Below are 122,308 nucleotides of genomic sequence, written 5' to 3'. Positions count from 1 at the left end.
TCCTGGTACTATTAGCACGATCGCTGATTGAGCGAGTCGAAGTTTTCTCCCAGGACTTCGCACATGTCCCGTTCTGCTCATGTGGTAGAGCACACGACCTGCTCACGACCACTTAGAGTTCTATTAGTCCGTCAGAATCACGATAGCGCACTAGATTCGGGTGTCCATCGCCGCACCGCGCACACCGAATTACGAGCGGCGCCGGACTGGCAAGAGCTCAAGCGTCGATATAGCCATCCGCGCGGCTACATAGCTCTCCGTGATCAAATCACTTCCAGGCTTGATTGGGCTCAGTTCGGAATTCCGGAATTTCGCCTATCGGAAGTCGCCGAAACTCAGCCGATAGCCTGTCAAGATATCAGAGAGCTCGATCTGGCTCTCCCGAACGTGGCCTGCCGCCAGGAGGAGACAGAGCGCTCCTGGCTTCGTAGCGCAACGTGTTTACCGCCGGAGCGTGGCGACGGATGGAGACTAGGGAAGGGTCTATCAGGAAAGGGTCTCGAACCCTCCTCCGCGGGGCACATTCGCCATCCGACTTTATGATGAACAGCTGAACTATTCATCGACTGTCTCGGTCGTTTTCCTGTTCATAGGGTTTTGATCGATGGCTCAATTAGTTCGTGACTATTTCCTCGTCCGACGTGGCTCGACAGATCTATTTCTTCCGTGGAAAGGAACCGTCTCGGACGGGATCGCGCAACACTTGTCAACCGCGGTCAACAAATATTGACCCGGTCGCGCTGCGAACAAGACGACGCGACGCAGCCGCGTGCGCGGTTGCACTGATAGATAGGGTTCTATGGAGGCCAAGGAAGACGTTCACAACATGTGATACGACTTGCCTGAATGATGCTGGCAATCGTCCGTTGGAAGAAACGGAGGTTTGTTCTCAGGTTCCACTTCTCACACCTCATCACGCCAGCCGCTCGATCTGCGGACTCTGAACCCGACTGAAATGGCACTCTCGGTATCGCGAGAGAGTAAATTATCAATTATCACCAATGTTGTCAATCCAGACTTCGAATCCAAAACGTAGGCGCAACAACCCGATGAAAAAGCACGCCATCGCTCTCCCCCGGAATATTCAGATGGGCCATTAGGTGCACCAGGCGAATCGCCGAGACTCGGGAGCTCTGAGCGAGTTGATCACCCGCCTCACGAGCCGCCGGTCTAGACATAGGGTTCGTGGAAATCGATGAGGCTCTTCCTGTGGAAGACGCGCTCATGAGAAATACTTTGTAAACCTGGCCGGTCGCCTCTCGGTCGCCCGGGAGGACAACATTGGCTCGCGGTTTATGGTCTCGGCTTGTTAGAAGATGCCGACTGTGAGTGAAAACTCGAACCACAGCGATGCGACGCCTGGCAAATGCTCGGGGAAGCCGTGACTCGATATTCGTCATCGGGCGGGTTTGAGCTCGTGGAACATCATGAATCATGAGTCGTGAGGTCCGTTCGAACAACGTAACGACCGCAGGGCAGACACCAGGGTGAGGAGCGGACCGGCACGCCGTTGCCGGACGGTCGGACGGCTGCTTAAGATTCTAGAGCGTTCTCCAGCGACCAATCATGACGGTGACTCGTTGCCTCCAGGAGCACCGAGTCTTTGGAGATAGTTTCGCTTTCGCGCTGCATTCATGCAAAATCTCGGGACCGACCGATTGCTCAAGGAGCCGCATGTCCTGAGTTCTGCACTTCCTGGCGGGAAGTTTTTCCTTCATGCGGCTCATGCTGCGTTCGTGAGTTTCTTCAGGATGGCGTGATATCGCCCCGGCTCCGCGTATTCAATTGGTGACGCTGGAAAACTCACTATTCGCTGTCCTGTCAATCAAAGCCGAGGCGCCGGATATTCCCGGCTCCATCGATGATCGCTGGCTCTCCCTTACGACCCGACAGAGCATCACTGTGAGGACTCGAGTCGTAGAGCTAGACGATCGAGAATGATGTCGACGGGAGCCGAGATTACCGGCTAAGATGCATCTCTTCGGCGCAAGATATTGGGAGTCATTAGACTGAGCGGTGCGGTGAGGGAATTCAGAAGCGTCTTCGATCAATTCATATCCGTGCGGATGGAGTGCCGAAGGTCTTTCGTGGATCAAACTCCCGAGAGGACGATCTGGCCTCCAAGGGAGACTGGATGAGTGAATTTTCAGGGAATAGCGACCACCTTCGATGTGGTGAGGGCGGAATCTTCGCTCCTTTCCCGCAGGCATATGGCATCTCGACTGGGACCGTGTTAGATGCTGGGGGGAATTCTTTTCCGGACGACTCGCTGAGGGAAAACCCTCCCCGGACCAGGGTCGGCCTTGAATATGAAGGGATAGTATTGACATGGGCGAGGATCGATATACAGTAAAAGCTCGTTACTACGAACACGAAGTGACCGACGAAACTGATTCGTTGTACCGAGTTTTCGCTGTAACGAATGCCGCTCAACACTATCCCTATGGCGAACTGGCCAATGCAGGAGAAATTCCTTGTTCATGTACCGAGAAATTCGTTGTAATGGGGGTCGTTATAAGGAGCTTTTACTGTAAAACCATAAACCTCAATTTGAGACGTCATCGACGTGAAACCGGCGAGCTCAAACCTCTCCTACAGTAATTGTGGAAAGCCCCCTGAAGAAGCGTAGGCGATCGACGTGTCGGAAGCTCATGATTCATGGCGTTCAACAATCTCCGCGGAAACGCCGAGATCCGTGAGAGAATTATTGATTCTGCCTAAGATTCGAAGCGACGTGAGACCGGAAGACTGGACTTTCCAGAACACGACAATCCCAAGTTTGGCACGGGAATTGAAAGAGTTGGATCCGGTGATGATTCCTTGGGTCTGGGCAGATACCCCTTCCTATAGAACGCGACAATGAAGCTTAAAATGTTTCGTTGGTTGCACCGATTCGAGACTGTTGCATTGGTCCCATGCACACATCACAAGACACGTGTCCGCGTGTGTATACCTCTCCTGTAATTTTCAATAATCTCAAGGAGGTAGAGTGGGCCCCACATAACTTGAGCGACGCGATCTCCACGTACTCTGCGCTCGAAAAGCTGGGCAACTGCGGTGGTTCGTTGCCGCTCGCGACTGCAGCAGCAATTCTAATTGCTGCCAAAGTCTTGGAAACGAGACGCGAGCCACGATCATCTCGGGAGTGGTCGTTAACTCCAGTGTTTCCCCGGCTCCTTCACAGATTTATCGATCATATACGATCGACTTGAACAAAGTTTCGTTGCTCCATATCGGGGCGTTCGCCGAACTAGTGACTCTCTCTACCTCTGAACATGGAAACTCACTTGTCTTCGACAGCATTCTTCTTAGACTGAGTAGAAGAAGAAAATGATTTAACTGATTCCAGCCAGCGATAGCTGTAGAGTTATTATCGGAGAGGAGCAGAAAACTCGAAGACTTCCTCATAGCTTATCCGACTTTCTGTTATTGCCTCACGCAAGCAATAACACGAAAATTGAGTTTTCAGAATTGGACAAAATGCCGACACGCTTAGTTTCGCCCACGCATTCCACGGTTCTCCTAAGACGCCTCGTAGAGGCCAAATCACGGAACATCAATCCGAAGAGATAGCTGCATTCAGTTTCTTAGACGCGAAACCTTCGACACGGGATCTCATGGAGGCGGGATCCGCGATGAGTCTCTCATGCGCCGACATCTCTCATATGGAGTCTCTAATGACTCAAGAGTGCGTGTGGACTCGGGGAGCGGCGATGGGAATCAATATCTTACTCGCGTATTCTCTTATCAGAGGGCTCGACTATATTCGGCTCTGCGTCTCTGCTCTTGCATTTTCCGATCCTTTGATTGACACGCGGTCTCGACGCCTCATTGTTCGGGAACCATGCGTTGGGAGTCTTTCAGATTCCTCGAGATGATTGCAGATAGCCTGGATCATTCGGAAGGCAAGAGCAGCAAAACATATCCAGGTTCGCGAAGACACCGTCAGTGCCCAGTGATACAGAACCCGACTTTCCCAGAGGAGGATCATCGTGGAAGCCCGCTCGGATCGAATCTATTGCAGGGGCTCCTCTACTTCTGAAAACTCGATTCTTATCGTTGCTTGATCAAGGAAAGAGCGGAGATCCAAAATTAAACAGTTCTTGTTGCTTCGGCGATGTAGATGGTCCTCTAGAGAAGGAAACCATAGACATGTGGGTAGCTGCTTTTCCCTCGGCGGTCTCTGCTCGGCTCTGGATGCCGTCAACAAAGTAGAAGGATTCGTCGGCATTGTTGTTTTGTTCTCCTCAGAATATTACCTCAACTTTCATACCACTTTCGGGCGACGTGATGCCAAGATCCCGACGCAGCGCTGCGGAGTAGACGTGAGTCGTTCTAATGGCGAAGGGGGAGTTGGAAACGCATTGTGACCCTTTTACGGGGCCGCTCTGACGGCGTGTTTGGACTTTTCTTCTCATTTCCCCGCGGAATCACTCAGGGAGAGGGGGCTCGTGTTCTCTTGAACGCATGTTCGGAAAATGATCGGATAAAACATGAGAATTTTCGAAGCTTCACCTTGTCATATATCGGCGTTCGGGATCCCGGGATCCCCGGATTAATATAATATCTCTTCCCATTCGGCAAACTCGCTGCGGAGGAGGAGCAGCAATATCATTCGGAGCCAAGGAAACGTCTCGGGTGAGCTTCGGCTATACCACCCGCTATGTCGTCAAGGTAGCGCTAGATAGAACCGGAAGGCTTCCTAGGAGCGAGGTTTCTCTCGGGTCATCGGGTGCGAGATCGACTTGCGCTTCACCACGCCAGATTTTATCAGCTGGGAGTGTTGAGTTGAGTCTTCGCAGCGGACCGAAGCGTTTCCCCGCTCGATTGGTTGAAAGAAGAAGCCATCATAAAACTTGGCATCGTGGCTCGACGTCTCCCGAAAGAATTCGTATACATCCATTCTTGCATGCGGAGGCAGACTTTGCCCAACTGTTGTGTGTTCTCTCATATTCTCAGGTAGCCGATCGGCTCCGGTGGGCGATCGCTGGAGGACAGCTGGCCTGAGCGTTGAGAGGCGGAAATGAAACTGTCGTCTGCCGTGGAAGAGGACACGGCGCATGAGGATCCGCGCATCGATATACTCGATTCCACACACAGGAGTAGGGGCCGGGGGCTAGGAGGAAAAGTGGCAGAGAGAACCGTCTCACCTCGATGTTCTATCCCGGGTTAGAGAATATCGGCAGGATATCCTACGGCAGGAGAGGGAGTTGTTTTCCGAGATGATCGGAACTCCAGCCCGGTGAAGCGAGTCGCGGGAGTGGGCTAATAGTCGCAACGGGTTCACTCGTGCCCCGGATTGCCCCTAATGGCAAAAGCGGCAGTATTTGATGGGTCATAAATGCCGAAGATGTGGGAGAAGCGATATCTTCACCCTGTCCGCTCGCCCAGCATCCAACCCTCGCAACGCTGGGAGCCCGTATCGAATGAGCTCAGAGAGTTAAGAGACGTCTTGCGGAAGCTTGAGCGTCGGCTCGCTCCCTCGACGATTTCGGACGAAACGTGCGTGATTGACGAGGCGGCATTATTTTTCTCTTCGTCCGGAATGCGATAGTATTGACCGGGGGACAATGAGTTTTCTAAGCCGTTCACTGATCAGTTTTTCTGTCTGCAGATAAATCCAGCAACCCTCCGATCTCGAGACTGCACTGATGTCATCACCAAAAGGTATATTGTCGTTTTGTTCTTTCTATTTATCATTCCGATAGTTCTGCGGTTTGCGCCGCCACCTCGGCGTGAGGGCTGGAAGCAGTTACCCGAAAGCTCCTCTGAAGTCTCGCACAAGCCCATCCGGAGAACATCTCCCATCATCCGCTCCGAGCATGCGATGTGTATTTATTGTTCTCTAATTGTTAGAGACCTCTGAGCGAGCGAGGGGACGTCTGACCTCTGACGCTTCCGATCTCAGCCTCCAATAGGCCTTGGCTCCGTGGATCGCCAACTGATTATCTCCACCCCAAGGTCCCTGGAAAAGCGAAGTTCGCCTATTGTTTGGCGGGTGGTTCGCCGAGAGCTCACCCTCCCAGGGTAGCAACCAAATATCCTATTCATCGGAATCGTCTTCTCGGAGCTCGCGCGATTCCGGTCGTCTCCTCAGCTTTGGCGCTCTCAGACTCCAAGAATTCCTCTAAGACCTTCAAGGGGAAAGTAGGTACGAAGTCAAGTCAGTCATCAGTCCATCACGAACAAGGTACCGCACTGAATCTCGATGGACAATGACCGCATCGCGCTCACCTGATAAGGTGTCGGCCCCATTAGACTGGGAGGGGTTTCGGTCCAAAAGAGCCCTTCATGCGGAGGCTAGATCATTGTCGATTTTCGGGTAAATGACAGTACTGACTCCATCCACGTTCCGACTAAATGACGCTCGTCCGCAGGTGGTCCCGGCCAGGACGACGCAGAGCGTTCCATGCCCCGCACTGTAACGTGTTCAGCGCCAGAGTGAGGTATCGGGTAGAGCCCAGGGAAGGGTCCATCGGGAAAGGGACTCAACCCCTCCTCCACAAAGGACATCAAATATTCGACTCTACGACGGAAGGAGCATTCATCGCCCACTTCGGTCCCTTACTTATTAAGGGGCGTCTCGATCAATGAGCCAATAAACAAATCCTCCGGAAATGCCTTCTCCGATAAGAATGAAGACATTGAAGTCTGGAGGATAAGCTTCTGCACCGAAAACGAACATAAGTGTTGGAAAATTCCCATCCTACGCATCGCATTTTCCGGCGTATCGCGCGCTTGCCCATCATCTCCATTGAAAGGATTTTCTCTAACTGAACAAACGAGGCGCATAACCTGGACTCCGATATAATTCTTCATCGCCAGAGGCGACGAGGGGCATCCATCAATACAGAGTGGAGATTCGGGCACCGGAAATCGGAAAGGAGTACGGAGTCGGCAGGAGCTTCTGGAAAGTACAAAAAAGCGACTGAGCACCCGTTCACGAGAATGCAGAAGCGGAAACGGGATCGGGTGCAGACGAGACGAAGATGTCGTCGGATGCGCTCACGTTTCGAGCCTTTTACCTCCGAAATGCAAGCGCGCGTGAATACGCGAAGCAGAGACGATATTGGGCAAAATCTTGATGAAGAGAACTTCCATGAAAATTAGTGGTTGATGATATCGAACGCAAACGTGAGGTACAAGGTATAGCATAGGGATCGGAACTACTGCCCGCGGGATAGCTCCCGTAGACTCTAGGACTGCACACGAGTCATTCATTCGTGAGCAAAACTGAGCGAGCGCCACTCACAGCCTACGATTCAGAGGCATAGCGGTTATTCTGAAGTTTCGTAGTGTCGCCACGTTCGATCCTCTTATTCGCGAGCCTTGAAATGTGCGGAAGCTGCGCTGTCCGTGAAGGAGATCATTATCGATGACGTCGGAGTAATTGAAGCCCCGCAATCATCCGATCGGGGAAAAAAGCGCTTCTAGGGATGAGTCGTCCCCAACTCTGTAAAATATTCAAATGGGCTATTCGCTCCACTCAGCTGGTTGCCGAATCTCGACAAGCATCAATATTTTGATTCCTTCCATTCAGAATCCCCTATCCGGGCACGGAAAACATTCCTGGGAATCTGTGACACTCACATCGTGGAAGTTTCGCTCATGGAAAATGCTTTGTGATTTTGGCTGGTTACGAGTCGCTCTCGCGGCACGAAAACCTTGGACGGCTTCTTATGATCTAGCCGTGGGGGAAACCGCCCAGAATCGAACTGACCGCCGCACTCGAATCCAGAGAGGTATGACCACGCATGTAAATGAGCTTGTGACCAGATCAATCGCCCTTCCGAGGAATTCATTCAGCTTTGGACTTATCATTGATCGATCAGTCGAAGCACCGATGAGTCGATAAACGAATGTGTCGGACGCTCTCTTGTCGGGAGTCACTCACGTTTTTCGCGTCGTTTTTTCCTTCCTTAAAATTCGCTAGAGTAGATTCTGACGGGGATTTTGAAGGAGAGATGAGGACTGCTGATGCATCGACCAGCCGAGGAAAATTCACCTACTTATTCACTTCATCTTCAGAGTCATCTCTCGAATCTTACCGAGAATTTCTCTGAGGATTCGCAGAGGACAAATCTTGAGCTCAAATCTTCATCAGAATTGATGGCATTCGATGTGAAGGTCATCGCGCGTATGATTATAATCATACGCGCGATGATTCCTGATAATCATCAGGGATCCGGAGGATTCTCGGAGCATCGTTTCTGGATATGTCGGCGGTCCCGCCGATGAAAAGATGATTCTGCTTTCCTGTCAATCATAGCATGCTGGATTTCCATGGCTTCATTGATAAGCGCTCGCTCTTCAGACCGAGTTGCTGTCAAGGCTCGAATAGCAGAGTGGCGACGCGGGAACTCGACGCAGGACTCCGAGGGAGGAAACTCATGGGAGCCTGCGCGTCCCCTCATGAGGATTTTCTCTCTTCCATTATTGCGATTGCACGCTTAGTGCCGCGCAATCCCCCCAAAACGTTCGGGGAGCGGATCGGCCTCAATGAATCATCAATAGCGGACGAATACATATATTTAGCTGTTCGTGACAGTGATCAGCGAAAAAGGAACAGTCTCCATCTATAAAGGTCGACAATATACGTCGGATCACGATCCCGACGTCGAGTCGCTCGATACCACAAATAGTAATAGCGGGGTGGGGGAGTCGAGGAGCTCATGGCTGAGAGCCCCGTCTCGTTCGAATGTTCCATCACTGCTGGGAAAGCATCAGGACGATATCAGAGAGCAGTGAAGGGAGATCAGTTGAGATCCGACAAGAACGAGACTCCAGCTCGTTGAACCGAATAACGGAGGTGGGCGGTCTGCAGCCACAACGGGTTTCCCCATTTCGTGGATGGCCGCCTCTTTCCGAACAGCATCAGCGGCGGCAGTTGATGGGTTGTAAATACCGGAGATGAGGGAAAAGGGAAATCTCCTTCCCTCTCCGCTGCTCTCCGCTTCCAGCGAGTGCCACGCTGTAACCCTGAAAACCCCCGTGTTAGTGCTCCTTGGAGCGTTCGGCGCAGTTCGAGCTCGAGCTGACTATCCTCTCCTCGGCGGTTCCGGACTTCACGCGTCTGAATGACAGGCGGAGATTCGGAGCCGGTAGCATCTGATCCGACCGGATCATCAGTGGATCGACCACTTCACGGAATCATCTATTTTCGAGACTCCATCTAATGGTGGTCCCTCGCACGAGAGGGTCAAGTAGTATATTGATCCGGCCCGGAAATGTAGAGATGAGGCGATAATAATAAGGGGTAGCTGTATTGAAGGTAACTCCATTGGGAGAAGAATATTAACTTTGACTCTGTCACTGATAGTATTCTAACAAATTCGTAGGATACATCGATCTTTTCTCTAGACAATCCTTCCGACCGGGAGCGAACAAGAATTCATCAGTCTTATTCTTGTCGATTGCATCCGGGTAGAATGAGGCTTTTCAGAGCTCCCCGTGGTGGCGCCTCGTGGGATCGACGGACATCCTCCTCGAGTCCCGGCGCACGGATGAGTAAGAAGAAGATTTGATACGAATTAGGAGAGTACTGTGTATGCGCTGTCGAGAAATTAATAATTCGTCGGATTACTATCTCCATAAGGAGAAAAAAAGTTTAGACAAATTTCAAACGCTAATGATCCGTGCCACCTTCGGCTCATAATCCTTCAGTATACAATCGGGCTCGTTCAGCTTCTAAAACCACTTATTTTCCTTTCTTACTCTTTATACATGGTTTCCACGTCTTAAGTTCCTCCTGATTCCGCCATAACATTCATTTGTCAATCGTTCACCGAGCTAAGAAGCTGAAACACGATTTTCACCAATCGACCCTTGCTTGTCATTCGACCCATTCTGGTAGAAAAGTTATTGCTGTCATTATTGGAAAAGATGTCACAGTAGACGCGTTGAACTCTGTTTCCGAACAGATTAGTCCGGGGTTCTGCTCAGAATCCCATTGATTGGTACCGTTGATTCATTCGAAGATAGGAAGATCGACCCACGTCGGAAATATGGTGCAGATATAATTTCATGATAATTGCTCGTCAAGGTGAATTCTGTTGGTGAGCTTCGCCGATCATGAATTTTCGTCGACACTAATCATTATTGAATGAAGATTGAGAACCCTCGACTTAGGAAGTAAGGTGTTCCGCCCTTTCGGTGAGCGTTTGCCCTGGTACGGATACATAGAAATAATGCTAAAACGTCTCATGATTTGTCTCTTCTGAAGTGTACCGGTCCGAGATTTGTATAAGTAGTGTCCTGCTTGCCGGGACGCAGGATCAATTCGACTAAACATTTTGGTTGCTACGAAAGGCACCTGCAAGTGATAAGGTCTCCGTTGGCGAAGTACATCTCTGTCTAAGAAATGCCTCGAGAAGTAACGCACGACTAGTACTTTCACCGCTCCGACTCTTTACCTAGGTTCCACTGAATTTACAGCACCCCGCTGTTCCTGGTCGGGGTCTTTTCGCTAATTAATTATTGATGATAGCAAGGGATCGGATCCTTCCTCCGTGACCATCATTTCATCATAGGTTCCCGTGAGTAGGGTGCAGGTTGTGCCAGGACTCGAGCTCCCCATGCCTGACGAAGGACTACTCGGATCATCAGCTGATGGTTCTCGTTTGACGTAGAACTCCGACGTCCAAGGGGAGGGCGTTGGCGACGAACAACGTACCATGGCCGTCGATGTTGTGACAGGTCCTTGCGCGTTTGCAACCTAGAAACGAAGAGTCGCATCGTTGAGTGATAGCTCTCAGGAAATTTTGTACCGGGAGAATTGTTTCGGATTTGTCTCGCTAAATCGTAAGTCTGTAGCTCCGATTCGGCCAATGATCGTCGCACGCGTGATTTGAACGGCATCTTCGAAGCGTAGACGTCATCTAGAGAACTCGCGAGCGGTATCTCTATTCCGCGCGCTCCCGCCATTCGGTTTTGTCGACAATGCTCTCTTGATCCTCAGAGTTCCGGGAGAGTGAGTCGGTTCCGCGATATTCGTAAAAGGTCGCCATTGTAGGTCAAAGCCTGGGAGACAATTCAGGTGTTCGGGAAAGCGCGAAGCAGCCACGCCGCGATTGAATCCCCGGACTTATTCCATAGCCTGACCGCTCTTAGGGGGATGGAAGCCCGGCTCAAGCATTGAAGTCGGCGAGTACAGACATGATCGATCGAATCTCGTGTCGCTGAGGAGAGGTCGGATTGAGGGATAGGAATACCGGTTCGTTTTCATAATTAGAGCGTGGAACCGGGAAGCACGAGGTCGTACCCTCCTCCATCAACAATGGCAAATACCTTTGGCGCCCTCTACAGAGCGTTTCGCGCAACCGCTAAGAAAACACAGAATAAAGAGAGGGTTCGCCCGGCGATTCAAGTTGGCCCCGCTTCAGTTTGCTTTGAGCCTTCGACACGATGGGCCGGCCAATTGAAGGCCGGGCAGCTCTTCTGGTCTACATTCTCGTGATAACGCTGCTCATTCTTTCGATTGTGAACTTCTGCTTCACGTTGTTAATTTTCGGAGTGCTACGAGTTGGGCCATCCGGCATGAGCGGACTCGAGTTTTTACCCGACGAGAACCTCATGTGGTTTCTTCAACGCACCGATATTCAATCGATTGTTGCTCACAGATCGAAAATCAGCTCTTTCAAAGGACAGGACCTCAACATCGTTGGCGAGAACAGCGATGTCGTCCTGAACGCCGGGGCTGAACTCCGAGTCGGACCGCGCGCGACTCGAGTAAGTCGAGTCGAGGAAATGCGTGTCGTGAGTCCGAAAACGGGGAAAACCGTGTTTTCGACAGACTTTAAAAATTTCAAAATTCCCAAAGGAGTTCCTAATCTCAGTGTGAGCGAGGCACACGTCAAGAAAATCAGGAGTCCGTTCAACGAGTCGCTGCTGATCACTTCTGAGAAACAAGTCTACCTCAAGGGAAATGCCGGCGTGCACATCAAGTCGAAGAACATCTCTGTCCGAGCTGCTCAAGACATCCATTTGAAAAGTGTTCACGGTAAAGTCGTCCTGGACGCCAAGCAAATCATATTCAACATAGCGGATATGCAATCCCCCGAACCGGGCCCTCCTCAGTACCGATTGTGTGTTTGCGGCTCGAACGGCCGCGTGTTTCGGGTTGCCGTCAGAGAGCAAGGATACACTTGCAACCACGTTCGTTTCCCAATCAGTGAGAACCCGTGCACGTAGTGTCTGCTGGAAACGCAAGGAGTGTCTTGTACAAAACCTCTATACATATCTGTTCTACGTTGGTTACTTCTACTACAGCTCATGAGCTCGATGTATAAATTTTTTATGAATAGATCTCATTTTCTCTCGTTGAGGATATCTGTTTCCCATGAGCGAACGTCAAAAGTTCAAGTGCAAATGCGAGGAATCAGGTGATGGAGTTCACGGCAGGCCAACCGATTGATTCGTCTGCCGACTCGATCGTGAAAAAATGAGGTGTGGCTGTCACCCGAAATCGTCATGACCGCAGTGATTTCCTCCGATGTCCTCGGGATTATAATGAAGTGGGCTCCCGACGGATACCTACCCGAAAAGCAATACGGAAACGAATTCATCATCAACGATAAATGGTCAAGCCTGCCCTCGACAACAACAAGACCGAAAAAAATCCCGACGGGAACTGAACCCTGAGCGGACAAGTCAGCAGACTGAGATGAAGACCGACGAGAGGTACACAGAGGAGTGTGGGCAACCGACCGATCGACAGACCGCTTTCTCCGTCCGACAAGCTCGCCTGAGGCCGGTAAGCGGGCGCGTGGAAAGCAGGCTGGCTATCGTATCATATCGCATCACAGCATATCACCCCGATACACTAACTCAGTGACTGGCTCACAAGCGAACAAATACACTCCGTGCACGTATTGGCGGGCTTCTGAAGAAGCTTGCTCTTTTCCGAAGCAATATTTCGAATGATGGGACCCTGCGTCTTGTGTGCGGGACGACTCATGTGAATACGGAAGCGTGTACATATAGATTAATAATTTATTCAAATGGGGGCACTTCCAGTGAATAAACACAAATAGCCTTCAACTGCGGGGAATCGCGATGCTTGACAGCTATATGACAACATGACACAACCACAAAAATCAAATTCACGGCGATTCGTTTCCATTCGAAATACGAGTGGATAGGTGCGACAAATCATCACGGAAGCCGCGGAAAACATATCATGTCCAACTGAGCGAGGAACGAGAGACCGCACTCGTTGCGTAGGACGACCAAGCATAGCAACAATCGACATTGACCACCACGACGATAATGGAGTTTCAATTCTCTGTTCCGCGGCCGTGTTCTCACAAACTGTTGGTGAGCGTTGGAAAATAAAAGAGGGAAAAGTTAAAGCCTCAAATGTGCGTTTGGGCGCTCTCATTGTGCTGTCGGTCCCGTGCCGACTCAATACACTTGGTAGATTCCGTAAATTCTCCTTTCAGTTCATTCCACGGCATTCTATGTCCTCCTAGTTCATTCCACGGCGTTCTATGTCTTGCTCCCACAGCAGTGGCCTCGGTAATGGCAGAAGCGGCCGCGAATGCCCACCGAAGGCCCTCAAAGCGGCGCCTCAGCGCAAGCTTTGGCTTGTTCGCCCTTCATAGCATTCCCATACCGTTCTTCGGTCCCACCTCGGCCTCGAACGCCACCGCATCATCCATCGTATCGATTTCCTCATCTCCCTTCAGAAGTCCCGGCGAGCCCTCCAAATACCCAGTGGCACCACCACCCATCGCCCGTTCCGCCGTCATCGCGAAGAGCAAGAAGACGAAGCAGAGGCGGCAGCGGGAGACTTGGCGAGTCGTCGGAAGCAGCATTGGGAGAGCGGAACTAGCGAGAAGTAAGCAGAGACAGAGTCAAAGACAATCAGGCGACCATGCAAGGGTCGTTGGACCGAAACCAGTTAAACTCAGATTCGATGAGCAGGAGCGGGGTGGTGAAGGAGAGCAGGGCGGCGGCGGAGGAGGAGTTCAGCAAGTCAAATTCAAGAGTCTCACTATTTATGTACCGAACGAACAGCTACAGTTTATTACCTAAACACGCCAAACGAGGCGTGAAGCACGTCGCGCCGTGGCTGAGGGAGCGGGACAAACCCCGACGACTCAGTCAGTAAAAATCCTAGGTGCGGGAACGACGCTGACGACCGACGTCTACGACCGATGTCGACCACAACAACGACAACTATCTCGACTACAACGATCGCGGAAAAAGATATCTGGCCCGACAATATCGCCTTCGTCGTTGTCGACGTCGTCGCCATCATGGGCGAGCACCTCGGCCAGCTGCCATGTCGGGACTGACTCAGAGCTCGGATTTCGAATTACAATTCAGCAATCGGATTCAATTGTACTGATGGTTTGTTCGAAGTTGATGGCCAAAAAACATCGATGCCGCTGCTGCTGCCGCCGCCGCCGCCGATGGAGCTGGAGAATTCGCTGCTGCCGCGGCTGATGCCTCTCGCGGGGGAGCGTTCCTCACCTGAACTTCAAGTTGGTGGATTCGGACCATCAATTGCTTGTTTTGATTTTCGAGGTACTTTTGCTTCTCTTCAATCGCGCCCATGCGCTCGTTTTCCTGCTTGAGCGTCTTCAGGTAGTCTACCGTCGCTTTCAAAATAGTTCCCTGCAACAGAATCGGGCTGGTTAGGAAACACGGTGCTCAAACACGCCGTATGGGAGGTCGGTCGGGGTCGCTCTACGGACTAAAGCAGGCTCTTCGTCGAGCTGCATACCAATTCGAATATAGGCACCAATCTCTACGCTTGACAGTCTGTCTGGGGCGCGCCGGACTATTCGCAAGTAGGTACAATCGAGTCGGCGGAAGTCGTAGGTATCTTTCACTGCCCGAGTTGTTTTCGGTGAGCCGTACACCGTACTCCTTGCACCGGACAGAGAAGCGCGGGATGATGCCGAATTCCCAAACAGCGACGACGACAACGTCACTGCTATCACTTCTGTTACCAGCAGTAGTTGAGTTGTAGCTCAGGAGTTCGCTGATTACCTCGCCGAGAGGTAAGACGTATGTCAACTGCAGCCGTTCAAACAGCTGCGTCCAGCGGTCACTTACGACCTAACTAGTTCATAACCTGTCTCCGGACTAAGGCCGAACAAGCCTCTTAACAGCGTAGCGACCAATAACGCTTGTCTGCCCGCCATGCCTTGCGGGGCGCCCAAATGTCGACTACGAAGCGCTCGTCGACGTCGTCGTCTTCCTATCAGCTTATTACTACGGCTACACCTCTCTTGTGCCCCGTGTCTGTGCGAGTGAATGAGTGACTCGGTGAGCGTCGACACGATGTTCAGTCTGGCCCCACTGTCAGCAATATTCCGACGCTGTCCAGCCCCCGCCACGCCCCATCCCTCCGTCGAAAGGAGCAGCCCCGGGCGGCAACAGTCAAACGAATGAAGCAGCGTCAGGTCGGTCGGTCGGCCCGCCGGCCAAACAGCCGACTCCACGGTCAGCACCGAGCGACGGACATTTCTAACCTTTGCGGGCAGTGAGGAGGAATCTTCCTCCCGGAAGGGATTTGTCTTTGTGTTGATACCTCCTTGCCAAGCCGTCCCAGGCCCAGAACAAGCCGACGAACCTGCCGCCGCCAGTAGTCGACCGACCGATGTCCCGACCGAGCAATCCCATGCTTCCATAGGGCACAAAGATCTCGACGACCATCACTGTCAATACAAGCGAGGAGACCAGCAGCAAGTCAACCAGCTTTAATCTCGTACAGATGGCTTACCTTATTCTGACGAATATCTCGAACCAATTCGTAGTGGCGATCTGTGTTCCTCGGCAATAACGTTCCCAATTCCTTTATCCTGTCGTTGATGTTGAAACGCCGCCGTCTTTCGACTAAAAATCGCAAGAAAACGAAACGTGCTTAGAGAAATTCCCGGTAGATCCCGGCAGATCGAATGGAGAACACTGATGAATCGGTAGGTTTCGCCGAGGATGGATGTAAATACGCAGGTCCCCTCCACGAGGGGGCTCGACTGCCGTAGGAGGTCGATGCGATGCCGGGCATACCTGTAGACCCGGCGGCCGAGCAACGAGAACGGGAAGGCGAAAAGAAGGAAATGTCTCGACATCCAGCTGTTGGGGTGATAGTACAAGAACACCACGGAGCCGGACATGAGCGAGCAGGCGAGGTCAACTCACTGCGTCCAGCTGACCAGGAGCGACTTCGTCTAAAAACAGGTATCCGTCCCCTGCGCCGGACATGTTCGGCTGACACGTCCTTAGACGGACGAGGAGAGAAGATAGTGGAAAAATAATATAATTACACCTCGACGAGAAATTTCCTCCGAGAGCCCGTCGGAGTAACGACGGAATCGGTTCGCTCGAGTCGGAGAGAGCGGTCGACGCGCGGAGGCTAAAAGGGTTAGCTCGCGTCGAAGGCGAAATCCCAGTAAGATTAAGCGAGGAGAGGCAGTCAAGGAGTGTAAAAAAGATTGATGGACTTGCGGGAGGGAGAATGTTTGAATAGGCTATTCGCACCCGACCGCCGGAACGATCTCGCAACCGTCGCTGAGCCTCATCTCTGTCCCTGTCAAGGCGTCCCCGTCCGTCGGGTCCTTGTTGTCCGGAGAGGAGGGAACCCCGCTATTGAGTCTTCATTGCGCGGCATTATCTTTCCGACAAACATGATTCCAAACGGCAGCTACGCTCGCGGCGACTATCGATATCCCTCCTGTCATATGACAGAACGGCGGCCGATATTTCGATCGATTGTCAATTAAAACTGGTGGAATCGCGGATCGATGAACTTGTCGAGAGGCAATATCAGAAATGAGAACTCTTTGGAATACTCGAGTAGATTCGACGTGGGGGCCTCAGTCCCTGCGAGAGCTTCCGCGCACCGCAAAATTCCGGCCGATCCACGGGCTCCGACCGTCCCTCATTTTCAGCATCAATTGCATCGGAACGGTGCGCGGCTTTGGCCACGCACGAATCGCATGGGGAGCGTCCCGCGCTCATCGTCGATCGGAGCGAGAGGAATAATTTTCGAGACCAGTATTCTTCCCCCGATGTCGAGGTCGATGTCGCAGCGTCATGTCTCACCGGAACGCAACAGAAGGAACGCCACCGTGACTGCGACGTGAAACTCGAAACAGAAGTCTCCCGTTTGGCCATCGGGGAAAAGCAGCACCATTTGGGTGAAGAAAAGCAAAGTTCCCCCAAGACCGGCCGACACTGGCACGACGCGAGCGCGACGACGAAAGTCGACTGCGAACGACGCAAACTGATACAAATGCAGACACCAGAGACGAGGATCTGCCAAACAGTGGAAGAGATAGAGAATGATAGCTGGCGCATGGCTCGCTCCCCCAGTAGACTTTTGAGAGCATTCTCAGATTTTATTTCGGAGTAAGTGTCTGCAAGAGTTGCAATCCCGGAAATGGACTCGGACTCTGTTGCGAACTCTCCGCGGAAACACTTCCGTCGACATGAATTTCTCACCCTCGGCTCTTTGAAACCTCGACGCTAGCCTCGGCCCCGTCGGCGGCTCGAAATTCTGACGAAATGTCCTCCAGCTCGGTACCTACAGATCCCGATCGGGAGAATTAGGAGTTTCCGCAGAGGGGCTTGAACGACGCGACGCCGGCCCGACGACTTGATCGTTGCTCTATTGCTGCTGACGCGAAATCACTCTTTCGAGCATTCGAAATCGTAATTGCTCTTGCGCCGTAGCGGAGACTCCTGGTTCCGACAGGGGATAATTCGATCCGCTTCTCATGTGATCCTACCCCCGTCGATAGATCCGGCGGTGAGGACGTCGAGTTTCGTCGGGCGGAGAATTCACCAATCTTAGCGAGTTAGGCGAGAAGCCAAAGTGAAGTCCAGACGACAACGACGACATAAGGCCCGAATAAGCTTCGGTCCCACCGAGGCCCAGCGAGCTTCATCGAGCGTTCAATCCCACAATGGGCTCCCTTGCAGCCCAATGCGGCACACCCGGAACATATTTCGGCCTCCCAGCTCCCCTTCATGGACGGAAGCAAGTCACAATGCCCTGAGGGAGCTGTTTATTTTATTTGTGTTGGAATACTTCTTCTAGATTTTTAGTGGATCCATTTCTTCTCGCTTGCTCTTCTTTTCTCCTTCCCAAAGATGCTGCCTGAAACTCCCTAAGGGCTCTCGGTCTATTCTAGGCCACTCTCCAAGCAGTCAGTAACGGCGAGGCTTTCGGCGGCGGCGAGAGAGAAGGCTGGCGTCGAGTAAATCACAGTCGCGGCGGCGATCGACCTGGTCTCCGTTTGAGTTTTCTAGATTCATCCGAGCTGCTGCTGGCTTCCGAGAGCAAGTGCCGTTCGAGAACCTGTCGGCTCTTAGGACCAGATGATAACCGAGTTTTCTATCTCAATAGATGACGCATCTGCCGGCGCTCGCGAAGCCGCCATCGACGGTTACGACGACGACGACCCTATAAAACCGTGCGTCTTGACACCCCACAGGCATGGCTCGACCGGGCCGAGACCCAGTCTCAGCGACGATGTCGACGGGTATTGGAAACTTCCCGCGATGACCCGGCTGGGACACCTGCATCTTGGTTGTCAGCGCATCGTCTCGACAGCGGAATGAAAAAAAAAGTTTTCAATTCATTCAAGAAATCCGATAGAGCCGTTCCGGGAAGAATGAGCGGTGCGTCGTTCCCGGGTCTCCGAGATTTCAACCGCTGGAGAAGTCGTCTCTATTAGAGAATCATTCCTCGAAGAATGGGTGCTTTGCCGACAAATCAATCGTGTTCGGAACAGTCGTGTCCTTATTCACGAGGCGACCTCCTCTCGAACATCACGGTCCACTCCCTGTTGCCGGACAAGCGCTCGTTCGTAGCTCTTGCTGTTCGTAACGAGTGGACCCTAATCTCTTTCATGCCTCCTTGCTCCTTTACGGTATCCATCCGTTGTCGGAGGGTAGACTTTCAATCTCGCTACATCTGATAAGATCCCTCTCGACAGAAGACTCGAGCTCGCGGTGGCCATCCAACTAACCAGTCAGGCAGGCAGGCTCCTTTGAATGCCTGTAACAAAGCCCGCGATATAGCGGGTTGCATGATCGAAAATTCGAGCCGTACGGCGCACCAACCATTTTTCTCCGGCGGTCGGTCACTCCAATAGGAGTAAGGAAACATCGTCGCTCCAGGGAAAATCAGGCGGTGCTCATTATGACTCGGTCTCGGAGATCCGCTGTCGATCCATACGAGTATTTTTCTCCGGAGGACCTTGCTCGTCATTTCGCGCAGTTTCGCGAGAATCGGAATTTCGAGCTTCGCCACTTTCCTTTCCGCTCGGATAAGTGAGCCGGAATCACCAAGTCAGCGATGACTTGGACTGCAGGTGGTGATTCCTCAACAGAACAGTGAAAAAATTGCTGCGTGAATTGGGCGTAAGCGGATCGGAGAGCACTCGCTCACAATCTTCCGCGGCAGCTGTTATTACTGGAAATTCAAACGTCTTGGCCGTATCTTCACCGCCCAGCGATCCGAACCCGCTCTAAGCTCCACGAGTTTCGGCTCGTTGAATGAGTTCCTCTCATGGAGCATTCGAACACACACGCTCGCTCCATACGCACGTAACCACCGTGCGGTCGACCGCATATGAACATATTTCTGAGCTCCGCGAATGGAAAGAGGATTCCCACAAGCTCACTGTCACCGCAGCGAGTTCTCCCCATATCGCACCACGTCTGTCTGTCTGTCTGTCTGTACGTATGTACACATTGTGAGCAGCAGTGAAACCGCGCCGCAGGAAAGGCATGCTCAGTGGACCAGGTTAATGGTGCGACAACATCGCATCACGGTATCGTTTGTCCTGTATCGCGCAACATTTATCCACCGGTCCATCTATCCACCGATGTCTATCCCCCGCCGATTTATAAAGCGGCTCAAGCTCGGCGAGATCGGCCCGAGCCGGGGCATCGAAATCCCGTCGCCGGCGAGGGAGCGGAGAATTAGCTATGGCTTTCTTTTGTGGCTCAATATATGTAGGCAGTTCGGGGAATATTATTTTACTCACTCATGTTGTGATTATCCTTCTTCTGTCGTTCCTTGGCGATGCTTTTGAGATCACTTTCGGTGAAGAACTCGCATGACGAAGATTCACTTTTGACCATCGCGAGTTCTGCAGGACACGATGACGCCAGAGTAGGGGTCCAGAGGTCATCCATGTCGCTTGCTGGAATCAGTTCATGGCGATTTATTTTCACGGAGCTCGATCGTCTATCCACGAGTTCCGGGCGGGCCCCGATCAGCAGAGAACTCATAGAGAACATCATCATCGTCATCCAGAGAGAAGAACATCGTTGCAGGAGGGAAACATGACTCGAAGCGAATACGTGATTATTGAAAGTGCAATTAGGATTCGTGAATGGGAGAACGATCCAACAGCGGGGAAAACATGGTTAGGAAGAGGCGAAGACATCGTTCACACGGCCATTGAGCTTATCCCGAAGATGCGCCGATCATCATCCACGGTGGAGGCAGACGAGTGGTGGGAATCGCGTCAGCGGCAAGAAGGACAACGCTGGCGAGCGATTTCGATCACCTTGTCCTTCCCGCTAGCGCGCCCTGAGCCAAGCGGTTAGAATATTTTGTTACGTGCGTGTTTACGGCACGCTTCTCTTGGCCGGTCTCTCAATGAATCGGCGAAACACAGCGGGATCGGGGCGACGGCATACCCGCGGGATCTTTGCTCAGCAAGTTTTAGAAGTTCATATTCTAGCGGCACGTAACCCCCATCACCCCGGAAAATTATGCTCTTGTGATTAATTGTAGAATCATCGAAAAAAACATTCGAAGAGGCTGCAGGTGTTCCGATTGCGGAGTTCCGGAACAGACACTCAGGCAGGTGTTCCACCTCGGGAGTCCAAACAATCAATAGAGAATCGGAACTTTTCAAAATAGCTTCAGCGGCGGGCTCATACGGATGGGGATTGGGTTGCGACGTTGGTTTCGATCGAGACTCAAAACTCACCTGAGGGTAGACTGACGTTAGCCGTTGTGCTCTGCGCGGAATTTGAGGTGGGTACCGTTGACGGCAGCTCGAAAAGCGAAAAATCGTCTCCATTAGTTAGCTGGGATAGACCGTCCAGCACATCGTCAAACTGAAAGGCAAAGGCGGACTCATGTAGGTTTTGGAATTGCGTCTGCGGTCTCGCTGGAAGGTATCCGGCTGGATATTTTCGATCAAACCTAATGACAACAGTTTATTACTTGACGTTCCTTCCGAGTTCGGGGCTCATCGCTCCACTCAGAGAGGTTTTTCCGATCCCGCAGGGACCCACGATATGGACACACAGCGCTTATCTGCTTGCATCACTACGATATCCAGCCATGTCACGGGCCGTGAGTACAGGTCCGAATCTCAGAAAATAGGGGAATCGGGGCTTTCAGGGACGGTACGCGGAGCCGCGCTCCTATTACAAGCGAAAAAGTAAACAAAAATAACACACTTCTTGAATGGACAGCAGCGCGACCAACCCCGCGACAAACTTTCAAGAATAGAAACGGACTCTGTTGCTGCCTTTGCGGCGGTCGGCGCGGTCGAGCCGAGGAGTGGGTAAGCCACGGACTCTCGAGATGGACCTACTGACAGATCGAGAAAAGGAAACTATGCTACAGGACCAAGGGTCCCATATCGCGCGAAATGCGAGACGTATCCGTTCTTTAAGTCGACGAATGCCTCGAGGTAAGTTTGTCTGACGGAGCGTATGGTGGCTGAGCAGAGCCGACTCACATCTTATACAGGTCACTTCTTCTATGGCTTGTCCGCTCACTCTTCGGACCGCTCGAGCGGTCGGTAAGTGGTCTACGAAGCGTTCCCACACGCCCCAATCAGGTCCGGGGACGCAACGGAGCGGACAACCGCACTGAGAGTGAGCCTCCCTTTCTCCGAGTCTATTTTTCGAAAACAGCATCGACACTCCGTTCCACCGAACTCGAGAGATCACGGAGGACCGTCGAAAAAAGAGAACAGCGATTGAAGAGACTTCGCAAACACGAACGTTTACGCCGCAGCTGGAAAAAAACGAAGGACAAACCGGAGGGAAGCCGACGGTGAGAGCAAACACAATGGAAATTGTCTAATCGAATTGTCACGGGCATTAGCGTCCGCCTTGATTACATCCGAATTTGGCCCCTGACTCTGACGCCCGCCTGCTTGATCTCCCCTGGCACTCGATCGAAGTCGTTGCTTGAGAAGCCGCGGTTTTCGTTGAGTCGCTGTCACAGGGTGGGAATTCCGTGAATTTTCCCCAGGAAGGGAACTCGGGACGACAGTCGTAGATGGCTCTCGGAAAAACTTCCACCAGCCCTGCGCTCGAGCCATGTATCTCGCCCCGAGCTCCGGCTCAACGAAAATTAGTCTGAGCTCAAAAGTGGACATCAATTCGAAACAGTTTGATCATAACCGCGATGCCGTTGCGGATGCGCCAACACCGCGAGAGTCACAGCAGCAATAAAAATAAACGAAGAGAGCAAAAATCGAGAGAGAGCAAAATTCTTTTTTTTCTCGCTGCGATCACCCCGCTTAATTGCCGAGGAGTCATTAGGAGCTTACGTCAACAAACATCTCTTCAGGCTGTCGTGTAGTCAACGTTTATCACGCTGCTCGGTGCGCGAGCCACACCGGCTTGCCGGATCAGATACCGGTGCACACGAACACACTCACACGCGTCACAGACACATCCACGCGTCAAGATTACGCCTACTTAGCAAAACATGGTGAAAAGTGAGAGCTACACCACAATCAACGTGTTGTTGAGCCCAATGAGCCCCGAAGGAAAGCACATTTTGTGGATGGTTGGTCGCCGGGTTGCGTGCCATTGATCTTGCGATGTGGAATTCAAGAACGAAACATGAGTACGCAGCCATGTCCTCTTCGCTCGAGAGACCGGCGTGATTGACTTATCAGTAAACGAGTGTTGATCAAAACATTCGCCTAGCGATCGAATCAGTACCGATCAGTGGAGTACCTACAACCACTACTACTGCTACTACTAATACGGCGGCCGCCGCCGTCGTCGTCATCATCACCGCCGAAAGGAACGGAGGACCAGTCAACCGGATTTGTGGTCGCCACGCGTGAGCGCCAACGAGGAACATGATTCCTGAAGCAATAATAGACTTCCCGCGGCACTGGCCATTTATCCGTAAATAATCTCCCAGTTATTGTGCGGCTCGTCGGACGGCATTCGTCTTGTCTTCGCAGTCTGCGTCGCTCGTGAGTCCTCAGTATGTCGTCGTCGTTGCCGCCGCTGCCGTTTCCGCCGCTTCCGATGCCGCTATGACAAGCCCGCCTGGCGTCCGCTTGCGAGGATTCTTGTCGCCTGGCTAGCGGGCCCAGTGGTGGGCAGGCTGTTGAGAGAAGAAACGTGGGAAGAAGACGAACTGGCTTGGGGATGGCGACGAGGGAGCGGGGCTGGCTGGCTAGTGAGTGGATAGAAGTCAAAAGACAGCCCACGATCCAACAACAGCTGCTCCGCAGTCCGAAAATGCTTGAAGCAGTCTTCACGACAGCTAGACGCACAACCGAACGGGGGAACCGTCGGACTGACGGACGACTGCAGAGACCGACAGGCAGACAGCCGTTCGGCGACATCGCCTTGCGATATGTCGTCCACGGATTTAGAGGAAAAATATCACCCAGCTTCGGATGACAACACCAGCGGCGGCGGCGGTGGGAGACGCGACGGCGAAAAAGTCAAGTCGTTTCTCAAAGATAATTCCCTCACCGAGCATCATGCCCAGCAATCGGGGCGCGCGGCGGCGCGTATGCACGATTTCGAGGGTCGTGGTTCCGAGGCTCCTGGACCCAATTTTTGAAAGCACGGAAGCGATCATCATCCTGCTGCCGGCTGTTGGCTGTCCAAAGCAAACCGTTGCCGTTTGTCACATGGTGTCACTACGAACTCTTTATCGGCGCCCTCCTCGAGGGCAAGCTCTGTCGTTGTTCCTCTCCTTGACGAAGCTCGAGACAAACCGACTCTCAGAGACAGAGAGACGAGGAGAGTTGACGTATAATAACTGTCTTGCCGAAGGACGGAACTGGACGCCGCGGCGGGGAGCCGAAGAGGGAAATCCAATTGCCAAGGTGGCAAAGATGAAATCATGGCGAGAGCCGGGAGAGGAGACCGAGACAACTCCCGTCGGTAGCCGGCGTCCGATTGGGACGACTCCTTTTCGGCCGACTCGCCGACCAGTACAGCCAGTCTGAGTGAGTGGCACGCGAGTGGGCAATCGTCGCAATAAAGATTGACAGAGAAGGATAACTCCGGAGTTGTCGAGAAACTAAGTTTGTCCGCAGTTGTACGACAGTTTTCACTTGTTAAAAGGAAAGCTCTCCAACATCTCGACTCTCTCGTTGATCGCTCGTCCCGTCGACCGACCGACCGAGTGTCCTTCCTCCTTCCCTCCCGTGGATAGGCCGAGTGAGCGGAACAAGAGCAGCGGGAGCACGGGAACCAGGAGTAGGCGGAAAGGAAACTCCGTAAGGACAGCGAGGGAACGAGAACGAAAATCAGCAGTCGCGGCATCGGTAGAGAGAGAGAGCACGATGACGATGAAAATAGGTAGTGGGTGGAAGAGGGAGATGAAGACGAAAGTCAAGAGTGAGGAAAATAGGGAAGGACGAGGATCAGAACGAGGAGAGCGGGCCTGAGGAGGAAACACATAAGAAGCTGCTGTCTCTCAATCCAAGGGAGGAGGAAAAGATACTCAGCCTGCAGACTGATTTGTCTCCCTCTTCGGAAGGAGGAGATCGGAGACGAGACCGAAACAAGACGATCCGATTTCGGTTACAGGATACCCGCCACCCCGTCGTCCACCGCTACCGATCGTACGCCGTACGTAGGTAGGTACGTACGTCCGACCGACCCACCGACCGGTCGACTGTCTGTGTTTCTGTCGGCCTGTCTTTAGGTCGGTACGTCCAACCGGTAGTCGGTCTGCGTGTCTCAGCGTGCGTCGATCTTTCCCTTCGTACGTTCGTCGGTCCGTCCCATCTCTCGCCCGTCCGTCCTCCGGCCCGTCTGGGTGTCCGTTATCCTTACGTCCATTTTCCTGGATACGGATCCTTAAGGAGCCCCATGAGCATTGAGTTTCCCTCCGGACGTCGAAGGGTAACGTCTTCCGTTGCGACATGCAGCGGGGATTCGGTTTCATTCTCTGTAAACGGATGGAGCCGCTGTCTATCCGACAGGCGGAGTGACGGAGGAACGAAATAACGGATTCGCGAAGTGAAGGATCGACAAACAGACACGGGACGGATTGATGGATGGATGGACTCGACGGATGCATGAAGTGCTTGAAGAACGGGTGCACGCGCGAAGAAACTCGTATGTATGCGTCACAGCAAAATAAAGAATCATGAGGGCATGCTCTGCCGAGCACTCGAGCCCCGGAGTCGAAACCACCTCCTTCGCTCATTTCCCAGAATGACCGCGCGCAATCAAACAGCGGGTCCGACGCCGTAATCGGGGAAAAACGGAATGCGATCCCGGCGCGTCGTCGGGAGGTCCGGAGGAGACGATTGGCATGATGGCGAGGAGCGCTTCAGGACGCTGGAACTCACCGATACGTCCTCGCTTTGAGTTGGCGTGAAAAAAATGTCTCGAGGAACGAGCTGGCTCTACGGAGTTAAACAGGCCCCGAGATCAGGGCTTCTTTGCCTGTCGCAGCCTGCACGATTTTTTCCCCTGGCGCGTAATTCGAGAGTCTCGCTCCTTTGCACATACGCTGCATCCGAGTGGACAACGGACACACTTTGGTTCCAATGAGTGTTTGACGTTGGCCGATACCGATCAGGCTTCCGCGGCCACCGGAAAGAAGACGAACGACGGGCCAGGAAAACAGATGAATGGATTGATTGACTTAATGAGTGGCTTGATTCCTGCGATGTTGAACAGCGTCAGAGGATGACCAATACAGCACCCGATAGATTGATCAGAGGCCCGATCTTCACAATGATCGATTGAGCCGAGCATGCCGATCGACCCATCCGGCGATCGAGCGACCGAGCGACGTGTTATCTTGGTCGCGGGCTGCGAACGAGGGCATTAAAGGAGGTTCGTTCAGTAGTGGAGTAGGGTGGTTTAGAGGCGGGAATTACGCGCCAAACGAGGTGCCGGATGGGGGTAGCCAGAAGCCCAATAAGCGGCCGAGGGGTCGCTGAGGACCCGAAGTGGCTCGGCGAGGAGAGACCGGGGATCGGAACGCGGGGCCGAGAAGAGACAAGAGCGTTCTCCAGAGGGAGAGAACGAGCCGACGAGCAAGCTCATCATTGAGGGCCGCCGCCGCAGACCAAACAGGTCCTATCAAACAACTACAGATCGGCTTTCGTTGATATCGATCGGCGTCGTTTGCTCATTCTTCCGTACATCTTTCCTTCCGCCGATGTGCGAGCGAGCCACGGTGGGGAATCCGAATGGCCGATCCCCCTCAAGAGCGGCGCGACGGTGGCGGCGACGAAGTCTCATCGATCAAAGCCCGCTTTTGCCCTCCCTTCTTTGTTTGCCTTTTCGTTTTTCTCCGCTCGGTCTCTTTGGTTTCTTGGCATGTTCCTGCCCTCGAACAGACCCTTAGCTCCGAAAGGTTAGGAATCCCCTTCATACCATCCGTTCACAATGTTATTTCTACGCGAGAGCAGCCGTATGTATGTAACTGATGGCTATGATGGACGTACCCAGTTGCTGCTACCTCCATTGTTGTTGCAATGCATGTTGTTGCCGTTGTTGTTGTTATTGCTGCCGGGAGGTCGGATGATTCCCGAAGGATCCGGTACCTTGCCCGGTAGCGAGACCTCCTCCTCCTCCTCGTAGCTAAAGGGACTGTCGTGAAGAACAGCGAGCTCCGGTGTTGTTCTCTTCAAGTCCGTTGTCATGTCGATTTTCTGCTTCATCGCTCACTCAGTGCTCTTGTCCGACTGTTCGTACGTCGGTCGGTCCGCCAGTTAGGGGGTCAATGACGGCGACGACAGCGGCAACAACAACAACGACACTACCACCACCAACAATGTCTTCTTCTCCGTTGTCCTTTTCGATGACAACGAACGAAGAAGCTACTAACGCACTCTCAGACACGGAGATCCACCGAGGATGCAGTCGCATCGGGAGATGCAATAGACTGGCCGCGATCGGATCAGTCTCTGGATGTGTCTCGTCGACACGGATCTGTGCAACTTGTTTATAAGAAACGACCGGACGCTGGACGAACGCCACCCTGTGGACGACTAATTAATTCCTTTGCAACTCCAATGGCTGCGAGCGCGTCAGCGGCGGCGGTGATCGCAACATCAACGACATTACGAACGTAGCCGATTAGACGAGCCACCGAGTCTTTTGTAGATCGGTCGACCGAGCCAGGTAGGTAGGTAGGTAGGTAGGTAGGCAGGTAGATAAGTAAGCTCACCTGTCAAATACGTCTTTGACAGGATGAGCGACGCAGCTGCCGACTCTCATTCATTGGCCTTTAGCAATGTTGCCTTCATGCTGGACGAAGTGGCAGTCTTTTCAATTAAATCAACCGTTTAAGTACCGGACTACCAATGCCATCAGCTTCACGTCATGCAATTCACAAGCGAAGGCTGAAACTGTGTTGGCAAACGCCCGAGAGCACACCGCTGTGGTACGCTCAGTTTTCTCCGGTGATTTCGCTGAACTTCCTCCCTCGAATTATTCAGAGATGTCTCAAATAAATTATCCAACTCCGATAACGGCCAGAATGTGGCTACATGGAGTGACCGCGCGCATCGGAGTGCGAGAAGGAACGGGCACGGAGGGCATCGAGGGGGTCCGGTTCGGGAGACTACTCAACTTCGTCCACGCTGTCACCCACATCAGTTTCGAGCTATCCTCACTCTCAAACTTTCGCTCCAGATGTCCGATGTGGTAAGAGCACCCCAAGTAGGTGAGACCGTGAACTCAGCTCACTCGACGCTTTGGAATTCCAACGGATCGAATCGACACTTCTCGATCAGGAGAACTCACGAACAAGCGACACCTGCCCACGGATGAGAACGCGCACGCCTCCACGCTTCGGCTGGAGAAGTTGAAAAATAAAGAGAGGGACATTCGAGCGCACCTTGTAAACGCGTTGGGCCCTCGGAGCCTGGGGCTGAATTTCCACAGCGGCTTCTCCGACGAGCAGCATCGTCGTCAATCCGTCATCGTTGTCGCCGACTGCTGTGGTCGTCGGAGCTGAAGCGCTGAATCGGAACAGATTAGCATTCCATGTGTGGACCTCCTCCTGCGCCTTCCAGGACCATGTCATTGTCGTCAACACCATGGCGACCTTCAGAAGAGATTGGGCTCATCTGATTAGCTGCCGCAGGAGCGGCAGAAGCCGAAGCAGCGCTTGCCCTCGCTCCAGCCAACCAGCTCGCGATCGAGTCGCGCCATCGAGCCCAGATGGGCAACTGGTGCGGGTGCATCTTTCTGCTATGAATTGTATGATAACCAGAACAGGTTCGCACAGGTTCGATTGTTCGGCAGCGACGGCAACACCAACGACGACAACAACAACAACGACGACGACTTACCAACGACGTCAACAGCAATAACTCCCGAGACGACAGCGGTAGCGACAAGCTGCGCGGGAAAAACCACAACAAGAACGCATGACATTCCAGTCGCCGATCCCGAAAGCCTCGGCAACTCGAGCCGAACGAACGGAACCGATTTCGAACCCACGGTGGATGCATTCGAGAAATCATTCATTCAAAGGAAACCAATCGCGATTTGCTCCATCGTAGCTAGAAATTCGATGAGGTCTGATGTCCCCTGAGCTTGGGCGTGTCAGACCGGTTCGGACATGGATTGCTCATCCCGTTGCGTTTTTCGGGAAGTCCCTGAAAGTCGTGTCCAGTCCATCCGCGTTCCTACGTCTCGAACGAGCCGGAAGTGCGTAAATCCGCTCCAGAAGTCCCAGGATGATGGGCGGTCTCAGAATTGCTAATCCAGCGGTCTCACTTACACTTAGTGAATTAGGATTCTCCACTCGAGAACTACAATAATCGTGACGGACTCGCAGCGACGGTGACTCCGGAAGGAATTTTCGAGACGAGGTAAATCCACACCGAGCGGCTCATTGGTCGCCGCCACCTGACACGTGGGGACTGCCTTGACATCCAACATGAGGGTTGTAATTTTTCGAAGTCAACGCGTCCTCTCCCATGAAGTTTTGACGAAAGTTATTCGACGTCGTTCCGGCAGCGGAGCGATCGGCCTTCGTGGGATCTGCCGATCTGTGGCCAGAATCTCTCGACTGAGTTGAGGCACCGGAAAGGACGCAACGTCATAAAACGTTGCAGACGCTTTGCATCGCTTTTACGAGCCAAAACGCGAGGAAGGTCCCACTGAATCAATGCTGCTTAAACGATTCGACACCTGTCACGTATTTTTTTCTACATCCAAATCGGAAGCTGAATTCAAGTAATACTCCTCCCGCGCATTCTGACCGATTTAGCAGGACTCCAGTGCGTCACTGACACTGCTTCCTGCACAACTGTGCCGACATCATTAGCATTTCGAAGATGATCAGCCGCTACATGAGCTTTGGACAATCGAATCGCACACGATGGAACTAATATTCCTCGCAGCGATGAATATGAATAAGTTGTTTACGACCATCGTCGCCATTCCGATCATCGAGCACGATCGTGGATTATATTGTCCTCAATCGGGAATCGAAGATTCCCCAGCGTTTGAGGCCTCCTCTGAGGTCGGATGGCTCCGGTGGTTTCGGCGGAACAATCACGCTGCGCAATCTGTTGTTCGTTCTCGGCTTCCCTCGCATAAGTCCCTATATTTAAATTCCGTATCGGGCCGGAGCTGGCACCTGTTGGCGAGATCCTATTTCGAGGCGTCCGATATATTTCTCAGGATATAGCCGTTCTCCTTTTCCTCCACGCAATCGGCGGTGGTGGAAGCGCGGCTCGGGCACCGTGTTGCCTCCGCGGGTCGGCACCGCGGTCAAACGGCGAGCGTGCGAGCGTGCGTGCGAGCGGGCAGGATCGGCTAGGACGACGATACATAGGAGGGCGCACGTAGCGTCTCGGCGAAGAGAATCGGTGAAGGCAAATGACGCCACTTGGAGCAATGGAGGAAAGAGCCACACCGAAACCTCCAGAACGAGTCAGAGGCCGGGATCAAAGGGGCTCAATCGACGTGACAGATTACACTCGGCAGAACGATAATGATCCTGGATTCGCAAATTGTCGAGTATCTCTTCGGAAACCTCCTAGGAACAGCTTTCATCGATGGTTCGGTGGATTAGTGGCCTGGATCGATAACGCGTCGGATAAATCGCGCCGAACAATCAAGCAAGTGAATTCTCGGGGCAGTCTCGGGTACGAGCCGTGCCCGAGGAGCGACCCGACTAGGGATTAGCATCCGTGATCCCGATGACGAGCGAGAGAATCGTCGGATTGGAGTGGTTTCAAACTTGCGACGGGGAATTCCCTCGACTCGGACACCGACGACGTCCGATTGGGAAGGCTGGAATTGGTAGCAGCCGCGCTCACATTCGAAAAGTGATCAATATCAAGCCGAACAACAAAACACTACTCGCACGGCAGGAAATCTTCCCTGGACTCGTCCGCCGAACGCGAAGGAGCGGTGAATGTTCGTTCTGAACAGACGAGTTCCGATTAGAAAATCAAAAACGAAACAAAATACCGTCGTTCGCAGCAAGACGGGGAAATAAAGACACGAATGAGAGCGAAGTCGAGAATCGGACGGCGTGGAGAGGAATCGTATCGATGCGAGCAAGAAGAACCCAGCTGCCGGAACATCGCCCGCTCGTTCGCCTCGGCTGACTGCTCTCCGAGAAATGAATATTCCTCTTCGCACCTTTTGTGGTGAGAAAGCAAAACGCTCGAGCGTACGGAAGACGTCGATGTGTGGGGGAAAATTCCTGCCAGGGGAACGACGACGAGAATACGCTAGGATGAGAGCTTGAAAAATACTTCGTCTTTCCAGTGAGCGCGCGAGCGGAGAAGGGGCAAAAGCTGCAGAGAACAGCGGCCGGGGAGAGTTAACTGGCTGACTAGGGAGAAGGCGCGAGCGGATTCTCGAAATGACATTGCTTGCGAGAAAAAAAAAACTTGCAAAGTTAACACCGCCCGTTTTTTTCGCGCCTTTGCCCTCTCTGTTCGTCTTCGAGGAGCCTCGAGAACGAAACTTGGTGCCGGTGCACAGGCCAAGAGGCCGAGGATCGGAGACCCGGAATTCTAATCAGACCGACACGGTCTGACACGGCTCGTGGACGACCGCGTGGACGACCGAACATTAAGCAACGAAAATCCCGCTGCGCATCACTGTGACTCAACTTGAGCCGGGCGCGCCAAAGTCCGCTCTTGCACCTTGCGAGAAGTTGACTCGAGCTCGTGAATGGCAACCTTCCAGCTTAAGATGCAACATTGCACTGAGCCGTTCTCGCAAGTCCGCTGCGATATCCGGGAGCTCGCTCCGAGATCGAGACCATCTCTCAAGACGAGCGTTTTTATCACTCGAAACTACTTTCACAGAAAATTCCGGACCTCGATGAGTGAACTGACATGCGAAGCAGTCCTACTTCCCGCCGGACACATCCTGTGAAAGCCCCAGAGGTTCCAAATGAACTCACCAGTGCTCGGCATGGACCTTTGAGGGCCCGAACGAGACAGGGGTCGCCCCGTCGGCGTCGAAGCAACAGAATTGTCCTCGATCATGAGGGGGAGCATAGCATTTGGAGTGCTTTCTGCGAGAAAAGTTTTTGCCTCCAGCGCGCGCTATTTCTCCGATACGTTCCTTCCGCTTGCATTCGAACTCGACCGCTGTTATCAGCGAGGAGTCGCCGTGAGATAGTGCTGTCCAAAACGTGATTGTGGTCCGCGTCCGTGTCGAACGCGTGCCTCGAGCAGAGCGGTTTTCCGGTTGAGAGGGGATGCTCTGTTTACGATTTCACGCTACAAACAATCGCTGTTTTTTTTCTCGTGGCATCCACTAAATTATACTCAGCTATCCTTGGTCTTTGCTTGTTCCCTTCCGAGCGATGGAAAGCAAATTCACAGTGGATCGAAATCGAGCTTGCCCGTCCCGAGACGAGACTTCGGGACCGGATTCATGCGGATACGGTCAGACGGGGTCACACTGAGGAAAAACTCGGGAATTCTCCAGCGCTCAGAAGTGGTGTTCTCTCGCGGAGCCCCGTCGGTCAACGGGAGTACCAGTCCGCGGACGGTTTGTGCCGGTCGATGCGAATCCACAGCATAGAAAGTCGCTCCCTCATAGATGGGGAGCCCCTGACCGATAATATTCCATGATGCCAAAAAGGAAGGTCGACAGGGCAAGTGAGAGACGATCTCGCCGTACGCCTCGGATTCGTCCGCTCCCGTCGTATCCACCAGCGGAAATTCGTTGCCGTTCCGAGAAAGGGGGACGCAGCGTCAACGCAAAAGAGTCAGATATCAGGTATTCGAGATAGATACGAGACAGGTCGATTCGACAAGAGTGGTGAGGCGGCCCGAGTGCTCCTCCTCGCCTTTCCGCGAATTTGAGCTCATTAAAGACAAACACGACCGATAAATGTGTGCTCAGGTCGATTGCAGCTCATGGAGCGCAAGATACCGCGATCGAGTTCGTTTTTGGCACAGACTCCGCGTGCTCGCACAGTTGATCGAGGAAAGGAAGCTACTCCGATGCTGTTACGCTTCCGATTCGAAGGAGGAGGATCCGATTCCTAAATTGAAGATCAATGCAGCCCGTTTCCCTCCGTCGTTTGGTTTTCAGAATAAAAATTTCCCACTCATCCAGTAGGTTTCCTTCGAGTACCGGCGGCGGTGGTGGTGACGGCGGCGGCGTCTTGCGACAGCAGCGTATCTTTTCCCCATCGCACGCTTTTTATAGCACGCGAGCCGGGCACGCTTCCGTCGCCGCTACCGCCCCGCCTTAAACTGATAGCGTTCAGCAGACGGAACGGACGAGCCGCGGACCGCGGCGTAATCGTAAACGGTCCCGCTGCCGGTGTTCATCGTCGTCGCGGACGCGGTTGTTGTTCGATGTCTCGACGACAGCGGGTGCATTCTACGTTCTTACCTAGGTAGGTAGTAGGTTCGCCGACGAGAAACATTTTTCCTTTCCAATGTCTCTACCGACCCGAGCACCTGTCCATGGAATCACCGACCGTCGGCAATGACGGCGCACTGTTGCCTATTCAGCTTCGAACAGTAATGTTGTTGTAAAAGTGCGCGGTCGACAATGCCGTCGACGATTCCCGGGAGGCAGCCAGTCCCGAAGACAGAAGGAACAACTAGGACTTACAACCATTATCGCTGGCCGATTGAACTGCCCAAGAGCCTGCGACAACAATCAGGAACTTGGAAAGGACCAATACGCAGAGAGGAACGGCGACTGACGTTGCGGTAAAGCAGAGCACGACCAGTCGTCATCGCCCCTTTGTTTACACAGGATCGTTGGAGTGTATCGGAGCGATCGGTAAATGAAGGAAAAATAGAGAGCGACAACGGAGTCGAGCGACTGCCTAATGAGAATGAACTCGTTTTCGGAGTCAAGCTCTTCTGGCTGTGCACTGTAGTGGATAGCGAGGGACGAATCGCCCGCTTCGCTCCTGATAGAGCCAGCGGCGAAGACAAATCGGATCGCCGAGGAAATCCTCATCTAAATGGGCGTACAGATGGCTCGCCTACCGAAGACAGTGATACGGCTCAAGAGACGATCGAACTACGGGAATCTGTCAGCTGACAAATAGATCTCGAAATACCGAGGAGGAGCAGCAGCAGCACAAGGATGAGCCAGTGTTTTTGTCGTAGTCCGTAAACTAAACCAGCCTACATTAAGTCGTCGTCAATGTCTGTTCGCAACGAAGTCACGTCCCTACATCAAATCAACTCCGTAATCAGACGGACGGCCCCGGGAACGAGGGAGTCACATCGGCTCGGCTGACTGGTGGTGGTCGTGGCTTCTTTTCTTACCCACTGTCTGCCCCGCCCCTCTCCCCCCACCCCCTCTTTTCTCACCCGCTCCGTTTGCCGTCGCGAGAGAGCGGCTTGCCTCCGACGACGGGAGCCCGTTCAAGGGTCGGGGATCGAGACGGGTCTAAACGAGAGGCGGGCGCGGGGAGCGGCGTTCAGTGCAGGCGAGCGGGCGCGCGGTCGGTCGCTCGGCGGGTCGGGGGGAGCGATCCCGAAAAGGAGAAGCGCCAAAGCGGCGGCGACGGCTACGAGGAATAGCGGAAGAACAAAGATGAACGGAGAAGGAGAAAGGTCGGACGAGGAAAGCCATCAGGATGAACTCCCAGCGAAGACGACACGGAATCTCTATTCCTGCCCCACCACTCTATTCCGCGGCTGACAACTAGAGAGGGAACATCCAAACTCGATTTGGATGTTTGGGGATGATCGCTTCGTAATTTGTGAGCACTTTTCTCCTGACCGTAGAGTGTCCGAGAATTTTTTTCAAGTCGCCATCTCAACGTCGTTATCTCTCTATTTCTCACCATGGACTTCGACGGTCGCGTCGTTTCATCGATCCGGAGCAACAAGGCCCTTCGGATCTTCGCTTCCGATGCAGGAGCTGAGAGAACGCATGGCCTGGGTTCTAGCTCGCTCTAGCTCATCTCAGAGCCTTGATCCCCGATATCGAGGGGCCGAGGGAATTCTGCCTTTCCCGTCTCGGGCCCGGAATGCTGGAGGTCCCTCTGAGTGCGGAGTCCGACGCCTCCGGACCTCTTGCCGACGATCGCGTAACTCGGGCGACACCATGGAGAAGCTCCTTGAAAGCGCAAAGAGAAGCGCCAGAACGAGTCGGCCATCGGAGCGGGAATATGTGGGGAAATATTTGCATAAGCGACTGCTTCTGAAAGAGATCTTTTATTCAATTCGAATGAGATCGAATCGGAATTCGTTCTGAAGCCAACTTTTCCCCAACGAGCGACAAGCGGCGCGCTCGCACAAAGCTGAATGGCAACATGCTCGCTTCTGGGGGAAGGGACGGCGGTTCTCTCGAATTTCTCTCCGCTACTTGCTATTGAAATTCTCACGAATATGAGGGACACCTCAGTGAGAGTGGAGTCAGGAGAACAAAATTCGAGCGAGACTTTTCGAACACAGGAGACAAAAGCCGAGTATTAGCAACGAACACGACATGGCGTCTGACTTTGAGAAATCTTTTCAAAGAACGACGTGAATGCACCGTCTGGCAGAGAGTCGGCATTACGCGCTGAAGAATCATGTCGTAATTAATGCTTCGCCATTTGCCTCCTCCTTATTGTCGTTCACCAATCCACTCATTGAGCTTACAGATCGGGACGAACATCATGAGAAGCAACGACACAACCGAGCGACCATATGTCGTTTTACGGAGGCAAATGTGCCGTTCTCCGGGCCACAGGTGTGAGGAGGGGTATTGTCGCCGACTACTTCCGGTCAATGGAAAACTTCCGATGGCTCGGTAATGAATTTCCAATGTAAGACTGTTGACCTCCGACGACTCTTTGTTTTCAAGCGAGCGCCCCAGACATCGCTTGGAATTCCGACAGATCTCATCTACATCATAGGATGTTGGCCATCCAGGAATATGAGTTTCTTTCTTAAAAGAGGAACAGGATTCACGGCATTGAGTATTAGGATCAACGTTGAGTGAAAATCTCCGCGAACTCTTCGGAGATAACGCTCGGAACAGACGTTAGCAGCCACAGCTGTAGCGAGCAGAAGTTCCGCAGCGTGTTTTTGAATCAAAAATGGTCGGCTGGAAGGCGGAGCAACAACATACACCTCGACTGAAGCAACTCTTCCGAGGTGCGCCGTGGTATTGCGCATAAGTCATTGCCATGAACGTACAGGAGCGCTAGGCGAGCGGGTCATCCGGGCACACTTGTTACCTGAACTAGATATATGTCTTGAAGCTTCGGCGTCCTCACGATTCGATATTCGCTCCTCAATGAGGAGCTCGTCTGCGCATGAATGCAACCTAAGAAGACCAGTGTGAGATACTTCATCTGAGCAGGTCGGGTAGTTGACCACATCCGCGCGGGCCTCTCGTCGAGACTGGAAGGCTAGAGTGAGCTCTCGCGCTACGCGAGGATTTGACCGAAGCTCCGAGCAAGGTAGACTTTTCGCTGTCTGAATTCGTAATTACGAGCTGTACAAGGTGACGGGCCGAGTCTGCTCCGGCACACTCCCAGTTGCGCACACTCCGCAGATTGTTTCGAGAGCTCGTCATATGAAATGATTCATAATGAAGCGGTGCGGTAAAAGTGTTCAGCGTCATCCAAACAAATGGGGAGCAGCCGCATAAGTCCGAGACACATTTGAACGAGCCCGTTCCGAGCGCACGAGAATTCTCTTCGGTTCGGGGAGCCCGTGAAATTCATGCTGACCCTGACCACGAAGATATTTCCGAAGCCCTCCGAGTTTCGATGAGAATAGCCGTTTCCTATTTTTGAAAGCCCACTTGGTTCGGATCAGGGCCGTCCATGCAGTTCTTCCGAGACCGACGACACGGGCAGGATCACGACACGCTGCATCGTTTGAATTCGACCGCGGGTCAGGTGGGTCGTTGCGGACGAGCTTTGTGAAATTGTTAGTGAGCCTTCGATAAACTTCCGCTTCCGCTCCCTTTCCTTAAGCTCCGAGAGAACTTCCAAGAGGAGCTGGGACGGAGGGATGGAGTGAGCCAACAGTTGCATTGCGCGGGAGCCGTCGCGTCGGAGTGTCCTTGGCATCTGAAAGACGGTAGGCAGATCCAAAACTTCCGTGATCAACGTCCAGAAATCGTTAGAGCTCAGTGACCGTTTTGCGTTCTATATGTACAAACGTTCTGTCAGAAACAGGGACACGCATTTCTCCTCTCAGTCTTTGTTCGATAGTCAATACATTGATGTAGTTGACTGGGAGCCTCATCTTCAAAAATCAATAAATCAGACACGCGTGCTCTGAGCTCCGATGCGTTCACTCTGCTAGTTCTTGAAACCGTCTCTTACTTTGATTGCGTATCCGCTCTAAGAGGTCCGAGAGTAGATCTAGGAATCTATCCCGTCATTTGTGTATCGCAACGGTTCCATCGCCTTACCTAGCACGAATCATTTCGGCAGGATTTCCGGTCGGAGGAATTAGGAAATGCGAAGTAATTCCGTCAAAATCACAGAGTCGCGACAATCGCTAACACTTTCAAGCTCCATGAGCGAAGAGTTCCTGATCATAAAGTTGAGGGACCGGAAACCAGTCCCAATCGTTTCGACCGCGTTCGGAATTTATAAGCTGCCATCTCAGAACTGCCTCACTGCGCGCCGCCGCTGCTACTGGCGTGTCGGAAAGTCGGTGAGATTCATTTACGGTGGCTGCCTCGAGTCCAAAGTATCCCATCAGCGGAATGCGTGAGCCGTAAACGGAGCTCCGGGGACTTAAGGCCTCCTACATGACAATAGCGTAAAACACTCTATGAGTCAATAACTCAGTCAAAAATTTCGATGGTTCACATCGGTGACGTCGACGAGGCTTTCGTGACGAACATCGTCAGAGACGACCTTAGACCTTGTCAAGATCCCAGGACCCTGGCGATTCCGAGGAGAACCTCGAAGAGGGGTTCGCAAGTGGATAAACTGAGCTTCCCGATTATGAGCTTCTCCCAAAGCTCCTCGTCGTCCGGTTCTCGCGTTGGCGTCTGTCGATCCGCGCTTCAGCAAGGACTCATGAACGGTCTCTTTATTCATCTCACATGCACTTCTTTGATTCCAAAGATATCCTGCTCAATCACGGCGTAATGGCCGTAAGAAAGAAGACAGAGAGGACCTACTTGCGGAAAATGGTTGATTAACTACAGTAGCAGCAGAAATAGCGAGCCAACACAGCGAGGACCGCACTCGCTGAGGCAACATTGACAGTCGGAGGAGACATCAACGACGTGACCCCGAAGTCCGTATCCTAAGAGTAGCGATCTCCCGTTGTTTTCCCCTTTCTGTTTTCTCCCGGACGTTGCCGCTCATGCCAACTAATTGGACGACCTCAGATAACGACTTGTCCGTCGTTGACGGAATTCGCCGTGGGACCCACGATTCGACGGGGAAGCTCATCACCAAGCTGCATGGGCCCACTCCGCAGGGATGGCTCATGTCCAGCAAGATTGATCGAGCGCAGTTTTTCGGCGCAATGGTTCGATCAGACGTCTGAAATCGCTGAGTTTCTATCTTTCATGAATTGATTTGAATGTGGGAGAAAGGAAATCCGCGCGGAACGAATCCGCAACAGGAGGGTGACGGTCACGGGGTCCGGATCGATAGACACGTCGGCTCGTCGGATGCATGGTTGACAACAAAAACGTGAACATGAGATTTTCGTTACGATTGAGATTTATCCTTCTACTTGGATAACGGAGGAAGCATCCGGGACAGTGGCTCAGGGCCAGGCTATGGGAGCAGGCAACAATGCAGCTTTTTCTGACACGGCGCCCACTCTAACAGGCGAGCGTGGCAGGAGTGTGTGTCGTTGAGTCAGTGTGTCAAGAGTGTGTGCCCGCGTATTTTCTCTTTTTTTCCTCTGAGTGTGCGCTCGCTCAGGAATCGTGTGTTGTGCGCCGTCGGGCTTGATCACTGCCTAAACAAACGATTGACCATGCTAACCTATATTTGGGTGGCTGGAGCGACAAGCAGATCCATTGGACGCCGCACCGCAATAAAAGAGCTTTTTATCGTAGTGAACTCGAATATGATGTCATTACTGCGAGAGATGCCGCCGACGATTTCAATGACGACGATGGAGACTGCCCCGAAAGCACAAACTCAAATTCTCGGGACGAACGGTCAGGGGAGTTTGTTACGGAGATAGACACTGCCTGCCTTTTCTCTGTGCTGAATTCCGTCGCATTCGCCAGACGTCCAGCCCTTGCGCGATCGATCTGGAAGCCTACAGATCCTTGCCTATCCGCCTACCTGATCACCGAACGATCAGGTAAACTGAGCGGGTCGAATGGGTGAGCGTGCGAGGGAAAAGTCACAATGAGCCGATGTCGATAATCCAATGGGGTCCTTTTGACTGTATCTATCGCCAGTCGTTTTCAAACGTTACCGCTCGCGCTCGTGGTGCCTGTCGTTTCCCTTGCTCCGGTCGCCCGCACTAAGAGCAGGAGCCGAAGTGTCACAACGGGATGGGCTCGACAGGAGCCGCCGTTCAAGGCTGTGACAAATCTTCTGCCGCGCAAACTAACATCGAAAAGAATTCAAACCGTCGATTTTTGTGATTCTCTGCCCGCCACGCACTCGAGTAGGCGAGTCCAACGGGCGGGCGGACCGACCGGCTGTTTGTATCACTCGCCGTGGTTGGCGACAAATGTTTCGTTGTCGAACCATTTCTGTTGCCGCCGACGTGGTCGCCGTCGACGAACTACAGAGTCTCCTCGACAGCTAGCGGGCGACCGAGTGGCGGGAGGATCTGAATTTGCTTTTCAAATAAACCGGAATTCCAAGCGTTCGCCACCACGGTCGTCGCCGCCGCTGTTACCACAACCCCAAAAGACTCCGCGCACACTCTCAAACGACTCCGCCAGTAGCATCGGTGGGCCTCACAGCAATATCAACCCACCCACCCATTCGATCCGACGATGCGGCCGCGACGACAGCACAATCTCAACGAGAGCGAATTAGAGCCTCATTTGATTTGAGCGCACGTTATGGAAGAGCGGCCGCTGTGGCGCTCGTTTCTTGAACGGTGGCAATAGCCTCAATTGCGATGTCAAGCGCCTCTAGGGTCCCTCTCGGCCTCGCTTCAATTTTTCTCCCTTTTGTTCATTTCTCTTCTTTCGCTCATCGGTTCCGCGCGAATCTCCATCGAAGCCAATGTTGAGGCTCGTTGAGCTCGGATCAACGCGCAGGAGATTGAGAAGCTGGTGTTGCTCGCGAACACTCGGCGACTTTCATCGATTCCGAGAAAGCCAGTCAAGCAAGCGAGCGAGAATCGTCTAAAAAGATGATCGAGATCTAGAACAGAGCCTCATGCGACGAAGAGGAAAAATCTCAATAGGAGCTCGCAATGAATGAATTCTCGAGCAACTATCCGATTGCATAGCATGGGCTATGAGTACCTCCGGACGCTCCCGTCACAGAATCATGTGCGCGTCTAGACGCAGCGGAAAACTCTGAATTCATGTTCAGCCTCATCAACGATACGGTGACCAGAAGCCACGGACTCTTATCAACGCCGGAGCGACATGCATGGCGAACGCTATAGGGCGAACGAATGCGGAAGGGGAAGCCTGTGTGTTTCACACATCTCGCCGCATACAGCGCTTGTACTCCCCTGAAATCTACCGCTTTCTCGCCGACCTCCAGCCTATCAAGCGAGCGGCCACGGAGCGGACGAAATCTTTTGTTCGAGATCCGGGATGGCTTATCGGACGGCTGAACGGCCGTCGACTCCTCGAAAAGACTAAATTTTCTTCCTCAGCACAATTAATTACCGGACGATGCGACATTTCGGGAACGGCATGGCTTGGGCCGCTCTCCCATGCACCTGATCCACAGACCTCCTCCACACAGCAGCCGCGGAATATCACCCGACAGACATTTTAATTCGTTTCCATTCGATCAATGAGAAAGCCCAACGAGACGGCTCAGATTCGAACAAACGGGTCCCCCCAACAAACAGCACTGACTAACTCTATCACTATCCGAGCGGTAATCTCGATAGACGCGCCAGAAGCACGCCCTACACGCGGGGCGCAACAGCGCGGTGGTGCAGCCAGAAGAAAACGAACGGATCGCTGTTTATTTTCATGTTTCTGCTCATCGTACCATACTTGTTCGTTCCCACAATCGTCTGTCCCGCTCTCTCTCCCATCGGGTCGCCGGTGTGCGTGCGTGTGTGCGTGCGTGCTTGTTGTCTGGGACAGGCAGATAAGGTTACTTGAACTCCCGGGAGTGTGAATTTCACTGTTAACAAGGGAGACCGACGGAGAAGAGATGGAAGGTGGAAAAACTCACTCATTCAGAGACAACGGACACCAGAACTCATGGACGACGACATGCTGTGGAGGAAGCCGGGAGTGCGAAAAAAAAACTGCGCGGCACTCCCGAATATCAACCACTCCGACACGTGTATTGTCGGGCGTCCGAGCAACGTACAAAAACTGCTCGTAGTCTATTCCGGAGTCTATTCTTGCCTCTGATCTTTTACGCAAGGAAGGTGTTTGCAGTCGCGCTTAACGGCTCGCAAAGTGAGCGCCGACGGAGCTAATGATCTCTTCGCTTCCGCCGTCGCCAAATCGAGTCAAGGAGTTGTTCAATGTACTTGCGTGTGAAGAGCAACGCCCAATTATTCAGAAGCCGCTTCGAGACGTAACGCCTTAGGCGACTCGGTGTGGAGCTCCTCAGGGATCAAATGAAACAAGCGAATCACCCCCATGAGGTTTGAAAGCAGAACACAACACTGCGCTCGATCGGGTGCGTGATCGGTCGCTCGGTTCGTTGTTGAATATCCGTATGGAATATCGTCAGCGGGCTCGAATCGTCGAGTCGCTACGGTGTTCACCCATGGAGGGTGTTTTTCCTTTACCTCGATGATGGACTCCTAAGGGCTTTGGAATGTATGGAGCGGCCAATAGAACGGAGCCGATCCGACCCCAAACTCTGACGACATCAATTACTATTATTATTAGTGTTCGCACTCGATGACGGGAGATTGCGAGAAATGTCATCGAGCTCTGCAGCCGTCGTACTTCGGTCGTGATTCTCCACGATTGAGTCGGAGCCGCCGGATCATGATAAACTTCCTCATTCTTGTAGCTTGAGGAAGTTTTGGACTCCTTGCCAGCGCTCGTATTCGGGTGTTTGCCCGACCGAGGAGCTTGGCAGAGAATTTATTTTTGATCTTCGTTTTGCCATTTCTATACGGCAATCCAAACAATACTCGTCGTCCACCTTGACGGGGATGGGAAGTGTTTATAGCCGAGCAATCCCAAAGAGAAATCCGACACGACAGAGACGCCTTCCGTGGATCAGACTGTCTCGACTTACTGACGTGATGCCTGCCATGAGACGAACCTGCGTAACGAATGCATCGCCATTCACTTAGAACTCCTCCCGAGTTTTCTTCGCCTTCCCCGGTACAGGAAGAGCTCGGCCGTCGAGAGTTCCCGTCCGTCCTCTCGACGATGGCGTTCGTATCTCAGGACCGTCCACGGATGTTCCGAGTGAGTTGAGCACGGGAGCCCTTAATTTTTCGCCGACTATAAGGACGTCGAGTGACCTGTGCGATGCTCCTCCTCGCGGTGCGTCGCCTCAATCTCCACTAAGTCCCTGTCAGAAAATACGTCGCCTTCCACCTATGTACATCTCGGGGCTTTCGAATTTCAATGAGCTTGGCGAGGGTAGCTGGGACGTTCAAGAAAAAAATTCCCACTCCGGCGAAATGCTTTCGAGCTCGATCTCTCTCCGCGATGCGGTTTGTTCCCATTCATATTCGAGAGAAAACAGGTGTGCTAGCGGACAGCCTGTGAGCGGGCCTGGAGAAAGGCGTATCTTCGAAATCTAGAATGATTTCATTTCAGTGAAAGTGCCGGAGAGGTCGGACCTCGCGGTAGGCGAGCCTCGAGGGGCTCAGGGTGAAGCTCCACTCCCAACGGTCAGAATCTTCGGAAACAGCGATGGCTGAGCTCTTCGGAACGGATACGTATTATAAGAAATTTGCGGCGACAGAACCGGTGAACCATCAGCCCGCAGAATTTCCGTGCCTGGCTTGACGGACGCGGATCGATCCCTATACGGCACGTGGATTCCAGGTCGTAGATCGAGGGCTTGTCATCTAAAACCCGAAATGTACCCCCGATCGGAACGCCGCCCCCGCTTCATAACTTCATTCCGCGGAAGATCCCGCTCGATATGGAGCTGTTATTCTCGGCCAGCAGCAGCAGCTGCAGACGCGACTGTCGATTTCGACTATCCCGAACTTCATCCAGACTCAGTCAGGAAGTGAGAAGGTCGTTAGGAATCACCGAAATACCTCCCGCGGACTACCTTGTTGGCCTTCGCTTCTCATGAAAGTCCCATGGAATTCCAATTATTCGAATCCGAAATTGAATGAACAAGCCACTACGGAATCGGTGATTCGCAGATTGGAACGATTACCAAGATTTTGGAATTTCGAGTCGATCATCGACTCTCGAATGGATCTCTCTGCGAGAATATTTCTTAGTAGGAGAGGTTGAGGAGAGTCCAGGGAGTGAAGCTATCGGATGGAACGATCAACGTTTCGAATAAGCAAGAATAAACGTCAGCGGAAAATCCCATGGAATTCATGAGCTCCTTTTTGACGACGCTCATCGAAAATCGTAACTTGCTAAATATATCATTCCTGAATGCAGCCAGGCTCAATCCAGTGCCGAGGGAGAAGCGTCAGAACTGGATCCAGAACCATCTGTCGCGATACCCACTGACAGGAGCTCATACCCTCTGTCTGATGATATTTCCATGATAAACTCCGAATTACCTTCACAGAGTGACAACCACGCGGGATCTTTGTCCAGGCTCCAGATCTGCTTGTGGCAAACAGACACCATTGACTCGAGCGATCCCGCGACTCGGGGAACAGTTCGATCCGAAAGAAACTTTCTGTATTGTTTCTTCTGTACCGGAAGAATACAATCGGAATCGGTTCGGAGTCCGTTTCTCTATGGAATCTCATTGATTCCCGGAAGTTCCGAGCACAAGAGAGCTCCACTTCTAAGAATTGGCGAGAAAATCTCGCATGATGGGATTCGAATCACGACGAAAGAATCCGATTCCGACGTGAAAAATAGTCTCGGGCTGAACACGAGCAATCCTGCCATTGTGGGCGTGGCTATTCGAAGCAACTTTCGTCAATCTCGATCGATACGGCGAGAAAGTTTGACGAGACGAGGGGGAGAGTCAGCGCAGAGGGAGCTGTCGTAAAATAATCTCGAGAAAGAGCGAATGAGCCGGAGAGAGAGCTCCGAGGCGTACCAGAGGCCTCGAAACGTGTCCCTAAGAATATCAGGGCACTTTATCAAGGCGACTCTCGATCACACGACTTCATTTCGAGGTCGGGTTCCTCTTCTTTGGACTGGGAATGCAAACGTCATTCCGCTCTCACCTAATTCCGCCTCGATGTCTGCGACTTGAACGGGTTGGAACCCGGTCGAAGAGAGGTTTTTGCGTTTCGCCGGGATCAAAGTTCGGGGGCGCGGCGCCGGGATAGGATCCGTCGATGCGGGGTTGGTTTCTGATTATACATACGTTGTGCCATGAAGATGCTGACAATAACTCGCGGGAGAGAGTAATCATGAACATGCCTCGATCCTTGACCGTGGCTGCACGGATCTCCCCACCCGAAAAGGGAACCGCGGAAGGGTGCGATGAGTCATTCAGATTTTTCACCCTGGGTCTCGGGATTATTTCTTCGAAACTCGATCTTTCCGGTCTACCCGGAAAATCCAGAGGACATGCACTCACCCTTTCGGCATCCCTCCGGTAATAATAGACGAGTGGCTTTGTAATGTTACGTCGCCAGCTTTTTTTCCGGAACCCAGACGTCTGACTATGACTTCCACCATTCAATCTCTCGAATGAATCATCTCTGCGTTCTGCGGGAATTTACGTCTGACAGGTATGGTCTCTTGAATAACTAATCCTCGAAATACCCACGGGCATACATGTATCGACAGGGATCTTTACTTAAAAATGGTGATGAATACTGCCGCACGCACACTATTCGTCATGGATTCCGCTTCAGTTTCGCCTGTCTTCCGAATTCGTAACGACAAGGCCGGAGCTGCGCGACGCCGGTTTCTTTTTGGGAATTCATGATTAGAAACAATAGGGTAGGAATATTCATCTGATGAAATCGCTCTGAGATGAACCTCTGTAGGCATACCTCTTCATCACGAGTAATGCTGTCGGCCGGATCTATTTTGAAAACTCAATGAGAGGTTTCTGGGAAGGACGTATCTACTAACCATAAGATTGGTGTCACTCCTCTCGACTGGGCGACCTGCCCATTTCTCCGCTGCAGAAAACCCGATTCTAAGAGTATTGAGCCCGAAGTACTGAGCTCTTCATGATCCCATTCCTCAAGGACCGATCTTTGTCACCAAGCTCATACCTCTTTTTTTCGATTACGCAAAATTATTCCCGCAGGCGGAATCGAGAAATCGCCGAAGTTTGCGGAGGACTCCGAGCTTAGAACTCACAGTCGCCCTCGCAAATTCCCTTTATTCTTGCGCAGTCGTCATTATGGTCCCGTTGTCACAATACCTTCCAGAGGGTCTATTCCAAAGGAACTGCGAGCAGAGAGTAGGTAAAGCAGCTGAGTCCACAAAAGTCGACTCCCGGCAGAACTGAGTGACCGACCTGTCGGGCGGGTAGGCTAGCGACCGACTCGCCTCACTCAATGAAAGTCGACCCTGGGATGCAGCGTCAATTTTACAGATATCCCGGTATCCAGCGGACTCACTGCTGTCCTTTTCTGTCCACTCTGAATCAAATCGTTCGGACAATGGAACAATTTTGTTGTACGTCTCCGACCGCGGTGACTTGGCGATAAAGTCGCGTAGCTTTGTGTGCGTAGAATCTCGGCCCACAGCATAAAATCAACAACCACGCGCCGTACTAGTCCAGAGGACGCCGATCTCTTCGAAAATAAACTCACGGTCTCCGATAATTGACAACATTAGCCCGGGAATGTCACGTAGTGTACGCGAAGCTGCGCCGGTGAATTTAGAGAGCGAGAGCCGAGATGAGCGGAGATTCGCTCGCTAAGATCAAGTCGGGCATAAACTCGCATATCCATCGAGTTCAGCTTGTCACCGAACGCTGACCGTGCGCTTGTATTTTCGTTGAAATTGTGTTCTCGTGTACCATCAGGGAGCCTCGACGTTCTTCAAGTGACCGTGACTTACAAGAATCACGCTAAAAAGGCTCGATGCAGAGGGCGAGATCGTGTACATGTGTTTTTCATTCATTTCCAATTATTTCCCTCTACAATAATCCCAATCACTGAATTGACGGAAAACAGCAGAGGAATTCTCGTATCGAGCCGCCGAACAGTGTTACTGGTCATCCGGCATTTTCAGAGGATTGATCACCGACCTCGCTTATCCGACGAAGAGGCACTAACTGTTGAAGCTCCCCCAATCTTGGGGCAGTGATGCCGTGAAAGCCTCTCCTCTTCCAGGGAGTCCACGTATATCCCCCTGGATCTCGCCGGATTCCGATATCGAAAACGTCGCGCCATGCAAGAAATCCACTCTCTCTGTGCCTACAGAGCTAGCTATCCCACGCGGTCCATGCGTGTGTTCAGAGAAGTGACTCTCAGCTGTTAGCTGTCAGTCGGAAAGCGAGCGATCAACAAAACAATTCCACTTTTCGATCTCCGAGCGATTTGAAACAAAAACACCACAGCGCAGCCTCAGGGCGTTCCCGGTGGCCAGCTTATTCCAATCGGATTGATTTCAGTCACTGATCTCGAAATAGTATATACCTATCTGAAAAGAGCTCTATTGGGGTCCCGAACATAACTTACCGGAAACAGGCGTTCTTTGGAAGCCGCTCGACTTTCCTCATGTGCTAGTGTCATGCTGGATATTTGGGCCTCCGGCCCCGTTCCCCGCTTGGACTTCACTTTGTCTGCTGTTCGAGGCTGCCCTCAACGAGAGCACCAAAAGTGGTCCCCGCGAGCGTTCGAGATCGGACGTTCCGATTTCCTCTGTCCCTGAATTTGTAAGTCTATCCAAAAGGGTTCCCCGGCTCGAAACGTTCTGGTTATTGTACAGCAGTGAGCTGGGCTCGCTTGTCACTTTCACTGCGGCAGTTGCCTCGTCGGTTCACCGATGCATCCACCTATGAGCACAAAAATCCACGGAGTCATTAACGAACGAGACGGCACAAGTGATGATTTAGCGTTCTGCAGCCTGCTCCGTCGTCAGGTATCTCGGAGACGCCCCGGGATTAACAAGAGATCAAAACTGAGCCCCACAGTCCGCCGCCGACGCCGCCGCGGCCGCCAACTGCCAGACTCTTTCCTCTTCGCTGGGTCCACCAGTTGATGAGTCTGCTCGGTCCGGCTCCGGTCAATGCCTAACGGGATTGAGTACGGTAATTCGGTGTCGTCGTGATTTTTTCTCCGTCACCTGTCAATGGCGCTCGCGAGGCCTTCCGGTGACCGAAGCCAGGACGGGGGATGCATCGACCAGTGGAACGAACAGTACCGATGAGCACACATTAAACACACGGATTCGACGGAGCGCGAACAGCTGACGCGACACTGTAAATTCCTGTAGACGTTTCCCTCGGTAGCACTCACTGTTCTTTTTTTTTGTTTCGTCCTGAATTACTGAGAGAGAGAGCGCGCACTGTCTTCCACGATGATGACGGACACGATGGAGACAACGACAACAACAACAACGTTGGCAATTACGACGAAATCGGGGGCGCGAATCGCAGCCGGCGATTTCAGCGGATCGAGACGCGCGTCAGCCAGTCGGCAGGCAGGCAGGCCAGCCAGCCAGCCACCAAGCAAGCGGCAGAGAGATCCAATCGGGCATATAGTCCTGGAGGAGCGACGAGCTACATGTGCGGGGGCGGACGCAGCACTCAGCGAGAGCCAGCATGGTCAAGAAGAGAGCGAAATCCGCAGCGCCCTCTCGCGCAAGCAATTGTAGTTGCCGCTGGGGCAGGGACTTCCGCCGTGCTTGCTCGCAGCGTTGCTTTCGGAAGTCGATGGGAATCGTTCTGCTCAAGGCATTGAGCTCGCTGGCCCGCTAGCTCGTGGACAGAGTCGTCTGTAGGCAAACAGGCCGCACGCCGGCCGGCCGGCAAGAGCAGGCGATCCGCGGAACGTACGAATCGCCGCCAGACGTTCCGCTTACCGATGCGCGCTAGGTCGCTTGCGCGGATCCGGCACTATCCGACTGCTTGGCAGGCTGGCTAAATGGCTAGATGGTTGCTCGGATGGATGGTGGGCTCATTCACTACGGTGGTGGCTGCCGCAGGTACCGCCGCCGCTGCCGCGCGACGTCGAGTGGTGAGGGATAGCGAGGGCCATAAAATTGTCGTCCGTCCGTCCGCCCGTCGTCGAGGTCAACATGATGCCGACTCATCCAACCTGGTTGGCTTGGTGGAGGACCAACAGGATTGCGGGTCGCTCGATTGGTCGCCGCATGGTACCCGAGACGTCTCGAGGTCAATGTACACAACGACAATGTTCTCCAAACCTTCCATTTAGCATTGACCACTGTGCATCACCTTCCGTAGTTCATTGGCTATTTCCACTGCTGGTGACTCACTCGGTCTCGAGCTCAAGTAGAGCCTGGTACTTACGACTTCGAAAAATTCCTCCGCGTCGACGGTGCGGACGAGACTCTCGAAGACTTCTGCCACAATCGATGCATCGGTAGGGAGCATGCGGTAATCCGAGGTTTTACGTCCTTTCCACTGCTCTTATTGACTCGCGTAATCCCTTTCAGAGTAGCTGAAAATTTTCTTCATTTCGGCACCGATCGGATGACCGTGAACTCTGTGAGACGCTCCTTTGAAGACGCTCCCGATTCCACTGGATAGATTTCTTCTGCCGAATATTTAATTTGACATGGAAAGACAATCGCGACAACTGATAGCGGAAAGCGCGACTCTTTAAGGACGCTGGGGCCGGAAAGAAGGTAGGAAGAGGACTCGACTAGTGTTCTTGCACTCGGTGAAACCAACTCTACCTTGTCTTGAGTCGCTTCAACGATTTCGAACTGCAGGGAGAGATGCCGCGGAACGCGCGGCCTTATCTTTACGCCGCGCAAGATTAAGAGAATTAAACAACCTGGTCTCTTCGACCAACGAACATGCCGTGCTTCTCCCAAGCTGGGCAACGCGCGCAACGGGAAGAGGGAGGGCCCGAAAACAAAAAACAATTATCAATTAGAAAGCAATCAGTACGTCCATTGGGGTCGCGGACAACCTCAATGGACACGCATGAATTCATCATCAATCATCACTTTGGACTCGAACCCTTAAGACTCTCTAACTAAGGGAAGTAGTTCTGTTTGAGGAGAAAGTTAGACAAACAGAAGTAGTTCCCGACATCCACAGAAAGGCATGACGTAACGACGAAAACAGATGACGGCACTCCTGTCTCCAAATCGGGAGACATTATCGGAGGCTTCATGAGGCGAAATTTTCCGCGGCTCTATCCGTGATGCGGACAGTCAGAATTTCTAGGCAGTAGGTATTCTTCAGCCACTTGGATCATCAGACGAGTCTAATCTCATACCCGCAGTCGCTGTTGTGATCTCGTCTCTCTCCCTTAGAGTTTTCTGTTTTCCAATCATATCCCTTCTCTCAGCAATTTGTCAGCTTGAATGCCATCGATCTTAATCACCGAGTATCATCATGAACCGCTGCTAGCTACCCTAGTCGGGTGGGATGTCTTCTGGTTATAATGACGTTCCCGTGGAGAAGCACAATGGTGCCAAGACCACCTCGAGAATTTTTTCTTTCTTTTTCCAAAGAACCTTATTCACTTTCCTAAATCGATGCGTGAATCGCACGTTGCCAGAATTTTCCACCACGCCTTTCTGTCAACGCAGTGCGCGATTCGGGCGATAATCCTTCGGTGTCATCGCTGCTGCTTTCTCCGACGCACAATGAACATCCGAGCCTCCGCCGTTCTCCAAGCATCATCAGGTGTCATATGGTAAAAAATCCTGGAATTATCTGACAATGAGATGGATCTACGTTCAAGAGGGTGAAGTTCACTCCCGAGACGGGATTACGCTAGGGAGAGGTCTTCGAGGTTCGTAATCATCAAGCCCTCGGGCGAGTTGAGTGATTTGGAATTTGAAGCTTGATTCATCTAATAACATCATAAAGCGCGCGACACGTGTTCGCACGCAATTCTCACGGTAAATACCGCGGTTTATGCGCCCGCCGACAGGAAATTCGATGAATTTTACGATCTCGGTGGGATAGAGCGATCATAATCATTTGCAGCAACTCAACTCCACTATGGAACGAAATATTTCCGTGGAGACGAGCCCTCCCGGATGAGTGCCAGACAAGGTTTGGCTTGGCAAAAGCTTCAGATGAGAGTCGACTCGAATCCAAGCGAGGAACCGTTTCTCTTCCACCGAAGAAGCTCGCGGAACAATGTCAGGATATAGTCGAGTTGAGCGTGAACGGTGTGTCACCTCTTGGCGACTCAGCAGCGTCTCCCATCTGTTCCTGCATTATGCTGCAGATTGCACTCTCCGAAGTATCATTTAAGGAAACTGAGAAGTGGACAAAGAATTCTGTTGCGTGACCGAAAGCCATCTGCCTGACTCACAGAAGCGCCTCTCATGATGGAGCGGTCTCTTAGGTGATGGATACGTCAATCATCAATCAAAATGAATGACGGATAGAAAGCCTGGCTGGAAAGGGATCGGATTACCAAAATCAAAAATTTCCGGAAACGAGGCAACGGCCGACTATCGAGACTTCAATAATTGCACAAGCGCTATGACTATATATGGATGCTATTATATGGATCGAATCCCCCTGGTGTCGTGAATCGGAAGAAGGCGCGACCCACAAGTAGTCCCTCACTCGACTCGACTGTTTTCTGTAAAGATTTTTCTGCCATCGGGTCTTCTCTTCTGCACGAATGTCGTAATGCAAACATCGGCCCGAGTATCCGTATCTGGCGGAATCACGTCCGATCCACCTTGGCATCTGAAATCTATAGGCATCGGGAAACCTAGTGAATACTCCCAGAGCCGATCCACAGCTAAAAGCGGAAGACCGAAATACAATTTCTGCTCACCCTGTATTTTCAGCCACAAGAGAATCGGTCTCAACTCAACTGCAGAAACCAATCGAGTTTTTGCTACTTATCCGGCTGGGCTAACCAGATTCATATATTCCAGATTGGCGGAATGACTTGCTGCTGCCGTCGAATTCCTAGCCTGCAATCATCAGGCATGGAAGATGATTTCGAGCGCCAGATCCTTATTTCCGGCGTATGCAAACCGTCCGGATCCCATCCGCGCGGAACGCAGGTTAATATTTGGAACGTCCGACGAAAGCTTGAACGAGACGTTTACATATTTTCCGCCTATTCAATTGCGGGCAACACCTGAAGCTTATAATGATCCGGCCTGGAACGACCGATACTCCTCACTCGAGCTCGCCGGCGAGTTGATTGGGTCAAATGAATCCCTTCTCCAGCTCATCGCAAATCATCCGGTCCGAAGAAATTCTCGAGTACGGGATTTCTACATAAGAGATAACAGTTGATAGAGCGGCCTTGTTGTGAATTCATCCGGTGTTCTCTCCGATCAAAAATAGGAACTTCACGCAGTATTCCGTCATGACTCCCTGTGTGCGCAGCTGAGGTCCCAACGGCGAGAAGTCGCAGTGAGCAGGCACACAGACTCACCTAGCAGTGGCTGCGATGGATTCCGAAGTTATCGTCATTATTGGAGCGTTCGTGATTTCAGAAAAGCAGAAGAAAGATAGGAGATTCGATCGGGGATGGAAAGCGACGATTCTCGTCGGAGATGAGGAACAGAAATTCGCGGTCTTTCTATCATTTCGTTTGAACGAGCGTTCTCTCCACTCAGCACAGTCTACTCTCCTCCGATAGCGTTCCCTCTTTTCGGTACCCACAGTCTCAGACATTCATCACGTAATTATCAATCCGTTTCTCCACCTCAGGATTCTGTCGACATGCCGCCCGGGATGATTTTTTTTCGCCCCATTGCGATGTTGAACTCCTCCAGTTTTCAAGAAATCAGATGGTTGATATATGCGAACTGCTAACATTGAGTACGCCTCCGATTCTGGTCTCCAACATTTTTCCCTCTGAATCGGAATTACGCGTTCGTCCGCTTCGTGCATGAAGGACGTACTCGTTTCGTTACTCGGGAAGAGAGACCTCGAAGGCCCCATGAAGCTGAACGCCTCTTGATCTTTGCTCGTGTCCCAACTTTTATTCAAATGACGCTCGTTGTTCTAGGTGGAGGGGAACTTCAATCGTTAGTCATTGGTTGGCCAGTAGGCTTGGTGAAATTCTGTGCGCGATCCAAGCCTCCAACCATGCCGCTGGTGCTTCCTTCAACAACATGTCCAACGACGAATGAGTGTCCGAGTGTCGCCAGCACGCGATCTCTCACTTCAGCATCCACTCGGAACATCAGAATATCCTTCAATCGGCCAATGCGGACTCCTCGTCTCACACGTTTTGCTGCCTATTCCGAACAACCAGCAATGAAACGGAAACAATCTCACTTCACTTTTCTGCTTGCGTGCTTCTCCCGTAGCTCCCTCGCTCGCTAATAGATCGGCTCAAGAACGTACTCAAAGGGCGGCGATGTCGACCGAGCGACGCCCACCCTATTGAAGTTCGCTGGAACCATTCCACGGTCGAACTATGAGAGGAAGTAGAAAACCCTGCATTTTCGGTGGGGAAAGGAACCCAGCTCTTCCTCGATACCGGAGCTCTCCTGGAGCGAAAGAAATGTTCAAATTGAACAGAAAATCCGTAGACCGATCTAATCGTCGAGACGAGACACGAATGTCAATGCGGAAGCGAGGAGAGCATAGCCGTCGATTCCCGCGCATGCGTAGTATCTGAGATGCCTCTTACTCGAGCGGACGTCTCGGTGGAACAGAAATTGGACCTTCCTCGCAGGCCTACCGATCGGAAGATAAGTAGCCCACGAAGGGTTTGTGTGGGTTCCATCGGCAGAAGTCAAGCTACTTGCATTCAACTCGATGACGAGTCCCGTTGCGACTCCGTACGAAGAGTCGAACGTAAGAATGCTCACGCGTTCCCTTGACCGTAAACTCGAAAGGGAGCTGTGTACTTCCGTCACCTCTGCAACGTTGTATCTTTGCTCGAGCCGAGCGATAAGACTGAGCGAGGGATATCCTGCCGCGACTTGCGCGTGCCGGCTCCCGACGCTCAGGTCCAGAGAAACGAAAGTCTCCTGGAACCGCTGGAGGAAGTTTTCCGAGCGGTGCGGATTCCGAAGGATGAAACTACTAAGGTATAGCGACTATTGGAGATGATGATCTAAAAAATGGATCCCTGTAGATAGAGCCGAGTCGTATCCTTAAGGGGAATCATCTGGCAGAACGCATCCCTACCAAGTTCCCTCAGAGCAAGGATTCAGACGTCCTTGGTGACGATTCAGGTGACGACCCGCCCTCCCGACTCAGATCCCTCCGATGGTTTGGTTGGAACTGGCTCTCCCGGATGCCCGAAAGTACAGCATGTTGCACAGCATCCATGGGAGAAGAGTCAGTTCTCGGAGTCTACATCAGCCGGATTCCGTGAAGGAGGCCATTCAGCGGAGCGCTTTCAACCATTGCTAGGTATGCCTTGCAAACATGTCCGGATTTCTCGACTTGGGTCGGCCGGATGATCGTGGAGGTGACGAGGACATGAGGGGAAGATCTCGCCGAGATTTCATCAACAGTCGCAAGGGATTCCTAGAAACTTCGACTCCGGGAGGACCAGGAGGGTGAGATCTGACTCCCGAAAGCGCCCCAAGCTACGAAATACGGCGAAGATTGGTTGTTCTCCGGCAAATGTTCGCAGAATCGGACTTCAACGTACGAGTACATGGTTCCACCTCCTTAAAGATGAACGATGGGCTCGCGCTGCCCTTGAGACCATTCTCGGTCGATGTGTCGAATCCGAAGTTGAGAGGACTCGATTCAAAAGAGAGGAATTCGTTCAGCGTCCATTATTATCGACTGCGAAAAAACGTTCCCTGATTTTCAACTCGTTCTGGACGTGCAGTAGTTGACTCCGCCAGTTTCGTTCCTTGCGTTGGAACAATCACATTTTGTTGGGTGCATGCTCTTGTGAGAGGGTCTCATTCGGCATTTGAGTCGAAATACGGAACTTCCGAGCTTTCGCGGAGACACATTCGAAATTTCCCGCGCAGTCGGAGCCGGGGTGTTGGTGAACCGCTATCATCTGGGCTGGAGCGCTTATGTTTACCGCGTTCGCCTGATAGACGACGGCATTTCGGAGACGTTCGGCGATTCGCCGAAGCTGTTGCCTTTCTAATACTAGATATGCTTCTCTTGGAACTCATTTGGAACGAGCAACGTGAGTCTAGAACTCGGATGTACTCTCCTGCGGATCCTCTTCTCTCGGACGTTCTTCTCGGATTATCGAACTCCTGTATCTCTGTGCGCTATCGATTCACTGGAGGAATGAGCGAGTTTACGAATTCAAAATATGTCGACTCTTCTTCTCTCGAGTTGCTGTTCTACAGCGCTACTTTGACTGTAGCCCTCGAGCATTTCAGAACGCTCGCATCGCGGAGTGTGTTCGCGTCCAGAGCTCATTGTGTCCAGAAAAAAACGCTCGTAACACAGTTGTAAAGTCTTGAGAGAAAGAATCAATTCTATTGTGTCTGGATCAAATCGATCGTTGGACGGGCATAGACAGCTCCCATATAGAGGATTGGACACGCCGCATCGTCCGCATAGTTTCCGAGGCATTCGGAGGCCGGATTCTTGTCGTGGTCGCGAGTATCCACGATTGCGATGAGCGATCCCTCATATCTGAATTCGTCTCGTGTCGATTCAGAATCGGCATCGAGGGCTCACAGGAGACTTCGGGTATCTTCGGTCTCGGGACATAGTCGTGTTTCGGATTACATGCTCGATCTCTAGGAGCGGACAGCATCCTCGAGAATCAACCAGCCATCTAGCTCCATCATACGGGGATCCCATTCTCTGTAGAAGAGTAAACGAAATAGGTATCTTGACTCAAGCTCCCGGGAACGGAATTGTAATCGTGAACGAGGAAAGCTTTACGGGAACTCATGTCGGAATCTCGGGCAAGTATGGAGGGATTTCACTTGGTTCGAGACCGAGTTCCGTGCATGGCTCTTCCCCTCCAACTGTCATTACTATTCGCCGAATAAGATCCAATGGTCTGCATCGGGTCAGCCTCCGTGAATCGATATCGTTCGGATTTTATGGGTTTTTCGTCGGAGGCAGTCCAGCGCTTCTACATTCTTCGCTTCTGGAACTCATAGGAGGAGCGAATCGTCCGCCCTCGCTTCACTGTCGCATTCCTTTCCAGAAATATCTAACTAGGCAACAGGTGGTTGTGCGAATCATGTTCATCAGGTTATCTGGTTCCCTCGTGGGGATCGCGACCTCTGCCTTCTTCATCTCAAATAAAGTCTACGCGAAAGATGCGACAAAAAGAGACTCGGATTCCTGTCCCGTCCACGACAGAGAATCTGTTTTTAAAAAGGTTTTGTATCTCTAGCGCATTAGCATTTGATGCTTGCATGCGCATTGTCTTCCGTCTGTGTGAAAGTCGGTTTCGTAATCGACAGAACATGCTTCACAGATCCATACCCCAAAGTATTATTGGGACATCAACTGGGATCGGAGGGATCCTAAGACAATCTACTCTACAATGGGAAACCCCCCTCCTGATACATGCGACATTCCACACAAATCCAGGCACTTGTACCTCGTGCGCCACGGACAATATCATTCGAAGGCGAAAAGACCAGAGGATAAGAAACTCACTGAGCTCGGCAGAAAGCAAGCCGAATTCACTGGTCAGAGATTGAGGCAGTTGAACCTGACGTTCGACAAGGTATATGTATCGACGATGGCGAGGGCTAAGGAGACTGGAAGCATCATAGTCAGGTGTGTCTCGCAGAATGTCGCATGAAAAATATTCGATGTATCGGTCCGGTCACTTTTCGAATGTCTCGGCGGGAATCTCTTCCGCCCCTGTTTGAGATTTGGGTCTCCAGTTCGCTCCCAGAAGATCGAGTCAAGTCCGTGGAACTCTCCGATCTGCTCCCGGAAGGAAGTCCCGTGCCTCCTGAACCTCCATCTGGGTATCATCCGGCCAGCAAATATTCTGAGGATGGAGCAAGGATCGAAGCTGCGTTCCGAAAATTCTTCCACAGAGCAGATCCGTCTCAGCGCGAGCACGAACACATTCTCCTGGTGTGCCATGCCAACGTAATAAGGTGCGTTGTGGAGCTGTAATCAAAGAAAATTCCATTGGGCTCTCGAATATTCCTTAGGAGTCGCCGAGGTCTCAACCAAAGACTGATGAGGCGTTTCGGAAACGTTTTCTGTCGGTTCCCAGGTATTTCGTTTGCAGAGCCCTCCAGATTCCGGAGGAGGCTTGGTTGAGGTTCTCGTTGAAGAATGGATCTATAACGCACCTTGAAATCCGCCCTTCGGGAAGAGTCGTCGCGCGAGGAATCGGTGACGCCGGTTTCATGCCCCTGGACATGATAACCACAAGCTGAAACTCGATTCATGATATCTGATAGAGATTAACAAGTAGCTCTCACAGATGGTCTGCCGGACTGAGCTCTTGACCCTTTACTTTTTGTGGTTGGAGACCGCGCTGCGGCGAAAAATCGAGCGGTGCGAATGACGTTTTCCGATACATCGTTGAGCAACGAAGGCGGAAATTACATAGGTATCCGACGCAAGCGGACGAAAGCCCGCTGATTTGACACACTTGGAAATTCCAATAAAAAAATATCATTCTTGGAGTTACCCCCTGACGTTCACTGCTCTAATACCAGCAGAGGGTCCAGATCAGCAGGCATTCATCGGCTCGAAGACATTCATATCGGTTCCGCAAATCGAAGCAATGGGATATGTCGGCTCCCGCCGAGACAACTCTCGTCGGGGTCGATTTCTCGGTCAGAGAAATAATTCGAGGTCCGGCCGCTGAATGCGTGGACCGATGAATCTCTACCCTCGGAGCACTTCGCAAAAGCCTCATAGAGAGAGCTCTTCATGGATGGCGACTTCTCCTTATAACAGAAGTGACTCGATGGTCAGGCTCGATGGGATGTTCGGATTGCGAGGCTTTTATTCCGAGACCCTCGTGAAACAACATGATCGCATGCAGGGACGTATAAGACCTTTTTTTTCGGGGACAAGGCAATGTTTTTGAGGGCGGGCAAGAATGATGATGGAGATGATGATTTCCATAGGGCTCCATGTACGGAGGACATGTTTTGAGGGGGCAGGCGCCCCCTCGTCCCCCCTCCTCATATATACTACTGCTCGCATGATCCGTCGAGCGGGATCGATGATTCTGCAATCGAGATACGGAGTTCGGCGTGCTCCTGCAGTTGTTCTCAGGCCAAACCTCCATTAGATGCTTCAGTCCCGGTTCCGCCTGGAGGAGTTATCCAGTCTGGAATTCTCCACCCCGAGACGGCTGCTGATTTCTGCTCTCCGTTACGTCTGCATAAGGATGCTAGGCTCGAAACCGGGTTTTCAGAAATCGCCGGCTTCGACTGAGAAATCACCGACTCTGATTTGCAGGGTTTAATCTTTGTGAACTCAATATACGGCGAAATATTGAATAACTTCTCGGACGCGAGCAAAGAGGAAATTGAAAACGGACCATGTTTTCGATCGACCCCTTGATTTGCACGGAGCGCTCTACCTCCGTCGCATTTCAAAGAGGATCCACCGGAATACGGGAGTGTACCTGCTGGGGGAGGAACTGCCTATCAGGCGACTTTCTGGAAATGCCCCCGCCGGAGTCTACGCTCGCTGTCGATTTCGGATCGTTCCGCGCGACGCTGTCGTCTCTCTGCAGCCTTAGAGAGTGGTGGGAAAAGGCGCGCTGCTACGAGCACTACTACTCTCACTCTCACTTGGACTTCCGTGCGGCCGCCGATGCAACATGGCGCTGCCCTGTGTCAGATGCCGAATATTCGTTCCTTTGACGTTGATTGCAATTCTTAGCCAATTCGCAGCCGTGAATAGTCGATACACTGATGAAGCAGAGTTCACAATCGTGCTCAAACCCGCCGAGCAAGAATGTTTCTTCCAAGAAGCCAAGGAGGGGCAATACCTCGAAGTCGAATACCAAGTTCTGGACGCTAATTTGGATTCGTTGAGCATCGACTTTTCCGTCGCCGCGGCAGACGGAAAGCCGCTCGTGTCCGAGCGGGGGAAAAGTGAATCTGTTCACCGTCTACGTATTCCGTCGACTGGTGCCTTGAGGATCTGTTTGGACAATCGACCGTATTACGCACGGAAGTCTATCTACATCGAAGTTTTCATAGAGGATGCTGACTCTGAAGACGAACATGCGGGAGATGACGACCCCTTCGACTTGGGAACGGTGACATTCGCGCCCGACGACCGCTTCAACACGAAGGAAATCGATCAAATGCGTCATCGAATATCGAAGATCTACGAAAATCTCAACCATGTCCAACGGTATCAGGAGTGGCAAAAAGCTCACGAAGCCAAACATAGGAATATGATTGAACACATCTTCGATATTCTCAACACCCTATCAGCCCTGCAAATGCTTCTCATGGGAATGCTCATGTTCATGCAGGTCAAAGTTATTGAGAAATTCTTCCAAGCGGATTCTCCTCTCTTGAATTGGAGAACCTGGTTCTCCTGGTCCTCCAGCTGAGATCCCGCCCGACGGAGATCCTCGGGAACGGGGAGAGCCGGCACTCGAATGATGGCATTTGTGAAATACTCTGTAGAAAATAATTGATCGGGCTTCCGACGGGGATGTGTCGATATCTTCCTAGTTACCCTGAAGCAGCAATATTCCCGCCGCGGAGGGCTATTAAGCGGAGGGGAAATTATTTATTCGTAGCTGTACAGGAATGGTACAGCTGGACAAGGCGCCAAAAAGGAGAAGACATAAGTGAGCATCAGAGAGTCAAACGGATAATTCCGAGCCACATATTTTCTCAGCACTAGAGCCCAGAGCAAAATCTATCTTCTTATTATTGTAATGGGACGAAAGAACGAATGTTGTTGATAGGACGCGCGATGCGCACAGTCTTGACCGAGTGTTATCCACTGAAGATGTTTCCCAAGGAAACTCTGATACGGTCGTCGATATTTGGGCCGTCTATTCAAGGATTGAGACAGACTGGAAGGAATAATAAAAGAATCGAACGTGATTCAGAGTCGTGATCAATCTGAGAATTCGAAAAATTCTGATGAGTATCATAGCTTACCCGCGACTCGGTGCCATATTCTGTTTCCCGTTCCCCAAAAAGTTTCCCTGCTTTCTCATGACACACATTTTCAATTAGCGGGATTCAACCGTGATGCAGACATGTATGTATATGCACCTACATATGCAAAACACAATGACCGATCCTTCGCGCTTGTGCGAAGCGGAGTCTCAAAGGTCCCCTCTTGGCCCTCTTTGAGCCTTTCTTTCATTAACTGAAGCGTGCGACAGCAGGGAATGTCCACAAATCTGAATCTATGGCGAGACCTCAGCCGTGGCATGTTACTGTGCCGAGTAGACGTGACGGAAACGTCTCCGATCTAAAGGCCACTGGCCAGGAGCTTACACCCGGAGCTCTCACTGGACGCATCCAATCGGAATTTCCATGGTTTGACTTTAGTGTGGATGCTGACCGTGTGGTCTGGCTGGTGGCACTGGTGAGCGTGGACCACTCCTTGTGATCCTTCTCCGCACAGACATCGCGTCGATAAGCCTGGGCTGACCCGGGGTCCACGATCGATATTCCCCGAAGAGCTCCTTTTTGTTCATGCCGTCTGAGGATGGGGATGATTGTATCGATCGCGAGAAAGAAAAACGAAGGATCCTGTCCCGAATCAGGACACAGAATGAATATCTGCTCACTGTCTTTTCGAAGGCATCACAATCAAAATTCTTGGTCGTTTTCCGTGTGGCAACCGCGACTCGCTTTCTCTCAATTACCATCGGATCGATGAAGCATCGCCCCTGGGTCTGGTGACTTCCTGCTCCTTTCCCGGCTCTTACCACCGCGATGGGCGCACTTACATAACGTCAGACTTCACCGTCGCCTTACAAGTTGTAAATCTAGATCGGCGTTGACGAGCCTGAAGTATCCCGTCCTTAGGAGGCTTCTGTTTCGTGGTGATGAGCCATAGTTAGTGATCTGCGGGGACTCCGGTGAAGGATAAGCGTCAATCAGTGAGGAGCAGTTCCAGATCCACCTGGTTATTCCGGAATAACGTCAACGTCTGGGAAGAGGATGTTACGAGCACGGAGATTCCACGCTGTTCTCGCCATTCTCGGAAGTGTCAGCTTAGTCTTGCTTCTAGCGACCATCGCTCAGCAGAATGTGCATTTAAATCTCAATCAACCGACAAATATCTCGGTGTGCTATTTCTGTGACGAAGGAGTCGACTTCAGCGTGAGGAACTTCGGCTGCTGTGCCTTGAATTCGAGGTGTTGTTTCGACGAAGATAAAGACTGGGAGTGATGTTCTTAGAAGGGGCTCTTCTCACAGGTCCCATGATTTTTATTTATGAAAGACGAAACAAAGCGACACAACGATGACGTCGCCTGTACAGAATGAACTGAATAAAAACCTTAAATGAACATCAGTCTCTTATGAGAGACATTATCCGGGAGGGAATATTGGAGAAACTTTGTGAAGGATATGAGAGATCCGGCAAGTATCTCTGGATGAAGACGAGCTGACGTCTGGGGATCGCGTGCTTCTCTGAGGAAGCGTCATCGCGGACCTCGCGATCACGATACGCTCAAACAGAGGCGTAGTTTTCACCTCGCAGACGACAATTCCGAGGATGGAGCCGATCATATACAAGCTGTCCGATCTGGAGAGATATAGCAGTCGAATCATTGGAGCAGCGGCGTGTGACAACGATGGAGCAGGTTTTTCCCCAGAGATGGGGAGCGCAAAGTTCGCTTCAGATTGTGACTATCGATTATCTCCAGGGATGATCCTTCCTTGGAGTTGGGAACACGCGTCGAATCGAGCCCTCAATCTGGGAATGATACGTACACGGAGAGGTCGTGATCTTGTCAAAATGCTCGACCTATGAATCAGGAAGGATGGACGCGATCGGGTGTCCAATCATACTCTCATCGGATCCGAATGATGTTGCCGCTGCTCACGATGATACTTCCAGAGGATGTCGATCCGAGCGAGCTGGACATGCTCTATGATTTCGACAAGAATCATCGATGCGTGAACAGACTACTTCAAACTGACGGAATGGCTCATGGTGGACCGAAGGGCTGAGTAGGCGGTATCGACGGCGAGCTGTATGTCCGCGCCGGAAGATCCATCGTTAGGGGCAGAGGTCCTCCGCGGGGTAATGAACATGTCAGAATCCCATCGAATTGAACTCAACGATCTCCAGTGGGACATCGGATCTTTGTTTTCAGTCTGTCCCGTTCCCGATCCTTCCCCGGCATCAAACTGACGCACTCTATTTCTCATGGGGCTCTCGAAGACGCAAATCGAGTGTCATTTCCCAGACTCGAGCGAAAATTATCCGGCAGCGTAGCGGCAGTAGGCTTGCGCGCGCCGACGTCTAATAAAAGTCCGGCTTCCCATCAGCCGACGCCGCCGCCGTGACCGTGAGTCTTGAAGTCGTCGTCTGCCTCTCGTTTGTTGGTGTGGTGGTGCGTTGTTGCAGCTGCTGCTATTCCGTCAATACTGAGCTGAAAAGTTGTGGAGTTCCTCAACGGCTTCGAGGATCACATTTTACCATGAGTTGAAACAAAGTGACATGTAGAGGTGAGCGTCCGCAACTGTCATAGCTCCAAGATCGCGTTTAGGAGATCTTTCGATATGATCGATGTCGGTGCCAGGTGTACACCCATCGAGAGAGGCAGCAGCAGACTGGGAGTTCCCCATGTACATACATATAACGAGCGTTGAACGATCGAAGTTCTCACCCGAGCCTGTCATTTCTCGCTTTTATGTCATCTGAATCTCTTGCTTGGCAAGCTTGGCTGGGAACTCCTTCTTTTACGGGCTTAGTATCGCATCAAGAGGATCAGAGTATTCAATCACCGTATGCCCGGAATGGAGGCCGACGTCAAAAAGAATAGCGTTCCGTCACTTGGAACCCTGAGATTCATTCAGCTGAATCGGATACTTCGGCCCTTGAGCTCGCCTCGAATTGCGATGGTGCTTCGCTGACCCAGCTCGATGAAAGAGGGGTCTCGAGTGAGTCTTTCAGCGCCGATGTTACTGATGCTCGGCCGAAATGTTGACTCTCGATCCTCCGTTTTCAGAGCGGCGTCTTCCAATGAAGCTTCTGACGCACTTCCTGGCGTTATCCGTGGGACTACTCGGTGCCGTCAGAGAGGCTCAGACGTCCGTGGAGCTATCGTCTCTAGGAAATCCAAAGTGCGACCCACCTGGTCGATGGAGAACTGGACGGAGGCTCAATTTCACCGAGTCGAGAGCTAAGGGCGCCATCGTAAACGACAATGGAGTCTCCTGGCTGACGAAACTGGAGGACTGCGCCAATTGGTGCTGTAGGCTGCCACCCGGTAAGTTCGGAGCTGCCCGTCTCGAGAGAAAAATTATTCGTCGATACTATGATCATCGTGGTAGATTCCGATATCACAACGAGAGGAGAGGGACTAAAAAAGGTTTCCGTTACAGTCAACTGCTCGGTTGCGATGCTTGAGATCAGGAGCAACGGAGCCAATTGTCATCTGCTTGTATGTTATCCCACGGAGCTTTGTGTTTTCAATTATGCGCCGGATTTCCTTTCTTACGACAGAACTTTGTTCGTGCCACCGGTGACGGATATACCTCTCGTCCCGACGACAGGACGGCCCTCATTCAGCTTCCGGGAGAACACGCAGCAGCACAAATCTGTGATAAAGCCTCGGAAAGGTGTCGAGGACCTGCTTCCTGAAACTCTGACCTCATCAACTCGATCACCCGCCTCATTGAGTTCTGAGAAGCCAATAATCAGCTCTTCCGCGCTTGATGACGCTGAGAGTCGACCTCATAAACACCGAACCTCTGTAGGATTGATATTTCTCTACGCAGCGATCATCCTAGCCATTATGGGTGTTGGGACTTTTTTTGGACTAAAGTTTCTCGACTGTTGGGAACGCAGACACTACACGAGAGCGGATTATCTGTTGGATGGAATGTACGAAATTAAAGGCACGTCGTGCAGCAGCTGACCGGCTGGATTCTGGAATGGAAGGGATATCGTGATAAACCGTGAAGTCGCGTCTGTGTCGAGCTCGAATGGCCTCGACGAATCAATTGTAAATTTTCGCCAATAAGAGCGCCAGAGGACGGGAAACTTTAGCGAGCGGGAAACGAGGATCATCGGGAGAGGTATACATACATCTGAAAATGCTTCAAAGTAAATCACACTAATGCTAGAACGATCGGAGAATTTAATTTTTTATTTCGGGATCCTCGCTAGGATTTTCTTGTCAGTGTACACAATCGGCCGCAAGCATCGAATCCTTGCCATGAATGAATGGAACCCACAGGCAGACGAGCTCCTATATGAAGGCTTCTCCAGGAGACGAGAGGGAGAATCAAATTTTTACACCCTATATACATTCGGTGCGCATCTTCAGAAGCTCAGAAAAAGTCGCTAGCTCTCACTTTAGATTTGGTCAAAATGTCGACGACGGGAGTTTTCGGAGTGGGGGTGTCCGGAGCTGGGCTAGGGTACGGGGACACTGTACGCGTCGAGTCGATCTTCCTCTTATCTCGACCAGGTGTGTAACTGGCCATCAGCCTCTTATCGCTCCCGCGTATGATGCCCAATTTGCCCAGTCCCAAGCGTTTAGCTGCGGGAGACAATCCGCTGAAGCTCGGACTCTGCGGCACACTGAGGTTGGCGAGATTGTCCTGAGCGGCTTTGATTGCGTTGTTTTTCTTCTTCGTGGCCTTGGATTTCTCAGCGAGAGATAACGCGAGCTGCTCACGTTCCGACGGTGCCTTCATTTTGAATTTCGAGGAGCTTTCCTCAACAATCAGATACGGAGTGCTATCGACTTCTCCCCAAGTCATGAGCGGGGACTCCCCCACTCCGGGTCGCGGTGAGGGCGTGGCGACGAATGAGAAGCCGCGGACTTTAGGCGACGCGGTCTCCCAACTTGCTTTGCCGTCCACGCCTACCTTGCCGGCTCCGTTCCAAAATTCATCCGCGCCTTTCTCCTTGCTGTCGCCAGATTTCGATGGAGTCGAGCCGAGGGGTGTCGTCTTGGGCCACGGGTTGGCAATGAGACGAGTATTCCCGTGTTGAATTTTCGGTTGGGATTCTTTGACATTTCGAACCTCTTCCTCCGTGAGAGGGGCGCCCTCGGGGTTATACATCACAGCGTTATGGACCTTGTATTTCCAAGTGTCCAGAGGTTTTGACTCCAGAGCCAGCGGGGCCGATGGCGGCGGCATCAATGCTCTATCCGCCGAATCGTTCTCCGAGTTCTCGTGTTTGTATATCCAATGCAGCTTCTTCCGCCGTGCTGCTTCCTGTTTCTCCATAATTTCGCTGAAAGACTCATTGTCTTCAGACGTGTTGCCCGCCAAAAACTTCGACAATGAAACTCCTTCGATGCTCTTCTTGACAAGCTCCGAATGCGTTTGGGGTTTCGCATTGCTCGTTGAAGGTCCCGGAGTCGACCGCACCCAATCTTCGTCGTCCCAATCTCCTTTGGATGGTGTCCCAATCAATCGAGTGCTCGCGGCCTCAAGCTGTTTCTCGGCCTCCGCGATACGCACGCTGTCCTCACTGTCGAGAGCATCGAGATAGTTGTTGCGTTTTTTCACTTCATCCAAATAGGGGAAGAAATCTCGTTCAATGATTTTCTCAACTTTCTCAACGAACTCCTCCTCTTCCAGAACCTTCGCCTTGCTCGGTTTCGACTTCTTCGCCTGGTTTGAGATAGCGACCTGTCTCTCGGATCGCTCCGAGAACACCTTTAGAGCTCCGGCGGCGACCGGAGTCGAGGCCATGAGGGAAGTTGAATCAGATATCACGGAACGAGGTCTCGAAACACCATATCGATTCAAGAGCAGCTGATCGTCATGCGGATCGATGATAATTCCGGGACGCTGGGAGTTCTACTGCTGCTCGAGATGCGACAAGTTCGATCCGTACTCTCAGCTCGAGCTTCACTCCCTCGCCTTTCTCTTGACGATAGAAACTCGAGTGGAACTTTAGCTGCTCAGGGTCAGAAACGTCACGGACACACGCACGAGAAAAATAATTCCGAAAAAGATTTGTTTTGGTAAACAAACGGACGAGCGATTGGTGTCCGACGTCTAGTCCTAAAGGACGGAAGTTCTACGGTCCGATCGACCCGCGCGTTTCACAATCTGGCCTCTCTCCGGTTCTCTCGATGTGTTGAGAAAATCTTGAGATCTCAGCAGAAATTTTCTGAAATCAGTTAAGAAATGCGGTCGTGTTCCTCATCTGTCGGAGCAACAGAATTGCTCTGTTTTGTCGAATCTGAGCTGTGGTCTCTACCTCCGCAGGGATGAGTGCTGTATCGACTATGATTGAGATATAAGGGCGACCATAGATCAGTTCGGAATTCATTCCGTCCAAGGGAATTCATCCTCATCTAACTCCTTCCTCGTCTTAGATAGCGAGGCTTTTGAAGGTTCGGAGTGAGCGTCCGTATAGAAATCATATCTCGAAACGTGAGAAGTCACCCGTTTCTGCCGCCGAAAACCGCCCCCTACGCTGGGGTTCGCCTCCGGTGGAGCTATCCGTGCGCACCAAAGCGAACTCAGCCATTCCTGGCCTCGCTTCCGTCGGTACCGGATTTCTCGGAATGTCTCCATGTTCGATGAGGCTCCGAAATCTCGTGAACGAGACCCGGACGCGCGCGAGTACACACAGCTGATCCGAAGGTTTTTCTCCATATTCGATAGTCCTCTGCCAGGGATCAGCGTCCAAGGTGAGGCCCCGAGTCTCCCATGTTCAGAGGGCAGGACTTCTCGCTATTCCACACGGACTCGCGGGAACCTTTCGACATCGGCGTTCAGGGTCCCTCGACCGTACACTCGATCGAATTGACGGAGAACTGGTTAGGAGACTTACTCCGCCAACATCGGGACTACAGTCTGAATTCGGCTCTGAGCTCATGGCATTTTTGAAATCGCAGAGATTCGATTGCCGCCGACGCTAACCACCATCGAGACGGTGAGCTCGGGTCGGCGCGGGCAGAGCCCGATGATGAAGGTCAAGTGCTTAGCAGCCGAGCAATTCCCCTACGCGTATTTACCTTGTGTCAGCGCTTCTCATAGAAGTCCCTAAGTCGGCCAAAAAAGCCAGAGTCAATATGAAGCAAAACCAATATTTTCCACTTGAGAAAGGGGCGGACCTTCAGAACGACGGTCCTTCAAATCAACCGCTAGCTCCCAGATTAGCGAGCTACGGAGTCGCAGAAACAACTCGAGTCCCGCCGATTCAGGGACTTTGGTGGGATTTCCCGATTCTGGGGAATTCCCTGACTTTGATTAATTGTACATACCTACTTCCACCAGCATCGGGAGGGGGTGATCTACGATTTATTCACGGATATTCGAACCCATCACCGACTAGACCCATCTCCGAAGATGGCTACAGCTGCCAGAGTAATCATCAATCCACTGATCCATCTACCGATCAAGATAGCTTAGCTGTGGTAAATCATCGATGCGTGAATTTCCATATTCTACATAGTTATGACATCGGGAAGAGAGAGCTGTCTCCATCGCCTCTCTTTCCCTGTCCTATACCCTATCGGAACACATGTCCAGGAAAGCGGAGGAGTGAATTCCGAGACGCAGTTTCTGAGAAACACGCGGAGATGCGCCCCCACGCAATTTCGACCACCTTGAGGTCTAAGAGACGCGAATCAATCTTCCGGCCGAGCGGGCCGGAACGCAGATCGAACCTCGTTAACGCTAATAGGGGCGAGAAGAGAGAAGAGTCACAATTAGGGAGAAAGGATTATGAGATGAGCAGCCACGCCAGCTTTTCAGGTCAAGGTGGTCGGAAGGGGGGGAGCATGTGCAGCATCGCGGAGAGCAGCCGCGCCTCGCAACGTTAGAGAGAAGGATCCGACTCAACGGGAAGTGGCAGACAGGGCTAACAGCGGGAGCTACCGAGGAGGAACAAGACGACCGGAGGAGGGTTCTGATCAGTGCGCCATCGGTCGCTTGCCTGGCTGTTTCCTGTCTGTGGCTGCCTGGAAGCAGGCAGTCGCCGTGCCGGCTGGCCTGGATGGATCAATGGGCCTAGAAGGAAGGAAAGCGGACCGTTGCTAGACGCGGAACTGAATGCCGCCCCTTCGCTTGCCTTGGTGGCCGCTCGCCTGTCTGTCTGTCAGCCGGCCCGCCCGCCTGCCTGCCCACCCACCCGCTCGCCCGTCTCACTGCTCTCCCGGAGCGGGCGGACTGAGCACCCTCAGCTTCGCGAAGGGCCCAAGTTGGCGGGTTGCCTTACGTAGAGACAGAGCGGGACGGCGGGAAACGGCGAGGGCAGTCCGAGCGGAGGAGGCAGCAGAGCACCAGGAAGGGAAGTGAATGCTTAGGAGAAGGAGTGCAGGAGGAGGAAGAGGAGTGCAGGAGGAGGGTTATGGTTGCTGCTGCTACTACTACTGCTGCTGCTCCTTCGTGCTCCTTCCTGCTGCCGGCGGCGGCGGCGGCGGCGACAACGGCGGCGGTAGCAAGCAGCTGAGCCCCGCGAAGCGTACCCCAGCGGCAGAGCTATTGGGAGCGGATCCCGGTCATCGCGAAGACTCGTTGGTGGCGGAGCAGGAGCAGAAGCATCAGGAGCAGCGGCACGGCAGGAGGGCTCAGCCAGCCAGCCAGTCAGTCAGACAGTCAGCCACCGATCCACCGTGCGGGTCAGCGAGCCAGTTCGCCAGCCAGCCAGCCAGCTAGCTCTGGAACCCACATACCTCTCAGTGAGCTAGCCGACAAGTACCATCTACCGTCTAGTTTTGCTTCGGGTTTGCGCCGCTGGAAAAATCCTCCTCGTCGCAGTGTGCTGTGTCGTCGGACCAAAAGAAGATCGAGAGGAATATGATGCCAGGTGGCTAGACGAATGGATGCTTCTGTCATCGCTCCGAGTGAACACGCGATCGGTCATGAGAGCGGACGAAGGCTGTTAACAGGTTCGAGCCACTGTGTCGACCCATCCCTCGCTCTGGAACTCGGACCAGTAGTCATGGCGCCGCCAACCGAATATCGGACATGCAGCCGGAAACGCAGGTAGGCGGGCGGACGGGCGGACGGACGCTCGGTCGCACTGGTGCCATTCCTCTGAGCGGGGAGCCCTACGGAGTAAAGTCAGCCAGCTCGCGTGTTCTCTGGCCGATGATCCGAACTATTGTCAGATCGACGTGAGCCTCCCCTCCGTACACCGGTTCACGGCGCGTGCAATCTGTTCCCGGATACTGAGCGCTTTCTGTCGTGTTGGGAATCGGGACCCTCAGGGTCCACGCTCTATGGGATCCCACGTCCAATGCGATTGATGTGAGACGGACGTGAAAGTCAACGAGCAACCAGTTCAGCTAGTTCGTGGCTCGGTGACGCTGATCGAGGTCCGCTAAGCAACAGCGGGGCAGCGACAGGCATCGAGTGTACGGCCCGCGAGCGGACAGATCACGCGAGCGCACGGGTGGCGGGCGTTAGGTTCGCCTCGACTCGCCGCGGCTCAAGTCGGCAAAACTCTCTTATTCTTATTTCCGCGCTGTCAGACAAGCAAGCTGCAAGGAAAGAGGAGGAGGCAGGCAGCCAGCCAGCCGGGCGGGCATTCACTCAGTAAGTCAAGCCGCTTCTCAGCACCTATCGCCCCGCGTCGCTGTTGGTGATGGCAACGACGACGTCAACGACGACAACGACAACAGCGACTCTGCCAACAACAGCAACAACGACATCATCATCGTTCTGAATCACGTCGCTTCATCGGGACGGACTTACGTGAACGTAGCGAGTTCAGCGCCGAGCGTCCCGGAGTCGCCTGCGGTTTGAATCTCGTGCTACGGGGCTGAGTCCGAATTCCCCGGTGACGGAGCGGAGCTCAAAGGAACTGATCTCGGAAGACGGCGAGTGAACGTGTGATGAGCGGCACCTCATCGAGCGTCTCTGCGTGTGTCGTCGCCTACGGCGTGTCTACGAAATTTTGAGTGCTATGCGTCGAACTCCTGGAGCCGGCCGCAGCGCTGTTTCTTCGGCAGGGGAGTGAGTACGGTTCGTTCGTGAATGCTGCCGGCGATACGATGCGACCACAAGTATTGACATTACTGGGACAGCATGGCAGCGAAATGTTGGCTTGTGTGACGACGCCATGGCCGGATATCGCCTCTAATATACAGGTGTGTACGACGACGCCTTATCGTCGGAACTGTACCTACTCGTTGTGGTGATTCTTACTATCTGAAGTATGTGTTGGCAGGAGTATGTAGTAACTATTGCTGAAGCAATGCGACGGGAGCTGGAGTCGAAGTCAAAGGCCTAACGTCTTCCCACACGGACGGAGTGAAGCTCCGCTGCGAGGCGAAAGTAACCTTTGCGAAGTTCAAACCTCCTTCGAAGCTATGACATTTAAAAGGTGTCTTTGACAAAACACAGCGACGGTGCTCAGCGGGAGAACGTCCCCTTGAAACAAGAGAATGAGATTCTTCCAAACGCGTGTTCCCCTCGGATTGAGTGAGGGATGAAAGGAGGCTCCGGACAGGCATTTCGATCGAAATTCAAAAATTCATCTTTTTCGTGATAAACTCACTATTATTGAATCCAGAATGACTGGGTCGGAACCAAATTCCGTCCCATTTCTACAGGACAGGGGCTCCATGCAGTTCCAAGCAACCTGTTGACGTAGGCTCGCTGCCTTCGAGGCCTGAATGGATTCAGTTGAGGCCGCCCGTGACATTTCGCTCAATCATTGAGACGGCATGACATCGATGCTCATCGGGCCGCCATAAGTCCATAGACTCGTCGAAGAAATAGGCTCGTCAGCTCAAGGAGATCAATTGACTGCGAGCGTCCTCAGGACACTCATGGACAGTGATTCGGCTCAGATCCACGTGACAGACCAGCGTCGGTCGTTGCGCAAGTCAAGAAAATTCGCGATTCCTTGATGAGATTTTTGTCGTGATCTGATCGCATGATACCGAAAAGAGAGATCGCTGATTTTCCGGAAATCATGAGTGAGATGGAATCTGAGTCTTCTCTCGTTTATGACGTCTGGTCATTTTTTGTCGGAGATCCTGTGACCGGATAGACGGCGCCATTATATTGGAGAGATATGCGACGAGCAACGGAATATCCGCGCCAAGAATTATTGAAGGCCGAGACCTCAAAATCATAGAGCCATGATCTCTAGCCAAGCTTGTCGTCGAGTCGGTCCCGAGATCTTTCGCTTAAGGCCACGCTGCCCGGCGACTATTCGACGAGTGTGAGGGACGCTTCAAGAGAGAGTAACCTCGAGAGAAAGCGGCATGATGGCGAATACGACATACGCAGTCGAACGCGCAGCCGCCGGTCAGTCGTATGCGGATTAGGGTCTTTCTAGTCGCTCCCCCCTACAGATTTCTCCCTCTCGATTAGCCATCTGAGGCTTTTGGATTTACTCGCGCAAGTCGAGTTTCATATCGTTGTCAATCTTCCATGGCCCATGTCTCCCCCGAGGCACACACATCTTCCGAAATGATCGACTGTCACCCAGCAGACGATCAACCACATACAGTCACCAATGATGTTTCTTTCGGGTTTCCTCCTTGGGATACACATCATCCCGCTCCGACGTCGGCGAAATTCCCGGTGGACGGAACGAGGGGGAAGTGGGGAAAGGGGTTTCTTGTCGCTGGAGCTCCCATGATTCGAAAAACCCTTGACTTCATCGAGCCGACATTGCGCGATTTGACTTTGCGGAAGTCAAAGGGCCTGGTGGCCGCTATCGATATATCAACCTAGAACCTTGCGACGCGACGCTGTGAGAGAGCGTTTTTCCATGGCCCGGGCAACATGCCCCAGTGGAGCGAGTCCGGACGCACCTTCAGTCCCGGGATCGGGGCTCCGGGAGTGATCCAACCAGTTGTACTCTTTATTGGAGGCAATACATTCGATATCCATTCTCTTCGATACCTCTCGCCGCTGATAAGCTTCAGAAGGCAACGGTGTTCACTCGGATCGGATACTCAGCCGTCAGAAGGTTCGGCCCGGCTGAAGTCGATGCCCTGCATGAACGAGGAAATATTGGTCGACGTCCGTTGCCACTAATTTACGGTTTCCTCCGCCTAAACTAGGAAAGCCGATGTGAGGTGGGCGGAGGAGGTCTGATCGCTCGAGGCTAATTCTGCTTGATCCTTCCAGCATCCGTCTTCAAGCATGGGCCGGAATCAGTCATAGGGCCGAAATGACCCCCATGATGCGTCAGTCTCGTCGGAGATCGATATGGATCTTCGTGATCCTCTGCTTCTCGCATGGGATACACGGAATCCCCTGGAATTGCGATTTCGAGTCGCCCTGTGCATGGCAGATCGAAAACGGCTTCGTGCTCAACGCAAGAGAGAACGCCACCTTTTTCACGGAGGCCAACTCTTCGCCTCCCGAGGTGGACGGGTCTCGCCGCTCTGAAGGTAAGTTCCTCCTCGTTTGCGACGATGTGCAGATGATTTCGCATATGGCTTTCCAGCCTTCGGTCTTTGACATGTCCTCCGTTCGGCTCTTGCCAGGGACACGTCTCCACAGACTACGGCGTCGAGATGGCTTATCGAATTCTGACGTGCGAATGCTGGTTTTTTTCCGCAGGACACTTCGCCTGGACACAAGGGCCGAACTTCAAATTGCATCTGGCCAACCTCGCACCGGTCAGGAGCGACAGATGCACTCTGCTCCTAGACGTCTATCGGTCAAACTACAGCAACGCCATGCTGAGCGTGAGTCTATTACGTTTTGAATGGAATCGAAACGTATCTCGATCTTCTCGGAGGATCGATTCAATAATGGATTATCAATTCGACAAGCTGAGGATAATAACACGATATGGAATATAGGTGTTCCTATCGGATTGGCAACACACCAAGGAAATGTATTCCTTATCAACGGAAGTCATTCCGAACGGCAACTGGCACTCGGCAAAAGTAAGACTTACCTTTCGATCGTTGGTTGAAGCCGTTGGTCACATGTGGGGGCTGACTCCTTCCGCAGGGGCTTCCTGCGATGGTGGTTTGAGCTCTCCGCTGCCCTCGATACCTTCGGGACAATGCGTAATACCTTTCTCACGTTGTCCAGGTTTTCCTCGGCCTATTGGACGAACCATTCAACCTGACTATTGAGATTCATCCCAGTATTCAACGGCCTATCCCAAATACGAGTAAGGCGGCAGCTCAAACAAGCTTCCGGAGAGTGCCTCGTAAGGCTGAAAAGTTGCGGGGAGCATATATCGCATTTGATAACATTCTCCTGAAAAAGTGCTTCAAAGGTACGTCGTAAAGGAAAGACTGATGGAGCCTCTTTCGCTCGTCGCGACGCTTCGATAGGTGGAGGGAGCGTCCCGAGATGATAATCTCGAGTTATGCATCGTTGTTACCGATTCCGTGTTTGTTTTGCAGAACCAGTCCAAAACTGTGGACCAAGAGAGTACCGTTGCAACGGAACTTCTGGGAACACGACCATATGCGTCGACGAGAGCAAGCTTTGCGATTTCGAAGCGAATTGTCCTCAAGGTGACGACGAAACACTGCCGCGTTGCAAGAACATTCCCGCCAACGCGTGAGTTCCAGAACGATACCCATACCCCACGACTTCAGCAGGTTGACCGAAATCCGGGTTCTGTTTTGAGCTCTCGGAATTTCGAATCGTTCCTTTCCTTTTTCGCAGGCGATGTAATTTCGATGATGACACGCTGTGCAAGTGGGCGGCAAACGTAAGTGGCTTGGAGTCTCATTCGAATCACAGGTGTCACCATGAGCATTCGGCAAATCAAGCCGTGACGATCCACGGGATATCTCGCAGGGATCAGCTTTTGTGTATACTCGATTAATTTTGTCGCGATTCTCGCAGGTGTCCACGGATGGGTCCGGTTTTGAGCTGCGGCCGCTTCCGCACGAGAACTCTTCGTTCACTTACGATCACACGACAGGTACCGCAGCGGGACGCTTCATCTGTTCGCGGAAGAGGAGCGGCACTGATCCTCTGCAGCCGATCACGTTGACGTCCCCCCTCTTCCCGCGTCTGCCGTACTACCACTCGAACAATGAGAGCGCTTGGTACCAGAGTTGCCATTTCCGATTCTTCTTCTACAAACCGAAGCGAGTCAACGCCGCCAATGTGTTCTTCGACGTCAGAGAGAACGATCCTAGGTCAGTTTAGTCTGCATACTCGTCGAAGCCGTACTCTTCGAGCCGGTTCCTTGTCATCTATATATAGCTAATGCATACAAAAACAGAGAAATTCTCCACCAGGTATGCGGACGGGCGAGAAATAGCCATCTGGCCCCGAAAGAACGATAGAGATATGTCAAACGACCGTTGGGTCGCTGTTCAGGCCCCCCTACCGACTATGTTGCGCTATGATTTCCGAGTAAATCTCTACGTGCACTATTTTCGTATCACCTCTGACGTGTGCATAGGCATCGACGACATCTCGCTGAGTCCGGCGTGTTTCGGTCTCGGCGTCCCAGCCAACGAAACGAGGGAGTACCCAGGTGAATGAACCCTCCGAACCTTCCTCCGGGCCATTCGGAGCGTAGTACTTTTTTCTGCCCGTGATACGGAATCGCTGTATTCGTAGCTGCCCGAGACCTTCATGACTGTGCGTTGCAATCTGGAAGGGGTCGTGATCCGATTGTCGCATTCGGATCCTACCGGAATATCTCATTCAATGGAGCTCTTTCCTCTCTCGAAGCTCATCTCCTGCAAAACCCCGACTCCGAGCGCATTCTCCCGGGCAACATCACCATGAAGTACGAATTCGACTCGTGTGGAATGTCGGGGAAACACGGCCCCACCGATGAGCAATGCAGAAAGCGATACCAATCTCCACTGTCGAAGCTCGTGCGTGTTACGAAGCAGGGGACGCAGATCTGGCAGGTGCCCGAAACGGCTGTGTACACGTAAGTGGTTGTGTAATGTGGCCTTGAATTACGGAGCTGATGACAGCTTCAAAGGAAAACTATATCGATACTTTACGAACGATTTTGAAAGGATCTTTCCCTGTTCAGAATCTTCGCTGTCGGAGCGTCGGGAGGCTTCGGGCTCAGGAACACCGGGAGAACCGAGGGCGCTTACGTGAGAGCGACGTTCAGGTTCACCAAGGGACAGAAAATTCATATTTTAGTTGGACAAAAGGGTTCCGCGCCTTGTGATACGCCTGTGAGTGGAAAGGGACCTCCGACGGACTCATCAAGAAATATTCCAATGTTCTTTTGCCAGATCCTATGCAACACAATGACCTGTCGAGAGTCAGAGATCTATGGACTAATCGACTGTCCACCCAACAGATTCCAGGGAAAAGCAAAGACATTTGCGTCCGCAACAGCGGCAAACAACGACGGTACGCAGATAAATTCCAGAAACTCCAGAGGGGGATCAGAGACGAGAGATTACTCCCGGGGGGAGGGGGCGGAGGAGCGACGTTCGTGTTCCGAGAGGATGCCGCCTCAGAACCGAACGGGAAGCCAAACTTCACCCCATTGCTCATAGCTGCTGGTGGAGGCGGACTTGCCGCTGAGAAAACTGATCAGGTACCGAGACTATAATCGAGATGTATGGAGACCATACGAGCTATATACGAAAGAGCAAGCGAGCGGGAAGCGGGAGCCACCTGCTAATCAACGCTTTCCGCATACTTGCAGAACCCTGGAGATACCGTGGGTGACATATTTTATGAAAATGGTGTTTTTGATGCGAGCGGTACCAGTTTGGCAGACACGCGAAACGGAGCTGGAGCTGGCGGAGGCTGGTCTTCCGAATATAGAACTTCGCCCACTGTCGACGGGCAAAGTCTATTAAGCGGAGCTAACGGTGGTGATCCCTGTAAAAACGTCGAGCCCTGGAAGACTTACGGAGGCTTCGGGGGAGGCGGCGGAGGATGCTCAGGTAAACTCCTATGAGTTCATGAATTCTAGATCGGAGACAAGAGCGATGTTCATCATCGACCGGAGATGTGTTCACTCCTAGACTCCTACGACTCCTCTCTGAATTATAGGCGGTGGAGGAGGAGGAGGATGGAAAGGCGGTGACGCAGTTGCGTCTAAAATGCTCCAGAACGGAGCCGGAGGAACTTCCTTCATTCTAAAGAAGGAAACACTCGACAGACCGTCGGTGTTTAGTGGCCTTCAACAGCCCGCTTACCTCAAGCACTTCAAGAGCAGGGTCAAGGTGAGACGAGCCATTCGAGACTCATGAAAAAATCCCTTGAAGATGTATCGGCTGGCCTCTTGACGTACATTCGGTACCCCGTCGACCGTATCGAGGACGTCCGAATAGATTCGATGCTTCCCGGAACGAGGTAGAAAAGCATCTACCGAGATCCTCGGAGCAAGATGAATACCTGAATGTCGATGCTCATCCATAGCGATTATCTTTTCAGGGCGACGATGTCGGTCATGGCTTTGTAATTGTCGTCAGCTCAAAAAATATACTTTGTCCTTGCAAAGAGATTTGTATACCGGTGTCTTTAGCGACGCGCGCACCGACCAATGAGGATCCTTCATTGAATCCCACTTTCCGGTGCGCTTGCGAAAAGCCCACTAAAGTTGTCAGTCGGCACGACAGTGAGTTCTCTTCCCTGTTTTCTCATCCGTGCATAACAATCGGAGTCCTCTTCACGATTCCTTGCGCATGGCATTCGACTGAGATTCCGTCTTCCCTGCAGATATTACGTGTGTCGATCCTGCATACGACCAGAGTATTACCGAGCTTCGCTTGTCGTCTCGACATTTCCTGATGCTGGTGATTTCGACGGTTGTCGTCCTCGTGATCGCAGCGTTCTTCTTGTTCGTCGGGAGTAAGTTCGCAGGAATCTGTACGCATATCAGCCCAGACCCAGACCCAGACCCAGACCTGCCCAGACCCAGACCCAGACCTGTCTTTACCGAAGCCCGAAGGGGAACTGACAAAATCTCTTTTCTTCGAGCAGTTTCCCGCTGCCGTTTCAACAAGATCACGGAGGCGGATGGCCAACCCTTCGGCCGAAGAGAACACTCTTCCGCTGAATTGCAGCTGAGCCGATTGAGGCAACAAACAGGCATGATAACCGAATACAATCCCAATTATGAGTTCGGCGCGACGGCATGCGGCCTTCATGATCTTCGCGAAATTCCCCGAGAGCATCTCAAGCTCGTGAAGTGAGTCTTCGGCGCGGTCGTCGGAATCTCGTCTCTAAAGATATCCATCCAAGCCCCATCATCCTTCGCATTGGCATAATTCCGTTTTCTCTCACGACGTTTCCAGAGCGCTAGGACAAGGCGCTTTCGGCGAAGTATATCAGGGTACACTCTCCTATTTCAACGGGGAGCCTAGGGAATTCTCAGTAGCAGTGAAAACCTTACCCGAATTATCTACGGCTGATTCTGAGAAAGTGAGTTTACCACGAGTGACTGATGTTTAAGTCAATTTCCACGCGGTTTCGCAGCTAGGCCAAATCATCTTAATCACGCGTCCCGAATCTCCTTCCAGGACTTTATTACGGAAGCTTGCATCATGAGTAAATTCTCCCACCCAAACATCGTATCTTTCTTGGGCGTGTGTTTCGACAGAATGCCGAGGTAATTCCGGAAATCGACCGCATGCCGATGAGGGCGCAAGGAGGACCCACTCCTCTAATATAGGCTTCTGAGGCGGGCGCCATCTTGGGATCACTTCTAGACGAACGGTTTCGTTTTATTTCAGGTTCATAGTCTTGGAACTGTTGGCAGGAGGTGATCTGAAATCCTTCCTGCGAGAAGTGAGGCCGCTGCCGAATCGCCCTAGCGATCTGAAAATGGGAGACCTGCTGCTGCTCGCGGTCGATGTCGCCAAAGGTTGTCAGTACCTCGAGGAGAAGCGCTTCATCCACAGAGACATCGCGGCGAGAAATTGTCTGCTCACATCCACGTTGCCTTCGGAGCGGAAAGTTAAAATCGCCGATTTCGGTATGGCGAGAGACATATACAGGGCTGATTATTACCGCAAGGGAGGTAAGGCGATGCTACCGGTGAAGTGGATGCCGCCCGAAGCTTTCCTCGATGGTCTGTTCACGAGCAAGACCGATGTCTGGTCATTCGGCGTTCTGCTCTGGGAGGTGAGTTTCCCCCCCCCCTCTCTGTACTGCAAAGTTCGACGACAGAGATATTCGAGCCAGATGAGGAGCGAGAGTGTCATAAGTCATGAGTCGTCATGACATGACCTTTTGAGGTCAGGCTGGTGCCTAAGTCGCGATAGTGGGAATTGGAAATTCTCATTCGTGCCATCGCTTGCAGGTCATGTCCATGGGTTACATGCCGTATCCTGGACGCGGGAACCAAGAAGTAATGCAAATGGTCACCGGCGGAAGCCGTCTGGAACCTCCGGATAAATGTCCCGGTCCAGTCTATCACTTGATGACACAATGCTGGCACAGCGACCCCGAAGAGAGACCTTGCTTCAGCGTCATCATTGAGCGACTTGGATATTGCCTGCAAGATCCCGATGTAACTTCAGTCGAGCTTCCTCTAACTTCAAATGCGCCGTCCATGGATTACGAAGGAGCGGCCATAATATTTTCGGCACTTCGCCAATCGAAAGAGCACGTTTTCAACGAAAGTGCTCCACTTCTCTCGTCTCCGTCCACTGTCGAGGTGAGCTTGTGCTGCCATGCTCGACGGGAATTCCGTCTGGGAGCGTTCCGATTCCTTCTATATCGCGGAAAATTGCTGCTCGATTGCGGAGCATGAAATCCACATATAATTAGAAATGATCTACCCTTCTCTCGCAGGCAACTCCGACGTCGCCGTTGGACGACTACATGATTCCAATGGGCCAATACGTAGGCAATGACCCCAAAAAGAGAATCAATTACCCAATGGTTCCAGTTTCTCCTTCTGTCGCGGAGGCCTCATATCCTCTCCAGCTGCTCCCAGCTGACCAAATATCTCCGACATTCCCGGCTCCCCCTCCGCCGAGGCAGGTCGAGGACCGGAGGAGACACGGGGCCCAGCGTTCCGACGAAGCCACATATCGACCAACAGCTATGGTGAGTGATTTCGTAGGCGCCATCGCGGGCTGAATTGAATAGATACAATTATCAATTCATGAAGCAGTCGATGAGATGGTGTGAGCTTCATCTGCGACGAGCACCTCAGCGGCTACCGTGTTCATCTTGATCTCTGATTTTTCTTTCTGCTTGACTCTGGATTCAGGATGAAGCGGAACTACCGATCTTGGAACCACTCATGCAGTCGCAAAATCAGCAGAAGAAGAAGACCTATTCGAACGTCTGCTTGGACCGGAGCCGATTGAGCGCCTCAGGAAGCAAACCAGACAGTTTCGGCGAAATCAGTTGTTGATTCCATTGCCCTACTGTTCGAGATAGACCGACTGCCGGCGATCGGTCGATGGTTTCGAGGAGAAGGTTTTCTGCGAAAACATTCAAGAACTTCAGCATGCGCGGAGAGCGAGCCTGTGGTAGACGAGCTCTGCGTGGGAGCGGGAGATCCCCACATTCAACTTCAATGCGATGGGGAATAGCTGAGAAATCGTCGCCTGTTCAACGTGCGAGCTACGCGGTCAAAGACGGAACTCCCATGAGGGCTGCCGATTGCGGAGCTATGACCGCGAGCACTGCGCCTGGAACCTCAACGAAGGGGGCTCACCGCGGACGGAAATTCTGATGATTCCAATCTCCACCCTACGCCGTATCGTCAACCAGAGCGGAACCACCGTGAAGCTCCCGCAACCATTCATCCGTCTTTGGATAATAAAATCATCGAGTGAACACATTATCGTGTGAATGAAGACGCCGATAACAGCAGCGACTCCAGTAATTGAAACCTCGTTTTAGCACGACAACTATCGCCACCTCTCAATCGGTTCATCCGCATTGTTGAATCTTAAATATGAGACTAGAATTTGATGAGTCGACCGACGGGAGAAGATGCTTACTTTGGAAATACAAAGTCAAACTTTATTACACTGAGTCAGGGGTGGAGGCCGAGGAAGGCGAATCAGAAACAGGTTTATTTTGTTACAAGCCACTCGGATGATCTAGTCGATCATCGATATGAGGATTACTGGGACAATGTCGACTAGGACCGGATATGAGGATGATGACGAAGATAACTACTATCTGGACAACTATTGAGGAGCATGGAAGAGTTTAGTAACGTGTTACTTCGTTCATATTTGATACGTTCGCTGCTGTGAACCCAAATGAGGTATCAGCGGGGGCTTAGATAGTGAGAGTTCCCCGCTCCTCGGGTCTCGATCGACTTTGGAGGTGTGTCGATCACCAGGAATACCGCTAACCGATTACCGCTCGCTCAATATCTACACAGGATACTCTGGGAGGTTCCAAATGAGGTTCGGAGAGTTCCCAACTAAAATGAACCTTGCGGTTCTCGGAGAAGCCGTCTGAGTCAGGATGTAGCGGCTGGACGGGGGAAGGAGCGGAGCATAGGAAAGGCGAGGAGATGAATAGAGAGCTACGTTCGCATCCAGACAGGCGATTGCGGCTTTCGAGTATCGTCCGCAAATTATTGTGGAAAGGGAGTTCTTTGGTTGAACTCCGATCTCCCGGGAGTGTGGAAAGGAATCTAATCGGATCTCAGCCGGAGAGAGTAGGAGGAACATCTGTAACGGACAGGAATACCAAAAAGTCTGCACACTTTAGTAACAACCAAAGTCATTTTATTGGTCGGCGGTTTAGATTGACGTTATCATGACGCGAAGGCTCTGTGTGTCTATGTTGACGGGGCGAGGACAGTGAGCGGGTTCCACTGATGCTCAGAACGGGATCTCGGCTTTCTGGAATTTAGCGCTGACTCTATCAGGCGACGGGGTAGGACAGATCGTCTCAGCTGTGAACACCCCGAATCGTAGCTACCTGACGACTGTCCGGCTCTGCGGAGAACCGAGGTCCCAATTTAGGTAGGTCCACTGTTGAATTCCCTCACCTCTACTTATGTGATATACGATAAATGGTATGAACGAAGGTGCGTAGTATAGACTCAAGAACAAGAGGTTAGCACGATATCGCTTGTGCTTGAACCCTCGTAAGTTACATTAGACACCAATGACGATGACCGTTAGGGATATGAACCACGAGGAATCGAGATGATTCTCAGCGGCCAAAGGGCTTTGCGCCAAAGTTTGAGATAAGCTTCCGGCTCGCAAACGAAACGCTCGTCGACATTAGGCGAGTCTTCAGTCAGAGCTGACTGAGAACAGTTGATGCTGAGTTGCTTCTCGTTGATTTCTCGGTTGCTCCCTCCTCTCTTGCCTCGCTCAGGAACACAAGTGTCAAACCGTTGAACAAAGTTACTGAAAGTCCGGACATAAGTTCAGGGATGCGTCGGCAGATCTTGTCTTCTCTTGCTGAGGAAGCGGAAGTTGGCACGAGACCGGAGACATTAACGAGGGAAGGTATGAGTAAGTTGAGGATGATTATCACCCTATAATTGGTTTTCGACCGCGGCGCGTGGAGTCACGCATTCAGATGAGACTCGAGCTCGATCGACAGTGCTTCATCGAGAGAATCAGAGTTACAGTTGCTAACAAGTCTTGTTGTAATAAGTTATGGACAAAATACTTGGCAAAGTTTGTATAAATACAAAGTACAACTCCGAAATCGAGAGTTAAGAAGAGCGCAGTAAACGTTGTAACATGTAGCCGAACGTGTATTCATTCTCGGCTAGAAGCCAAATCCATTTGCTTGGAGTGCCGGCTCCTCCTGGGCGGCCGTCTATTCCTTCCCCCTAGAGTTTAGAGGAGGGCCTCGTATGGTTCAGATCTCAGAACTATGATTAGGTTCTCGGGAAACTGAAGAAATTCGGAAAAATTATAGTGGAAAACTTTGGGGACGTCGAACCAGAGCGTCAGCCTGATACGTCTCTACTTCTCCCCGAAAACGTATTGGACCGGGCCCAAGCCAACCTTTCTACCCGAAGTCACGTTCTCCGAGAGCCTCCATTCGATCAAGATTAGCGTAAAGACTGACTATTGAATACGCTGACAAACGTCTGCGGTGGAGAGAGAACGAAAAACTCGGCGGGATGCTGCACCGGCACGCCGTCGACTACCCACGCATTAGGCTGGTGAAAGAATTGAATGCAATCGAGGTTCATTAGCAGACAGTTAGAAGGAGATTTATTGAATTCATTTTTCGTCTAAAATCACATCAGGTATGTCCAATTCAATGGATCCAGACTATCTAACGAATATCATTCATCGGTGATCTCCATCCGAGCTCGGTTTCTCGGTTGTTGCCCCGACGTCATTTAATCGACTACCGTCACCTCGTGGCAATGGTCGCCGAAATCGTTCGCTGCTTTCGGCGCACTGGAATCTGACTAACAACAGTCTTAGCTTTCGGTGTTCATCTCGTTTGAACACACGGACTATAAAAGGAGATTCTTGGATTCTGATCAACAATCAACTTTTGATCTTGACCTCATTGTACATTTTGAAACTGCTACTTCTCCATTCTGCCTCCCGTGCATTGTCGCGACTTTCTCCGAGTCAAGGGGTCGAACATTTCTCGGACTGCCTCCGTGAGGATCCCCGATTCAACGGATTCATTCGCTACCAGAATGAACAGGTAGATGAGTGAGTCTTGGCTATGATGACGGTGGAAGTTGTTCGAGTGTATCGTCTGTAGTCTGAGTACCGTGGACTAAGGATGCGAATCGAAATCGGGGCTCTATATTAATTGACATTCTGCGCAAGCGATTCATTTCGAGGGTAGGCGGTTTCTACCTCGAATCACAACTTATCCGAAATGACCGAAGCTTACCTCTGGGAACCGAAGTTCTGCGCCTTGTATCTATCAAATAACATAGACGAAGCTCTCAGGACGTCCTTCCAAAGCTTTGAATCAGTCCGGTGAACTTCTCAAGAACCGAACAAGAAACTTGAAATGCATAGTGGCTTGATTGATAGAGGTTATTCTCCACGTTCGACTTCCGCTGTTTGGGTTCATCCTTCCTGTGCAGAGAATCACTGCGGTAGTGATTTTCGCCGATGCGGTCCCGATTTCCCTCGCTTTGTACAGGGCATCCCAAGAATTCGAGACCAGAACCATGCTGTCGATTCGAGAAGCGATCGAGGGACGACGCGACGCCTCTGTTCTCTTCGCACGCGATCAATGGTACCGTCATTGATCGCAGAGCGATTTTCTCCTTCGCTCCAATTTTTCCAGTCTACGAGGTGAATCGTATCAGAATTCAACCAAAAGTTTGAGCTAAGGTCAAACATCCGTAGGAGAGCATTCGCCGATTTTTCACCGGTGGTGGGCGACTGCGGTGGTTGCTGCATCACGGAATCAGCCATGCTTGTCGGGGAAGGGTCGCGCGGTCATTGGGGATAGTCAGACTTTGAGCCAGCGATCAATTGAATATTCTAAGGAAGCAAGCCATCTGTGGACGGGAAAAAGGACCGGAGTTGGACTTCGTTCCGCGCGCCGCGCTTTTTCCAGATTGCGCGAGCCCCCAAAAGGATCGCTGGTGCCGTGTTTGCGAAACGTTCGGCTGTTTACAGATACTCGCCCATGACAAGTCCGAGGCAGTGCTCGGGGAGAGAGATCGCAAATGAGTTTCTGATGGAGAGCAATAAAAACAAACTCACCTTTTCTTCTCTTGCTCGCTCTCAGCGAGGAACAAGAGGTTGTTCGTGAAAGGTCTCGGGGCAATGGCTTCGAAAATGTTCTTCTTGCCCATTGTCGACGAGCTTTGGACTCGGTAGCCGTGAAGCAAGTACACTCCTACAATCGAACGAGGACGCAATTACTGCATGCTCTCCCCGAAATGGTTGTTTTCTGAGAAAACTACACCATTCGGTTGAATACACAAGTCGGAGCGACTGTTGGGTCTGCGATCGGGAAGCCGTGGTCGAGTGATCTCCAACTGTTTGCCTGGAGTGGCAGTTGGCGCGCAAATTATGCACACATGCTGCCGAGTGGCGCAAAACTCACCTAAGGCCCTCTGGTCGTTCCTGTCCTCATAAACGTATAGCGATGCATCTTTGAGCACCAAGTAACAATTCTTCCAGCTGGTGCACTTATCGTTGAACTTGCATAGAAATCCTTGACAATCGGGCTGCGAGATGGAGTCGACAGGACGAGCAAGGTTTTCTTCAACTTCTTTCATGAAACGTTCCTGGTGCTGCGGGAAGAAGTCATCTTATCCTCATGCGGAGTCGTGCGTCCATCAGAAGATGAGGCTCCTCCCCCCGTCGTCCCCGGGAACCTATCTACCAAGAACATGGCGCTTCAATTAGTGAGAGAGGCCGGTCATACCGTCAGGGAGGTGCTGGCCATTTTTTTGAAAGCCTCAATCCACTTCGTGGCGCTGTCCTCGTCATCCGCTGCAAAGTAGGTTCCACTTCCGGATGTGTTGTTCTTGTTTGCAGAGCCACCTTCAAACGTCAACTTGAAGGCGTGCTCAGCTCCAGGCTCCACGACGCGTTCCACCTTGAGGTTTTCGACCATGAGGGCGCCTAGAGGATCTGTCTCGCCTTTGGCCATAAACCAGCTGAGTCTGCCGCTTTTCTTCAGAACGAAATAACGCCGGCACCATCGACGACTTGAGCTCGAAGAGAACAGTCGTTGCAGATAGCCCTGGTAAATTAATTACTTTCTCGGTCAGACCCCATTCCAGACATCGAGCACGTTTTCCTCGTCTTTGTCGAACTCCTCGCCGCCGAATCTCGACCACTTGACCGGAGCCAGATTTTGCTCACTCGGGTAGCGAACTCTAATCAGATAATGCTTATTCAAGCACCTGATTGCCTACCTGCATCTCTGGTTCAGGTACGTCGACTTTAGGTGCAAGGATATGACACGTGCGCGCTAGCTCTAATTTGAGCGTTTCAGCTCCGGCGTGGGCAACGCGGACCACCTCGGTATGTGACGCGTCCATGACGCTTACACCATTGATTGATACAATGATATCGCCCACTTCGAGACCGCAGCTCTCTGCTGGAGTTCCCTTTTCTATCAGGGAGACAACAACCGGCCGCGACCCGTGGATACGGAAGCCGAACTCTCCATTCTGTCGCTCGATCCTTACAGTCTTTGTCGGCTCTGGAGAGGAGCGCGCCGTTAGCCGACCGAGCACGGGGATACCGAAGAATGAGGGATGAATCGTCAATTTCTGTTCGATTGACTCCTGGACTCACCTAAGGATCGTTGCATAACTCGCTTGTACATCTCTAAGCTAGCCTTTCTATGAATCATGCGGTGCGTGATGGTTGTGTAGTGTTTTTGAAAGGCGCGCTCCGAATCCGTGGAATCACATCGTATCAGATTCTGCTTAATGATCAGCTGGGATCGGTCTTCTTTAGCTGAAGCAAACGTGGACGAAATCTTATTAGGTTTTCACATAGTCCCCCAGGACGCGTCTCGATCATCGTCGGGGATTTTCCCTGGGATAGTTCCCGAGATACGCCGCTTGACGACTTCCTATGCACTTACGAGCGTTCTTCTTGACGCCCCCGTTGTTCGACCTCCACGTCATTACTTCGTCTTCGCTCGTTATGTAAATCCATCGGCTCGAGAGAAATGAATCTGCGTGCATTCCAAAGTCCTCGGAGTCTTCGCGCAGCTGCGTCGTGATAATGCTGCAAGTCGTCGTCAATTCGCACGGTCCGCGCGACAGAGATCTGTGGGATAGCCGATATCATTACCGACATGCCGATGCGCTTGTGTATCGTACGTCTAGCGATAGGCGCGGCAAACACCATGGTCAGAATAACAATTTACTGAATTTCTGTCAGCGTACGTCAGGGGACCGCTGCGGTGGAATGACATGCGTGGAATTCTTCCCAGTCCTACGGGCTATTACCTGCCACGCTTGGCCGCGGTTTCAGTCAAGACACGATCCTTCCGACCGCTGCTGCTACTGTTGCTTGTCGGTGTTGAGGAAGGCGTCCCGGGCTCGGTGCTGCTGCCTTCTTTGGTCGAGTCCCGTAGAACGTTTTTCCGGATGACCTTGTCCTTGCTCTCCCGTTGGTGAATTTCCGCCAGAACGGTGGTGGTTCGTGGTGGAGCTATGGATGCGAGGAGAAACAAGCTTCAAACCGGGACGCATCCTCATTTATAACATCCTATCCCTTCGTGCTGATAACGTCTCTCTCATGCCCACCAAGCCCCGGCCACCATGATGCTTCTGATTGGAGGAACAATCTTGTGCCTTAGAGGTACAGGCTAGATATGGGAGTGCCCTCCGAATGCTCGAACGCTGGCCGGGCTGGTTGTGCCTCATCGCTTTTAGAAATTCAGTCGTATGTGGGAAAACTGTCATTCTCATTCCCGGCGTGGAGAATCTGCGGGGATTCTCGGAACCTGTGAGTCATGAATCGTGGCGGATGATTTGCATTGATTGCCCCGTGCCTCAGGCGGAGCCTCGTAGTGGGATGAACTTCCCTACCTGCCCCAGTAATTCGTCAAGTTGTTCACTGTAAAAACATCCATCCGGCCTGGCACGCTGTCGACGATTTCATCAAGCTTAGCTAATGAGAACGCTGACGTGGGGATGGCAGCACGAAGCAGAAGAGAACTCTGAGCCCGAACTCACCTATGGGAACCGGAGGACCCATTGGTTGAGGTTCTAGGTCTAGAAGCTCCGATGCTCCGGACTCCACTTCGTGGGTCGTTGACGTGGTCGGTGCCTCGCAGATGTCGGTGTTGGCGGCGGCTGCTGGTGTTTCCTCTTCCTCTAGCGATGGCTGTTCAGATTGGCCCTGCAGACGGCTTCCGAACATGATGGCACGCAGCTCCTCTGGCTTGAAGGTCATCGAAAGTGAATCGGCACTGTCGTTTGGCGTAACCTCGATGCAAGTTCCACCACTCTCGTTCGATGCGTTCAGTTCCGCGGACGTATCTGCAATTCGAGATTCGACATTGATCGCTTCCCAAACATTGATCGCTAGCGGGTTGCGTGATGAACAAGCACTTCCTATCACCGACGAGAAGCTTATGCGGAGAACTTAGAATTTGACGCGTGAGCTACCTCTGAGTTCGGTGGAATCCTGGTCGAGAACGCTAGCTTCATTATGTGCATCTTGGAAATATCTCCTTTGAGGTGATTCGGGTCGGTGATAAATCCTTTTGATGGTTCCCGTTGAGCCACAAGAGCTGGTCGGAGTATAGCGTTCCGTGTTCTGATGCTCAGATGTTGAATTCTCCTCAGAGACTTCAGAAACTGTCGACAATTCGTCGTATTGCCGCAAATCGGCTCGCCCTGGAAGGTTGTAGTCTCCAGTGAGTCGTAGTACCGAGACGAAGATCAGGAGCGACTGGGGATTCCAGGAAGAGCGTCAACTCGCGGTGTCGCTTTCGGTGCCCTTCCCGAGAGGAACTCACCCAAAGCGTTCTGAACATCACGGAACGTCATCAAGGGAAGTATGAGAGCTTTCCCGTGCATCTCGTCCTCGAACACCTCGCAGATATGCGTGGGCGGCTGCTGGTCCAACGGAGGGAATCTCTTGTGGCTCATTTTCGGAGAAGAAGTTTCGATGGGTGAGGGCAGAGCTGTGACCTCCATCGGTTCGTCGTCGTCAACTGGTCCGAGCGGATCTTCTGCCTCGGCGTCATCGTCAGACTTATCGGTCTCGCCTGGAATATCCGGAGAGAGAGAAGCGAATGAAACCGAGGCGTTGGAGATGTCCCGCTCACTCATCGTCTCCAAAGTTGGGGAGACAGAATCTCGAATGAAACCGAATCCTGATGGGAAAATATTTCTCTTGTCGACCTAATTTGTATGTCTTGCCTTCGATGCCCTCGGCGGTGCCAAGGGAGTATTCCCCTTCTGAACTCTGGTCATCCTCAACGGGATCCTCGTCTGCTGGCTCTTCCTCTTTCTTCGTCGAGTCCTCCTCGCTGGAACAAGGGATCTCCGCGTGCTCCGCCAAGCGCATTTCAGCGGGAGGCGACGGCAAACTACTTCGGTCCAAACTCCCGGATCTCTGTTGTTCCATTCTCTGGCCTGGATCCGACTGACAGTCAGACGCCCGGGCAGAACTGGGCTCGCAGGCACTTTCGAACGAGGTGCTACCCTCGTGGGACGAAAGTCCCTTTGTAATCGTTTTCGAATTTTTGCCTGGAAAACGAGATAACCAATACTTAGCTCCCGCGAACTCTTCTCGCATGATGTACCACATGCCCTCCGAGCACGCTGTCGATGTGCCGATTTCTAGAATGACACCGGCGGACGTCGCCCGAAGTCCGACGCGCTTTGCAGCGGCGAAAAATGCTGCCAGAGCTGCGAGACTCGGTCTCTGGCGACCAGTCCCAAAAGAATTTCCGAAACTCATCGAAGGAAGGAATCGCCTACCGTCGGTTGCAGTAATATATTCGGCTGAGGTGCTGTCGCTTTTGACTTCCTCGAGAGGTGGTCGGAGCGAAGCCATCCGGACATCTTCCCGACCCGCCGCTTTTTGAGCTCCTGCCGAGCTCGACGTTGAACTTTTGCACGATGACTCTCGTTCGGTGAATCGACTGCTCGAAGATTCGCTGTCTGGAGAGTTAAGATTTTCAGCGGCGACCGTGGCGCTCAGAACTTCGGCGCTAAAACTCCCTGAGCGATGCAAAGTTTTGGGTGAACACATTGAATAGAGTCCGTTCCACTGACGATATCACAATAATGGATCGCGAAAGATAGTTTTCTGCCGCATGCCCGTCCTTGACGGAAAACTCACCGGAATTCTCATCCTGAAAGTCGCACGCAGGCTGCAACAAATACTGGGCGTAGGATATTGTTTGTTTGAGAGAGTCCGACGTGCGGGATCCCCGACGGGGCGCGGAACTCCGACGGGAGCGTGACTTTTCCGACGTCGATTTTTCGGGTGTTTCGTCTTGTGCATCGAACGTCGTGTTCAGGAGGGCGTCGACGGTAGTGAGTGTGGTTGAAGAAGCGTCGAAGGAGGAGGCTTTCGACAATGATTTCTGTCTGCTTGTCTGCGATTTGAGCTCTGGACTCGGAGTCGTCGTCGCAGCCATGGCCGTGGCGTTTTGCGAACTTTGCTGCGGGCAACCCGGGACGGTCTGACGCCCCGAGGCCGTATTCAGCAGTCGATGCTGAGCGCCTTGGAGATCTACTTCCATTATCTCGTCGTCGATGCTGCGGAAGAGAAACGAGATCAAACCGGAGGAACTCCCTCGAGGAAGTCTCCGAGCTGAGACTTTCCGGAATACCCGAATGCAAAAAAACTCAGATCTCGCCTGCCTTTCATCGGTGTCAGAGTCAATAGATGTGTATGCCTTGCGTGAGCTCGAGTCTCGGCTCGCCTTTCGCCTTCTCGAGGATTTCCTACTGGACGATACCGAAGCAGCTGCCGTCCGCGGTGAGAGAGTCAGGTAATCCGGAGGAACTTCTGGAGTTCGCGATGAGGTCGGAGTGACTGAGGTACATGTCGTGTTGTCGGCTGTTGCCGTAGCTGTCTGCGTCGCCTGGGTCCGTTGTAGAGCCCGACGTGCGGCCGACATGCGACCTGACTGACTCAGACTCTCCTCGAATGAGCGCGGCAAGTAATACTGCGTCACGTCTGCTAAATTCTCCTGATTATCCACCGAGAAGGATGAGCAATGGCATACATTACACCTGTGGAGTGGAACGAGCTCATAGTTTCTCGGGGCCCCACGACGCTGCTCATTGTTCATTCCCGTCCATGTGTTCTTCGTGGTAAAGAACAAAAACAACAACAAGAGAGCGGAAAGCCGATACAAGGTTCCGAACAATCATCGGACAGCGATACCGGGATAGGAACGGAGAAGACGGGAGACCGGAATGGCGTTAGAAGATACCCGACCCACAACAAAGGCTCCCACCGATAGGACGGGACGATCAGCCGGGGAAAAAAATCAAAGGAATTCCTCCCGCACGAAATTGAATCAGCAACGGCTGGACCGCAGCAACAACATCCGGACGAGCGAATGGAATCCCAGATATCTAAAGTGTCAAGATGGAAATTGACAGGTGCTCACCTGTTTCGGCTGACATTCAATGGCGTTGAAGTGGCCATGGGTCCAACTAACATGGCATCTACGTCCTCTAAACCTCCCCCGACAGTATTGGATCTAACCATACTCGCACTGCCGTCGATTGGTTCCTGGTGGTGGTTGATCGGTCCTGCGGCAACGGATTTCGGTCTTGGAGTACCGCCGTGGTGACTGGTAGTTCCCCCAGCTCCCCCACCGCTGCTGTTGTTGATGTTGTTGTGAATCTGGCTGTGGTGGTTAGCGTAGTGGAGGTGGTGGTGTCGACTGTCTAACGTCATCGAATATTCGGGCAGCGGAGTAGTGGGTGCTTCGTTGAAGCTGCTGCCTCTCCAAGCAACGTCGTTGAGAGCGTCCACGGATCGGCAGCCCGACACCTGTAATTTTTATCTTTCAAACAGCTGTCCGTGTTCGCCTCCTAGTGTCGAACTGGATATTATTCGTCCTGAGAGTACCGTGCCGGCTCTTCGGACCAGATCAAACGGGGAAGGGTTCGGCTTCGTGCAGAGGGGGTTCGGCATGACTCGCTCGACGTGTCGCCGTGTGACGTCGAGCAAGGGAACTGCCTTGTAATGTGAGATCGTCCGATCTGTATTGATACGATTCGATAGCGGGGATACTCGCCCCACGCTTATTCCAGAGCTCGAATCGAGATCCTCGACAAAAAGAAAACGTCTGCGGCACAAGAAATGGAACGATCGACGTCATCTGCGATATACGGACCTGTTTGTCGGGTTGCGTTTGCGGAACGTACGAGATTTCGTACGATCTATTGGGAAGATAGGTCCTAGACGAGGTGATGCTGCCCTGTGAGCTGTGCTGGCTCTGTAAGCGCGGTCGTGCCGAAGCCGATCGACAAGGAAGCATCCGTATCGATGAGGTTTCGGCCTGCGACGCCGCCTCGGGGTTGTACTGGAAACGGTTCGGATTCTGCAGACAAAACGGCTTCGGTCGATAGCGGAACCCGGCGTCTTCATGTTCGGATGACTCTTTTTTGCTGAGCGATTCATGCGTTTTCGTTCCTGGAAGAATGAGCTCATCTTCACCGAGACCACCTATCCTGAATTATCCGGTCGGGGGGATCCTCCAGAGAATCGCGCGTGCGTTGCACGTATCGTTCTTCTGATGAAGACACGACATTCTACAAGCCGGGAGCACAGCAGGGACTGCCTCTTCGATCGCGATGTCTCACCTGATTGTCGGTTGTCTTCACCATAAGCCACACTGGGTTCGTCATTCTGGATGCAGGACAGCTTTGTTTTTCTATCTTTACTGCTTCCTGCGCAGGAAGCTTTCACTAAACAGCCAAACAGTTTCTTGGATCTCTTATCTTCGAATGTCTGCAGCTCCTTCCTCGTGATACAGTATTGCTCCCTGGAAGGATATTCGTCGACTATATACGCGATATTCGGTTTTGATTCGTGTAGAATTCAATTAAAATATATCTCGCAGGATCCCCCACCTCGGGAAGAATCGCTCCGAGAGACTATACGATCCCCTTCGAACGATCTGTTCAGGCTAAATGAAGATCTCTGGTTCTATTCAACAATTTTTTTCAATTCGGGCCGTTACGCTTAAAATTCCATTCGTAGCTTTGAGAAGACCGAGAAGACACTCCGAGAGATAGAACTCCTCTGCAGACTTTTGATGCATATTCGTTGCTGACGCGGAAGAGTATACCCTGCCGAGACTGCGTCAATCATTTACGCATGCCGAAATAATTCAATCTCCACCAAACGCTTCGACGCGATCGTGAGGCGGCTGTGAAACACGTAAAAAAAAATCCAGTTTCCTTCCCATCGCCTAAGCGTTCGCCTGAAGTTGCTGCCCGTGCCTCCGACTGTCTTCTCTTCGAAAACTTTTTCAGAGGCTTCTTCAGCGAGTGGTCTGGGACGATTCCATTCGCTGTTCCCGTTGGTGTTTTTCCATTTTGTCGAATTGGATGTTCGTGTTCCTTGCTCGCTCGAAACTATGTAATTTCGGACGTTCCCGACGTCGACGGCACGGCAACAAACGACCGGTGTGGAGGGGATGCGGCGTAGAAGAGAAGAATGATGTCGGAACAAAAAGAATCGATGCGAGGTAGGCTTTATGCGCTCTATGTATATTCCCCAGAGGAAGGATATGGAGCGGGTGTATCGTGAGACCTGGGAACTTCTTCCGAAGCTCAATCCGCACAGCATGAATATTCAGCATTCCTGGCGAGTTTTCTAATGTATCGGCTGCGACCAGGCACGTGACGCCAGCAGAAGTCGCAGCGGGTGCCCAACGGTCGAGGAGGAGCAGTCGACATACGAAACGCCGGTCGCAAGGAAGCAGGTGAGAGCAGCAATCGGAACAAGAGAGAAACTTTCTTCGTATGACAAAAAACAGCAGAGAGCAGCGCGCAGCTGTGAGGCGAATTTACCACTCTCTCAGGCCCAGAGGGAGAAGCAGAGCCGAGCTGTCCTCTCGTGGCCAGAACAAACACAATGGAGAACTCCACTGTTGTCCTCTTCTCTTCTCCCGTCTCACTCGAGCCGAAAACTCCGCATCCGACGAGGCTTCCTATAGAGCTGGTCGATACCAACTCGGCACTCCGGACAAAATCTCTCAGCACACTGCTGAGCCGCGACGCTCCCCAAAATATTTCGAGCTCCCTGACATCTCTGGGCGGGAGAGAGACAGCGCCAAGAGGAATCGCCAAATTCGGCTTCTCGCAGAAGAAATGCTCTGCTACTCAGAAGGAGTCACGTTCCTCGCCCGTTCAGAGCTAAGGTCGATTGGAGCTTCACAAAGCGACGAGAGCTTTCTTACCTGGCTGCTACCAAAAAAGTACCGTTTTTATTTCCCCCCCCCCTCTGATCGCAACGAAGTGTACCGAAGAGCCCGATCATAACAAGAATGGAAGGGATTCCTCCCTTTAGCCGCATCTGTTATCGCTCTTCCACGTCCCCTCTGGGAAAGAGGCCAACAGACGCACGAGGAAAGCTACAATCGCTTGCTCCTTCAACCTTTGGCAGGGGATCGATCGGATAGAGCGGCGCAGCGTTATTTTACCTGATGTCTTCCTTCGAGAAGAGGACCTTCGCGCCATTTTTTCCACCCTGGTTCTCCTTGGTGGCCATATCAACTCGATCTTCTCCCACTCTGTTCGCATAGCTAGCACTGGACGCTGCGGGATGCCATCTGGAATCGAAGAAATACGTCAGAAAGCGAAAAACTCATCTTTATAACTTTCTCCCGCTCACTCAGTGCTAATCTGACACCTCCAGCACCGGAAAAGCAGACACTAGGAACGCTGCTGGGAACGATTCCGGACGGAGCCGATGGAGCTGCACGGAAAGTGGAGTCTGTGCGCCGCATTATCTTGGAGGTCTCGTGAGTTATGTCATTTTTTATAGAGCTTCGTTCGGAGCTTGAAAAGGCGCGAGGGAGAGAAAGTTAAGCATTATTGTGATGGCCGCGCGAGATAAGAGGGTGTATCTGTCGGGCGAATATCAGGGTAGGTCTCACTCATAGCACTCGGCTGAGCGCTCCAGTCCGATAGGCAAAGTCTGGGCCCCACGTGATTTCCTTGTGGAACATGGCACATCGCGAAGTGCCTACGCAATCGACGCGTCGTCGACGCGGTATACGATCATTCTTAGGTGATCATATGCCATTGATGGTCAGTATGCCATCGTCAGGAGCGAGGGCGGCTCCTAACTCAGGTGAAGAGAAGTCGGTGTGAGGCTCAGAGAGTGCATTCGACGGAATGACTGTCGCGAGGCAAGGCCACGAACGGATTGCTCCTTTTGAGAATGTCTCGGTGAAATAGTCTTATCTCATCGTACCATCCGGTGGATGACGGGAAACGAGCCGTTCGCTCATAGATTTTTTCCCCGCTCTCCCGTCGGGAATCGCTGTTGCCTCTGTGTCCTCGGCCTCTGCAGCAATTGCTCTCGCCGTTCGCCAGCACTAGTCAAGTAATGGTCCGTGTGATTGTTGCTGCGATCGTGTGTCGCATCTGCATGGGATCTCCATATTTGGCAGCTCCGAATTTCTCCCGGTGGCCGAGTGATCGGCTCGGATGATTGTCACAGGACACTCGGGACTCACTCCTCTGGCACAAAGAGCTCTATATTGTGCCAGGCTCACAGGGAGACGCACAGGGAACGGTGGTCAGAGGCAACAACAAGAGAAACGGCACAGACAGGCAGTCAGTCAGGCAGTCAATCGGTTCGATGGACGGACGGACTGCCCGAAAGCAGTGGCGGCAACAGTTGCAGCAACAACAACGCTCCGTGACTCTGTTAACCCTAATTCACTTACTGAGCGTTGGCCGCTGTTCCTCCCCTCGCGTGAGTCACTCCATGTTTAATTCAACTGCTGTTACAGCCGCAAAACGTGGTTCCAAGCGAGAGAATACCACCTAGATAGACGTTGGAGGTACAGCGAGCGACTCATCGGATGGGCTTGCCGGTTCTGCAACCAGGGTGTTGGATCTTCTCTGTTCGATCGGGAATTCATCAATCAGCTCCTTAAGATCAGAATTCGGGAAGGGAAAATTGTGACACGTCGGCGTCCTTTGTTTTTGAGCTCAAAACGCTCCGATTCCTTCGAAGACATACATATTCATGCATCCTTTCGCCCTATGGCTTACTCGCTACGATTTATCAAGGATCTCCACTGCGGCCACGCCGCTTGGTGGCTCGCTCCGAACACGGAACGCATCCGAATGGGGAACGCGGCGTTTGTCGAGTTGCGAAATCAGATTTGATCAGGACTGCTTGAATGGGCTTATTGGGGAAGCGGCCTACGGACTGCCGCGGAGTTCTGAATCCACTCCGAGAGTCGGCGCCGCCATTCGGTCAAAATGTTTCGGGGAACTTTCAGCGCTGTTGCATCAGGCGCGTAGAGAATACGTGGAGCACAGCATGTGAGTTGTGGGTGTTAAGCGTGGGAGTGAACGGGCCGACCGAGAGCCGACAGACGTCGTAAATAGCACTTAGAATGAAGTTCGTCGGAATAGATGATGAAGTACGCATCTCATGCTATATCTCTCGCGGCTATTGCGTCGACGCCGAAGTATGAACGGTCTGGGGCGAGAAAGTCGGCGAGGGATCGACCACCCGCGTATTCAGACAGAAAACAGCAAACTTCCCTTACACGACCTGTTTCTATGGAAGCAGCCCCTGTCGTCCAGGTGCCCGGACGCAGCCGCTGGTATCTGGCTAATGTTAAGCCCCGATTTTTCGTGCGAACGCCTCAGCCCTCATCGGGTATGGAGTGACCCTCTTCTCAGCTCTAGACCGCGTTCCTCATATCGCTCGGCGCACGATGCTCTTGTGGCCGTTCCCCCCGGAATTCTCGGTTCTAATGGATTCGAGCGGCTCGATTATTTTTCAGCTTCCTGGAGGAGGATGCCACAGAGCTATTAGCCGTGAACGCGATCCTTCAAGAGATTCTAGCGGGTTCCGTACGAGCACAGCGGCCGAGCAAGAAGAATGGAGCTGGAAATGTTTTCCTCGGTGCGTTTCTTCTTTTGGATATTGCGGCGAGATCCGACATCGTGTGTTGTCGGGCGTCCAACTGCATGGGACTCCAGCGTCACTCTTGTGGGCCTTGTCGTTTACACTCCCGTGTCTTGCACCTGACTCTCAGTCACCGTTCAGACATCTATCTTCCACCTGGTCAGAGGATTCTGCTTTGGATTGATCAGACACAGCTGAGGCTGCCCCGGAGCGAACTGATCGAATCTGCTTGCTGAAGTCGCTGCTGAAAGGTCGAGCATAACGTCCTCAACCGATGGTTTCGCGCTCGCAGCTCGCTCCTGACGATTGAGATTCAGCTGCCGAGCTCATATTTTTCATCGCAGTTCCTCGTTCGAAGACACGATCACGGCGATTGTCTTGCCACTTGCTACAACTCTAGGGCGCGACCCGTCTCGACACGATTGCGGGAGGAACGAGAATCACTTTCGAGGTCATGAGACGCGGGTCGGCCACGGCGAATGCTTCCAACTCGAGCTTTTCGCGGCCCTGAAATCGTGGATGGACCCGGAACAGCTGACTCGTCCTGGGCGTAACGTCGAGCCAAGACAACGGCATGGCTCTCGGCCCGTCCGGAGTAATGGAGTGAATGGAGTTTTGGTTCCTCGCGGACGACGATTCCATTCATGCGATACGCTCGGAAGTACTCGTTCAAGCGCGGGAAGGCTGCTTACGACAAGCGTTGCGGCAGCGGTGTGGCCTTTAACTCTTCCGCTCGCCCACGCAGACCGCGTCAGCATTAGTTCAGTCGGTCGCGAGGACGCCACTCCGACTTCCTCTCGAGTGAACGACAGAATTTGTTTCGAGCAGAAGACAAAATGATTAGTTCGGCTGCGCCATCCGCTTCGTTCGCGAATTCCGTCGGGAAGAGACTGACGAAAAAAGATGGACGAATGAGTTCCACTCTTCTTACGGCTTACGCTCGCCATGACGCCGCCAGTCGTTCCGCCGAACGCCTCGGCATCTGACCCTCCCCCTTCCATTCCAGCTCGATATCGACTTTCGGAATCGACGGAGAACGAGGAAACGGAGACTTTCGCGGGCGAGTTCACTCCGAAATCTGCCCGCTGCGTATTTCGTCACTTAAACGAGCCCCGTCTCGACTGAAGTAGGCCTGACGAGCAAGCAGGCCGAACAGAAAGAGCGAAGATGAGTCGGAAATTACTGCCAGAGGGAAGCGGAACGAGAGGGACCGAGCTCGCGGGAAATTTCGGCGAGCTACATTCGTCCGCCGGAATGCATTCGTTGAAGAGTCCCGCAAGCTATAATACATAGGTATGCAGATGGTCTGGAGAACCTTCGATGGATCCATAGTTCTTCGTTGGGGGGCGGCACTACTTGTGATAATTACTCTCGCCGCGGGCCGTTCACGGGGTGTACCTCTTGTATGTCTCGGATGCTTAATTTCCGCAGAACGTAAGACGGCGAACTCGTATCGTGCGAATCAGAGTTTCCTGGTGGGAAGGGGGAGCGGTGGGAGGTCGGGGAGATTGAAGTAGTGGACAGCGATCTATGTGAATCGAGTTCTCCGGAGCTCTTCGGGGACTTGCGAGTCGCTAAGTGCAGCGACAGCATCAGGACTCTGGAGTTCCGCATCTGCAGTGATTGATCTCGTCAATACTTCGCAAATTAGCCCTGTAGAGAGGAAAGGCACGAATGCTCACTTGGAGTTGCATAATGGTGCTCACAATGAATTTCTGTGTTTACGTAAGCTGAGCTCCGACTGGGTGGGGAGACTTTTTCTATGCGGCTGAGTAGAGCCGCATGAGCGAAATGCGGATTCGACGTCAAATTATCTCGTCGAGACAAAATGATCGGTAATGAATCTTGCCTATGATCACCCGCGTGATGCGAATTTTATATTAATGCTCGGGGAACTCGTCCTGACTCTCGATGGCACGTCGGCGTCGGGCCCATTGGACGGCTCCCTCGACGATTGTGAAGTCTCGCGATGAGATCTTGTCTAAATCCGTGTTGGGGATGGAGTGTCTGATCGAGCGGCGCTTGATGATTCGTCTTAGGTAGAACCAAGGATATACTGATGTCTCATCTGAAAACCTCGCAACAGACTGAGGAGAAACGATTCTCATGTCCCGACGAAGAGGGTGCCTCTCCAACTATTGACGGATCTAACTCCCATTCCAGGAGTACATACGAATGCTCGGACCCAGTTTCTCCCAGAAGGTTCCCGAAATGAATCGTGGGATATTTCCACGGTTCCCCGAGGGAAGGAATCCGCGAGCTTTGGTCGATCGACCTCCTGCGCGTTCCTGGTCGAAGCGCAACAGGCCCGTCTTTCCCCTTACGATAGGGCCCGCTCGGGGCAAGGAAAGTTATTTCAACTGGGATCAGCAGCATGAGTCCATGAGCCCGAATTGAGCTCGAAAAAAGAATTATTCGCACAAGAAGCGGTGGGGGAAACGCATTACGATTCATCCAGTCGACGCATTTTCAAGCAACTTCATTGATTCCAAGTCCGCATATTCGATCCCCGATATTCAAAACCTGTTCTAGGAAATCCACGTGGCCTGTCGGAAGTTCGCCCAATCGGAGAACGACGTGCTGCGTCTTTAGCCGGAGTCTGGGAGGGCTCTGTGAGCTGATCGTTGCTCCTCGGAATCGGAGAAAATGCCATGAATGAGCGACATAAAATATAAGAGTCGTCTAAGCTCGAATGGAACAGAGTTGCTTCTTTCGGGAATTCAACTCGAGTGTCTTTGGCTCTCACGAACTTGCGACCTTTGTTCTCGAACTTTCCTTCCTCGCGCTCCATGTTATTCACTCAGCCCCGTTCCCGCAAGCGAGCAGAGCCGGATCCCCTGAGATGGTACGAGGGAGCCTGAGCAGCGCGGCAGAAACATTTCACTTAAGCAAAGCCTGCCTCGGTCCCGACCGATGCTTTCTTGTTGCCCCCACCTTCCGGAGTTCCGATAGCATCCCTGCACAATGGTATGGCACATTGACATTGAATTAGTCCTTAAAACCGATCCCTCCCGATAGAGCCCGTGTCACCGCTGAGCGCGCGTGGCCGGACGATCGAAAAATCATTCAATTTGTGAACAGAATCCCAACGTGAATATCGCCATAAATCTCTATTTGCCTTTGCCAGGGTCCTCCAAAAAAAATACTGTCAGATAGTCCACACCAGACGACGAGCTGAGGATGGGTTAGCCAAGGCTCACATGTCTGGCCGGGTCTCGAGGCTTGAGCCCTAGGAGCAGCTGACGCGGCACTTCCTGCGAAGACTCCTGATTCTTCCTGATGCCAAATTCCACTGCCTTACCGGCTGATCGAGTATCAGAACGACGATGCAGTGGACTTTTCCCCGATCGAGGCCAAGTGAGCGGTCCGTCGGCGTGGATTGCCGCGCTGACCAGTTTCCTCCTTCCCGTTTCCAGCATCAGCATCTAGCCCGGAAGAGGAGAAGGAGCGACGTTGCCTGCAGTTGTTGCGGATGCCTGGGTTCTTCCGCTCGATCCGCTGTTCTATATATACAGGTGCAAGCCATTGTTTTCTTCCGGCATCGAATGGAGCGAATCTATTTCTCCACAACCGAATTCCCCTCGAAGATTTTGAAGCGTGGAAGACTCGGTTTTCGAGCATCTCGCCGATCCCGTGGTCCATTCCCGTCGTGCGGGAACCCAGCCGACTATCTTAGGCAGCGAATAGTAGTACCTCGTTCAGGTCTCAGCGAATGACAGTCATTACCATTTATATACATATGAGAGCTCGTCAGGCGCAATCAGTGTTTCGAATCGGCTCTCCGTCGCAGGCCCACTCCGGTAGCACCGTGGCCTTGCGTCAACCACGAACCCTACGGATGCTAAAATCAGCTTCCGGGAAGCGATCGAGAGAGTTGGCTCTGTGTCCACAGCTGGGCGGGGAGTTCTGATTGAGAGCACCGAGACTTCCGCGGATGCAAGACCTGCCGTTCTTGCCCCCAAACGAAAACAGCAACAGCAGCAGCCTGCTCTCGTAGATCGATTCAGCCGCGACAGTCCAGCAGCTAGCCATAATGGCGCCTGGCGTGAACGAATCATTCTGTGATATCTCCTTAATACTTCTCCTGGACGGGTGGGTGGCGGCGACGGCCCGGCCGTCGGCATCAATCTCGCCGGAGCGACCGAATTCAGCACTCAGATTTCCATTAGCGCAATGACATGGCTGAGCTAGCTCGCGAAAGCTCGAGAGAGGACTAATCTGCCTCTAGACAGCGGCGTGATGCAGAAACTTGGCCTCCGGACAAGGTCATCGGAATCGGGTCGCGAAAAGAGAACTGCTCGAGCTCTGCGGCTAGAACCTGGTGGGAGCCTTATGCAAATCACAATAAATTCGCTTCGCTCGTGCCGGTCAACAAAAACTCCGAACGGGTTGACCTAGCCCTCGGCACGATGCTTCCGGGAGAAAGCACTCGTCATTTTCTCGTGGCCCGCCTTTGTGAGGAGGGAGCTGGGAACGAAGAATGCGAAACGCGGAGCTCCCGACGCTTTCTTCTTCCTTTTTCCCCTCCCTTGCGCGTTCTTACCTCTACCAATGCCGATGTGCGCCGGGCGAGCAGGCAGCACCCGCGTACAAATGACACCCGCAAGGTCGACGAGGTCGGACGCTCACGGTTGCCGGCCCAGCAGAATTCAAGCTCCATTCGTTTGTTCGCTGGCTACACGTTTGGATTGGCGCCAACGAGACGGCCGATGCGGATACGGATTGCTATTCGGACAGCGAGGTCCGGGGCGATCGCATCGTAGATACAGTTTGCCGGATGTCGTGTGATACTAATTCCTGTCACAGAGTTGCATCACTTCTGAGCCGGTGCCAGACGAATCCATCGATCTATCGATTCGACTCTCGTACGCTCGGCTTGTCCCTCCGCGATGCTCCGTTCCTACGTCGAGCCACGGCCCGGACCGAGACGATCGACAATCCCAGTCTTGACGCCGAATTTTCACAGAGTGGAACAGACGGAGGTTTTCCCTCGCAGGCCAATCTCTAAGCCGGATCCGAATTCCAAGTCGTCCGAAGGCGATGACCATAATTTATCGATCGAAGGCCCGGACGGAATCGCGCATATAGAAGCGAATATTGGACTGATATATGAAACATGTCCGAAAATCCCTCTCTTCAATATACCAGTCTATACCAGACTTCCGTTGTTTACGATCCCCTCCGAGGGGACGAACAACAAGGTCCGAAGATGGAAGACCCGATGAATGATTTAGAGAATTGCGAAATATCGCGAGAATGGTCGAGCATTCAGAGGAGCATTCCCGGGGATCGAACGAGAACATGAATAGATTTCCCGGGAGTTCATGTTTTCCCCAGGGACCACGCTAACCACTCAGACACGCCGCACTTTGCAGCAGCGACAGAGGCTGTGAGCTGAGCCCCACTGGAAAGCGGCGTCGCGTCGTCCTTACAAACGTCCATTAGTAGCATCTGGCCCTTGACATCAAAATGTCGTTGTAGAGCGTAAGATCCATGTACAAGCTTCATGCAGCTACTGGCTACTCGGTCTGAGGCGCTGTCAGCTCGAGCGCTCGACGAGACCCCTCAAGTAGGTAAACAGAAAGCTCCGGTCTGGGGAGATCATTTCACAAGTCACATTAAGGATCACCGACCTTGTGGGAAGTTTCTGCCTCGATTCAGTTTAACAACGGGCTCGGTTCATCCTTACGGTTACGTTTCGATGACGACGGGACGTCTAATGCGGGGAGCCGATGGGACCTCCGCGAAAGTTCGCGAGGAAATCGCGTCCTCGGAGCCCTCCGGATTGATTAGGCAGCGAGCGTGAATCAGGATGGATCCAGCGGAATGATGTCGTTTGAGGTTCTTCGCAATGGACGCCGCCGCCATCGCGCCGCTGAATGTGAGTTTTATGCTCGAAACTACGGTGGGGCTTATCGGGACACTCCGCGGCCTCCCTTGATAAATCATCGGTGGCGTCTGGCTTTTACGAGGGCACTTCCTCATGGGACGCTAGTCCACTTTGTTCCGCCCACCAGGGGCTCGGGCTCAGCGAACGGACCTCTGAGAGAGGATTTCGCGTGTGAGAGACGAGCTAGGAGAAATGCGGCTCTGGAAGACGGAGCTCGGTTTCGAGTCGGCCCTTGATTATGACACCCACAGCCCACAACGATGAGTACGCGTGTCTCCGCGTCGGCTCAGCGAGAAACTCATGCGGGAAAAACGTGGCTTCCGAGGGACTCAGCTCTAATCAGCATTACCCTGTGACTGAATCGACCAGACACTCAAATGGCTGGCTTGTTCGGCTGCAGCCGACATCAGATCCACTAATGTCTGGTCAGGATATCGCTCATGCAGGACATTAGCAGCCGTGGGACCGAGGGAACTTGCTGGCAGCTTAATTGCTCGCTGGATCCGAGTCCTTTGTCCACACGCTTCGGATCGCTCTCACCGATCCGCATCCTCGAGGAATAAAAACCCTGTCGGATGCAGGCCTCGACTGGAGATCGTCGTTCCGACGGTAGAGGTTTTGAAGTCCGCACCGAGGAGCCAATAGAGGGAATTCTCCATGACTGAACGTGTTTTCGGTGATCGAGACGAGACACGGGCCGAAATGGGCTCGGTGTATTTTTCCACTCTCGCCGTAATTTACGTTTCTCTTCCGCTCTCGACTGTGCGACTCTGGGGAGCAGTCGCTCGGGAGCGATTCATGGTGAGGAGCTCGTAAGAGTCGTTGCACCCTGACAGCGTTTCCAGTCGTTCTCCGTTTTTGAGCCTCGACGGCGTTCGCACCTGCCGTTACAGCCATGATCGCCAAAGGGTCGTATACCCGCTATCGCCCCAGCCCCCGAGCCCCAGACGGTCGACCCGATCAATGAACGAACAAGGCCGAGAATCTCACCGAATGCGCGAGACACGCTTCTACGCTCGGATGGAATGGCCGCATTCGGCATCTAATGTCAGAGCTGGTCGACGTCTTCATTGTTATCGGCCGAAGGCTGATCGCGGTCTGGCTGTATCCGGGACTCACCTTCAACTTCAACGCAGGCTCGACCGATGTTTCCTGCAAATTAGAAAAAAATCCCCGATCAAATATCGCACCGTTCAAATGTGGAAGAGCTCGGGGAACATTTGTGCAGAGGCTCCTCGAGAGACCTAAATGAAATTCGAAGCCTCATCGCGCGAGGGAGGGACGAGACGAATACGCTGATCGGGGAACTGCGAGGAGCTGCTGGGTCCCATTTGCTAACTAACTGTCAGACTCCGAATGGCGGGACCAGGAAGGGCGCACCGAAGCCAGAAGGAATAGCGCAAGAAGCGGCGCAGGAAAGGACCCGGAATCAGCAACAGCGGCGTACCGCGAGCCGCTGAATCGTCGAGTTCTTTTGTCGCGGAGGAACTCCGCGAACGAGCTACAATGGGACCTTCACGAGAAAATCAGACCGAGAACCGTCGGAAAGCGGCCACCGAGTTCACCTGCGAGACGTGTGTCCGCCAATAAGTCCCTACCCAGCGAGGCCCTCAGCGTTGGTATCAGGCAGGGAAGCGACAAGGTCCCCAGAAGGACGTTCTCTGATCTGAGCAGCGGGATTCCTTGCGCATGGGCGTACAGCACGCCTGTCTGTCACGGGCTCGTTTCAAACCACAACGGAACCGGCCGACGACGGGAACCGCGAGCCTCATTTTTAGTTTCTCCTCCGGCAGCCTCAACAGAGGGCAAGACGTTTCGCTCAGAACGACGGGCTATCGGATCTCTGCGGACTGGGAGCCGGAGCAGAGTTTTAATTGTATTTTGACATCACAAACCGCCGTTCGCGACGCCAATCGAGTTTCGCAACGATAATCCCCTTGGCCGAGCCGAAAAACGTCGCAAACGCTTATTCCTCGTTTTTCTCGGGAAACACGGACAGGCTGATTATTATTATTATCGATGAAATGTGGGTCGAATGAGCCGGCGGATTCTGCGGACCAGAAGCGATTGAATGTTGCTCGAAGTCCTTCAGGGACATTCATCGAGTCTTCTGTTCGCCGAGGGCACTCGATGTCCGGTCCACTTTTGGGGCGATTTCGACGAGTCTCACGAAGGCTCTCATACTACGAGGAGCTTCGGGGATCGTCTCTCGAGGACTCGTTCCAGAGGGACAATCTCAGCAAAACAAACAGCGGCAGTCAGCTGACGGGAGGAGTTGACAGACGCGTCGCCAGCCGGCTCAGCAGCAGGAGGAGAATAGAAACCCAAGGGCTTCTCACTGAAGAACTACGACCAGATGGGAAGGAGTAAGTATGGAAGCGGGGCCTCAAGAGTGGCTGCAGCAGACGCAGCGGGGCTTCTAGCAGTGATGCGAGCGGCGAGCAGAGCGTCCCGAGGCGAGAAAAATAAAAATCATTCGACTGTGGGACCAGAGGGAGAGACAAAGCGAACCGACGACGATGTCTCCAACAACAATCCAATCACCGTGAGATCCTCCTTCTCGCAAAGGAGCGCAGCGGAGGAGGGACCTCGTACGGAGTCCAAGAATCATCTTGGCTCATTCTGGGTTTCCCGGATAGCTGTCGTCTGGCTGCAGCGTCATTCCGGGACCGCGTCTCCGTGCGTATTCACGTATCTGGAGATCGATGAGCGAAGAATCCTTTCTCTAGCGTCGCGCTCCATGATTCCCATGAATTTCGCGTCCCCGCCTCCGACCCGAGCCCTCAAGGCGAGGATCCGAACAATGTTCTTGAAATTTGATTCTAATCCTCGGAGTGGAACGCCCCGCTCCGATCCCGAGCCGCGATACTCTGCTGCGGATCCAGAACAGGAGGGTAGAACGATCGAAGCGAAAATGAGAAAGGATCGGGGATAAAGATCAATTCTTATTGGAATCCAACACAAAGAAACGGAATGAGAAATTCCGGCTCAGCATGCACACCAGTGAGGCATATCAGGGACTTATGCGAAGACATATCTCTGTCAGTCAGCTGCGGGAATCCTTCACTTGAGCTTTTTCCTCCAGAAACTTTCATCGCCGCCGACGCAATCCTCCGTCTGACGTCGATACTCGGCAGTCAGACACCGTCGCTCGGTGAGAGGAAGCGGGCGGCGAGGCACTCCGATGGAAGTACACACCCCGACGACGACGGCTGTTCCCAGTAGCTTGCCTAAACCGGCTTTCGGTCTCCCTGTCGTCACCGTTGCTGCAGGATCCGCGATATTTTTTTCCATTTTGGTTCCTCCACAGTGCTGCTCCATTCTCTCAATATCTCAACGGTATCTCGGCTTCTTTTCTCGACCCGAAGCGGAATAGTACATCGAGATGCGGAGAAACATCGGGTATCGCATTGTCTAGTTGCTAGCGGGCGCAGTCGCTGTGCCGCACGAAGAATCCCCAAACCGGCACCGTCGCCGGTCTGCAGGAAAGCCAAGTCGATGCACCGGCTTCTATCTGGTGGATGGTTCCGGTGAACTCGCCACATACTGGTATCCGAGGGTGATTCTCCATGGAGTTTCAGAATAACTTGTGAGCCCGACTTGCACATGGGAGATTTCCCCCAAGGAATTCGCGGAAAATAGTTCCGAGGACCCGTTGCCATCAAAAAGGAATTGATCCTCATCTCACTCAGACGGAATAATCGCGATCGATGATGGGGACCGAGCATTTCCCCGGTCCGAGCGTGGAACGAGCAAGTTCCCTAGTGGTCTTTCCTTTCATTGTAAACGCATGTTTTCCGAACTGCGACTTTCCCGGCGCCACGTTTTCCCGGACCGACGAAGCCGAGCACAAACTCTAACGGGGATATTCGCGGCACTTTTCGAAAGCTCAGCACCGCCAGCTGGAAGACTCCTCGAGGTGTCTCACGCTTCTCGCTGAATCGTAGAGCTCGCTGAATTGTAGGCGTCTGCGGAGGCGGTCGCTAGGAGGGCGATAAAAGACTCCGTCGATCGCGCGAGTCCCGAGCCCCGACGGATCCTTCGATACTATAATACTTGGTTTAGCCTGCTTGCCGACTGTCCCTCGAGGAGCCTGTCGTCACGTAGTCAGGAAGATCCCGTCTTATGATCTCCGAAAATACAGGTTTATCTCCGAAGATCGCGTGGCATCCCTTCTTCTTCATGCGCGTGGCAGGACGTACCAGCAGGCAGTTCTTCCGTGCCGAATGGCGGATCTGTGGGGCTCTGCGTTCCATTGTTCGGGTGGCCCAGGCTCGAGTGCGGGTCGTCCCGTCGTTAGAGCCCAGCCAGACAAGCCACAGTCGCTCATTCTCTGTTCGCTTAGTAAGTCAAGCCACGTTGTTCCACATTATAATCAGCTAGTCTAATTCGACGTGGTCTTTTCAAACTTTGAAACAGCTTCCTAGAGCGGATCTTCTCGAGCCGTGTTCTGCATACTCGCATATTGGGTTCATGGAACAGCTTGGAGCGCCGACGAAGAAATCTGATTTCGCATCCCCGGTTACCTCATCACGGGATCAGGGCCAGGTTCGCGATCCGAGCGCTGTGTCCTTAATAATAATTCCGATGGGAGCTGAGGTTTCCGTGCGCCTGAACTGGAACGAGCACTTCACTCCGAGTTGGAATCAGCCGAACTGACCACGTGGAGATGGTCTGGAGGCCGAAGTCCTTCGAATCCTGGGCCGAACACGGGAGGGCAAGCCCGCGGCATCGTCGAGTGAGCGAGGCTCTCGTCAGACCCAGACGCGTATCGACAGAAGACGCTTTCCAACGGAGAAAAAACATGGTCGAGGGATCGCCCCCAAAGCTTCTCAGTCGCGCAAGCGTTATCGACACTTCGATGAAACTTTGTATTTGGAGAAGTCGCGAGACTGTGGAGTGACTCCCGCGCGCGGGTATATCTCATGTCGTGACGTCCGATAGAAAGAAGACAGTTCCTACGTGGGAATGTACAGGCTGCGAGTCGACCCTCGCTCCTGTGCTCGAGGACGGTAGGTACTTGATTCCTGGTCTTTTTTTTCTAACATTCGTCCAGCCAAGATTCTTGAAAGTTGTCGGGGTTCAACTTCGAGTGCCCTCCATGGAGCGTTTTTTCCGCCCCGGCTGAAGATTGCCTGCATCGCTGAAGAGCCTTCCGCGAGAGGAGCAAAGATTCTGAGGGTAAGCGAATGATAGCTCGCCGCGGGCTAAGATGCCCACTCAGAGCCGTTGCTTACTCAAGGTGAATACGCTCCATTCAGATCAACTAGACGGATCTTACGACTATCATCGCTAATGACCGACACGGACGATCTGTCGGGAGGGTCCTCTCTGTGAATGCGTGCTGGATTCGCATATGGGATAAACCCTGTAACCGTCGGAGTCTGAGGCGGATCTTTAGGAAAAACTCATAACATAACTAATGGAATCACGCTGTTAATCAGCTCGACGGCGAAGTCGGAGGAGCGTCCAGCCTTCTCCTGGATCTCTCGTCCTTTCTCCCTGGCTCTTTTTTGTTCGCCTTCGCTTTTTTCTCCGAGCAGCCCAAGAACGGACCCCGCGTCTGCATGCAGCTCATCTAGACTATGAAATATGAAATCGCCTTTCTCGTCGCTGACGCCTGAACGTCCATCCGCCGACTGCTTCCGTCGACCGTTTTTATGTATTCATGTATGTATGTATTATGTATGGTCCCTGATTCTCTCTCCTCCGAAGCTAGCGAACAACTATCAGATCAGGATGCCAAGAAGGCAGCGTTCGCCGGCCCGTCAAGGAGGCGAATGCGCGGAGGTCGGCTATTTTGATTCGATTCTGAAGTCCGAGTCGGGAGGCCGCTCGGACAGACTTTCGGAACGCCATTGAAGGGACACTGAGAAGAGATACACCATGCGAGTCGGTCGGGCTCGGCCTAGACGTTTCGGAGCTTCCTTGAGAGATCTCTGATAGGGCTCGTTTTCGCGTCTCGGATCTTTCCCGTTATGAGACCCGGAGATACCGTCGCCTTCTCCGTGCGGGGAATTCCTCCGGACGGGGAAGCTCATCCAGGAGAGGTGGAGGGGATGGGGGAAATTCCGTGCTCAGAAAAAATCTTTTTCGCTGAGCTCCATTATTTTCACTCGATCTGAATGGCGTGTGCACAGTATTCGCATTTCTCTCCTCCTCGCATACCCTTGATTCATAGTACTTCTTCCTTCCTAGATCTAGCAGGTCTCCATCTCAACGAATCTACTGCCGGAGGAGGGGGATTCCGACGGAAAAACTAACCCACCATTAGTATGAGAAATGGGAACATGTTACGAGTCTCGCTTCGCTCGGTCTCTCTCTCTCTGCGGGAAGACATTCTTGCCGTCGCCTGGATTGTAACCTTCACGCGTCGGTACGTCGGTCACGTTCCGACTGGACCTCGAACTCAGGGTCGGATAGAGAAGCCAGTTTCCGAGTTACTCCGATCGATGGTGGAACGCTCGATTTCGGGCTCGGGTCCGACGACGCCCTGGGCCTTGAGTCGTTCGAGAAAAAAACTCTCTCCGAAGCTGGAGCTCCTGTCGAACGGGTGAGCTAATCGTGAAAGCTTCTCCCTGCCCCGGAATTCTGTGTCTCAGGTCAAAATTGTTAGAAAACGGAAAACCAAGGGCTCGCTGTCATGTGTCTACGGAAGTTCTTGCCGGTTCCCGAATGCGTGCAAACAATGGAAGCGAGGAAGATCCTAGCCCGGAGAATGGTGGACGATCGCGTTCCGAATCGCGATGATTGTCCTTCCATTCGCGACATCGATAAAACGCAGACGTCCGGCGGTCCGAGGCGAAAATTTCTCAACCATAAGCGTGAATTCGAGCTTCTTTCCAGAAGCCCCGCATATCGGATGAGGCAAAAAACGGGAAACGCAGTCGAGTCTCCCCCGTCCCTCCACCCGTCCGCTGTCCTGCTCACCCGATCGGATCTTCACGCTTCCGCGGCGTGGTGGCGTCGGCCAACGCCTCCTGGAACGCTTCTCCGCTCGCCAATCTCTCACGAACCGTATTTATCGTCCGCCCTCTCAATCAGAGCCGCTTTTCAGCTTTGTCCCGCGGTATCTCGTTTTCTCAAGCGGACCTCATCAGAATTGATAAGTCTTCCCCAAGATGTCCCAGATCCATGCACTGTCAGCAAGTCGTGTATTCGAGCCACTTCCATGGAATCGAGACCTGGCCCCGCTTCTTATGGTGTAGTAATAGCGAGTGAATGAGACAGTTGGTCCGTCGTCGGTGGGATCTCCTGATTGGATGCTTGCTCACTTAGCGGGTAGCAACTTTTCATTGGCAAGCTTCCTGTTCCAGACAGCTGTCGAGGATCTGCCTCGGCTCGCAAACTTGCGATAGACGAATGCCAATCGAGGCTTCCAGCCAAGGCCAGCAACAGGCCGCCGACGACGATCGGAGGCCAGCGATCCGAAAGTTCTTCTGGTTTGTCAATACGTACGCAAGGTCTCATCGGGCGGAGCCGATGTTGGTTTCGCCCGCCGTCCGAGGATGCTGGCATCAGAGACCGCAGCGACAACAACGACGAGCACCGCGTGGGCTACGACAGGCCCCGCGACGGCCACGACCAGGGAGCACTTCATGTGCCCTCAAGGACGAGTTCGGAGAGAACATTGACGACGGCTGCGAGATTATTGAATCGCTATTAAAGGGACAGCATCGGATTCCGATACCCGCGAATCGGTTGGTCTGTGCGTCGAAGAAAACGTCTATGATCCTCTTTTCGTCCCCCGCTTTTCCCTTTCTTCCTCCGGCCGTTTTTGCCTTCGCCGCCTACGCCAGACCGCACATTGGTGGCAAGTGTACCGATGACCTTGCGCAGCAAATATCACTCCGACACTAAACCTTAATCCCGCAGCAAGGTCATCGGCTTGTATCAGCTACCGCCACCCGCTGTTCTGAAGGAAGCCAAGCGAACTCGATTTTTCTCGGCTATCGTATCTGAACGTTCTTCGGCAATAGTTGGTATCGCCTCCTGGTGGACCCGTCGACTTCGTCTTGCCGTTCCTCTCGAAAATGATTCGCTCTTATTCTCTACTGCGTGTTTTCGGTGCGCATTGGTTCGATGCATATCTCCGCAGCGTAACTTTTGACGTCATGGCCGAGAAACTCCATTTCCGAAGAGGGCGAGGAGTCTGCATTCGGATGTGGTTCCCACATGGCACATTTCTCAAATTTGCGAGGGTCGCTCCTAACAAAGTAGGAGCTACACACATCCCTGAGGTCCGCCTCGCCTTATATGTAGGAATGGTGGTCGGCCGTGCGGTTCGGGCGTTCGGCTCTCCTTCGGAGGGTTCCCTTTTTTCCCCACTTCGGCAATTCAACTTGATTTCAATGAGGTACCTTTGAATTCGCCGATGTTGAACCTTTCTCAAACCTCAGCAAGATGACTTCAATTATTGGACTAGGTTTCAATCACAGGCCGCACAATCGCCCCTGGCTCAACTCCAGAGCACAGCATGGGACGTCATGGTTCCAGCCACGAAGAATCTCACGATAGAGGATATGACATCACTCGATTAGAGGTCGGTGGGTAATCGCGATCCTGTGCTCATCGATTCAATACTTCAGTGACATCGTCGTCGCCATTGCCCAAAAGGCTCTGAGTTTTCTGCTTCCTGACGCGAGAGATCTGTCCCCTCACCACGCAATTTCCCGCTCGCCAGGCTCTGCGGAGGAACGAACGCCAATGTCCCGACCTCTAGGAATGCAATTGGCTCGCTATAAAACCTTGATAGAATCTCCCTTGCCAATCAATGTCCAATGTTGTGCCCGAATTCACGGTTCCCCCCTCAAGGTCGTCCCTCTTTCCGAAACGCTTGCATAGGGCAGATTTTTTGTTGGGAAGCTTCCCCGGTAACGTTTCTTCTCGTGCCAACTTGTCTATCCATTAGGGGGAAGCTCCCCCGTGTGCTTTGCCCCCGTCATGCGAGAGTCAGCCAATCGGAAATTCCCTGCTCCGATGTCGATCGAATCACTGCACATCGTTCGGCGGTTGAGCTATATCTGCGGACTCCGACCCGAGTCGCAGAAATCTTCTCTATTGCAAATAAACTATGTCTCCCCTCGGTTCGTGATAAAATGTCGATGATCTAATTCGGCGAGGAGTATGGGCGCGTGAAAGTCAGAAATCATCGAATGGAAGCTGACGGGCCAAGGAAGAATGTCGAGCAGATTACTCTGAATGTGTTCTTCAAGGGAATCTGGACCAGTACACATTGACTTTCCTCGGCAAGACGTCAGCAATCATATGCGTGACAGCACTGCATTCATTGGTGGGAAAAATCAGGAAGCGAACATCCTGGAAGACGGAGAAACGGGGGGCGGAACGGCATCGAATTCGATTTCGCCCAAGGAATGAGGTCGCATCTCGAGAGCGTGAACGATGCGGCGGGCGGCGAGGTCGATCGTTGTACCGTGACCGCAGAAATTTTCGGAGGGGAGACGACCCTCGTTTCTCATTTTTTCTCCGTTTCTCGCCAGCGTACCGGACATGGTTTTGGCCCGTTCCGAAGGTTTCAACATTTTTCCGTCGTCGACCATTCGCGAACAAAGGGGAAGCTCGATGAAGAGGCTTCGTATTCCCACCATTGCGGCGAAATCGAGCAATCTGATTCGCGGTTCCTGAGACGAGGAATACGAGAACGAGAGCGCGACAGAAGACACGGAGGCCGACCGAATTCGGAAACGAATGGAAATAGATTCACATCTGGGGGCAGAAGTGATCGTACGACAAGCATTCGATCGAATGACATTTCGGCAATCTATTTCTGAGCCTGGGGTCGACCCACGCCTGCCGGTCGCCTCGGATTCGAACTTCACGTAGCCTTGACGAATATGCTCGAACCGGGATATTTTCAGCTACCGTCGGAGCAAGCGAGCGGAATCCTTACGGACGTTCCGAAGATGCAGATGAGAATCAGCGTTTTTGTCAGCGGCAGAATTTTCGAGAGCGGTCCGAGTGGTAGTCAGCGAGCGGCTACTAGGCTCGTTCGTTCGGTCGTCCCTTCAAAAACTCGGCCGAGAACTACTCTTCCTACAACAAAGACTCGTCGCCATAGGGCTTGAGAGAAGCTTATGGAACGACTTCAGGGCCGACCCATTTGCCAAGTCCGGGTCCAGTCGGGAAGATACACATGCAGAAAGGTCCTTATTTTTCACGCTCCGTCAGTGATCACCGCTCGCGCGAAAGAGACCTGAGTGGGAAGTCTGCAGCAGCGAACAGCCCGGCAACAATAAAATGCAGAATATTCATATGCGAGCTACGCCCTCTAGAATGGAGGCGCAAGCGAAGGTAAAAAACTCGGGAAGTCAAAAAGCCAAGCGGCGCTCCCCGTACGGAGCGCGGCTCTCATATTCTTCTTCTCAGACATCATCGGGATAGGAACGCTCAACGCCATCTTCGTGCAGATTTAGGATTCGGAGCCCAGGGAAAGAGAGCCCCAATATCGAGGCGATCGATATTCTGCAAGGGTTCAGATGCGGATGACGCTCATCCTGGTTTCGGTTCGTGACAGTTTCGTATGAGCGCCTCGTTTCGCCGCGAATCCCGGGATGAGAACCGGTCCTCCTGGCAGGGAATCCGCGCGCGCTGCGCGGACTCTCAATAGTCCTCCCATTTGAGTTTTTAGATCCCATCTCCGCGAGACTCGTATTCGATTGGCTCGTATTCAATCGATCGCACGAGAAGCACTGTTTCGGAGAGGCGCACCCTGATTGGAATCGACCTTATCGATGGCTGTTATCACACCACCTGCTCGCACTCGCGAAATCCGACCGCATGGTGGCTCGCACGCGTGGGTCGTTCCCGTCCTGTTTCGCGTTAATCAGTAAAAGTGAAGCAAATCAGAGCCGGACCTGCGCTTATGATGAGGCATTCTCGGATCGAAATGAGGAAAGCCCTTCGCAAAAAGCTCGTTACGTCTCCAGAAGGTTCGCCTGGGTCCTGGATTGAGACATGTTCCTCCACGGAGATCTACGCGATCTCAATCTCTTCATTCAGTAACTCAAAGAAATCGATCTGTGCGATTCCCTGACAAGGGATGGATCCTTTCCATCGGATGTACCGGAGTCTTCCACGCATAAGCGCCCCGAAAGTCTTTCAAGGATCGATCGGTCATATTTTTGGACGTCGTTGCCGGCTACCCGCGTGGAGGAGATTCCTGTCCGGGGACAGGCAGCAGAATCGAAACTCCGGCGATGATTCTGAACGATCCTAGCGATGTCTTGTTGGAAGATGATATATCAGCGCTGTCGAGTCCAATTTAAGCCCACCCGAGCGAGGAGGCAGCGTTGAAGATATTGTTTTGGACTTTCATCACATGACAAGCTCCGTCGGGTCAGATACTGCAGCATTGCTTTCCGTTGTGGGCACCGCGATAGTCATGGATTGGTCAGAGGTACGTGCAGAATCCATAGCCTCAGTCAAGACTGTTCTGAATTCCATGAGCCTCCGAGGGCAATGTGTCGCTAATGTGAGAGCCTGAATTAGGTAATTTGGGAATACTGATAACACGATGATGCGTTGCGACTCGCTTGTATTGAAACATACTCTTCGGTTACACTCTCTCTCTCTTGTCACACACATATACAGAGCGTTGCACGTCTTAACGATGATGCTCGCTCACTTCCTTCAGAAGGCTATCTGATGCCCCTACACTAATATTCGACGGAACGGAGAGCTCGAGATGGTTCTACTTCCCGGCAGCCACTTCGGTGAATGTTTCATTAAGAAGATTCGTTCACAAAGGAATCGTTCGTGAATCCGCCATTCTCCGAGCGCATTTCGAGTTGACACCCGATCTCGGCTGTCTTGTTGACGACTATTCTCTGACTTCTGATCTCCCGAGACTCACCGTGGGAGATCGACATGGTCGGAGGAAGAGTGAAGGAAATCATTGATTCTGTGCCGGGGCAAATTGTTTTCTCGGAATGTAATGGACAATGAATCTAGACCAGGGATGCCGGAGACATCAGCGCATCCCACACATTCGAACGCGGGAATTGGATCTGCATGCCTTTTGGCGAGCCTAGAAATGGAATCACGAGAAAGAGACTCCCCGTCGGAGCTTGAAATCCGATGCGCTCAACAGCCGGGACCTTCACGCCGGACAGAAAGATTCGCTCGTTCATCTTCTTCCGCTCCTCCCAGCAACCGGTGCAGTACCGTGAGTAAGCTTCGATGGATGTTCTCAGCGGTTCCCCGGATACATCTCCGACTCCGCAGAACTCGCTCGATTCTCGTATACACAAGTCAGCTGGCATTCCCCCCAATGGTTCACGATGCTCCCCCATGACGCATTAGTAATGTTCCGGGCTTATCCGGTGTAAGATTGATCTGCTTTCTCGGTAGCGGAGCCGGGCTGCCACCGTGGCAGCTGCTGCCACCGATGCAAGTCCGATTCCTCGTCGCTTCGACCGCAGAGCCCTGCCGCCACCGGTCGCAGACCGCCGCGCCTGCCGTCAGGAAAATGTACCTACGGCTGTTTTCAGCTCCGATGTTGCGGCGGTAGGGCATCTCAATGGTGTTGTGCAATTATTACCGTGAGCTCCATGCTGCATTCATTTGGGGCGCCGGCGCGGCGTCGCAAGTCTGCTTTCGCCTTGGACGCAAGAGCTGTCAAGATGCTCTCGCAGCAGGGAATCGAATACTGAAGGAGCTCGGCACGCTAATACGTATTCCGTCGCAGAGAAGGGGAAGGGGGGCTTTCCCCAGACCCGGTTGGAAATTCTCAGGTGCGACGGAGACCTCGGGAACTTCCATGCCGCGCCGCCGTACAAACGCTGCGGACAACAGCTGGTCTGAGATGAGTGAAGGGCAGCCCGGAGCTATTCGCGAGATCGCACCATCTCGCTGAACCTCAGCCTGGGGGAACGAGAAAGCTCCCCGGAGCTGCAATACTATCAACGATACCGTCTCCGAAGAATGCCCGCGGGTAAGGCCGAAAATGCGGAACAATATTCCGTTTTTTGAGAGCGAACGTATGCTCAACTGCAGAGACATAAACGACTCTATGGGATCTGCAGGCGGGGCACGACGACGACGAGGAGGTGATCCAGGCGAGCCAGTAGTGAAATTCGCAAGGGTTTGTGTGGATTATAGTCGGTCATTAAAAAAATATACAATTCCGCGTTTCGACTTGGATGTACGTGTCTCTCCTCCAAATATTGTACTTGTGTACTCCGGGGCTTTTGACAATCCATGAGTTGGCAAGGCCAACGGCTACAAAAGGCCGACGGCGGAGGAATGTGAACGTGGTCGGAATACGAAGACGTGAGGGTTTGTTTCGATGCTCTTCACTCTGGATTTCAGAGTCCTGTGCGTCGGTGATGAAAGCCACCATCGGTTCGGCTCGACGTCGACGGCGAATGTTTACCAAGAGGCTTGCGCCCACCTAGTGTGTTCAGAGAGCTGTATTTCATCTCGTTCAACAATTAACGCTGCATAGCGGAAACCTGCTCCCGCCATGTTTCCTATTAGCACGCGCCGTGCGAGAGAATGTTCAAGCGAAGTTCCGCCTCCCCTCACGTTTTCGTTCCTGGCAGAGACCGAAGCCGACGAAGGATGAGTTGGAATCGAGGAAGAGCAAGTTGTCAAGACTGCGGAAGCTATTCTTCGGCTCCGAATCGCAAAGCAAACTAGGTCGAATCGACACTGAAGTCACCCGTCCATCTATTTATCTTCCGATCACTCGAACGAGATCAATTATTCACCCTCGGACGTGCCTTATTCAGACCTATAGGTATTCTCATAGGTTGCTTATGGGGCACAAACAATCCGCCATGTAATCGCTTGAACTATTTTCGGAGCAGCCCTTCCTCCACTGCTCGATCGGAGATAACTGTTCTTGACAAGGCACAGCTCCATGAACGCTGCTGCGGTGGTGCATCGCGCGAGCAAAATTGCGGCTCATCAGCCAGAATTGATTCCTCGCGGCACTGTGCCCGAGCCTCTTCGATCGCGCGGCGGGTGAAAGTATGCCTCCATACGTTGATCAGCCGAGAAAACCAAGATTCTCCGGCCGGGTCACACTCCCGTAGTGGGCCGAAAATAGAGCTGAAGAACGAAATGAGGCAAGAAACGTCAATAATTTCTCAGTCTGAGACGGAATATCTGGCCCACAAAGCTGCATCGGATCCGAAGACTTCCACCGGTAATACGCCGACAATCCGCTGTCACGATCGCTGAATTTCTCGAGTCGCTTCGGAGACCAGAGGGTCCTTGGCAACTCGTTTTGAGGCTCGCGCTCTCTTAGTAAGAGTCGTTCAGAGGTCCTTCCGACGAAACCTCTATCAGATCACTGTCCCCCAAAATCAAAGCGGACAAGGACGTTAGCAAATCGCGTTGCTACGCGCATCGTATTGGTGGGTTCGCCAAGAGATCGAAGCATCGGGTGTTACATAAGTTTCGCGGAGGCTCGCTTTCCCTCATAAGTGCTTCTATCCCTCGTGTTCTTTGCGCTCCGATATCGTTCTCCGGAGCTCTCTCCGATTACCCCTTGCTCGCCGAACTGATAACCGAACCGGCCGTTATCCCGCGATACCGACGGACGCAGCTCCGTCGAGTACGCCTCTGACAACGGTTATTACGTCGAAAGGGTGCGTAAATCACGCGAGCTCCTATGAACGGGGGGCAAATCCGACCGGTGTTTTCTGCCACGGCCCTCGATACAGGAGGGAGGGGGAGGCGGGTTTTCTTTTGAGATTCCTTCTAGAATTTCGCCGACCTAATTCGGTGTGTCGCGCCCGAGCACGTGTTGCTGCAATCAACTCGTGCCTCCACAAGCTCGATGCGTCAGGTTGGTGTTCTTGGAGTTTTCCGTCGCAAGCTTGTCAAACCACGACAATCGCTTGTTTTCGAGTCGCACTATCGTTTATATCTCATCCAGGGTAGACTTTGGCCGGTGTGTGGACGGCTGGAAACGTGACAGCTTTCCCGAAATAAGTCAAGGGTGAGAGATTCGACCCTAGTACTGAGGAAAGTAAACCCATGCGCGACGGAGACCTTCAATCGATTTCAGCCCTTGTCCTGCATCACCGTAGATACGTCTTCCCGGACGATGCTGAACCTCCCATCGTCGTTGACGTTGACAGCGCGGCGTTTCCTTCACTTCCCGCCCTTAGTTTCCTGCACTCCCACGCATAAAGAAATTTGAAGCTTCTTGCCATGTTCATCGAAGCAGGACGGATTCAAGAACTCCTGCCTCTCCGGCAGCCTTATCGTGCGTGCGTCTTTCCTCTTCGCAATCCCCTAAACTCTTCCACGTCGAGTGAGCGCAACAGCGGAACGAACGGCGGACCTGAGAGGTTCTCTCGATGAACTTGAAAAAAAAAGAAACTTCATCTCCATCGAATAAACACCACGTATTGGTGTGAGCAATAGGGTCACGAAAACTCGTGCCACCCACCTTCTCGCGATGGGAGCCGAGTGCCTGCATCTCATCTACAGCGGTACGATCGTAGAATCGTGATCGTCGGAGAAAAGTGACCCGGAAACCTCTTCCCCGTACGGCGATGATGGAGTTGAAATGCGATAAAGACCGGGTCACCGCCTGTCATGGGGTCAGACGTCGGACGACGAGTGAGACCTCTCTACACGGCGGAAAGGAGCCGCGGTCATCTCACTACGCAGGAGACGCTAGTCTCTCGTCGAGACGACTTCGGCGAGTGTCCGAAAAAGGTCGGTGGCTCTTCCGGGCTTTACGACTCAACAACGAGGCAGGAGTTGTTAAACATTTTCGCTGTTTTAGATCCCACCGGAGTTTCGTCCCATAATGGTCACAGGATAGACGTGTCGTAGTGTCGTAATTCCGGCGCCTACGAAAACGACGGCTTCTTCCTCTGTGACTGCACGGTATCGGCGCTGAGGAACTATTCTCTTTTACAGCAAACTGAGCCCCGCCAGCTCAAACGGGCTTTACTCTTTGCCGCCATGACCGCGCCGCCGTCATGTCTACTTGGCGATGAGGGAGCATAAACGAAGCTCCCGAAGTTTGTTCTTTGCGCCGATGCTCCCTATGGGGCGGAAACTACGCCCCACGTACCGCGAATCCTCTCGAACTCATTTCACGAAAACACGAACAGACGAAGAAGGACTCTCCACTCTCCACTCGGTTTAAATCTCAGAGGGGAATAAGTTCGCCTGGTGATCTCAGAGCTACCCGCAGGTCCGCTCGCCGGGTGCATGCCCGACGACATCGCGGGACCTTTCGGAGAGAGAATGACGAATTCTCCCCATCCGGGAAAATTTCATCGTCGCCGTTCCATTTCTCGAGAATGACAGCCACGAAAAGAAAAAGAGCGAACGTCCCGTTCCCCGGCTCTCTTTGTAAGTGCCTGGTCACGCTGTTCGTTAGATGGCAGTCGTTCGAGGCATGTCCGGGCCTATTTGAAGCTCTGGGATTGAGATCCTTTGTTCTACACAATCGTGCCAGGTGCATGCCTGCCGAACGCTCGTTCACCCAGTCAACGCTCGTGCACCGGTCGCAAGGCGAGCCGAGAAGAGTATCGATAAGCGGCTTGCACGTACATACGAACGTGTCAAGGCCTAACGACCGTTCCTTGAGCACTTCGACGGTCGGCTTGCGCAGCGAGCCTGCGTCGTCGTCGCCGCCACCGTAGTCGTCGCCTCAGCCCGCCGCATAGACTAGAGCGCGCGAACTATGGGTTCATAGTAGCTCACTTTCGACAAGCCCCTGCAAAGCTTCTTTCGAGAGCGTAACGAGCCTCGCGGCAAACAGGCAAACAAGCCGACAGCTTTGTTCGCGAAAACTAGCCGAAAGTTTGACCTGTAACCCACGCTCATGATCCACGCCAAGAACCAGAATAGCAGGATCAAAATATTAAAGGCTTGTGCTGAGGGATATTTTGACCGACATCAAGCCCATTCGAGTTCTTTCGCGTCGAGAGCTCTTCGCTGGACGGGGAAAAAAACGCTCACAAGACCGAACGTCAGATCCAGATCGATTCCTGACGACGATCTTCTCTGGAAGAACCGGTAATTGAACAGCGATCCGTGTTCACCGAGCTTGTCGTTGACGTCGCTGATGTGTCGTCGAAGCCGACGGTGGCGGCGGCGGCGGCCGGTGAAAAGCAGGCTGATCTGCGCCGTGTCGTCGAGAGGGCATCGGATGCGTAATTTATTCAGATTAGTCGTGTTTGGATACCCGAACAATGACTCATGGAATTAAACAGGGACGGCCATGGGAGCGAGCACAAGTATCGGATGGGCTCCGAACGCGAGAGGATCGAAACGGACAGCGTGACGACAAAGACAGAAGCAGACGGGATCGACCGGCAGATACACGCGAGCACACCGGGCTTCTCACAGATAAAGCGTCAGTATGCCTGCTGGCGAGCGACATGTTTGTTGTCGCCGCTTGTAGACGAACTGTTCGGCTTGAGACAAATAGAGGGGGTCTATTCTTAGCCAAAAGCTCTGAAGACAATCGAGGGAAGTTTGTTGCTTCCGTTCTGTTACGTCCGGGGGCGGTGTTTGGTCAAGCCCCAGCGAATGATTGTCAAAGCGGAGGGCCACGAGCACCTTTCTGACCCCAAAAGCTTTTTCGATGAGGTACATGACGCTTCAGAGCGGGCTACCGCTGCCCGCAGCCTCCATTCTGAGCCCGAATCTCGAGTTCGGGGTCAAATGGAACCGCAGACCCATTTCGGACCTCTCGCATCCCACCCAGAGCCGCCTCGAAGAGGCACAGTGGCTGTTGCTCGCATTTTCTCGAATTCCATTTCCTTCCAAAAGGCCCGAACCGCGTCGCTCACGCTCTGACACGCAGTGTGAAGACGCTGCAGATTTCATTGCTGTGTTTCTCGTCACAGCGACTCCAGAGAAAAGCAACGGAGGACCGAGTTCCTGCGCGAAGTCCTGGAATCCGCGTCCTTGTGCCGTATGCCTCTTCCCGCGAATAATGCGGGCTATTCCCGTCGCGCGACATCGTTTGTGACATACCACGAGCACGCTTGCCTGGGTCATCCAAAGCCGGCAGCCGTTGGGAACGGCATCGAGGGTATCTTGATGATTGAGTGCCGTGGTGGTGAAGAGTGGCAAGCGGAGAAATAGCTGCGAGTGAGCTCGCGCCACTCCGTGCATAATTCATGGAGTTGACAGAACGGACCCTATCGCCTGAGACAAACTGACTCATTCGAGATTTGACCCACTGGCGAACCCAATAAAGTGCTTGCTGACTGACTGACTGACTTATGCTCTATCCGTCTCCCTCTCAGCGGCGCTAGACGTCAGCCGCATTCATTTGGAGTTTGTCCGCACGTTATCGTCTACTAATAGTACCCATTCTCTTCGTTCCCTTCCGTTTGAGCGTACTCCGGCCGCTCCTCTCCCGAACCGAGTCGATCCCCGCCTTCTTCGAGTCATCTGATGTGGTCAAATCAGCTGTCGCAGACTCGACAGTCGATTCGAACCTGACTGACGTCGCAGTGGGAGAACACAGAGCGATGTCGAGGGGTTCGAGCTCATGCTGAAAGCCAGACCTTGAATTTTCGTCCCGAATGCGAAGCTTTGCGGGGTCAACCTCGCCGGGTCTGCGCGCGCGCATCCATGCATTCGGATCTTGTCTTCCGTTTGTTTGCTCTGACGGACAGAATCGGTCAAAAACTCGACGTAACGTGGGGCCCGTTGGGCTTCCGGCGCAGTTTCCGTTCTTCTTAATGCGGCCCACTGCAGCCAGAAGGCTTCTGCTTGATGAACAAGTCGTTCAGAGTCGTTGAGATAACACTTCCCCGTTCGTTCCGTGCGGCCATCCGCTGGAGTGTTGTAGGATTGATCTCATTCCACGAATAGACCGACCAACGGAATGTCCTCGCGCACTCGCCCGAGATATAAGACATCCATGGATTCGTTTTCCCCAGATGGAATTCCTCAGCTCAAATCTCCCCGCAATCTCATACATAGTTCCGAGCGATCTAGGAGTCGGGGGAGCGCTCTGAGCGATTCGAAGCAAACAAGATGTTTCCAATATGTTCACGTATTCCTACACTAGGCTCGTCGGCGGTGGTCGTAGCAGCAGCGTAGATTGCGTCATTCTGTTGCCACGTCGTCGCAAACTCTCGCTTCGAATTCGCCGTCAATGTTCCCTGGCGCACAAGGGAAAAAAACAGCCTCCCTCTGTTGGAACAAGCGTGGAATATTCCGGATCGAACGCCCGGTCCTCGTAAATCCTGTCCCATTCCAGTCGAGCGACCGTCACGATGAGAGAAAGTAGTATTCGATGTGCATTTGTTTTTACAGCTCCTGTTGTTTATCGTATACCCCACGTAGCCGTATTGAGCAGTGATGATAATCCCGGTAAGAAGCAAACAAGGAGAAACGTCAAGCGAGCTCGCGGAACAAGCGAAGGGATCTCGGACCTGTGGAGCTGAAAATTGGATCCTGAAAGGTTCGGCGAATAGAGACGTCGTAATCATCCCTGTCGATGCTCGACCGGACGAATACCCATCCGGGCGACTGTAATACACGCTGCATTGACAAAACTTGATTTCTATGAACGGGCAACGTGACACCTCATTTACACCGCACGTCCCGCGGAAGCACTTCATCGGCTGCCACGCCCTCGTGCTCAGGTGGTCGTCGACGTGATTCCGTTGAGTACACTTTGGGGCTTCAAACGAGGATCATCGGGATTCTGCATCGGATCCCGAGATGCTCCGCTTTCCGCAAGAGGACGGTTATCCCCGGAAGCGTCACGATGACGCAAGATCGGCCAGGACGTGGATGAGAAAGGGTATCCCTATGTCAAGGCCGCGAGAAGGCGGCGATCTTATTATATCGCTCTTTCATGCGTCGCGTCGGTCTACTTCACAGCTCAGTCAAATGGAGTTGGGCTTAAGGTCCTCGAAGCCCAGCGTTGGTGATACCTGTTTTGCTGAGAGTTACGAACTCAGCTCACTTTCGCTCCGAGCGCCCGAGAACTTGGTCATTGAGTTCTCTGTACGGAAAGGAAATGGTCCTTGCGACGGGTGATACGTGCGCTGAGGAATTCGTTCACTTCCCCCTTCGCTGGTGTAGATTCCTCAAACCAATCGAGCTTGGGAGCCCAATCCCTGCGCTCGGAGCACGTGAGGCCTCCTGCGATTGAGACACAGCGGGGAAAAGGAAAGCGTCGAAGTCTGTCAGTCCACGGGAGCCGCCCTCGGGGTCCAGGGAGGTTTTATCCGGGGAAATCCGCTGGGCGAGTGTGTGGAATCGCCCGCTTATTCGTCTAGCTGGCCCTGGCGGCTACGAAATTCGCTCCCATGTTGTGAGTTTGTCTCCAAACTACTTCTCCTCCATCTGAGTAGTTTTCAGCAAGCCCTCCGGCGGACTTCCCAGCTATAGGAACCTACGGGTTCTGGAAATTACGTTCTAGCCTGGCCGGACGCAGCTTACGGTAGGGACGAAATTATGCAAATCATTCGCCTTTGTCGACAGGCAGAAAAACACGCCACGCGGAACGGGACGAACTTCCGCAGTCTCGGAAGAACCGAAGAGGGTGGAGGCTCCTTCTGAGCTTCTCTCTCCCTGTCGGGCACTGGCCTCGTGAGTGATTTTTGAGTTCGTCGCTGGAAACTCCATCACCGGAATCGCAGAGTCTGGGAAGCATGATGATCTGCCAGGGTAGTTATCGAATGTCTGAAGAGTTCCACGCAGCTGCTCGAATGGATCATAATGAGCTGCGAGCGTAATTTTCGAGGTCCCACCATGGCTTTTGAGCGTCGGAACTCGCTCATCGCTCGCCGCGGTGGTCGACTCCGTTCCAGATAAAGGCCTGGCGTTGCCATCAATTTCTCGCAGACGTCTTTGTGGAGTTTTCATGAGCGGTGCGACATGACATCACTCGTCGATATACTACGCTGATGACTTTGAAGTCTATTGGTGATAATCGCCGCTCCAGGGACCCAAGGAAGGGACCCAGTTTAGAAGCAACGTCATCGCGACGATCTGACATCGCCCCGCTGCTTTCCGTCGGCTTTCCTCGGATCTCGGAGGCGTGCAACTTTTTCTGAAGGAGACGTTCGCCTTGATAAGCCCCGACGCGTAGCGCCCACGCCTACGGCCCACAGGCTGAATACCCCCGCGGCTATTAATATTTTCGTCGTACTCTGGAAAAGTTGATGAACAAAGCTGCCAAGTCCACGTTCGATATCACACTCTCATCGTTGAAGGATGCTCATCATCTATCTAGAAAGGACCCGTGACTCCTCTCTGGGAGCTGTTCCTCTTCTAATCTTTAATTTCTCGACTCCTCCGCGTGAGTGAACTCGACGGGAAAACATCGACCTGGGAGGTTGATCGAGCCCACGACGAATCCGTCACACTTTCAGGAGCGGAAACGAGTTTATTGAGCGCGTCGGGAGAGAAAAGTCCATGCCGTGAGGTGGAACCTCGGCCAATAGCAGCATATTACCTAGGTGCGAGGAACAATATCTTGCTCAACTTTACTGTTCCACTACGGTACCAAGCGCAGGCGAGCGAAAGAACGAAGTGATCGCTGAGCGTCCTGTGGGCCAGGCGCTTTCCACGGCTGGAGTCCATAGTTCCGAAAACGGGAATCTCCAATTAAATTGCACGAGCGAGTGCTTCTCTCGCTCCTTGGACCGATAGGCGTCATCGTTGCTGGCAGAGACTTCCTGTCCTCGATCGAAGGACGAGTCTTCATCAAATATCCAGGAAGTCGGCCATAAACATTCGTCGGAGTTCGGATAACTCTCTCGATCAGGAGTCCGCTCAGCAAGTCGACGGAACTCTCTGCTGCTTGGGTCCGGCAACGACCGTATCTCGGAAAAGCTCGATCCGACAATCAGAGATCGAGAACGGTGCTCTCGCGCTCTTCCGTTTGATACGTACATTGTATCGAGGGGGGGCGAATCGATTGATTCATCATTATCCGTCATGCAGTTGAGTACCTGTACGCCGAAAGGTCGAACTACGATTGAGCGCCGCTAGACAGGGAGGACCTGATCATCCCGAAACGGAGACAACACCGCCGACTCGCTCAGAGAAAAGGCGAGCTATTGAA

General features: G+C 52.6%; 8 protein-coding genes across 8 annotated transcripts; 5 read left to right on the top strand and 3 right to left on the bottom strand.

The window, feature by feature from the left end:
• Positions 1-10,378: 10,378 nt before the first annotated feature.
• Mitf (transcription factor Mitf) lies at positions 10,379-46,688 on the bottom strand. Its single transcript, XM_003745961.2, has 6 exons — positions 46,512-46,688; positions 20,967-21,096; positions 20,010-20,168; positions 15,734-15,846; positions 14,476-14,619; positions 10,379-10,714 (listed from the first exon to the last, which is right to left on the bottom strand). Exons 1-6 carry the CDS (start codon positions 46,563-46,565, stop codon positions 10,466-10,468), a joined length of 849 nt encoding a protein of 282 aa, XP_003746009.1. The 5' UTR covers positions 46,566-46,688; the 3' UTR covers positions 10,379-10,465.
• On the top strand, positions 11,404-12,189 carry Scgbeta (sarcoglycan beta). The gene has a single exon (XM_029112231.1). The coding sequence runs from the start codon at positions 11,404-11,406 to the stop codon at positions 12,187-12,189; it is 786 nt and encodes a 261-aa protein (XP_028968064.1).
• A 7,272-nt stretch (positions 46,689-53,960) lies between the features above and the next one.
• Positions 53,961-56,520, top strand: LOC100909131 (serine/threonine-protein phosphatase PGAM5, mitochondrial). The gene is made up of 5 exons (XM_003745960.1): positions 53,961-54,077; positions 55,065-55,241; positions 55,341-55,648; positions 55,759-55,980; positions 56,103-56,520. Exons 2-5 carry the CDS (start codon positions 55,101-55,103, stop codon positions 56,266-56,268), a joined length of 837 nt encoding a protein of 278 aa, XP_003746008.1. The 5' UTR covers positions 53,961-54,077; positions 55,065-55,100; the 3' UTR covers positions 56,269-56,520.
• A 1,152-nt stretch (positions 56,521-57,672) lies between these two features.
• LOC100901646 (transmembrane emp24 domain-containing protein 5-like) lies at positions 57,673-58,932 on the top strand. Its single transcript, XM_003745992.2, has one exon. It carries the CDS (start codon positions 57,675-57,677, stop codon positions 58,419-58,421), a length of 747 nt encoding a protein of 248 aa, XP_003746040.1. The 5' UTR covers positions 57,673-57,674; the 3' UTR covers positions 58,422-58,932.
• Positions 58,933-61,373: 2,441 nt separating this feature from the next.
• Positions 61,374-63,025, top strand: LOC100908985 (uncharacterized). The gene is made up of 3 exons (XM_003745959.2): positions 61,374-61,518; positions 62,022-62,282; positions 62,398-63,025. The coding sequence occupies exons 2-3, from the start codon at positions 62,036-62,038 to the stop codon at positions 62,931-62,933; spliced, it is 783 nt and encodes a 260-aa protein (XP_003746007.1). The 5' UTR covers positions 61,374-61,518; positions 62,022-62,035; the 3' UTR covers positions 62,934-63,025.
• Positions 63,026-63,146: 121 nt separating this feature from the next.
• Positions 63,147-65,515, bottom strand: Es2 (ess-2 splicing factor homolog). Its single transcript, XM_003745991.2, has 2 exons — positions 65,498-65,515; positions 63,147-64,791 (listed from the first exon to the last, which is right to left on the bottom strand). The coding sequence occupies exons 1-2, from the start codon at positions 65,513-65,515 to the stop codon at positions 63,349-63,351; spliced, it is 1,461 nt and encodes a 486-aa protein (XP_003746039.2). The 3' UTR covers positions 63,147-63,348.
• Positions 65,516-71,128: 5,613 nt separating this feature from the next.
• On the top strand, positions 71,129-78,241 carry Alk (Anaplastic lymphoma kinase). Its single transcript, XM_029112232.1, has 22 exons — positions 71,129-71,351; positions 71,524-71,651; positions 71,769-71,855; positions 72,007-72,196; positions 72,327-72,486; positions 72,595-72,634; positions 72,778-73,076; positions 73,179-73,420; positions 73,621-73,828; positions 73,937-74,091; positions 74,223-74,458; positions 74,570-74,813; positions 74,923-75,095; positions 75,307-75,490; positions 75,592-75,723; positions 75,856-76,063; positions 76,170-76,296; positions 76,395-76,483; positions 76,608-76,998; positions 77,177-77,533; positions 77,671-77,928; positions 78,095-78,241. Exons 1-22 carry the CDS (start codon positions 71,129-71,131, stop codon positions 78,239-78,241), a joined length of 4,278 nt encoding a protein of 1,425 aa, XP_028968065.1.
• A 3,755-nt stretch (positions 78,242-81,996) lies between these two features.
• On the bottom strand, positions 81,997-91,988 carry LOC100901218 (serine-rich adhesin for platelets). The gene is made up of 19 exons (XM_029112250.1): positions 91,921-91,988; positions 90,074-90,255; positions 89,605-89,903; positions 88,870-89,258; positions 88,112-88,486; positions 87,585-88,006; positions 87,221-87,463; positions 86,657-86,986; positions 86,251-86,502; positions 85,898-86,128; positions 85,463-85,768; positions 84,731-84,935; positions 84,361-84,548; positions 84,066-84,230; positions 83,681-83,970; positions 83,185-83,505; positions 82,861-83,050; positions 82,515-82,650; positions 81,997-82,306 (listed from the first exon to the last, which is right to left on the bottom strand). The coding sequence occupies exons 1-19, from the start codon at positions 91,986-91,988 to the stop codon at positions 82,258-82,260; spliced, it is 4,641 nt and encodes a 1,546-aa protein (XP_028968083.1). The 3' UTR covers positions 81,997-82,257.
• Positions 91,989-122,308: the final 30,320 nt, after the last annotated feature.

The sequence above is a fragment of the Galendromus occidentalis genome, unplaced genomic scaffold (genome assembly GCF_000255335.2).
Source record: "Galendromus occidentalis unplaced genomic scaffold, Mocc_1.1 scf7180000077487, whole genome shotgun sequence".
NCBI lineage: Eukaryota > Metazoa > Arthropoda > Arachnida > Mesostigmata > Phytoseiidae > Galendromus > Galendromus occidentalis.
This window is presented reverse-complemented; position numbering and strand designations above follow the sequence as displayed.

What these genes read in the sequence shown, in the direction of transcription:
- Scgbeta (XM_029112231.1), top strand. Translation starts at nt 11,404, where the DNA reads ATGGGCCGGCCAATTGAAGGCCGGGCAGCTCTTCTGGTCTACATTCTC.
- Mitf (XM_003745961.2), bottom strand. Translation starts at nt 46,565, where the DNA reads ATGACACTAGCACATGAGGAAAGTCGAGCGGCTTCCAAAGAACGCCTG. An exon ending in TAACGTCAGTCTACCCTCAG is followed by an intron (nt 20,169 to 20,966) that starts GTGAGTTTTGAG and finishes AACTGATTCCAG; the next exon opens with CAAGCGACATGGATGACCTC. An exon ending in TCCACCAACTTGAAGTTCAG is followed by an intron (nt 10,715 to 14,475) that starts GTGAGGAACGCT and finishes CTTCGTTTCTAG; the next exon opens with GTTGCAAACGCGCAAGGACC.
- LOC100909131 (XM_003745960.1), top strand. Translation starts at nt 55,101, where the DNA reads ATGTTCATCAGGTTATCTGGTTCCCTCGTGGGGATCGCGACCTCTGCC. An exon ending in GAGAATCTGTTTTTAAAAAG is followed by an intron (nt 55,242 to 55,340) that starts GTTTTGTATCTC and finishes CATGCTTCACAG; the next exon opens with ATCCATACCCCAAAGTATTA. An exon ending in ACTGGAAGCATCATAGTCAG is followed by an intron (nt 55,649 to 55,758) that starts GTGTGTCTCGCA and finishes TTGGGTCTCCAG; the next exon opens with TTCGCTCCCAGAAGATCGAG.
- LOC100901646 (XM_003745992.2), top strand. Translation starts at nt 57,675, where the DNA reads ATGGCGCTGCCCTGTGTCAGATGCCGAATATTCGTTCCTTTGACGTTG.
- LOC100908985 (XM_003745959.2), top strand. Translation starts at nt 62,036, where the DNA reads ATGAAGCTTCTGACGCACTTCCTGGCGTTATCCGTGGGACTACTCGGT. An exon ending in GTGCTGTAGGCTGCCACCCG is followed by an intron (nt 62,283 to 62,397) that starts GTAAGTTCGGAG and finishes TTTCCGTTACAG; the next exon opens with TCAACTGCTCGGTTGCGATG.
- Alk (XM_029112232.1), top strand. Translation starts at nt 71,129, where the DNA reads ATGACCCCCATGATGCGTCAGTCTCGTCGGAGATCGATATGGATCTTC. An exon ending in GTCAGAGAGAACGATCCTAG is followed by an intron (nt 73,077 to 73,178) that starts GTCAGTTTAGTC and finishes ATTCTCCACCAG; the next exon opens with GTATGCGGACGGGCGAGAAA. An exon ending in TGTTTCGACAGAATGCCGAG is followed by an intron (nt 76,484 to 76,607) that starts GTAATTCCGGAA and finishes GTTTTATTTCAG; the next exon opens with GTTCATAGTCTTGGAACTGT.
- LOC100901218 (XM_029112250.1), bottom strand. Translation starts at nt 91,988, where the DNA reads ATGGCCACCAAGGAGAACCAGGGTGGAAAAAATGGCGCGAAGGTCCTC. An exon ending in TTCTCGAAGGAAGACATCAG is followed by an intron (nt 90,256 to 91,920) that starts GTAAAATAACGC and finishes ATATCCTTCCAG; the next exon opens with GGAGCAATACTGTATCACGA. An exon ending in GAACGACCAGAGGGCCTTAG is followed by an intron (nt 82,651 to 82,860) that starts GTGAGTTTTGCG and finishes GTTCGATTGTAG; the next exon opens with GAGTGTACTTGCTTCACGGC.